Source organism: Lutra lutra, chromosome 2, assembly GCF_902655055.1.
Source record: "Lutra lutra chromosome 2, mLutLut1.2, whole genome shotgun sequence".
Lineage (NCBI taxonomy): Eukaryota > Metazoa > Chordata > Mammalia > Carnivora > Mustelidae > Lutra > Lutra lutra.
The window spans coordinates 179,685,465-179,829,643 of NC_062279.1; the positions used below are offsets into that span (position 1 = coordinate 179,685,465).

The 144,179-nt window shown below is 35.2% G+C and overlaps 1 pseudogene; it reads right to left on the reverse strand.

Annotated features, from left to right (window-relative positions):
• Positions 1-136,291: 136,291 nt before the first annotated feature.
• LOC125094170 (kinesin-like protein KIF3C) lies at positions 136,292-140,784 on the reverse strand (annotated as a pseudogene).
• Positions 140,785-144,179: the final 3,395 nt, after the last annotated feature.

Below are 144,179 nucleotides of genomic sequence, written 5' to 3' on the forward strand. Positions count from 1 at the left end.
CCTGTCTTTTTTCCACTGAATATTTTTTCCTGATTTGTCAAAGATTAGTTAACCATAGAGTTGAGGATCCATTTATGGAGACTCTATTCTATTCCATTGGTCTATGTATCCATTTTTGTGCAAATACCATACTGTCTTGGCAATCATAGCTATGTAATATAGCTTAAAGTCAGGCAATGTAATGCCCCCAGCTTTGTTTTTCTTTTTCATCATTCTCTTAGTGATTCAGGGTCTTTTCCAGTTCTATACAGATTTTAGCATGGTTTATTTAAGCTCCTTGAAAAATGCCAATGGTATTTTTATAGGGATGACACTGAAAGTGTAGATTGCTCTGGGGAGGATAGACATTTTCACAATGTTTATTCTTCCAATCCATAAGCATAGAATGTTTTTCCATCTTTTTGTGTCTTCTTCAATTTCTTTCATAAGTGTTCTGTAGTTTCTAGAGTATACATTCTTTAGTGTTTTGAAATAAGTACACCCCAGTAGTGCTGGGGCCAACCTAGGTTTCAATTCCAGTTCTAGTACAAATTTGTGAAAATTTAGTATCTTTGAAGACTACATTTTGATTACTAATAAGAATAATTGAACTTAACTCATAAACTTGTAATGTGAATTAATAAAGTGAAATTATTTTGATTATTTTGGAAGTCCAGTCCAATGCTTGGTTTGATAAATTTACTTTCCCTTAAAAACTGAGGTAAAAATGTCCAGAAAAAAAAATCTTCATCAGGTAACATAAAGAACATTAGGAAACACATCGTGATTTCCATGTAAGGGAAATAGAGAATGCAATTTGTAATAATACTTATATTGTTATAAAATCTCAAGCATATGAAAGAAGCTGCAACTTTTCAGAAAAAAAAATATAGCTATCATGTTACATGAATAGTTAAATTTGTATAGATTTTTTTGTATCTTCAAAAGATCTTTATGAGGAAAATATGATAATGCTAAAAAGAAGCAAAAAATAAAGTGTAATATCAGAATTAAGATCATGGGTAATCACTGTAGTGGACAAGTCTTCAAAAACAAAGAAATAACTAGATAAAGCTATACTACAGCAATTGCCTAATAAAATCAGAGTGAGTTACTAAATCTGATAGAGCTGAGCAGATCTCCCCCTGTCAGAAGAGCTAATAGATTACCGTAAGCTTGAAAAAAAAGAGGGAATCTCCATTTTGTTTGTGGAGTTTAACAAATAGCTAATTTGAACATTCACATATAGAAGTCAAAAGCTTAACCCCAGAAATAGAAGGGTTGAAAGAGCTTAAGGTATTTTCAGCAGATATTAAATTGAGCTGTGTAGTGCTGAGTTCAAAACCAGACATAAAATGCTGGCAGACCCAGAGCAATGGAAACATAATAATCATTTGTAGAAGGCTAGACTAGGGTCTGCACTGGCAGAGGTGCCTAATTGTGGAAAATTCAGAAGTAAAGAATTTAACAAATATAATCTGTAGGTCTGGGAGTGATGGGATTTCTCCATTAATGGTGAACAAATGAAAATAATGGAAGGCCTAAAGCTTGGCCAGCATCCATACCCAGGACTACCTAAGGCTTTGCTTTTATGTCCTATCTTTTCACAGTAGATCAGGACAACAAACTTCCCCTGTAACGAACAACTCAAGGAATCCATAAAACATGACTTATTAAGAGCCTTTCATTTGGCCACATTCCCACTGTTAGAGTCAACCTCAAAATGAGAAATAATATTCCTGGTTTGAGGAACATAAGGGAAAGCAATGACTCAAGCATAAGAAGCTAGATGGAGTCATGAAGAAAACGGCGATAAGCCTCCATATACTCGTGTAGAGCAGTACACATTGTGGTACCTTAGGGTGAGGTAAAGATGCTAGAGATCTGAGAGCCTGCGGTGTCAAATGTGTCATTTTCAACAACATGGCTGACACGAGCGAATATGTGTCGCAATCTTTGGCCTTCCATTCATGAGAAAGAGGACTAAAACGAGATCACAGTAGTACTATTGTAATCACAGTATATGTGGAGGCCATGATTTTTAGCAGAAATGGTGTTTTTTTAAGGAAGAAACTTGATGGAAATGGCAATGTTTGGGTGGTAGCCAAGAGAGAGGTCATCTAGGCCATCTCCTGGCCTGGTTCTATGTGTGCTGTGAGGGAAATAGTCTCATTTTGAGATGTTGGTAAGCTTTCTGCTCAGTTGAAACTGGGAGGAGAAGATGCATCCAGGCTGATGACAAACTTAGTGTTCTGAGGATACAAGTGACAGGACTTATTAAGGAGAGGAGAAATGGAAGTAGGAGCTACTTAAGGACTGATGGAACTTGTCTTAGGTATGAGGTGTTCTCATTAGAAATGTGAGAATGTATGGTAGTCTCTGGCTAACTTTTCTTTGTCACTGCAGCTTCCTGGAATCTTTCCTTAACATTGCATTATGTTGTTACATTTGGGAGTTTCGATTTGCCTCTTAGTTTCTTCTATCTGATTTTATCTGAATTTAAAATTTGCAAAATTCCCTATATTTGTGGGAGGTACTTTAACATGTAAATCTACTTGGACTCCAAATAAAAGTCATCTTCAAATAGCTGTCCTTCATCATCCTATGTAAGTGACTGTGCTGGAAGAATGTAGTTAAAAGAATATCATTCTCCTATCCCAAGTAAATAATACATTTTCATCCATGTATTAAAAAAGTTAGTGCTGTTACCAGACTTTACAGTTACAGCTTTATAAACAACCACCATATTATCTCCCTTATGGTACATTACTTAGTAAATAAGTGTTGTAAACATTTACTACAATTTACTGTACTTTAAGCATGCCTTTTTAAAATCTCTAGTTACCTTCTCATATAGTATAAATACACAAAGGGAATTCATTAGGGGCACCTGGGTGGCTCAGTCAATTAAGTGTCTGCTTTCAGCTCAGGTCATGATCCCAGGGCCTAGGATAGAGCTCCAGGTTGGGCTTCCTGCTCAGCAGGGAGTCTGAATCTCCCTCTCCCTCTGACAGCTCCCCCTGCTTTTGCTTTCTCTCACTCTCTCTCTATATATAATATAGAGATACTATCTCTTTATAAATAAACACAATTTTAAAAATAAAACAAAACCAAACAAAAAAAGGAATTCAATAAATGTTATCTGTCACTGTGATATAGGAATTCTCCAAATATCCTCAAATATTTTCTCTCCCCATTTCTCTGAATGCATTTGTTTATACACAAATACTCATTTTAGTAGCAAAAATCAAAGGTAATAATTCTTTTTCTTTTTAAGATTTTATTTATTTATTTGACAGAGAAAGAGAGATCACAAGTAGGCAGAGAGTTAGGCAGAGAGAATGGAGGAAGCAGGCTCCCTGCTGAGCAGAGAGCCCAATGTGGGGCTCCATCTCAGGACGCTGAGATCATGACCTGAGCCAGAGGCAGAGGCTTTAGTCCACTGAGCCACCCAAGTGCCCCCAAAGGTAATAATTCTCAATGTAACTGAAGATGCAGCAGATTGCTTGTGCTATGTGGATACATTCTATATCCATTTAACCCTGGGAGTATGCTTTGTGGGAAAAAATTTTGATTCCCAGACCTCAAGCTGAACAGTCTTTGAAACTAGAAACTGACATGTGAAATGATGAAATATGGGCCAATAAGCCTGGGAATTCTCTTTATTTTTTATTTCTCCAGAAAATGCCTTGGGAATTTTTTGGTGCTGTGTCACTTTCAACTTGGATAGCCACTGGGGAAGAGTTAAAAAGAGATCTTATTTAAGCCAATGACCATCTTTCTTATTATTTTATTTCATTGTCAAGCTCTTTCTTCCCTTTGGGAGATCATTCTCACAATTTATTCTTTTTGAGTTGTAGTTAAAAGACCAATATTTCTACTTGAGGAGTTACATAAGAATTTCATATGTGTCCAGAAACTTCTTAAAATTTTTTATTGTATTCTTTTTAATGAATAATTCTTCTAAAATATGTGTATTACCATTTACTGAGGACTTTCTAGGTGGTGAAGTATTGTACTAAATGCCCATATGTTTTCCTTTTTTTTTTTTTAAGATTTTATTTATTTTATTTGACAGATAGAGATCACAAGTAGGCAGAGAGGCAGACAGAGAGAGAGAGAGGAGGAAGCAGGCTCCCCACTGAGCAGAAAGCCCAATGCGGGGCTCGATCCCAGGACCCTGGGATCATGACCTGAGCCGAAGGCAGAGGCTTTAACTCACTGAGCCACCCAGGCGCCCCTGTTTTCCTTTTTTTGAAGGAAAATATTTTGTGGTTGTCAGAAATGCAACTAAGATTAGTTTAAGCAAAATTGGAAGTATATTGGCTCAAAAAAATCAAATGAGGCCTGAGGATCCAGGCTGAGGTAAAGACAAAGGTAGAGGTGAGACTCATTGATAAGTAATACCTGGGATTTAGCAGTTATCAAAAGTCAGTCTCAATCTCTTAGCTCTACTCTTTTATTCATATCAGATTCTATTTCCCTGTAGAATGAGTTTTACTTTGTATGACAGGGAACATAGTCAATGATAACTCCTGGTTTTCACTTTTTATATTCAACTCCCTGGGCAGAATTCTTTCTTCACTTCATTTGAAAATACCCAAGAAAAAGCTGTGATTTCCCTACTCTGTATGATTCAGACACTCATCCTGTAAGAGAAATCAGTGGTGATGGTAAGTAGAGTCTGTGTCAGATATTATAAAATTGAAGATTCTTATTTAATCATGAATTTGAATGGAAAGTAGGGAGGTCTTTGACTTTAAAGTATTGGGTCAACTACACATAACTGTATAAAAATTAGTTGATACACTTTTTAAATCACTTACTCCCCCTTCTCTCTCTGTGTTGTCACTTTTTTTCCAGATGAGAAACTTGAGGATCACAGAACACTAGGCGATATGTCTAGGAACATATTGCTGATATGTAACTGAGATTTGATTCACATGGCTGCCTTTAATGTTCATGCTTTTATCTGCTATAATATACATGTATAAAGACTAATACTAAATGCCTCAATAACACTACTCTTTTAATCCTGGTCTTCTAAAAACTGAACCTAAGGCAAGAATTAAAGTGTTCATAACTCATTTGGAAGATGCACAACAGAACGACAAGTGAAAAGAGAAGGGATGTAAGGAAAGTTAATCAGTGCAAAAAGTTGTATTACTTCCTACGCTAATGCTTCTTAATGAGCTGCAGTGACGAGAGAATGTCACAATCAGGTGCACTGACTTGGCATACAGAACTTCTCAGGAAAGATGACAAAGAGCAACTATCTTTTGGAATACTCTGTGGAGAAGAGGAGAGAAGGCAAATGTCTCTGTCAAAATCTTTCTTTTCTCCTATTTTCTATTGGTTAAACTTCACCTCACGGAAAATTAACTTTCCCATCACATATAATTTGCATCATAGGGCGCCTGGGTGGCTCAGTGGGTTAAGCCGCTGCCTTCGGCTCAGGTCATGATCTCAGGGTCCTGGGATCGAGTCCCGCATCGGGTTCTCTGCTCAGCAGAGATCCTGCTTCCCTCTCTCTCTCTCTGCCTGCCTCTCCATCTACTTGTGATCTCTCTCTGTCAAATAAATAAATAAAATCTTTAAAAAAAATAATAATTTGCATCATATAGCCACTTAAATGACAGTTCAAGATTTCAAATACCACAACTGTTGTGACTGCATTTCATCCAAATTTGAAAGTGTCAAGAAGACACAGACAACAAAACAAAACATGGAGTGTAGCTGGTTGCTATGCTCTGATGTTCAAGAACAAGGGACTATGCCATGGTATGGCAGCATGGTCCGGGAGGTGAATGATGATTCAGAAAGAGGCAGTTAAGGGAAACTGAAGAGGCACGTAAGATTTATCAAATAGAGTCTATTTCTTGCATCACTGGAATCACTTAGGTCCTCCATTCTATAGAGATTCCATTTTAAAATACTGAGCCTCCAGGCGCCTGGGTGGTTCAGTGGGTTAAGCCTCTGCCTTCGGCTCAGGTCATAATCTCTGTCGAGTCCCGCATCTGGCTCTCTGCTCGGTAGGGAGCCTGCTTCCTCCTCTCTCTCTCTCTCTGCCTGCCTCTCTGCCTACTTGTGATCTCGGTCTGTCAAATAAATAAATAAAATCTTAAAAAAAAATACTGAGCCTCCATTTTTAAAAAATAAGAATAAAGATATAAGAGTGCCTGGGTGGTTCAGTCAGTTAAGCATCCAACTCTTGGTTTCAGCTCATGTTATGATCTCAGAGTTCTGAGATCAAGCCCCACATCAGGCTCCATGCTGAGCTTGGAGTCTGCTTCAGATTATCTCCCTTTCCCTCCCTCTCTGCTCCTCCCCTGCTTGCTTGCATGCACATGCGCTCTCTCTCTCTCTCTCTCTTCTCTAAAATAAATAAATAAAATATTAGGAAAAAAAAAAAAAAGATGTCCTCACTTCTCCCTCAGAGGAGAAGGGTACCATTCTTCAAGTGAGAGGTCAGTTATAATCTCTTGGAAGACTCTGGTAAGAAGGTTAGCTATCTAGTCTTGAAGTCATAATTAATATGCATCATTTTTTTTTCTCATCTACCCATTCTAGATTCTCCTCATCTTCTGCTAATGTTTTAGGTGGTTTGGCTTATGTACTTAGATCTTAATTCTTAAGCTTTGGAGTTCTTCCTTCTGCTGCACAGGTTGTATTGTGTTTGTTATTATTGCTTATTGGTAGCTCTGACTAAACATGAAAATGCAAAGAGAAAAATCAGCATATCAGCTGGTTTCTGGACATATTTATCCTAGACTTTATTAAACTCTGGTTCCTTATGTAATCAGGATCTATTATTTAGGCTAGTAGTGTAAGTCCTTGTGTTGTTCCACAACATGAGGAGCTCAAAGTGACCAGATAGTAGTCACAACCTCCAGTTTAGAAAACCTTAATTATAATAACCCCTGGAGGTTGTATTATCTTCCCAGGAAACAGCAATTTTTATCTAGCAGAGACCATGATTGTAGAAAAAGGAAGCAAAATTTCCACAAGCAGATAAAGAATGTGATAATGTGTGATATGGTTTAACTGTGGGAGGGGCTATTCTTCCTCACAATTATAGTTCCCAGGCCAATGCATTCTAGCACTAGAAGACATAGTAATATATATCCATCATTAGTTCAATCATTATATTGTGACCTGAAGGACAATGTCCTAACTGAATATTATTTTTTTCCCACTTTGGGCATGTTGATTAAGTCTTTAAGAAGACTATTCCATAATTCTAATAGATCAATTGTTTCTGTTTCATAAGCCCATTGTCACATGTTTTTGTTGTAATATGGATCCCTTGGACTTAGGGAATGTGTGTGGTAGGTGCCATATGAATGAAAAGGCTTTTAGTAAGTTCTGGGATAGTGGTGACTATAAAGACATTGTAATTAAGCAAGGAAAACCTGTATCTAGATATCAGATCAAATTCTGCAAGGCTAAACTATGGTCCTCTTCGTTCTTCTTCCCCTGTCCACTTTAGTGACATTTAGAAATTATTCTGCAGTAGAATATTCATCCAAGAAATGGTGACTTATTAAATGTTCAGCATTGGTATCTACTGCTGGTTGGTTGGGTACTCACCAGTAGTAAAACCCAGACAATATCAGTGTTGGTAAGGAAATGGAACTATTAAATTTATGTATGTATGTATGTATGTATGTATATATATGTATTTAAGAAAGCATGTGCAGGAGGGAGGAGAAACAGAGGTAGGAGGAGAGAGAAAGGGAGAGAAGCAGAGAGAGAGAATCAGAATCCTCACTGAGTGCAGAGCCCAACATGGGACTCAATCTCATAACCCTGAGATCATGACCTGAGGTGAAACCAAGAGTTGGACACTTAACCAAATGAACCATACAGACACCTCTGGAACAATTAAAATTCTTACATACTGCTGGAGAAAATATGAAATCAGACATTAATTAGAAAAATATTTGGCAATTTATAATAAAGTTAAATATACTCCTACTCTATGATCAGCAATTCCACTCCTAAGTATTTATTCAAAAAATATAAAGCCTATATGTGTAGAAAGATTTGGAAAGATTATTCATAGCAGTTCTACTGATAATAGTCCCAAACTAGAAACAACAGATGTCCATCAACAGGAGAATGGATAAATAGATTGTGATCTATAATGGAATATTATTTAGCAATAAAAAAGGAGTAGAGGACTGACATAATATCAATGAGTCTCCAAAACATCATGTTGACCAAAGAAACCAAGCTCAAAAGATTACATAAATATAATTATATATATCAAATTCTATAGCAGTCAAAACTAATCCATAGTAAAAGAAAGTAAATCTGTGGCTGTCTAGGGCTAGGATTGTTGGGGGTGTTGAAATTGATTATATAAGAACTTTCTGGGATAAAGGAAATGTTCTGTGTTTTGTTAGGGTAGTGCTTACATGTGTACATTTATAAAAGTCATCAAATGGTACATATGAAATCTGTGCATTTTATTTAATATAAATTATACCTATAATAGGATTAAAATGAAAAATGGGGTCATAAATTCCAGCTAATTCTTGCCCTGGACATTGCTGGCTGGGGGTGGAGAGGAAGCAAAAGAATATTACATTCATGCATCTTTTTTAATTCAGCTATAGGTTATTAAACTCATAGCTCTCTGATTCACCCTTGATTTACACTGAGGCCCAAGATGGGCTCATAACTTTTGGCCCCAACACTCCGGAGCCAATCTCACATAAAACCAGAATTCTTAACTAGACATTTCTGTAGTAACAAGAACAGTGAATGTGATTTAAATGGGGGAATAACTTGAAATTGGCTTAACCTCATAATTACGCCCTGCAGTATCTGTAAATGGAAAGAGGTATGGTTCATTAATATAAAAATTATTATTGGATAATCATGATTGTTCATGGACACCAGAATATAATTTTAAATATTCTTTACTTTGCATACTGAATCTCTAATCAGTCCGTCAAAACTGAATCTCCTGAACATCTTATTTTACCTTTCCTTCCTTTTCCTAGAATAACCCATCCTCACCTCCATTGTCTACACATGTCTGTATAGTGTGAGATATGCCAGCAACTTGTGGGGGCACCTGGGCGGCTCAGTTGTCGAGCATCGGTTTCTTGATTTGGCTTAGGTCATGATCTCAGGGTCCTGGGATTGAGCCCTAAATCAGGCTTCCTGCTCAGCAGGGAATCTACTTGAAGATTTCTTTCCCTGTCCATTTCCCTCCCAGCGCTCCACGCACCTCGCTCATGTACACACATGTCTCTCTCAAATAAATACATAAATATTATCAAAGAAAGAAAGAAGAGGAGGGAAGGAAGGAAGGAAGGAAGGAAGGAAGGAAGGAAGGAAGGAAGGAAAAGAAATAAAAGAAAAGAAAAGAAAAGAAAGAGGAAAGAAAGGCAGGCAGACCAGCAACTTGTGCATTAGACATCCTTGGCTGGGGGTGGGAAGGGAAGCAAGAGATTTATCTCCAATGTGGGTGACAAGAAGGGGAACTGGAAGGGGATTTTGTATTCTTCAGGTTTTGTATTCTAACGGGGTTCATTAGTCCTTCAGAGTGAGAAGCCTACAGGTCAAATCACTATTTTCTTCCTAATTAACAACTAATTTCTATACATAACTTGGTGTTTTTGTGTCAACAGAGTTCTTTGCTTTCTTTTTCTATTTAATCAAAGATCTGCTTCCTAAAAATGATGGAGAAAGCATTAAAATAATGAACTGGGTTGAAGTGAGAGTTAAAGGAAGAAAATTCTGTATTGCTTCACTTATTCTATAATAAAAAAGATTTCAGGTAAAATGAGGTTAAATGATTTTCTATTTGACATATCTTTGAGGCTGATAAAGAAATGACATAGAATTTATTAACCTCAAAAAGTTTTTGTAGCATAGGCTTTGCTTTTGTGCTTAAGAATTTTAAATGATTGTCTAATGTTCTAAATTCTGAATGTGAATTTTTCAATCCAAACTAGAAATTGGGTTTATAACATGAAAATATGAAATTTATATCCATATTTGCCAACTTACTTGATTCCCAGGTTCCCATGATGCAGGTAAAACAAGCATACTACCACTACTTTTCCATTCTATATCAAACTGGTATAAATATTAAGCAGAATATTAATAAGATAAATTATAGGTTTTAATTTGATGGTTACTAACCAGCTCCTTTTAATTTGCTTACCTGACCTATCTACTGAATAATATAAAATTATGGATAAAGGTAATATCTATAGTACAGGAAATTGAAAATCAATTAATGACATGAAAACGCCTGGAATGAAATATTGCTTGCTAACTGAGAAATTGTTGACTTCCTATTTAAGCCTATATATTGAAAAAGCAGTAGAGCCAAACTGCAAAGAAGACAATGACAATGAGTGGCATCATCATCTACTTACTCAAATCAAATATTTAAAGAATATTATTAGCTCCTTCTTTGAGTTACATATTCAACCAATCACTTAAGCGTATGATTTGTATCCTTAAATAGCCCTAAAATCTATTCACTTGTTTCCATTATCAGTTACGACTTCCATCACATTCCTTGTCCGAGTTGTTATAGAAGCTATCCAAACATACTTCCTGACCATAGTTTTATCTCATTAAATTATTCTCCATTCTGAATTCACCACACATTTAAAAATATTCTTGCTAAATCCTTTACATAAGCTCCCCATTTACTTAAAGATAAAGTGAAAATGAATCTTTCATGATCCAGTAACTGCTTATTTGAAAAATCTTAGCAGGAAGCTGTATTTTATCTCCTCATGAGTTTAACAGACTACCAAAAACACTGATGAAAACTTGTTAATGATTATTTTAAAGAATTTCAGAACAAAGGATTCAGAAACTACTGTTTTTTGGTTGTACAGATTATTATTATTAATTAGATTTCAAAGTCACTTTTACAAAAACAAACCATCTCATGGGTTTATAATCATTCTTTGCCTAAAAAATGGCATCCTATGAAGTGAAGCCTTATGGGTACAGTGTGTGTGAACCAAAACAAATCCATGCTTGATTCTTTGGCTGCCAGGGTCAGAAACACTGATATATATAAAAGTTTTTAAAAAACAGCACAACTGGAATTGAACTGTCCTCATTGGGGAAGTTCACACAGGCTGCCAGGATTTGAATCTTAGCTGCCTGGGGTTTGACTCTTAGCTTACAGTACAAGCAACTCAGATCAGCTTACCTGTATGTATTAGCTTATTCATCTATAAAATGGGAATAATAAGAACATTTACCTCACATGATTTTTAGAAATTTAGTTAATCTATGTAAAGCATTTAGAACACTGCCTGGGAAGTGACAATTGTTGATGTTATCAAATCATGTGTATTTATATATAGCCTTATAGAACTGTTTACATGTATAAGCATTTTAAAGAACATGATAATCACATCCAATTCTCAATATTCGTTTTAGTCATCCTGTCAGGGGAATTGGACAGCGTTGGTCATTCTTTACTTCTTGATGCATTTTCTTTATTTGGCTTCCAAGGCAGTTCCTTCACTTGCTTTTCCTATTTCTTAGGCTTCTCCTTCTCAGTTATTATTGCTTGTTCCTCCTTATCCTTCTTATTTCAAAACGTGGAGATACTCTAGAGCTTTGTTTTGTTAAATTGGAAATAAGCCCTCTGTGGAGAGGAAACAACTCTGGGTTCTCTAATTCTCAGTCTCATTATATTAAGCCAACTCACTTAACCCTATATCTACTGTCTTGACATTTTTAGAACCAGACCTTTTTTGTAATTAGTAGAAACTGAACACAGGTCTTTAGGTCTAGTGAAATATAACAACCATGGGTATTTATTTTAGAGTGTTAGAGAAGAACATGTTGCTGTGTTTATCTCTAAATTTTATTAATCTTTTTGTGCCTTATGTTAGTCAAAGTATTTGTTTTGGCAGTAAATACTGTGATGATCAAAGTAAGAGTAAAGCCTAGGAAGTGGAAATTATTTTAACAGAGTTAAATTCAGACTGCAAGAGAATAGTGATAATTCTGTATAAATCTCTTTGCTAAAGTGTTTTCGTGTATGACTTCTAAGATGGTCTAATTTGCATTATAGTATAGGCATAGTATAATCACGTTTCACTTAGGAAATTTAACTATGTGTGACTGGAGAAAAAATAAATCAGGGTGGGAGGGTGAAAGATAGGCATAGGTAGAGAAAAATGAATATAAATGCCTGAAAGTAAGTGTGATTTGGGAGCTATGAATCCAACTCACAAGTTGCAATTTCAAGTACCTAAATATCTCTTATAATGTAAGTTTCTCGCTAGTTGCTTATTTATTGTTAAAACTGGTGCTTAACCAAAGAAATAGTTATCCATCCCAACAGTGAAGGTAAAGTTGGCTGTATTAGCTTTAAAGAGGACTGCTGTCTATCCTCAAATAATTTGTCATAAAGGAATTTTGAGGGAATTTTTGACCATTTGCGAAGTTTGCCTTTTCCGTTTTCTTTAGAACCAATCTTGTATGCAGTGCTTGTCTCCATGGATTTAGTTCTAATGATCGCAAGAATATCTTTGTAAGCTAAATGTCAGCTGTTCATTTCTGTGCTTATCTGATATTTTTGTCTTTTGACGTAACCCAATGAAAGCCAAATTATAGATTTTAAAATTATTCGCTTAAATGTAATATTAGAAAGCATGGCAATACAGCCTAAATTTGTTTGCCATCTCTTATGACCATGGTACAACTGCAACTTCTTGGCCAAGCATAGATTTAATAATAATTTCAGTTACAAAATAATGCCAAGAGTGTTTTAACATTTTGTTTTTTGGGATTTCCAACAATTACTAGCACATACAACAATACAAACACATATGAAGAACAAATGATTTTTTATATTTATAAAAAATATTTTGCAGAGTAAATTAGACATAGTATTTGCTATAAACTGAATGATTGTAACCCACAAAAAATCATTATGTTGAAGTCTAATCCCCAATGTGATTATATTTGAAGGTGGGGTCTTTGGGAGGTGGTTAGTGAATGGAGTTAGTACCCTTATATAAGATATTTGAGAGAGCGTTCTCTCCCCATGATGTGAGGATGTTTTAAAAGTCATACTTAAGGGGCGCCTGGGTGGCTCAGTGGGTTAAGCCTCTGCCTTCAGCTCGGGTCATGATCTCAGGGTCCTGGGATCGAGCTCTGCATCAGGCTCTCTGCTCAGCGGGGAGCCTGCTTCCCTCTCTCTCTCTGCCTGCCTCTCTGCCTACCTGTGATCTCTGTCTGTCAAATAAATAAATAAAATCTTTGAAAAAAAAGTCATACTTAAAACATGTAAGCAAAGAGATTTATGCAGAATTATCACTATTATCTTGCAGTATGCATTTCCTTCTATTAAGATAATTTTTACTTCCTAAGCTTTACTCTTACTTTCATCATCACTGTATTTACTGCCAAAACAAATACTTTGACTAATATAAGGCACAGAAAGATCAATAAAATTTAGAGATAAGCACAACAAAATGCTCTTCTTTAAAGTAAAAACCCATGCTTGTTTATATTTCACTGGACCTAAAGACCTGTGCTCAGTTTCAACTAATTACAAAAATTTTTGGTTCTCCAAAAATGCCAAGACAATAGATATAAGAATCAGAGAAATGGCTGATTATAATGGGGCCAACAATTGGAGAATCCAGTGTTGTTTCCTCTTTATAGAGGGCTTATTTTGTTTTTATTTTTTATTTTTTTTAAGATTTTTAAAATTTATTTGACAGATAGAGATCACAAGTAGGCAGAGAGGCAGGAAGAGAGAGAGGAGGAAGCAGGTTCCCTGCTGAGCAGAGAGCCTGATGCGGGGCTCGATCCCAGAACCCTGAGATCACGACCCGAGCCAAAGGCAGAGGCTTAACCCACTGAGCCACCCAGGTGCCCCAGGGCTTATTTTAAATTTAACACACAAATTTTTTTCATACTCTTTCAAGAAAACTCTCCTTCAGTCCTTGGTGAGAGAAAATATGATCTTTTGAATATACGAGCCTTTCAGATTGAAAACTAAAAAAGTCTGTAAGATACTAATCTGTAGTCATGTTGAACATTTCCTCAAAGCAAGATTTCCCTAATGTGTATGCACCTTAATGTGCACTTTTCTTCACTGTGATATTGATTAGACTGGCAGAGACTAGATATCACTATGTAAGTGAATGGCTTATATTTTAAGTTGAAATGTAAAGGTAGCACAACAAAATTATCTAAAAGTTTAATGGTACTAAAATTATTTTCAACTTTCTTTCTTCCCTCTTCTTCCTCTCTGTTGACTTTAAAACTAACATATCTTTGTAATCAAATTTTACTAATTTGTTTATAGCTTATGCTAATCTAAGTTCCTAGATAAATTAGTTTTTCAGTTACCTATAGTGATATAAATTAATATTTATGAAAGTCTTTTTTTGTGTGTAATGGAGTTAGGAGGTCAATGTGAGGAAGGGGGGAAAAAGCTTGAGTTGATCTGAAACAACCTCTTATAGTGAGATAATACAGACTTTGGTGTTTGAAGGGAGGGGTTCTAGTAGAGACTCTGCCATCAAATGAACATGTAAAGAAAGTTGCCTAATTCTTTGCACATATTTCAATTTTCTGGTAAAGAATGTAGGTACATGTTCTTCTCTTGGAACACTTTTTTAAGACTGTTTTAGAAAGGAGTGCTTTAAAATTGTGGGCAGTTATTGTTTATAATATACTAAATTTGCAAGCTATAAAAATAATTACAGAAAGGATTCTTATCGAGTCAAGTTGTAAGAATTGTGGGCTGTTGTTAAGGGATTACTTAGGCAAAAATTTCTTCCCTAGAAGATAGGAATTGCTAATGACAGGTAAAGTTAAGAAGGAAAGAGATATTTTAGATGTCCTTCAAATACAGAATGCTAAATGCCACATTTGAATTAGAAAAAAAATGATCATTTGTCACAGAGTATTCCATGCTTTGTGAGCTAGTAAGAATAAAATTCTATTTTTCCCCAAGTGAGATAAATATAAGAATGTTTTCAGAACAAAATTAAAAATAGCATGCAACATCTCTGAGCCCTTTTTCTAGCAACTTCCATTTTCTTCCGCTGTCTATGAATGGGATTCCTTGCCTTCTTTTCCCAGGATCTGCCTCTTCCAGTATTCAGGACCAATATTAACCTTAAGCAAGAATGTTTAAGAACATGAGCTTGGGAGCTACAATGTGTGTATGTTATCTTGCAGTTTTAGTAATATCTGTATTAGTCAATTTTGCTGCATGGACAAATGGTCCCTAAATCTCACTTACTTACTTTAGTAAGCTTTAATTTCTTAGCTGAAAGCAGCTGTGACTTGGCCAGAGTTGTATCTCTCCTGCAGGGCTCCAGAATTATTATAAGGAAAAGAAAATGAGGAGCAAAATAACATCCCTATAGAGAGTGAAAACAGTACCCAAAACATATCAAAATTAACCTGTTAGTTCAAAATGAGCTAAATATATTAAAAGTTATATGAGTGGTGCCTGTGTGGCTCAACCAGACTCTTGGTTTCAGCTCAGGTCATGATTTCATGGATGGTGAAATGGACCTTCGCAATGGGTTGTGCTGTCAGTGGCGAGTGTGCTTGAAGATCCTCTCCCTCTGTCCTCCCCCTGTTCACATGCTCACTCTCCCTCTCTCCTAAAATTATACAAGGTATGATCAAATCATTAATTAGGATTTAATTTTTTTTAATTTTAAAAAGCATTTTATTGGGAAGGAGTCAAGATGGTGGAGAAGTAGCAGGCTGGGACTACTTCAGGTAGCGGGAGATCAGCTAGATAGCTTATCTAAAGATTACAAACACCTACAAATCCAACGGGAGATCGAAGAGAAGAAGAACAGCAACTCTAGAAACAGAAAATCAACCACTTTCTGCAAGGTAGGACTGGCGGAGAAGTGAATCCAAAGCGACTGGAAGATAGACCGCGGGGGGGGGGCTGGCTCGCGGCGACCGGCGGAGCAACAGAGCACAAAATCGGGACTTTTAAAAGTCTGTTCCACTGAGGGACATCGCCCCAGAGGCTTAACCGGGGTGAAGCGCACGCGGGGTCAGCGTGGCCTCAGGTCCCGCAGGGTCACAGAAGGATCGGGGGTGTCTGAGTGTCGCAGAGCTCACAGGTATTAGAACGGGGAAGCCGGCTACAGAGACAGAGCCGAGGAGTGACTCTCAGCTCGGGGTTACCTTGAACCGGTCGCAGGCTCGGTCAGCTCGGAGCGCGGCCGGAAACCAGGGTGGCAGGAGTCATTGAGCGCTGTTCTCTGGGGGCAACTGAGGAGTGAGGCCCCGGGCTCTCGGCTCCTCCGGGCCGGAGACCAGGAGGCCGCCATTTTCATTCCCACCCTCCGGAACTCTACGGAAAGCGCTCAGGGAACAAAAGCTCCCGAAAGCAAACCCGAGAGGATCACTCAGCTCGGCCCCGGGTAAGGGCGGTGCAACTCCGCCTGGGGCAAAGACGCTTGAGAATCACTACAACAGGCCCCTCCCCCAGAAGATCAGCAAGAAACCCAGCCAGGACCAAGTTCACCTACCCAGGAGTGTAGTTTCAACACCAAGGAGAGCGGTGGAATTCCAGAGGAGGAGAAAGCAAAGCATGGAACTCATGATTCTTTAGCCTTGCAGTTAAATTAATTTTTTTTTTCTTTCTCAATTTTTTTTTCTTCTTCTGCTAAATTTTTTTAACTTTTACCCTTTTCTTTTTTAACATTTTTTAACTAGTTTATCTAATACATATATTTTTTTTTCCCTTTTATACTTTTTCTTTATTGGATTTCTTTTTTTAATTTTTTTTTCTTTCTTTCTGAACCTCTTTTTATCCCCTTTCTCCCCCCCCCCATGATTTGGGATCTCTTCTGATTTGGCTAAAGCATATTTTCCTGGGGTTGTTGCCACCCTTTTAGTATTTTACTTGCTCCTTCATATACTCTTATCTGGACAAAATGACAAGGTGGAAAAATTCACCACAAAAAAAAGAACAAGAGGCAGTACCAAAGGCTAGGGACCTAATCAATACAGACATTGGTAATATGTCAGATCCAGAGTTCAGAATGACGATTCTCAAGGTTCTAGCCGGGCTCGAAAAAGGCATGGAAGATATTAGAGAAACCCTCTCGGGAGATATAAAAGCCCTTTCTGGGGAAATAAAAGAACTAAAATCGAATCAAGTTGAAATCAAAAAAGCTATTAATGAGGTGCAAACAAAAATGGAGGCTCTGACGGCTAGGATAAATGAGGCTGAAGAAAGAATTAGCGATATAGAAGACCAAATGACAGAGAATAAAGAAGCTGAGCAAAAGAGGGACAAACAGCTACTGGATCACGAGGGGAGAATTCGAGAGATAAGTGACACCATAAGACGAAACAACATTAGAATAATTGGGATTCCAGAAGAAGAGGAAACAGAGAGGGGAGCAGAAAGTATATTGGAGAGAATTATTGGAGAGAATTTCGCCAATATGGCAAAGGGAACAAGCATCAAAATCCAGGAGGTTCAGAGAACCCCCCTCAAGATCAATAAGAATAGGTCCACACCCCGTCACCTAATAGTAAAATTGACAAGTCTTAGTGACAAAGAAAAGATCCTGAAAGCAGCCCGGGAAAAAAAGTCTGTAACATACAATGGTAAAAATATTAGATTGGCAGCAGACTTATCCACAGAGACCTGGCAGGCCAGAAAGAGCTGGCATGATATATTCAGAGTACTAAACGAGAAAAACATGCAGCCAAGAATACTATATCCAGCTAGGCTATCATTGAAAGTAGAAGGAGAGATTAAAAGCTTCCAGGACAAACAAAAACTGAAAGAATTTGCAAATACCAAACCAGCTCAACAGGAAATATTGAAAGGGGTCCTCTAAGCAAAGAGAGACCCTAAAAGAAGTAGATCAGAAAGAAACAGAGACAATATACAATAACAGTCACCTTACAGGCAATACAATGGCACTAACTCATATCTCTCAATACTTACCCTGAATGTTAATGGGCTAAATGCCCCAATCAAAAGACACAGGGTATCAGAATGGATAAAAAAACAAAACCCATCTATATGTTGCCTACAAGAAACTCATCTTAAACCTGAAGACACCTCCAGATTTAAAGTGAGGGGGTGAAAAGAATTTACCATGCTAATGGACATCAGAAGAAAGCAGGAGTGGCAATCCTTATATCAGATCAATTAGATTTTAAGCCAAAGACTACAATAAGAGATGAGGAAGGACACTATATCATACTCAAAGGAAATATCCAACAAGATCTAACAATTTTAAATATCTATGCCCCTAACGTGGGAGCAGCCAACTATATAAACCAATTAATAACAAAATCAAAGAAACACATCGACAATAATATAATAATAGTAGGGGATTTTAACACTCCCCTCACTGAAATGGACAGATCATCCAAGCAAAAGATCAACAAGGAAATCAAGGCCTTAAATGACACACTGGACCAGATGGACATCCAGATATAATCAGAACTTTTCATCCCAAAGCAACAGAATACACATTCTTCTCTAGTGCACATGGAACATTCTCCAGAATAGATCACATTCTTGGTCCTAAATCAGGTCTCAACCGTTATCAAAAGATTGGGATCATTCCCTGCATATTTTCAGACCACAATGCTCTGAAGCTAGAACTCAATCCCAAGAGGAAATTTGGAAAGAACCCAAATACATGGAGACTAAACAGCATCCTTCTAAAGACTGAATGGGTCAACCTGGAAATTAAAGAAGAATTGAAAAATTTCATGGAAACAAATGATAATGAAAACACAACGGTTCAAAATCTGTGGGACACAACAAAGGCAGTCCTGAGAGGAAAATAGATAGCGGTACAAGCCTTTCTCAAGAAACAAGAAAGGTCTCAGGTACACAACCTAACCTGACACATAAAGGAGCTGGACAAAGAACAAGAAAGAAACCCTAAACCCAGCAGGAGAAGAGAAATCATAAAGATCAGAGTAGAAATCATTGAAATAGAAACCAAAAAAACAATAGAACAAATCAATGAAACTAGGAGCTGGTTCTTTGAAAGAACTAATAAGATTGATAAACCCCTGGCCAGACTTATCAAAAAGAAAAGAGAGAGGACCCAAATAAATAAAATCATGAACGAAAGAGGAGAGATCACAACGAACACCAAAGAAATACAGACAATTATAAGAACATACTATGAGCAACTCTACGCCAACAAATTTGACAATCTGGAAGAAATGGATGCATTCGTAGAGACATATAAACTACCACAACTGAACCAGGAAGAAATAGAAAGCCTGAACAGACCCATAACCAGTAAGGAGATTGAAACAGTCATCAAAAATCTCCAAACAAACAAAAGCCCAGGGCCAGATGGCTTCCTGGGGGAATTCTACCAAACATTTAAAGAAGAACTAATTCCTATTCTCCTGAAACTGTTCTAAAAAATAGAAATGGAAGGAAAACTTCCAAACTCATTTTATGAGGCCAGCATCACCTTGATCCCAAAACCAGACAAGGATCCCATCAAAAAAGAGAACTACAGACCAATATCCTTGATGAACACAGATGCAAAAATTCTCGCCAAAATACTAGCCAATAGGATTCAACAGTACATTAAAAGGATTATTCACCACGACCAAGTGGGATTTATTCCAGGGCTGCAAGGTTGGTTCAACATCCACAAATCAATCAATGTGATACAACACATTAATAAAAGAAAGAACAAGAACCATATGATACTCTCCATAGATGCTGAAAAAGCCTTTGACAAAGTACAGCATCCCTTCCTGATCAAAACTCTTCAAAGTGTAGGGATAGAGGGCACATACATCAATATTATCAAAGCCATCTATGAGAAACCCACCGCAAATATCATTCTCAATGGAGAAAAACTGAAAGCTTTTCCGCTAAGGTCAGGAACACGGCAGGGATGTCCGTTATCACCACTGCTATTCAACATAGTACTAGAAGTCCTAGCCTCAGCAATCAGACAACAAAAGGAAATTAAAGGCATCCAAATCGACAAAGAAGAAGTCAACTATCACTCTTCACAGATGATATGATACTATATGTGGAAAACCCAAAAGACTCCACTCCAAAACTGCTAGAACTTGTACAGGAATTCAGTAAAGTGTCAGGATATAAAATCAATGCACAGAAATCAGTTGCATTTCTCTACACCAACAATATGACAGAAGAAAGAGAAATTAAGGAGTCCATCCCATTTACAATTGCACCCAAAACTATAAGATACCTAGGAATAAACCTAACCAAAGAGACTAAGAATCTATACACAGAAAACTATAAAGTACTCCTGAAAGAAATTGAGGAAGACACAAAGAAATGGAAAAATGTTCCATGCTCCTGGATTGGAAGAATAAATATTGTGAAAATGTCTATGCTACCTAAAGCAGTCTACACATTTAATGCAATTCCTATCAAAGTACCATCCATTTTTTCAAAGAAATGGAACAAATAATCCTAAAATTTATATGGAACCAGAAAAGACCTCAAATAGCCAAAGGAATATTGAAAAAGAAAGCCAAAGTTGGTGGCATCACAATTCCGGACTTCAAGCTCTATTACAAAGCTGTCATCATCAAGACAGCATAGTACTGGCACAAAAACAGACACATAGATCAATGGAACTTAATAGAGAGCCCAGAAATGGACCCTCAACTCTATGGTCAACTCATCTTCGACAAAGCAGGAAAGAATGTCCAATGGAAAAAAGACAGCCTCTTCAATAAATGGTGTTGGGAAAATTGGACAGCCACATGCAGAAAAATGAAATTGGATCATTTCCTTACACCACACACGAAAATAGACTCAAAATGGATGAAGGATCTCAATGTGACAAAGGAATCCATCAAAATCCTCGAGGAGAACACAGGCAGCAACCTCTTCGACCTCAGCCGCAGCAACATCTTCCTAGGAACATCGCCAAAGGCAAGGGATGCAAGGGCAAAAATGAACTATTGGGATTTTATCAAGATCAAAAGCTTTTGCACAGCAAAGGAAACAGTGAACAAAACCAAAAGACAACTGACAGAATGGGAGAAGATATTTGCCAATGACATATCAGATAAATGGCTAGTGTCCAAAATCTATAAAGAACTTAGCAAACTCAACACCCAAAGAACAAAGAATCCAATCAAGAAATGGGCAGAGGACATGGACAGACATTTCTGCAAAGAAGACATCCAGATGGCCAACAGACACATGAAAAAGTGCTCCACATCACTCGGCATCAGGGAAATACAAATCAAAACCACCATGAGATATCACCTCACACCAGTCAGAATGGCTAAAATTAACAAGTCAGGAAATGACAGATGCTGGCGAGGATGCGGAGAAAGGGGAACCCTCCTACACTGTTGGTGGGAATGCAAGCTGGTGCAACCACTCTGGAAAACAGCATGGAGGTTCCTCAAAATGTTGAAAATAGAACTACCCTATGACCCAGCAATTGCACTGCTGTGTATTTACCCTAAAGATACAAACGTAGTGATCCGAAGGGGCACGTGCACCCGAATGTTTATAGCAGCAATGTCTACAATAGCCAAACTATGGAAAGAACCTAGATGTCCATCAACAGACGAATGGATAAACAAGATGTGGTATATATACACAATGGAATACTATGCAGCCATCTAAGAAATGAAATCCCGCGGGGCTCCTGGGTGGCTCAGTGGGTTAAGCCACTGCCTTCGGCTCAGGTCATGATCCCAGGTCCTGGGTTCGAGCCCGGCATCGGGCTTTCTGCTCAGCAGGGAGCCTGCTTCCTCCTCTCTCTCTCTGTCTGCCTCTCTGCCTACTTGTGATTTCTCTCTGTCAAATAAATAAAAATCTTAAAAAAAAAATGAAATCTTGCCATTTGCGACGACATGGATGGAACTAGAGGGTATCCTGTTTAGCGAAATAAGTCAATCGGAGAAAGACAACTATCATATGATCTCCCTGATATGAGGGAGAGGAGATGCAACATGGGGGATTAAGGGGGTAGGAGAAGAGTAAATGAAACAAGATGGATTTGGGAGGGAGACAAACCATAAGTGACTCTTAATCTCACAAAACAAACTGAGGGTTGATGGGGGGTGGGGGGTTGGGAGGGGGGGTGGGATTATGGACACTGGGGAGGGTATGTGCTATGGTGAGTGCTGTGAAGTGTGTAAACCTGGTGATTCACAGACCTGTACCCCTGGGGATAAAAAATATATGTTTATAAAAAAATAAAATTAATTAAAAAAAATACAAACTCAAAAAAATAATAAATATTTTAATTTGTAAAAAAAAACTTATCAAAAAAAAAACAAAACAAAAAACAAAAAAAAAAAACAAAAATAAAACATTTTATTTTATTTATTTTAGAGAAAAACAGAGAGCACATGACTGGGGTAGGAACAGAAGGGAGAATCTTCAAGTGAACTCCTCACTGAGCACTGACCCTGAAGCGGCAGAATCCTAGGACATGAAAATCATGACCTGAGCTAAAAACAAGAGTCGATTCTTAATCAACTCAGCCACCAGCTAATTAGGACTTTAAAACATAAGAGGTAAGTGAGAGATCTCAGGAAAGAAATACAATAAAAGAAACAAAATTCCACAAAGGAAGCATAAGTAAGACGGAAGTAAATAAATAAAGCCAATAATATCTTAAGAGAAATACAAAGTGAAACCAGAGGGAATGTTTAAATGGGAATGGAAGAAGAAATGTGACAGAACTGTAGAGATAGTGTTAAATATTGAAGATAGGCAAAGAAAAGGCAAAAACCAAACTAAGGGAACCAAATTATGCTAAAATCTATAGTTCAAGAAAAGTTTCTTGAAATAAAATTAAACTGGATCTACATTTCTAAAAGTAGAGTGTAGCTTAAAATATCTACTTAAAATATATACCAACATCTAGATTTGCAATCTTTTTCTTGATTTTAAAGGAAAAATATTATTTGGACATATAATAAAATTACATTATTATTGAAATTTGACAGCAGTACTCCATGCCAGGTGAAAAAGAGTAACATTTAAAATAGTTAAGGCAAGTGCGAAACAAGCAATTTTTTTTTTTCCAGAAAAGGGCACTGACAAATTGTGACTAACATGCGAGATTCTGGTAATATTGTTTTGCTAGCTATCTGTGAATAATTAACCAAGAATGAGATTGAATATCAAAATGACTAAAAATATTGTCAAAGGGTAATTGAAAAATATTTTTGAGCATTAATTTTATAATTGCTTATAAAACTAAAGCTGAATAAGGATGAAGAGGGAGAGAATATATGTAATGGTTACGTGTTAAAGTAATGTAGATACAATGCAATTTTTTAAATGGAAGAATAGGGAAGGCGTATGCAGATAAACCTTTGAAAATTTTTCAGTAAGCAACGGTGGTGGTAGAATTAGTATCAGAATTGAGAATAGTGTGTGTCACATGGGGTAAAGTCAATGAGTAATTATGGGTTGTTCTAATTTTATCATACCTATCATTCTCAAGTTCCAAGATTCCTAATGTAGAATAAAGGAGATTATATGTAGGAGAGAAGGTAGTTAATTAAAAACTCTATAATCTTTCATTTGAATTGAAAATAATAAGATATACTTGTTTACATACACACACACACACACACACTCACAAACACACACAGTCTCTCTTTCTGTCAGTCTGAAAGATCTAGAAACAATGAACACTTTAGGAACAAAGAAGATATTTGGCTCTTGCTAAATATGATTTTTTGTTAAAATAAACCAGTCTTCGGGGCGCCTGGGTGGCTCAGTGTGTTAAAGCCTCTGCCTTCGGCTCAGGTCATGATCCCAGGGTCCTGGGATTGAGCCCCGCATCGGGCTCTCTCCTCAGCGGGAAGCCTGCTTCTCCCTCTCTCTCTCTGCCTGCCTCTCTGCCTACTTGTGATTTCTGTCTGTCAAATAAATAAATGAAATCTTTAAAAAAAAAATAAAAAATAAACCAGTCTTTGACAAAAATGGCCGAGTCTGAGTCATCTTGTGGTGATACATGGTGAGAAAACCATCAAAGGTTATTAGGGTCATGTCAAAAAGGATCAGTTATTCATTTGGAGAGATTCTCACTGGCCAAACATAGGATGATTTAAGTTTAAAATTAAATACATGTAGTGGATAAAAAGACATAAAATATATGAGTTTGCAGTGTTATGGCAAACAGTCATTTAATGAGGAAGATGATAGGAAACCAATTCATTTTTTAAAATGGTAGTCTATTTTAATTAATTTAATCTAATTTATTTTATTTTTATTGTGTTATGTTACTTACCATACAGGACATCATTATTTTCTGATATAGTGTTCCATGATTCACTGTTTGCATATAACACCCAGTGCTCCATGCAGTCCATGCCCTCCTTAATACCCATCACCAGTCTCATCCATCCACCCACCAATTCTTTATTTGAATATTAAAAACATAAGGCAAATGAAGTTATAATTTTGATATACAGAAGATGTGGCATTCATGGTCTAATCTAGAGTTAGATAAATACAACTTTGATGCCTTTCTATAGGAAAAGAGTATATACTAAAAGCATATACTCTATATTAGTCGAGTGGGTTGAATTATAGCCCCCCAAAATTTATGTCCACACCCTAACTTTCAGGACCTATAATGTGACCTTATTTGGAAGAAGGGTCTCTGTAGATGTGATTAAATAAGGATTTTGATGTGAGGTCATCCTAGATTACTGGGATGGTTTGTAAGTACAATGACAAATGTCCTTAGGAGAGACAACAGAGAAGAAATGATACAGAGGAAAAGCAGACTGGAGTTACACAGCCAAAAGGTAAGAACCTCTGGAGTCACTAGAATTTGGAAGAGACAAGGGAGGATTCTCCCCTGGAGCTTTCCCAAATTGTTAAGCCCTATAGATACCAATACTTTCGATTTTAAGTGTCTGGTGTTAAGAACTGTGGAAGAAAAAAATTCCATTGTTGTAAGCCACCTAGTTTATGGCAGGTTTTTGGCACCAGCTGTGGGAAACCAAATGCAGGCATCATACATGGATTTTTATGGAAGGAACTAGTTTCTAAGTCTTCTAAATATAGGATGTAATAAATGTCAGCAGGTTTTTAAAAAAATATAAATATAATCCAGTAGGCTTGTTGATTTTTATACCTTGAGTAATGTTGTTTCAATTTTCCTATGGATTACATTAAAACTCATAAAAATATTTCATATTATAGTTCCAGAATTCATATCAATAATCTGTAATACAGGGATTAATATATCGTCTTGAGTACCAGTAATGGAATGTGTTTTGCTAATTTAGAAATGGGGTTTGTTGTTGTTAATAAAATCAGTCTATTTAATTGACATTTGCTTTTCAACTTTTTGTTTTTTTTAACTAAGAAAGAATGCTTTCTCGGTATGCAGTGGGTGTTTTTGGCCTAGCTAGGAAAATTTAGTGCTTGAAAAGTTCACAGCAATTTTCTTTATGGTTCACATGTTACTGGTAAAATGAAATCATCTAGCATATGGCTTTTGGAAAAGAAACACATAAGCAAACAAAAGTACTAAATGTCAGAGTATCCTCATCTTAGCACACACATACTTCCAAAACATATGGAGAAAGATAATAAAAATGAAGTTCATATGATAAATTAAGAAATAAAAATTTCTAATTGTAGATAAATCAAGACCAGTTTTGCAAGACTTCTTTTAATTTGATTTTTTTAATTACACAAAAGCTAGCTCTTCCTGTATTTTTCAATGAATAGAAATAATACCTCTTCAGTAAAGTCACATGAAATTTCAAAGTATTTATTAGTTTGGTAATTGTATTCTGGGATAGAAGGAATATAAGTTCTAGTGCTATTTTTGAAATGGATGATATTTTTTCCAGAATATGACATTAGTTTTCTTATAGATATTTGAAACCAAGTAATCTTCTTTTTTGTTTTTCACATTTATCAATTCAGTTCATATTATATTCTTTCTGTGCATTTAATTTCTCTTTCTGTAATTTGCCTATATGTGTTTATAAAGCAGATGTAAGCAGATATTACACAAAGGGAAAAACCTGAGAAAATAGTTTTTTCCATAATTGATTTAATCAGAAAGGAACTCTGAAGATGAAGTAAAGGAAATAACCCTGGACAGGAATGAGAATATGGATTTCTTTGAAGAGCTGTTTTTCCTAAAAAAAACAGGATTTTATAAAAGACTATTTTTGATTTCAGAATAATAGAAAATTCTCAATATGTCAGCATCATTGTAGCTTGAAGACATTGGCCCACAGTAAAGAGAAAAGATAGCATTATTCCAGGAAGATAATTTTAATTAAGGGAAATAATTAACAGAGTTTGGTTAACCTAGCAGTGTATAGCCTTCAGGAAAGAAAATAAAAAAATTGCATACATTTTATTAATGTTAGAGTTTTATTTAAAAGGACTATCTATCAGATGAAGGCTTTCTGATTATTTTAAGCATTTTTTGTTCTGTATTGACTATTTATATATGTTCTCTACTAGCTTTTACAATCCACAAATAACTAAGTGTCTTGATTATTCAGATTCATGTGACTGATAATTTCTGGAAAGCTAAAGGATTATGTATAAATCAGTCAAGATTATAACCCTAATATAGAAGGATTGTATGAGGATTTTATCCTTAAAAATAAATAGAATGGGGAAAAAATAAATAAATAAATAAATAAATAGAATGGAAAGTATTCCAAAGAAGTATTATTGTTGACTTATTCAATCAAGATTGACATGATGGTTAATTTGTATCCATCTTATGAAATAGTTTCTTTTTTCTGATATCCTTGTATTCTTTTTTAAATTTCTAATATTCAGAGTTTCCTTGAAGAATTATCAACGAATTCAAAGTTTGCAGTGTCTGCCATGAAGACAAGGCTGTGTTAATAATAAAAAAAAAAAAAAAAAACAAATAAACAGCTGATCAAAAAGAAAAATGTGAGGCTCTACACAGTAAGGGAGTCATTACCAGTAAGGTTATCATCAAAACTAAAAGAAATAGAATACTAAAGGAGAAACAAGATTAGAGTCAGAAGACAGCCAGGGATAGAAATTTAGAAAGAGTTGATTAGATTAATTTACCAGATTTGAGGACACAATTGAGATTTGAATCACACTTCTTCAGCATAGTTCACTTTTCCAATTTGCTAATAGAACATTCTTTATCATTTTTTCAAAGACTTAGTATTTTTAGGGCAGTTTAAGTTTACAACAAAATTAAGAGGAAGGTGTAAGGATTTCCTGTTTATCCCCTGCCCCCTACATGTGTAGCCACCCCAATTATCAACAGCACTCTTCAGAGAGGCACTTTTTTTTCCCCCCAAGAATGAACCTACATTGACACATCATTATCACTCACAGCCTATAGTTTACATTATAGTTAACTTTTGGTGTTGTACATTCTATGGGTTTGGACAAATGTATAATTATATATATCCATTATTAAAATATTGTATACTATGTAAATATAGTATTTTCACTGCCCCCAAAATTCTCTGTGCTCTGCCTATCCATCTTTCTTCCCTCCCCTATCTCTGGCAACCACTAAACTTCTTATTGTCTGCATAGTTTTTCCTTTTTAGTATGTTACTTAGTTGCAATCATACAGTATGTAGCCTTTTCAGTTTGGCTTCATTTATTAGTAATATGCATCTAAGTTTTGTCTTTTTTTTCTCATGGCTTGATAGCTCATTTGTTCTTAGCAATGAATAATATGTTATTGTTGGATTACCACAATTTGTTCATTCTTTAACCTACTGGACATCTTGGTTCCTTTCAGGTTTTGGAAATTATAGATTAAAATATGTATGGATATACATCTATATGCAGGTTTTTGTGTGAACATACATTTTCAGATCCTATGGGTGCTTATTAAGTAGCACAAGTGCTTGATTGCATGGAAAGAGTATGTTTAGTTTTCAAGAAACTACCAAAATGTCTTCCAAAGTAGCTGGAACATTTTGTATACCACTAGTAACATACAAGAGATTTTGTTGGTTCCACATCGTTGCCAGTATTTGGTGTTCTCAATGCTCTGGATTTTGGGCATTCTACTGGTATCTCATTGTCTTGACTTGGATTTCCCTGATGATTTAAGATGTGGAACACCTTTTCATGTGTTCATTTGTCATCTGTATATCATCTTTGGTGAGGTGTCTGTTAAAATCTTTCACCCATTTTTAGATTGGGTTGTTTGTTTTCTTATTGTTGCATTTTAACAGTTTGTTGTATACTTTGGATAACAGTCCAAAAGGACTGCTATTTTTGCAGATATATATATTTTTTTCAAGTCTGTGGCTTGTTTTTGCATTTTCTTGTTAGTGTCTTTCACGGAGCAGAAGTTTTACATTTTAATGAAATCAAGCATTATTAATTATTTCTTTAATAAATTGGGTGTCTGGTGTGTCTCTAAAAATGTATTACCATATCCAAGGTCATTTATGTTTTCTCCTATACTATCATTTAGGAATTTTACAGTTTTGTGATTGATTTTGAGTTAGTTCTTTTGTGGAGATTTTAAGTTCTGTGTCAAGATTTGTTTGTGGACGTTCAGTTGTTTTGGTACCATTTGTTGAAGAAACTCTCTTCTCCATTGTGTTGCCTTTAGACCTTTGTCAACAATCAATTGATTATATTTATAGGGGTCTATTACTGGACTCTCTGTTCTGTTCCATTCATGTCTTTGTTTATTCTTTTGCCAATGCCACATTGTACTTGCTGGTATTTTGATCGGAATTACCTTGAATCTGTAGATCAAGTGGGAAAGAACTGGCATATTGACAATATTGGGTTCTCTTATACATGAACATTAACTGTGTTTCCATTTATTTAGTTCTTTGATTTTGTTCATCAGAGTTTAATAGTTTGCCTCATATAGTTCTTGAACATGTTTTTTTTTAGATTTATACCTAAGTATTTCATTTTTGAGGAAGGTGCTAGTATAAATGGTATTCTGTTTTTTATTTTGAATTCCTCTTGTTCATTATTTATGTATAAGAAAGAAATCAAATTTTGTATATTAAACTTGTTTTTTACAACCTCACTGTAATCACTTATTAGTTCTAATTTATTTGTAGATTATTTTGAATTTTCTACATGGGCAATCATGTCATCTGTGAATAAAAACAGTTTTATGTCTTCCTTCACAATCTGTACCTGTTTTCTTTTCTTTTCTAGTAAATTATGTCCTCCTTCTGTTTTTCATAGTTAGCCTTGCAGGTCTATCAGTTTTTGCCTTATGTAGTTTGACACTCTGTTGTTTTGTATATACATGCTAAGAATTATTTATGTCTTCTTGAAGAACTGACCCTGTTGTCATTATATAATGATCTTCTTTGTTTTTCATAACTTCCTTTGAAGATTCATTTGTCTGAAATTAATATGGCTGCTTCTGCTTTCTTTTGCTTAGTGCTAGCATAATTTATTTTTTCCAAGCATTTATTTTTAATTCATATATTTATTTATTTTTAGTGGGTTTCTTGTAGACAGCATACAGCTGGGTGGTGTTTCTGTACTCACTCTGATAATCTATCTTTTAATTGGTGTGTTTAAACCATTGGCGTTCAAAATAATTATTTATATAGTTTGATTAATATCTACCATGTTTGTTTCTGTTTTGTATTTGTTGCCCTTGTGCATTCTTCCCATTTTTTTTACTACACTTTTCTGCCTTTTATCGTTTTCCTTGAGCATTTTATTTGATCCTTATATGATTACATTCTTATCATATCAGTCATACTTCTTTCATTCCCTTTTTTAGGGGTTGCCCTAGAGTTTGCAATGTACATTTATAACTAACCCAAGTCCACTTTCAAACACATTAATGTACTTCCCAGGTAGTGTGAGTACTTTTTTTTTTTTTTTTAGTGTGAGTACTTTATAATAACCAAATAATCCTTATTCATTCCTCTCATACCTTGTATCATTGCATCATTCATTTTGTTTACATAAAAGCATACATAATTGCATATGGATACATATATATGTATAAAATCAAATACATTATTTTTAATTTCAAAATACATTCAATATTTTCATTTATGTTATAGTGATTTTTTTTATCTTTTGTATTTCTTTTTGGTTCTTTCTTAGGATTTCTATATCACTACCTCTATTGCCCATTTGTTCTTATATATTTCCTATTTTATCCATTAGAGCCCTTAGCATATTAATCATAGCTGTTTTAAATTCCTGGTCTGATAATTCCAACATCCTGCAGTGTCTATTTCTGATCGTTGTCCTGTCTCTTCAAATTGTACTTTTTGACTCCTGGTATGCCTTGTAATTTTGTCTTGATAACTGGACATGACATACCAGATAAAATGAATTATTGTAAAAAGACCTTTAGTAATGTGATGCTGAGATGCGAGGAGAGGGGAAGTATTTCATAGTCCCATAATCAGGCTTCATTCTTTTAGTAAGTGTATGGCTGTGAACTGTGAACTTCACATGTGTGTCTCAGTGTTTTTCTCCCTCCTCAGGTGGTACAGGATATTTAAGGCTGGACTTGGATATTTCCCTTTTCCTATGTAGATACCAGAATTGGCTGGAATTGGTTATTTCCTTATTGGATCGATTATGTCTCATAATACCTTAGATTAGGCTCTGGTAACCAGTTTCTCCTAGGGGCAGGCTTTGTTAAGAAGAACATAGTGCTCTGATGTTCTTTAAAATGGTTCCTTTTCTCCTCCCCCTAACAGAAGCCCAAGGGGATTTTTCTATGATGTTTATTGTGAATGGTTCAGCGTGCAGGGTTAAATCTCACAATACTATGGAGGCTCCATATGATTGGGTCCTCTGGAGATTATAATTCTCATCATTGTCAGTGCTGATAACATTTTCCATTCAATCTATTTTAGGAATTTTGGGGAAAACCTCTAAGAAGCAGGGATTAAAAACTTCATCTATAACTCTGTAGACATGTAAACATCTGTTCGTCCAGTCGTTACTCTGTAATCAGGAGTATAAACCTATAACCCAAATCTGCCCTACTACCTCCTTTTTAAATTGTAGTAAAATACATATAACATAAAATTACCATTTTAACCATATTTAAGTACTCTTCAGCAACATTAGGTACATTCACATGTGCTGTTAACATCATGCCCAACCATCCACAAAGCTTTTTTCATCTTGGGAAATTGAAACTCTGTACCCATTAAATAATAACTCCCATTTTCCCCATCTCCAGCCCTTAGCAATCCCCAGTATACTTTCTGATTCTATATTTGACTACCTTATATGAATTAAATCATACAGTATTTGCCTTTTGTGATGTGTTTATTTCATTGCAAAATGTTCTTAGGGTTCACATGTTGTAGTATGTGTCAGAATTTCCTTCCTTTGTAAGGTTGAATAATATTTAATTTTGTGTATGTATGTTTTATTTATTTATCCACCAGTGGACACTTGGGGTACTTCCAAATTTGGGTTTTGTAAATAATGCTGCTGTGAACATGGGTGTACACATACTTGTTTGAGTTTCTGCGTTCAACTGTTTTAGGTATATACTTAGAAGTAGAAATTCTACATCATATGATAATTCTATTTTTAATTTTTTAAGGAATTGTTTATTATACATATAAGTAGACATATATGAAAGTATTCCTTAATAGTAGGTTGCTATACTTCAGACTCTAAGGTAATCACTAGAATAACAAAATGAAGAGTTATAGCTAATAAACCAGCAATAGAGATATAACAAAAATATAAAAATGTACAAAAATGACAGATAAGATAGAAAGAAGAAAGAAAGTACAGATGGGAAAGAGAAAACAAAAAGTAGTAATAACTAAATGTAACTACACCACCAATTATATTAAATGTGGGTAGCATAAACACAACAATTGAAAGGTAGAGATATTCATATTACATAAGTTAGTTTGGCCAAACTATAAGATTCCTACATGACACAAACTTTAAATATGGAGAGCAAAAATAACTTAAAGTAAAAGGACAGACAACTACTGTAAAACAGTATTATTAAAAATAATGGCAGTGCTGTATTAGTCCTTGATGAAGTAGATTTCAAAGAGTTTTACCAGGGATCAATAAAGCCATTTAATAATGAGAAAAATCAGCCGTTCGATAGGCATAATAATCCTAAATGTTTATGAACCTAATAGCAGAGCATCCACACACATGAAGGAAAAACTGGCATAACTGCATACAAAAATAAAATAATTCACAATTATAGTCAGTAATTTCAATTTCTATCTCCTAATAAGTGACAGAAGGACAGGAAGAAAATAAGAATATACAAGATCTGAAAATACTATTGTCAATAGCATCAGAATGTGAAATGCTTGGGAATAATTCTGACAAATGATGTGCATGGCATGCACACTGAAGAGCTAGAATCATGGAAGAGAAAAATTAAGACAGTAAATAAATTGAGGGATAAACCATAACCATATCTTGGAAGACTCAAATTGCTAAGATATTAGTCCTCTCCAGTTGTGCAATAGACTCAACACAATCCCAATTAAAATCCCAGCAAATGCTTTTGCAGAAATTTACAAGCTGATTTTAAAATTCTTATAGAACAGAATGCAGAAAGGCTAAACATTTTGTAATAGAGCAAGTTTGGACTGCTATCCAGAATATAATGAGTTATTATAACTCAGTAAGTAAACATCCTACCAAGTTAAAAACTGGGGAAAATATTTAAAGTAGCACTGAACCCAAGAAAATACAAGGATGACAAATAAGCATATGAAAAAAGTATGCATTAAATGTGTAGATTGCTTTAGGTAGCATAGACATTTTCACAATATTTATTCTTCCAATCCAGGAGCATGGAACATTTTTCCATTTCTTTGTGTCTTCCTCATTTCTTTCATGAGTACTTTATAGTTTTCTGTGTATAGATTCTTAGTCTCTTTGGTTAGGTTTATTCCTAGGTATCTTATAGTTTTGGGTGCAATTGTACATGGGATGGCCTCCTTAATTTCTCTTTCTTCTGTCTTGTTGTTGGTGTAGAGAAATGCAACTGATTTCTGTGCATTGATTTTATATCCTGACACTTTACTGAATTCCTGTACAAGTTCTAGCAGTTTTGGAGTGGAGTCTTTTGGGTTTACCACATATAGTATCATATCATCTGCAAAGAGTGATAGTTTGACTTCTTCTTTGCCAATTTGGATGCCTTTAATTTCCTTTTGTTGTCTGATTGCTGAGGCTAGGACTTCTAGCCTCTGTTTTGTCTCATCATGTCCCAAATTCCATCTCATTTATTTAGATTGCTTTGGCTTAGTTACATTTTAATTCTTCTGCATTAAGCTGGAAGAAAATATTTTGTTCAACCAATAGGTTTAGTACAGGTGGAAGTGATAAAAAAAAATGTTCTCTAAATAATTTCTCAGAGAAGTCATTGTAACCGAGGATTATTGTATTCTCAATGATTACTCAGCCTGCACCATGTGGCACCAGCCATATACTATCAGGAAGCAGATTGTTTCTGCTTGCTTCTTGACATTGGAATGGTCTGACATTTGACATCTTGCCATTTAATTGTCAAGAAAATTTTCAGCTGCAAAATTTGTCTTTTAGCATTTTACTGAACCCCTGAGACCTAAAGTTAAATATAATGACTTATTTTCTGAGCTTGCTTCTTTTTGTTCAAACTGGTTCAGTCTTTCCTAGAGAAGTGTTAATGTTTCTTTCTTTCTTTTTTTTTACTTCATATATGTACCCTATAAATATACCTTTATTTTTTAACAAGTGTAGGAGAGATGTCAGTTAAAATTATTGTGAATAATGGACTTGATTATGACTCTGGGAGCTAGAGTGTTGGTATATGAAAGATAAAGACATTATAAATGGCCTTTAATTTCAAAATTTTATCAAAATAAGTTCTATTGTCACAAAATGATTGGAGGTTTGAGGAGTCTGAATATTATCTTGAACACAGAATTCTTTTTTTTTTTTTTAAGATTTTATTTATTTATTTGTCATAGAGAGAGAAGCGAGAGTGAGCACAGGCAGAGGCAGAGGGAGAAGCAGGCACCCTGCCAAGCAAGGAGCCCGATGTGGGACTCGATCCCAGGACGCTGGGATCATGACCTGAGCCGAAGGCAGCTGCTTAACCAACTGAGCCACCCAGGCGTCCCGAACACAGAATTCTTTAACAGAAAAAATATCCTACAGTTAAGTCTGTATGTCTGTTGAAAATTATCCTTTTCATAATATTTTTGGTAGCTGCTATTAAAAGTCTACTCTTTATAAGTCAACTAATCTAAACTCATTTACTTCTTGCAAGTAAAATGAACTCACTTTATTTTATAATAAACTCATTTTATTTTATTTTATTTTTAAAAATATTTTATTTACTTGTTTGTCAGCAAGAGAGAGAGAGAGCACAAGCAGGGGGAGCAGGAGGCAGAAGGAGAAGTAGACTCCTCATTGAGCAAGGAACCTAATGTGGGACTCTGGGATCATGACCTGAGGCGACGGCAGATGTTTAACTGACTGTGCCACCCAGGAATAACTAGAATTCATTTTAAAGTAGGGTGGAAAGTAAGAAAACTTTTTGCCCAAGATATTTCATATGCTCACAAAACATAAACTTAAGTAGTTATAAAATTAATAATTTTCATATAAAATATTTCAGTAATTTTTTCTAAGAAGTTATGACTTGATCCATCAATTTCACTTCTAGGTATTTATCCAAAGGGAACAAAATCACTAATTTTAAATGATAGTTGAGGGCGCCTGTGTGGCTCAGTGGGTTAAGCCGCTGCCTTCGGTTCTGGTCATGATCTCAGGGTCCTGGGATTGAGTCCCGCATCAGGCTCTCTGCTCAGTGGGGAGCCTGCTTCCCTCTATCTCTCCCTCTCTCTCTCTCTCTCTGCCTGCCTCTCTGCCTACTTGTATCTCTCTCTCTCTCTGTCAAATAAATAAATAAAATCTTAAAAAAAAGATAGTTGAATTTCCATATTCATTACAACATTGTTTACAACAGCCAAGAAATGGACACAATGTAAAAGTCCCATTGATGTATGAATGGATAAAGGAAATATATATACATATACATATATATATATACACACACACACATACTCACACACAATGTTTATATGTTTATGATATATAAACATATATAATATATAATTATATGTAATATGTAAATATACATAATATATATAAACATGGTATATATTTAATATCTCTCTCTCTCTCTCTCTCTCTCTCTCTCTCTATATATATATATATATATATATATATATCTTGAAGTGATATATATATCACTTCAAGACTTAACCCTGAAATCTTCTTATAACAAATACTACTTGGTCTAATCCCTTTCCTTCTAGCTTGGAATGGATTAAACCTCAAAGGTGACTTGGAAATCACATGTAGATGATGGATGACTATCCTTTGGCTCTGGACTCTCAATGACTGCATTGAGAGGGACAACCCCACTATCTCTGAAGTACACCTAGTACTGTGATGAGAAGAAATGTACTTCTATTCTGTCAAATCCACTATATATTTTTGGATCTTTTTCCTGATGCAGTTACTCTATCACACAAAGCCAGAAGACTAACAGACAAAATGTTTATCCTAACTAAATATTTCAGAATGAATAAATACCTACTCCAGCAGTCAACATTATACATTATATATTATACATAAACCTGTGGACATTCCTACTGTATTTATGAATATAAGAAAAGTGAAGTCTTAGGCAGTATTCCTGGTAATTGTTCTAAAATTTCTAAGAAATAGTACTAGGAAAGAAAAGTTAAATATGTGGTTGTTGGATAGAAAAAGTGACATAAATCCATGATATTATTACTTAGAAAACTCAATGGAGGAAAATTAATAAAAATAAAACATGTAAAACTTTTAATAATAAATATTAGAATGATAGTTCTACAAATATTGAAACTAATCAGAAAGCATAAATCAAAATATTTCATTTGCACTAAAAATAAAAATTTTAAACACATAAGTATAAGGCTTAATAAGAATATATCTTGAGGGGCGCCTGGGTGGCTCAGTGGGTTAAAGCCTCTGCCTTCAGCTCAGGTCATGATCCCAGGGTCCTGGGATCGAGCCCCGCATCGGGCTCTCTGCTCAGCAGGGAGCCTGCTTTCTCCTCTCTCTCTGCTTGCCTCTCTGCCTACCTGTGATCTCTGTCTGTCAGATAAATAAATAAAATCTTTAAAATATATATATATATATCTTGAAAGTTTTGGAAAATAGTATCTAGAATATATTTTAATAGGTATCAAAATTGTATCAAAGCATATATTAAAAGATGATTTAAAAAAACCCTGAAGAGTTCAAATTGTAATAAAGTCCGAGATGCATTGTATTCCTATATGAAAGGACTAACCAGTGTAAGAATGCTTATTTTCCATAAATCATTCTATAAAGTGAATGCAATGAGTGTCAAGGCAGCCTGCATAAAAAATTTGGGTATCAGGGAGATGTAAAAAGTCAAATGGAATAAAATATAAGTGAGATGGAGAAACTATGAGCTTCTAATTTAGTAGAGTGCAAAGTATTTATTTCTGTAATTTGTGGGGGGAAAAGCAATGAAAATTCTTATATGGATATTAAAAATTACTTATTGTTCTGCAGGAAAGCTCCTTACAACAAAGCAGCAACAATTAGAGACATATACAAATACACAAGGTCTGGGATATAACATGGAAAGAATGAAGTGTATAGAAACATATTGCTGAAAATGAAACTGAGAGTTACTTTCTACAGAGATATTAGGGAGAATATAATCATTTTATACTAAAAAGCACTCAAGGTTTAGCTTTGTAAAGATGTTTAAGAATCTCTGAGTCTGCCCTCTAGAGTTTTGTAGTGATGGGGAATGTCATGACTATAAAGAAAACAGAAGTACAATGTCAATTCATTTAATTTAATTAACATTAAAATAATTCATCAAAAATTTGTGTTAAGGTAGATACTACTTTTCTAAAACTTTAAAGATGAGTTAATTTGTAAATCTACATTTAAAAACCTAAACGTACATCAAAAGAATAATTCACATTTCCCAGGATGGAAAACTACAGCCCTAGTAGGTAAAAGAACAAGTGAAAGGGGTGCTTGGGTGGCTCAGTGGGTTAAGCCTCTGTTCGGCTCAGGTCATGATCTCAGGGTCCTGGGATCAAGCCCCACATCGGGCTCTCTGCTCAGCGGGGAGCCTGCTTCCCCCTCTCTCTGCCTGCCTCTCTGCCTACTTGTGATCTCTCTCTGTGTCAAATAAATAAATAAAATCCATGAAAAAAAAGGAACAAGTGAAAGTCTGGTTTGTAAGATAGAACAAGGGGAAAGGAGAGGGGAAAAAATCATCTCTCAATGAGCTATAGCTGTAACCATGGTTGAGAAGAAATAAAAAGAAAACTATTCTTTGCTTCCTGGTAAGACATGTTAATAATCCAATCAGGTTGATTTCTTCAAGCCAAATTTTAGCTAGACCAATGGTATAGTTCAGAAAACTACTGACAAAGGCTGATTTTAAAGCAATGCATATCAGCAGTACAGAATATTTTGGGGACCATTTCTTTATTTTGGTGAAGGTTTATGGGTGTGTACATGGCCCCATTTGCAATACAAGGATCTTACAAACAGAGCAGCTATAAAAGATATCTCAGGCAGGAGAAAAAAAATGTTCACTCTATCACATGTAAAGGCTTTAAAAAGGTTCTTTCTATGTGAACCAACAGATATAGAAATTGCACAGGTAAACTCTACTGAACCATTCAGTAAATTATACTGAACTATTCTAATTACCATTTAATGACTACTGAACATGAATTTATCAAAGATAAGTAATACTGTCTGTGTGATAGCTGGAGAGAAATTTTGATTGTGGATCGATTTCCTTTATTTGCTGGAATAAAAACACTTTCATTGAAGGAGAAGAATCCATCTAAAGATTCAGTTTGGAGCACTTCTAATAACCATGCTTTCCTGGGCACCTTGATTTTTTTCTGTATAATGTTTATTACTTTTCCTTATTTATGTCATTTCTTAGGGATCCACTCACAGTTGTTTTCTTATATGAAATAAAAGTTGGTGTAATAAAACAAATCCTAAAGAAACATTTTTAACATCTGGCTTTTAGATTGGTTTGACTGCTTAGTCGCTCTTTGATTGGGTATGTAACGTGAATTCTCTTGGTTTCAGTTTCCCCATTTATAAAATGAGAACTGCCCACCTATCTCACAGTACTATTGTAAAGGTCTATTGGGATAACCGTTAGGAAATTGTTTTGTTAATTATAACATGCTGCATGATTACAAGTAAGTAGTGATATTTTTAATAGTGAGTCTGTCCATATGACCTTGTGCCTGCACCTCTCAGTGGTCCCCACACAGCTTGTGTTCATCCATCCATTGGCGTCTGGAGAGTCATGCCTGATACAACAGATTATTGTTGCAGGCTCTCTTTCTTCTTTCATCAGCTTTGAGACACTTGGCTCCAAATGGCAATTGCCTGCTCCAGTGGTCTGCCGAAAGATACAGTTTCCCAGCAGTCAGTGTCTATGTAGCTCTGTTTGAAATTCTTCCACAGCAAATCTTAAGAATGTTTCATCAATCTTCCCTGCCAACATGATCCTTCTGTAGTCCAGCACAGAGGAAATGAGGAGGTATCTTGCTGGCATGGAATCTGCACACACGTGTCCTGCCTAGAGGGCCTGTGCTGCAGCCTGTGGAGTTGCAACATGGTTGAACTGAATTCATTGTAAGAAACCATTCCAGCCTACCTTGGCAAGTTCATAATGCCACACTTGGCACGTGGCATGTGCTAATTTATGTGCTTCTTATGGGCTCATGAAGCCTAATAATGTGTTGATCTCACTATGGATATTTAATTAAGTATTTAATTTAATTGCAAATTTATATAACAAAATGGTAAACATCAGATTGTAGAAGATTTTATCTTGAACTTGGAGATAATAAAAGTAACTGACATTTACTGAGCACTTGTTATGTGAGATATTTTAAAGCACATTATATGTCGTAAGTTATTTTTATTCCCTCAGTCTATTATTATGCAGGTTTTCTGATCATGGGTTCAAGGAATGCACCTCAAAGAGCTAGCAAAGAATATACCCTAAATTTGAACCAGGAGGACCTGTCTCACAGGTCTCACTGTCAGACACCTCTGACTTCATTTGAACTTCTTTTAATTTATTCTGTGGTAAGAGAGAATTAGGGTATCAGACCTGTTTCTGGGACTAAGGATCTTAAATTTATTTAAGTAAATTTATTTAAGTATTTGAATGTATTTGAGTGTATACTTCGGAGCATTAAAATGTGCAATGCCACTCATTTTCTTAGGGAAGTTATCTCATACTTTTGAAAAAGGTTAAATGAAATAGTGCATAATAAAATAGTATAATAATATAACCACTTTAGCACTCTAAAAAGTATCATTTAGGGGGGTTTTAGATACACATTTAAGTCAAACTGGGATAGGGCTCTCTCTTAACTCATAAAGAGCAGCCAGAGCAGCCATCAGAGTAAACACCTTAACATCAGTGGACCTAAGGGATTGGGATGAGGAGTTAACATGACCTGGGTTAGCAGCAAGATCTGAATATCTGTATAACATCAAGAAGGGTTATTGGAGCCTGGGTTGTAACCATAGAAGTCTTGGAATAGTAGTAAGAAAATACAGTTATGCATCACTTTTCAGAGGTGGAGCTGGTGCTGATAGCTGCAATCATGTTACAGGGTTTTCCATTATGCAACAGAGCAGCTATCAGCACCAAAAGAGAAGAAACATAAGGATTATTTTGGATAATATGTGAACAACTTTGAACTTTGAGAAAGCGGGGTGGGGGTGGGGGTGGATTTATTTAGCTGGGTTTCCGATGCTGGAGCTCTCAAATGTAAAATCGATTTTCTTTTTGCTTTTTTATCTTATATGAACTATACATTTTTCAAAAATTTCTTCCAGGATGAGAAACCAACTTTTATATATATATACATATATATGTGTGAATATATATATATGCATACACACACACACATTACACACACATATGTATATACATATATATGTATATGTATGTATATACATACATATATACATATCTATATAATTTTATTTATATTTATTTATTTATATATAAAATATATGTATTTATATTTTCCCATATTCATTTCCCATATATTTCATTCACACACACACACACACACACACACATATGAAAATGAGAAAACCTACATTCTATTTGGCCTATTTTCTTGTTTTTGTATTGAATTGGATTAATTTATCCAGCAACATGAAACTATATTATAATCACAGTTACTTGTCATGATAGTTTATTTTTTGAAGATTTTATTTATTGAGAGAGAGAGAGAACATGAGTGGGGGAGTAGAGTGGATAGAGACAGAGGGAAAGGGAGCAGGAGAGGCAGACTCCGCATTGATCAGGAAGCCCAAGACCATGACAGGAGCTGAACTGAGCCAAAGAAGGAGGCTTAATGAAGTGGGCCACACAGATGCCTCTTACCTGTCGTGATGTTTAAGAATAATCCACTTGGAAAAATTAAAAAAAAAAAAAACAATAATAATCCAATTGAGAAGATCAAAGTGTGCAATCTTCATACATGGAATAATATTTAGTATGAGGAAAAAATTCTTTTTAAATCAGTAATATTACTGAGAATTGGATATGAACTTGAATATATTTCTGTTTTTCAATAATCTCAAATATGATTCAGGACAAATAGTGTTTGCTTTTGGATATAAGTTACTGTTACTTTTGTTGAAACTTACTTAGGTGTTACTTATCTTTTTCTTACTTTACATAGAAGATGGTAAATTAAAATGCAGTATCCTAATGCCATTATTATCTCAATCACCAAAGAAATAAATAATAGAAAAAATATATAAGTATGGGACCTGCAGCAAAGTTGCTTACACTGTTCTTTGAAAAGGCATTTGTTTTTCTTTAAATGTTTATATGCTTGCTCTTTCTCAAGTAGAACATACAAAATAAGATAACCTCTTTTCAGAGAAAAAAAAGTGTGTAAGGTTAACAAGAATTAGTAATCTGTCTTCACTTCCTGAATTCATAAAGTAAGTGAAAATAATTTTCAACTCTATTGGTTTTCTAAGATGGGCAAGACTCTATCATTAAATAAGAATGGGAAGAGTTTTGAAGCTATTATCAAAACTTACAAACACTGTCAATTCCATTCTTTTTTTTTTCTTTCTTTTTTGCAGGGTGTATAGAATCAATTGCTGTGGGTACATGAACTCCATGCTTCATGGAGTTGTAAGGAACACATGAAAACAATAAGATCATATTAAGGGGCGCCTGGGAGGGTGAGTTAAGTCTCTGCCTTCGGTTCAGGTCATGATTTCAGGGTCCTGGGATCGAGCCCCGCATTGGGCTCTCTGCTCAGTGGGAAGTCTGCTTCCCCCCCCCTCTCTCTCTGCCTGCCTCTCTGCCTATGTGTGATCTCTCTATGTCAAATAAGTAAAATCTTAAAAAATATAAGATAATATTAATCAGATGTGCCCTTACATAAGTTCAAAAACTATGGGGCTTTAGAGAAAGGAAAGGTAACTTTGGTTGGGTAGGGTCTGGGAAATTTATCTGGAGGAGATACCCCTTGAGCAAGAATTTGATTAGTATGGATTTCTCTTGTAGCTATGGATTAACCATCTTTATTAATCATATAGGTATTATTCAAAATCAATCTATGGAATTATAGTGAACATCTGAACCTACATTGGAATACAAACACTTTTAAAAAAAACTTTTTTTTTAGCACTAATACCTCTAATAAAGTAGTAATATCTCTAATAATGTAAGCTGTGATGACCACAGAACTCTTTTAAGCCATATTTGTTTTCTCCTTCATTAAATAGAGACAAAATACCATCCTGATTTATATTGCTGGTGCTATGCTGAGTCACTTAGTACAATGGTGGTGTTGGCAAGACATGAATTACAAGAATACAAATGGTAATTTAGAGATTGTCACTGAAATTAAGATTATTAATTCAATTTGTATAATACATCCAGTGCGAAACAATATTTGTGGCTGTTAAATAAAAAAATAAATAGAACAAAGCCATTAGAGTCAGAAAAGATGAGTACAAAATTGGGGTACCTTCAGACTTTATGAATACTATTGTAATAGACAGAATTATTACACCCCTAAAATGTTTTAATCCCCAGAATCTATGAACACATTATATTACATGAATGGGGAATTGAAGTTATGGATGCTAACTGGCCGACCTTTATGACTTAAGTCCTGGATTATATGGGTGTGTCCAATGTGACCACAGGGAACCTTAAATGTGGAAGAGGGAATTAGAAGAGTCAGTGTCAATGATATGTAAAACAGACTCAACTAGCTGTTGCTGGTTTTGAATATGGAAGAGGGACGTGAGCCAAAAAAAGTATGAAACCTCTAGAAACTGGGAAAGACAAGAAAACAGAGTATTGCCTAGAGCATCTAAAAAGTATCAGCTCTGCTGACACCTTGACTTTAGCCCAGGGAGACCTGTTTCAGACTTCTGGCCTTCAGGACTGTAGCATAATAGTGTGTTGCTTTAAGCCACTGATTTGTGGTAAATTTTTATAGAAGCCATAAAACAAAAATACAATGTCTGTCTTTTATATCATTGTGTCCCCAGTGTCTAGGAAACTACCAATACACAACATTTGTTAAATGAAAGAAGAGCCAAATAAACTCATTTGTTTAATTTTGAAAGTATCACTTTCTGTCTTAAGACCTAGTTTGACCCACATGCTTTGAAATGTCTCCCTCCCCTATAGTTTTACAATTCCTTCTATTTTATTAGATATCACCTTGAGTATTAAAGATAAGAATTTGAAAAAAGAAAGGTAATGTGGTCTTTGGAGTTTATACCACAGTATTTGTTGTTGCCTTTGAGAAATCATTATATAAGTACACTTAGGTACACAAATTCACTCAAGAATATTGTGAACTACATGGAAATATCATTTGGATATATTCTATAGTCCAGACGGTGTGTGCCAAAGGGCTCCCAATATCCCTCTAAAGCACCAAAGATAGTCATAAATGATACATGGCTGCCATATCACCTATAAGACCATTTCCCACAAACCTCCACAGTTTTCATTAGTGATGTTATTACAGGAGATATATCCACAAAACACATTAAGCTGTGGCAAATATGGCAGGTGCCAGCAATCTTCTTATCATACCCAGGCAGCTGTCTTAATGAATGAACTTGATTCATCACCACATAGTAGGCTTTGATGTTCAAGATCCTTTCTTTGCCCTAGGCCATTTAGAGGTAGTATTTTTGTTTCCAGTTGAACAAAATGGTAAAATAGGCTACAGATTATGACCCAAATAATAGTTTTGGCCAAATAAGGGTCAACTGCATTACCAGGGGGAATACTATGTTACTTTTTCCCAGATTTTCCAGGTGAATTTTTTAAGGCAAAATCCATAAGTCAGCATGAGTACAATTTCCCTTAAGTGATGACTATCTGATGGCTCCTCCAACATCAACAATTAGCATCCTATCTAAGAATGATTGCTAAGAGTCTTTTTTTTTTCAATTAAAAAAATTAATTCCAGTATAATAACATACAATGTTATATTATTTTCAGGTGTACAATACACCAATTTAACTCTTCTATACATTTCTCAGGGTTCAGCTCACATGATAAGTGTACTCTTTTTTTTTTTAATGTTCAGTTAGCCAACATATAGTGCATCATTAGTTTTAGATGTAGTGTTCAATGATTCATTAGTGGTATATAACACTCAGTGCTCATCACAACATGTGTCCTCCTTAGTACCCATTACCTGGTGACCCCTCTCCCCACCCCCCTCCCTTCTTCCCTTCTGTAACCATCAGTTTGTTTCCCAGATGTCAGAGTCTTTCAAAGTTTGTCTCCCTCTCCCATTTCTTCCCATTCTGTTTCCCTCCCTTTCCCCATAATATTATTTATGTTCCACATATGAGTGAAACCATATGACCAGTTGTCTTTCTCTGCTTGATTTATATCACTTAGCATAATCCCTTCCAGTTCCATCCATATCAATCAGAAACCTCTCCCTCCCCCCAAAAATGAGTCCAGGGCCAGATGGCTTCCCAGGGGGATTCTACCAAATATTTTTTTTAATTGCATTATGCTAGTTACTATACAGCACATCATTAGTTTTTGATGTAATGCTCCATGATTCATTGCTTGCATATAACACCCAGTCATCCATGCAATCCCTGCCCACCTTAATACCCATCACTGGGCTCACCCATCCCTCACCCTGCTTCCTTAAAGAAGAAATAACACCTATTCTACCAAAGCTATTTCAAATAATACAAATATAAAGAAAATTTCCAAAATTGCTCTATGAGGACAACATTACCCTGATCCCCAAACCAGATGAAGACCCCATCAAATAGGAGAATTATAAACCAATATCCCTGATGAACATGGATGCCAAAATATTCAACAAGATCCTAGCCAATAGGACCCAACAGTACATTAAAAGGATTCACCACACCAAGTGGGATTTATTCCTGGGATTCAAGGGTGGTACAACATTCAGAAATCAATCAACGTGACAGAGCACATTAATAAAAGAAAAAATAAGAACCATATATGATCCTCTCAACTGATGCGGAAAAAGCATTTGACAAAATAGAACATTTTTTCCTGATTATAACTCTTCAAAGTATAGAGATAGAGGGAACATATCTCAATATCATAAAAGCCACCTACGAAAAGGCCACAGCAAATATCATTCTCAATGAGGAAAAAATGAGAACTTTTCCCTTACGGTCAGGAACACGACAGGGATGCCCACTCTCACCATTATAATTCAACACAGTACTAGAAGTCCTAGCCTCAGGAATCTGACAACAAAAAGAAATAAAGGGCATTCAAATTGATAAAGAAGAAGTCAAACTGTCTCTTTTCACAGACGACCTACTTTATGTGGAAAACGCAAAAGACTCTAACCCGAAGTTACTAGAACCCATAAAGCAATCCAGCAATGTGACAAAATACAAAATCAATGCACAGAAATCAATTTCATTTCTATACACTAACAAAGTAACCGAAGAAAGAGAAATTAAGGCATCAATTCCATTTACAGTTAAGTAGCACCAAAAACTGTAAGATACCTAGGAATAAACCTAACCAAAGAGGTCAAGGGTCTATAGCTAAGAGTCTTAATCTTTTATTTAGGAATGGTCTCTTGAGAATGATTTTACAGCATCTTTTCATGGAATAGTAACCTACTCCCTTCTTATTTGAATTGAATTTCTCTTGTTTCCATTTATTACCCATTTTCATCCATCATTTATCCTTCAATGGGATTCTCTGGCTTAGCTGTATTCCTTACTCCCAGGGCATACAGTATTAATAGTCTGGCCAGAGTTTCCCATTTGCTCCATTCCAGTGAAGGTGTTATAGGATTGGACAAGTGAAAATTGAAGGACTGCCCCTGATTCTTGGTAATTTAGCTGCTCTCACAGTGATTAGCCCTAATTTGGCTACTTACAATGAAGTTCAGCAGCTTCTGTTTGTCATATGGTCACATGGGTATTTAGAGTCCTTAGTTTATCTTATTTCCTAAGGAAGCAATCACCACACAGTCATCAGTGTATTATACTAAGTTATTCTTGAAGATAATAAAACTGGAATTCTTTAGTGCCAGGTTATAATAGTATATTGATGAGTTCAAATACATTTAAGACAAAACTGTAAATGTATACTGAATATCATTCCATGAAAATGCAAAGTGTGACTTAGTAGAATCTGAGATAGAAAAGGAAGAGAAGACATTTGCCAAGGCTGTCTTGGTGCATCAGTAACCTTCAGCCTGTTGCACTTTCTCCAACGGTTTTTCCATACAGCGTATGGATGAAGCAATCTAAGGGAACCACCTTGTCGAATCCTTGATATCTACTGCTATGGATTGAAATGTGCTCCCTCCCCATCATTCATATGTTGAAGTTCTAACTCTATATTTAGTTATGATCTGTAAAGAGGTAATAAATGTTAAGTGAGGTCATGAGAGTTGCGTCTTAACCTAATACGATTATAAGAAAAGGAAGAGACACCATAGTTCTCTGTCTTTTGATGTGTATACAGAAGATGTGCGGGCCTCAAATCAATCAATTGAAGGACTTAATGGAACAAAGATGACTTCTGAACAAGAAAGAATTCTGCCTGCAAGTTCTGTAACTCTTCCCTGGATGTCTAGCCTGCTGGCCTACCCTATAGATTTTGAACCTATCAGGCATTCACAATTGCATGAGCCAATTTCTTAAAATAAATCTTTTTTTTTTTTATATATATACATCCTATTAGTTCTGTTTCTTTGGACAACCCTAAGTAATACATCCTACAAAATAATATGCTATTTGTCAGCATTTACAATTAGTGTTGTGCCCTCAGAATCATTTATTCTTAGACTCCACACTAGCAGGGATTTATCAAGAATCTGCTACTTTCTCTGTTGAATACCTCAGCTTTTTTTTTTTTTAATATTTTACTTATTTATTTGTCAGAGAGACTGAGAGCAAGCACAAGCAGGGAGAGCAGCAGGCAGAGGGAGAAGCAGGCTCCCTGCTGAGCAAGGAGCCCAGCACAGGACTCCGTCCCAGGAACCTGAGATCATGACCCATGCCTAAGGCAGATGCTTAACCAACTGAGCCACTCAGGCATCCCTACCTCAGCTTTTTATCAGAATACACTGTGAATTTCAGGGTCCCCTGATCATAGCCCAGCTACTTATATTTGGGGCACTTAAAAGTTGTAAGTGAGTTATTTTGCAAGTGATTATATCTTCCTCCCATGTGACATGGCATGGTCCTAGTTCCCTCTTACAGAAATCTAGCTTTCAGCCTGAATCCTAATAATAACCATGAAATAATAGTGATCGCTAACTTTTCTTCTGCTTGCATTCTCTGATTATCATCATTATCATTATCATCATTATTATCATATTGGTAAGACTTGCCCACTGTAATAGCTTTAAGACTTTACCACCTCATACCAAGGATGTATAGAGAGCATCAAACTAACATATTTCCAAACTCATCCCTTTTCTTACCAAAGAATGCCTTTGCCATTTTAATTCACGATAAAAGGTAATCCTACAGCTTCCACTGATCTTTTTAAATTATTATTATTTTCTACAACAGAGGTTTAAATGTCAGAGCAGACTCTGATGATAGATGTCTTCCAACTCAAAACTTTAATAATGATTCAAAAGGTAGAGCAGCAGACACAGATTAAACAATCTTTTCTTAGAGGAGTGCAAAACTATTAGATACACTTTCCAAGTTTTTCTCTTCTTCTGCTTAAGATATATTTTAGTTTCAGATTAAAGGGCATGTTTTGAGCATGACATGTGAAAATGCTGTTTACAAACTGCGCCATTTCTATTTTGTAATTTCTCCATTTTATACTCCATTAAGTTACATAGATAGGAAAAGCCTTATGTGAACCCTCCCATTCTCCATCCAGCCATGCCCCATAAACACATATGTTCCTATTTAAAGGTAATAAGCAATCTCGAAAGACTAGATGGATCCTGAAAAAATTTCAGTTAGGGATTTCTTGGCATCTTTCTCTTAGCAAACATCATTGATTTGTTTACACGGAGGTATGGTCATCAGCACTTTACATGTGGTCTTCTGTAATGATTCATTCCTCAGACGATTCTGGTATAGAAAGCATGAATTATATATCTCCTGTTAATCTCTTGCATCCCAACAGGAAACATTCTTGGCATTTATAGCAGTGGAAGGACATAGATAAGAAAATTCACCACCAAAAACAATTAACTTATTTTCTTTAAGATTCATCCACAGCTATATAGAGAACATTAATGACACTTGTTAAGTTTCCCTTTAAAAAAAAATCCAAAAACTGTGTAACTTAATTATTGAATCTTAATTTATAGAAAGATTTTAGTTCTTCCTTGTGGAGAATGTTTAAGGAAAGCCGTTGTTGACAGGCATGGGTTAGTTGAAATAAACTGACATTATTTTATCAAGTTAACAACATTGCACAGCCATTCCCTTTTAGAACATAGAAATTAGAATTGTATGCGAAACTTGTTGCATATTTGGAAAACATATGGCAAAATGTAAGATGTTTAAAAATTTTTCTTATTAATTTGGGATGTGTTAATTTGTGTAGCAAGCCACTTATCCTGAAATATTAAGAATGCATGCATAAAGGATTTAAAACTTAACTGCTCGGGGCGCCTGGGTGGCTCAGTGGGTTAAGCCGCTGCCTTCGGCTCAGGTCATGATCCCAGGTCCTGGGTTTAAGCCCCACATCGGGCTTTCTGCTCAGCAGGGAGCCTGCTTCCTCCTCTCTCTCTGCCTGCCTCTCTGCCTACTTGTGATTTCTCTCTGCCAAATAAATAAAGTCTTAAAAAAAAAAAATTCCTATCAAAGTACCATCCATTTTTTTCAAAGAAATGGAACAAATAATCCTAAAATTTATATGGAACCAGAAAAGACCTCAAATAGCCAAAGGAATATTGAAAAAGAAAGCCAAAGTTGGTGGCATCACAATTCCGGACTTCAAGCTCTATTACAAAGCTGTCATCATCAAGACAGCATGGTACTGGCACAAAAACAGACACATAGATCAATGGAACAGAATAGAGAGCCCAGAAATGGACCCTCAACTCTATGGTCAACTCATCTTCGACAAAGCAGGAAAGAATGTCCAATGGAAAAAAGACAGCCTCTTCAATAAATGGTGTTGGGAAAATTGGACAGCCACATGCAGAAAAATGAAATTGGATCATTTCCTTACACCACACACGAAAATAGACTCAAAATGGATGAAGGATCTCAATGTGACAAAGGAATCCATCAAAATCCTCGAGGAGAACACAGGCAGCAACCTCTTTGACCTCAGCCGCAGCAACATCTTCCTAGGAACATCACCAAAGGCAAGGGAAGCAAGGGCAAAAATGAACTTTTGGGATTTTATCAAGATCAAAAGCTTTTGGACAGCAAAGGAAACAGTTAACAAAACCAAAAGACAACAACAGAATGGGAGAAGATATTTGCCAATGACATATCAGATAAAGGGCTAGTGTCCAAAATCTATAAAGAACTTAGCAAACTCAACACCCAAAGAACAAATAATCCAATCAAGAAATGGGCAGAGGACATGAACAGACATTTCTGCAAAGAAGACATCCAGATGGCCAACAGACACATGAAAAAGTGCTCCATATCACTCAGCATCAGGGAAATACAAATCAAAACCACCATGAGATATCACCTCACACCAGTCAGAATGGCTAAAATTAACAAGTCAGGAAATGACAGATGCTGGCGAGGATGCGGAGAAAGGGGAACCCTCCTACACTGTTGGTGGGAATGCAAGCTGGTGCAACCACTCTGGAAAACAGCATGGAGGTTCCTCAAAATGTTGAAAATAGAACTACCCTATGACCCAGCAATTGCACTGCTGTGTATTTACCCTAAAGATACAAACGTAGTGATCCGAAGGGGCACGTGCACCTGAATGTTTATAGCAGCAATGTCTACAATAGCCAAACTATGGAAAGAACCTAGATGTCCATCTACAGACGAATGGATAAAGAAGAAGTGGTATATATACACAATGGAATACTATGCAGCCATCAAAAGAAATGAAATCTTGCCACTTGCGACGACGTGGATGGAACTAGAGGGTATCATGCTTAGCGAAATAAGTCAATCGGAGAAAGACAACTATCATATGATCTCCCTGATATGAGGAAGTGGAGATGCAACATGGGGGGTTAAGGGGGTAGGAGAAGAATAAATGAAACAAGATGGGATTGGGAGGGAGACAAACCATAAGTGACTCTTAATCTCACAAAACAAACTGAGGGTTGATGGGGAGAGGGGGGTGGGGTTATGGATATTGGGGAGGGTATGTGCTATGGTGAGTGCTGTGAAGTGTGTAAACCTGGTGATTCGCAGACCTGTACCCCTGGGGATAAAAATATATGTTTATAAAGCTGTAAAAAAAAAAAAAGAAAAAGAAAAAAGAAGGGATGAATACCCAAGTTTTGTAGCAACATGGACGGGACTGGAAGAGATTATGCTGAGTGAAATAAGTCAAGCAGAGAGAGTCAATTATCATATGGTTTCACTTATTTGTGGAGCATAACAAATAGCATGGAGGACAAGGGGAGATGGAGAGGAGAGGGAGTTGAGGGAAATTGGAAGGGGAGGTGAACCATGAGAGACTATGGACTCTGAAAAATGATCTGAGAATTTTGAAGGGGTGGGGGGTGGGAGGTTGGGGACACCAGGTGGTGGGTATTGTAGAGGGCACGGATTGCATGGAGCACTGGGTGTGGTGCAAAAATAATGAATACTGTTATGCTGAAAAAATAAAAAATTAAAAAAAAAAACTTAACTTCTCAATCTTAAGTAAAAATGTATAAATAAGTAGTACAAATCCTGTGTCCCTTTTCATCGTTATGAAATCCTGAGAGTCATATGCTACAAATAGATCCCCCTACATTTTTAAATGTATAAAAAAATTAACATCTCAAGTTAATACCTAAAAAAATACATGTTTTATGATGTTTTAAAAATTATAAAGAACTAATAATTCATGTATTCTTATATTTACTTACTAAATATTTAAGTTACTCAAGAAATATTAAAAATAATTTCTGATAGTAATCTCCAAAATTACATTTCAAATACTTATAATTCTGATAAGATTTTCTATTTGTTATTTCACAAAAATATGGTTTTTTTGGTTTGTTTTGCCATGAATCAAAGAAAAGTCAGCAGTTTTTACAAATTACTGTTAACATTCTCAAGAATGAAAACAGACATTAAAAAACGTATTTTAACAGTCATGAAAAACCCTACAAATGTAATGCTTTCTCTTGGTTAATATTACAAACATTTAACTTCCGTAGCTACAAATAGAAGACTTGATCAATTTAAGGTATTGCTTCAGAATAAACTAATAAACCAAAAATATCTTTTGAGGAATACATACACATGTTCTTTGTTAGTAAGCAAAGTAGATGGATACCAAATATACACATTTATACCCATAAACTCTTTCTCTCCCACATATACACAAATATACAACGAACTAGATTCTTTAGAAAGTCTAAATCATTCCCCAAAATACTAGTTGGTGGGATTGGTATAACATTTTGTAGGAAAAAAAAAAATGAGTGCAGACTGCATATTACATTGGAAGCAACAAAATACATGCAATGTATGTCATGTAGAAAGTTTATTTAATTTATATTTATTTTTACATTTTGAATGCCACAAAAGTTATGAAGCATTTTGCTCCCTCCTACCTACTTCAGGAAGTCAATAAGTGATTAAGAAGAACCAACATTTAATGAGATGTTTTATGTTAAACACTGCACTAAGTCTTTTGTAAGCCTATTGTTATTTCTTATGATGACTCGATGACATTATTATTGCTTTCCTCCCTCACATTTTCAGATGAGAGAACTGTTCAAAAATGATTAAATAGCACACAGTTCATAAACGGAAAATAAGCATTTAGATATAATACTTAAGCTACTATTATACTGGCTCCTAAGCAGAGAGGAGGACCTAATTTGTCTCCAAGATGATTCTTTATTTAGATAATAGTTTGAGCCCTATGAGTTCTCAAATACTATGAATATCCAATATTCAGTGAACTGAATGACACTACATATAAGTGTAATATACGTATTGTCATTACCACCGTAAACTTTGGAAAATTTCCATTGCAGAAGTTTTTATGTAACCTCTCCTTCTTCATTCATTTGAATGCAATTGCAATTACGTATTTCTCAATGATTGTTTACACTTGTGAAATAACAGAACCAATTTATGGCTACTTCCCTCAGCATTCCATTACAACTCTCCATGCTAGTGATGATTCAAAAATTGCTAAGTCCTGGAAACACTATTTATACCTCATCCTGAGAGCTTTCTACATAGCATCTGAGGCTGTTAATCAATCTTCGTTTCCTAAAATAATATTTCCCCTTGGTTTCCTTCAAGTTACACTGTATTGATCTTCTTCTTCTTAAGAAGATACATTCTGTACCTTCTTAAGGCTTCATTTACTGTGCCTATTTCTTATTCATAACAGGTTAATGTTTTGTTTTTGGTTTTGGTTTTTGTCTGTCTGAAGCCTTTTGATCGATTCAAAAGTTGGTAAACTTCCTGTGTAAACAGCCAGGTGGTAAATATCTTGGGCTTTGTAGATCCTAAAGTCTCTGTTATGACCACTAAACTCTGCCATTGTGTGCTGAAGCAATAATAAACAATAAGTAAATGAATAGGTGTGGTTGTGTTCTGGTAAAACTTTGTATAAATAGGTGGTGGGCTATATTTGCCAGTGAGCAGTTTACCAACCCCGTTTCTAGCTTTAATACTTTGCCTGCTAATTTTAAACATTGTCATGTCTTTGAGTGTAATCTGCTATATCTATGTTAATATTCAATAGCTGTATACTGAATTGTATTTGCATCTGATCATCTACACTTAGAGTCTTACTTCTTCTTTCCTGTATTTTATTAAATAATATTTATTTCTTTTATATAATTTCTTGGATACTGTGCTATGTCCAAGTATTTATAGAAATAACATATTCCTGGTTTCAAGGACCATATATTTAATGAGAAGGTAGAGGATCAACTACTAATCAAGGAACTACACAAATAATTACATTGATTTAAGTTATTATAACAAGGTATGCCCATTAGGCAGTTCAATATTATTACTACTTCATGTATCAGCATATAGAAAGCAATAAAACTTTGTGGATGGGCAAGACCACATTGAAGTGAGAATAATTTGGAAATATAAGCCTACATAAAACTAATAATTAAAATTGGATTAGAAAGGAGAAAAAAGGTAAAGAGACTACATAGAGGATAATCAAGAAAGAAAAATTTTTAAAGAATAGAAGAATGACTATTGTAGATGTTAAGGGAAGAGAAGCATTCAATAAGGAGTCAACATTAATCCATACTGAATGATATGTGTGTATGTTGTGTGTGTGTGTGTGTGTGTGTGATATGGAATATTACTCAGCCATCTAAACGGATGAAATCTTATCATTTACTTTAATGTGGATGGAACTGGAGGGTATTATGCTGAGCAAAACAAGTCAATCAGAGAAAGACAATTATATGGTTTCACTCATACGTGGAATTTAAGAAACAAAACAAGATCATAGTGGAAGGAAAGGAAAAATAAAATGAGATGGCATTAGAGAGGAAGACATAAGGAAGACCATAAGAGACTCAACTATAGGAAACAAACTGAAAGTTGCTGGAGTGATGGTGGGAGGTGGAATGGGGTTACTAGATTATGGACATTAAGGAGGAAATGTGATATAGTGAGCACTGGGTGTTCTTTGCAGCTGTTGAGTTACTGAGCTCTGTATCTGTAATCAATGATACACTATATGTTAACTAATTGAATTTAAATAAAATATGTTAAAAATTTAAAAAGTTACTCAGAGTCCACTCTCTCCCAAACTGGGGGTTTTGGAGAGGCAGGGGTTGAGGGGTTGGGTGAGTCTGGTGGTGGGCATTATGGAGGGCACGTATTGCATGGAGCACTGGGTGTGGTGCATAAACAATGAATTCTGGAATATTGAAAATAAATTAAAACAAATAAATAAAAATTTTAAAAAATTAAAAAGTTAATAAAGTGAGGGCTGAAATGTTCTATTTTATTTAATAACAATGAATTCATGCATAACTGTGTAGCATCTAAAACATTTCTTTCAACTGAGATTCAGAAGATAGATCAATCATTTTACATCAATTCTCAATTCTTTCCCTATTCTATACTTACTTCAAATGACCAGATTTTTTATTTCTCACATTGTCTTTCAGTGATTGTGCTCTCCACCTGATTCCTCAAATAAGAAATTGGGAAGATATTCCTAATGTTTTAACTTTCTTCACATCTCATAGGCATTCAAATGTGAGATGGTCAACTGTACATCTCTAGCACCCCTTCAATTCATTCATCACTCCCCATCTTTACTTCCACCAATGTAACCTAACACAAAATGTATCTCTCTTCACCCAGTAGGACATTCTCAGGTTCATTCTCCTCTTCATGAGCTAGAATGTTTATGTCAAACAAGCAGCCTATTGTTAATTTTGCATATAATCTTTCGATTATTTTCAACAGTTATAAGTATAGATAGATGAACTATATAATGACTCTCAAATTCCAAAAATTTTATGATAATATTGACAATATTATCAGACAAAATTATAATATTATGTTCATTCAATATACAAAATATTTTTGGGAACAATTGGCACGTTTAATTTATTAAGTTCTATTTAGGAACATTATTTTTTTAATTTATTCAGACTTTTTTTTCCTCTTGCTAAAAGGTTATATTTGTCTATATATATATAAATGCATAATGCTTTTAAAAATATGTGTATCATATATTTATTTTATTGTGAACAAGGATTCTTATTTGTTTTCATTGTATTTTAAAATATATGCCTGGTATGAAGGAAATATACTGGAATTTTGAAATATTTACTTTTCATTGACACATTCTAAGAACACCAAATAAAGAATTGAATTCTTATAATTCCCAGTTGATTTTCTTTATTGTGTGTGTTTGTGAGACAGTATCTTTTGCAAAATGATTCTTTCTTCTTTTCTATAATATGATCACTACTGCTTTACATCTTATTTCAATGATTTGTCAATATATGATTTAAAATTTTATAATTAGCATTTTATGTAATTTTAATTTTGATCTTTATTATTCTGCAAATCCTAACCTATTATCATGTTATGCACAATGTGTTATCTTAAATACATACAAAGTGTTACCTCCTTTTAGTCTTATATTTTAATTTTTAAAATTTACATCCTAATGTAAATGCTTCTTATTTTCATGCTCAATACTGTTTCCCAAGAATGCAAAACCACTTACACGTATCTAATATTTTATTATTATTTTATTCTTTCATTGCTTTCTTATTTTAGTTCTGTATTAATGCTAAACTTACAAGCTATATAAATATTCATAGAAATAATAGTAAGTTCAAGTAAAAGTAACAATGTTTTAATACTTTCAGTGGTTTGTTAAATAGTTGTTGCCAGATCTATTGAAATTAATTTTACTTAATTCTCAGAGACTTTTAATACATTCATTGCCCTAGAATACTTATTCCAGAGATTCCATTCCAATTCACAATGATATTCATATCTTGCTGTGAATATTAAAAATATATTTTTAAACTATTGCTTTTAAAATTACTTGATTATAATGATCTAATCATCCAGTTTGCCTTTAGTTATGACTTTTCAGCAATCATCATATAAACATGGGAATGCTTGCAAAAAAAAAAATTAGTTAACATAAATATAATGAAATTTTATTATATGAAAGTTTAATAATGTTATTTGATAAAAATAATTGTTTATCAATTTTAATTTTCTTATTTTCTTTTACATATTAATATATTAATAATAAACAAGTTCTGGAGACTGGGTTCAAATACCAGTTATATCACATTCTCTATACATTGGGAAATATTACTCAAACTGTGTCTCAATTTCTGCATTAGTAAGTTAAGAATAATAGTAATGACTAGTGTACAGACTTATTATACATATTAAGTATTTAAGATATATAAATTTCCTAAAATAATACCAGACACATAAAAAGTATTATATAGTTATTTATTAAGTATATATAAATACATTTTTAAAAATAATCAATATGACAATATTTCAACAGTTTTAAGGGATTTTGTAAAGTTCAACACCTTGCTCTGTGTGACTATGAGGCTTAAAATAAGGCACACTGCTATCACATTCATAAGCTTTTTAACATGAAGAAACATTTCATTTTCTATTAATACATGAGAACTAAATTATTTTAAAAATCATGCATAGTTGAACTGTTGTTCTGTAGATATGTTGTTTTATTTTAAAAAGTTGTTGGGGTGCTTGAGTGGCTCAGTCAGTTAAGTGTTCAACTCTTGATTTCTGCTCAGATCATGATCTCAAGATTATGAGATGGAGCCCCAATCAGGCTCCACACCGGGCATGGAGCATGCTTCAGGTTCTTTCTCCCTCTCCCTCTGTCTCTCCCTCCCTTCTCTTATATGCAGGTTCTCTTTCTCCCTCTCTAAAAAAACAAAAAGATTTTAAAATGATTTAAAAAGAGATAAAAAATTGTTCTTAAAATTTTACTATCCATCATCTACTGTATTTTTATAATTAAAATATAATTGGTATAACATTGAATTAGTTTTAGGTATAAAATTATTTAATATTGTATTGCAAAATGATCATTGCAGTATGTCTAGTTAACATCCACTACCACATATAATTGTAATTTTTTTCTCATCATGAGAAATTTAAAGACCTACTCCCATAACAACTTTCAGATATACAATAATTATAATGATCTATAGTCACTGTGCTGTACTTACCACCCCATAACTTACTTGTTTTATAACTGGATGTTCTTACTTCTCGATTCCATTCACTAATTTTTCCCACCATCCACCCCCTAACTCTGATAGTGACCAAGCTTTCTCTGAATCTATGAGTTTGTTGTTATTGTTTTTAAAATTCTACACATTAGTAATATCATAGAGTATGTGTTTTTCTCTGACTTACTTCATTTAGCATAATATCCTTAAATCCCACCATGTTGTTGCAAATGGCAGGATTTTTTTTATGGCTGAGTAATATGCCATTGTGTGTGGGTATAACATTTTCTCTACCCATTTATCCATCGGTGGGACACTTAGGTAGTTTTCATGTCTTGGGTAGGATAAATATTGCTACAATGAACATGGGGGGTAACAGATATCTTTTTTGTTTTGAGCTAATGTTTTAATTTCCTTCAGGTAAAACCCAGCAGTGGAGTTGCTGGATCATATGGTAGTTCTATTTTTTAATTTTTGAGGATCCTCCATATTGTTTTCCATAGTGTCTGCAGCTGTTTACATTTCCATCAACAGTACAGGAAGATTTCCTTTTCTCTACATCTACAGCCAACACTTGTAATTTGTTGTCATTTTTATAATAACTATTATAAAAGGTGGGAGGTAATATTTCATTGTGGTTTTGATTTGCATTTTCCTGATGATGTTAAGCACCTTTTCATGGACCCATTGTCTATTTGTCTTTTTAAAAAGGTCTTTTCAGATCCTCTGCCCATTGTTTAATTCCATTGTGGTTTTTTTGCTTTGTTTTTGCCTTGAATTTATGGGTTCTTTATATAGTTTGATGTTAACTATTTATCAGATATACGATTTGCAACTATTTTCTCCCACTCTGTAGGCAACTTTTTCATTTTGTTGATATTTTCTGTGCAGAAATGTTTTAGTTTAATGTAGTCTCACTTGTTTATGTTTGCTATTGCCTTTGCTTTTGGTATCAATCCAAAAAAATAATCACCAAGACCAAGATTAAGGAGCTTACTGCCTGTGTTTTCTTCTAGAAGATAATTGGTTCCAGGTCTTACACTCAAGTCTTTAATCCATTTTGAGTTAATTTTTTGATATGGTGTTTGATAGTGGTCCAGTTTTCTCCTTTTGTTCATGGCTTTCTGATTTTCCCAACCCCACTTACTGAAGAGACTCTCCTTTCTCCTTGTATATTCTTGGCTCTTTTTTCATAAGTTAATTGACCGTATATGTGTGGATTTATGTCTGGGCTCTCTATTCTGTTATATTAAATGGTGTGTCTGGTTTTGTTTTTTTTTTTTTTGTTTTTTTTTTTTACCAACATACTGTTCTCATTAATATACCTTTGTAATATGGTTTGAAATCAGAAAGCCCCAGGTTTGTTCTTTCTTAAGACTGCTTTGACTATTTGGAGTCTTTTGTGATTCAATATAATTTTTAAGATTGTTTGTTCTATTTCTGTGAAAATGCCAATGGGGTTTTGTTAGGGATTACTTTGAATCTGAAGATTGCTTTGGGTAGTATGGACATTTTAACAATATTAATTATTTCAATCCGTGAACACAGAATACCTTTCCATTTATTTTTGTTTTTTTTCAATTTCTTTTATCAATGCCTTATAGTTTTTAGTATAGAGGTCTTTCACTTCCCTGGTCAAATTGATTCCTAGGTATTTTATACTTTTTGATTCATTTATAATTGGAATTGGTTTCTTAATTTCTCTTTCTTATAGTTTCTTATAGTTTATCAGTGTATAGAATCATAACAGATTTTTGCATATCGATTTTGTATCCTGCAGTTATTTAACGTTTTTAGTTCTAAGAATTTCCTTGGTGGAGTTACGGTTTTTTGTATGTAGTATAATATCATCTGTAAATATAGTTTTAATTCTCTCTGACTTGAATGCCTTTCATTTCTTATTCTTACCTAATTGCTCTAACAAGGACTTCTAATAATTTGATGAATAAAATTAGCCATAATCAGCATCCTGGACTTGTTCCTGAACATAGAGAGAAAGCTTTCAGCTCTTCACTGTTGGGTATGTTAGCTGTGGGCACATCATATAAGGCTTTTATTATGTTCCCTCTATACCCAGTTTCTTGAGAGGTTTCTTTCTTTTTTTTTTTTTAATCATAAATTGGTGCTGAATTTTGTCAAATACTTTTTCTGTGTCTATTGAAATGATAGCATGATTCTTTTATCCTCTCATTGCTCTATAGATTGAGTTTTCTTTAACTTTTGAAGGATAATTTTAATAAATGTTAAATTCTAGGTTGGTGGGGTTTTTTTTTGAATAATTTAGTATTTTACTCTTTGATTGGTTTCTGATAAGAAGTCTGCTATTGTTCATATCTTTTTTTCTATGCAGATTAGTTTTTTAATTCTGTTTTCTTTCAGGAGTTTCTATTTTTCTTAGTTTCCTGTGGTTTGAATATGCTATGCTTAGATGTAGGGGTTTTGTTTTATTTTGTTTTTTTTTGCTGGGGGTACTTATACTGCTTGGTGCTCCCCAGGTCTTATGGCTTTGTGGTTTGTTGTCTGTTACTGATTTTTGAAAACTCTTGGCTATTTTACTTCAAGAGTATCTACTACTTTGTTCTCTTTTTTTGGCTTCTGTTGGTAATCAAACTACATGTAAGTTACAATTTTGATATTGTTCCACAATTCTTGGGTTTTCTGGTGTGTGTGTGTGTGTGTTATTTTTTCTCTTTATACTTTTGTTTAGAAGTTTCTCTTTACCTATCTTCAAGCTTACTGATTATTTCCTCAGTCTTTACTATTCACTGAGAGATCCATCGAAGTCATTCTTCATTTGTCTTATAGTATTTTATATCTTTAGCATTTCCTTGAAATTCTTTCTTAGAATTTCTATCAGTCTGTTTATATTAGCCTTCTATTCTCGTATGTTATTTACTTTCCCTTTAGCTCTCTTAACCTGTTAATCCTGGTTGTTTTAAATTCCCTCTCTAAAAATTCTAAAATATGTTTCATATCTGAGTCTGGTTCAGATGAATTAAATTGTCTCTTCAGACTGTGTTTTTCTTGCCTTTTATATGCCTTGTAGTTCTTTGTTGAAAGCCAGACATGATGTACTGGGTAATTGGAAATGAATTAAATAGACCTTCAGTGTGAGGTTTTATGCTAATTTGGCTAGGATTTGGGCTATGTTTAATGTTTGCTATAAAATATAAGTGCCAGAAGCTTCACATTTCTCTATTGTCCCTTTTTTGTCTTTCCTGTTGTTTTTAGCTTTTTTAACAACTGCTCCTCAGAGAGACACAGTGTTTTGCAGCTCTTTTAATTATAATTCACTGGCATTATTCTGGAGAGGTAAGGTATGGGTGAAGAGTAGTGTTGTATAATTTTGCATATATTATATGTGTATGTGTGTGTGTGTGTGTATACATATATATATATATATAGTGTGTGTGTGTGTGTCTGTGTGTGTGTGTGTGTGTGTGTGTGTGTGTCTGTGTGTGTCTATGTGTGTCTGTGTGTGTCTGTGTTCCTGGGCTACAGCTATCACAAGGAGTTCTTAGACACCCTTGCTACTTCCCACCCTAACCCCATCCCATAAGGAGACAGAAAGGCTGGAGGGACATCTTTCACATAGTTTAATCTCTCTCTTCTAGTCAGAACCATACAGGGATCTCTCTTGGCTCTTTACCATTAGAACCTGGTGGAATAAAACTCATGAAGGATTCAGGGGTATGTGCAGGGAATTAATTCTATAGGTCTGAGGAGTTTCTCATGCTTAAGTGGTCAAGGCTAAACCTTCAACAATTGCACAAAGTTATCATCTAACTGTTCCTACCATTTTATAGTTTCAGTAGCTTCTGTTCTAAGTAGGCAGATTTTGGCTGTGACTCTGGATTCATCTGTGTCTTCATTTGGGAGAATGGTGGTTTGTCCTATGACTTCAGTTCTGTGATAGGTTCAAGAGAAGTCAGTGGTATTGTTTGTTTTGTTTTTTCTTGCCATAAATATGATGATGATGTCTTTATTATTCTTTTTTTAAGATTTTATTTATTTATTTATGTATTTGAGAGAGAGAGTATGAGAGGGGGGAGGTTCAGAGGGAGAAGCAAACTCTTGCTTCTCGCATGAGTCCCATGCGGGACTCAATCCCGGTACTCCAGGATCATGACCTGAGCTGAAGGCAGTCACTTAACCAACTGAGCCCCCAGGTGCCCCATGGTGATGTCTTCAAAGTTTTCTGTACATCAAAGTGGAAGTCCTTGTATTTAAAAAATAATAATAATAATAATTTTGAAGAATTTTACACAGATATTTAAATAAGTAACATATAAATCATATAATATAAAAATTAAAGTATTGCCCTTGTAGCCATCAGGTAATTTAAGGAATACAGTGATATCAATATTGTTGAAGTTTTGGGTACATTACTCCCTCAAGTTCATATCTGCAACTACTTCACTCAGAGGTTACCACTACTCTCAACTTCCCTTGCTTTTTTCATAGTTTACTATATTATACATATCCCTAGCAATATATTGTTGGTGGGTCTTGTCAGGAGAATATATATTTATATTTATAGATAAGCTTGTTCTTAAAATATTTTGATGTTTTGTGATTACTGAACTTGAGTGCTACTATTAAAACTTCTATGTAAAAACTGGTGTTACAGAACAGATTGTAATAAACATAAAAATTACATTTAGTAAGTTTTGAAAATGTCAAAAATTGTGCTTAATTAGTACTGTGAGAATATTAGATTCACATATGGATTCTAGAAAAACTAATTATGGCCTAATTTATAAGACAGCTTAACAAAAGCTCAAAAGAATTGCCATGACTTTTTTCTATATCTTCTAAGATATTGACATATTAAATTATTACTAATATTAAAGGTATGTGTTTATATCCCAATATGTAACTAATTAGGAGATGGCTTGATACTTTATCACCAATGCATTTTATTTCATAACTAACTTTTTCTTACTATTTTAATAGTTCAATCTTCAATTTTGACTAAAGTCTCTGATGCCAAGCTGTTTAAATTTTACTCTCATATTCCTTTTAAACTTATTCTAATCTTTAATAGTAGCACCAATGGCTCATTCCCTCCCATTTCAACCATCTCCTTTTTTGGTCAATTATTTTTGATTTCCTGGCCTTCCCTTACTCCATTGTTTATTTATTTCCACACTGAATGCTTAACTCAAGCTCCCAACTTCTCTTGCCTCATTCCTTATAGCCTCCTAACTGGTCTCCCTGCCTACACTACTAACTCCTAAAATCCAATGCTTCCCTGGGGCCAAAGTGATTTTCCCCCCAAACTGAAATTTAAAAAGAAGCCTCATCTATGATCTAAACCGTCTGCAACTTTCCCAACACATTTAAAACACATAACCTTACATTACCTTGCCATTACTAATTTCTCTGACTGCCTCTGTTTCTAGTACATTTTTTACCATTATAATACAGTCCCATTAGCAGTACGTTTCTGGTGCTTAATGAAGCAATATAATTCCTACTTTAAAGCCTATAAAGTGGGCTTTTTCATATGCTTGGAGGAGTCTACCTTTGAAATCTTAGAGTGCTTAAAAAAAAAAAATCTCAGTGCTGACACGCTCATGTTGTTTGAGCTCACTTTAAGTGCCACCTCCACAAGGAGTTCTCTGATTACCTGATCAAATGTAGCTGCTCAACCACTATTTATTTACATTACAATCACATTCACTTATTTTAATTCCATGGAAAGCACATGCCACTATTTGATATTTTTTCTTATTTCACAAAGTTATATACTTATAACATATCAAGTTACATACTTATAACATAAAGTTATATACTTGTAACTTATATAAAGTTATATATATTTATTGCTTATGCTCCCACTAGACTATGGACTCCAGAACTATAGAGACATTTTTTATTTTTTCTTTGTTCTATTCCCAGAAGTTTTAACAGTCAATCAATGAATTTTGTTGACTGAATATTAATTAACTTAATTCTTCAGTAACAATTGTTTTAGGTAAACTTCTTCCAGAGCAGATGCTGAAACTATAATTTGAGTGGAAGAGATTTTTGGGAGATGATTTCAGGGGAAACTATTTAAAAAGTAGAGAATTCAGATTAAAAAAAGGAAGAAGCCAATACTTAATGTAGTGTTAAGGAAAATAATCGTGCCCCAAAGATGTCCATGTCCTGATCTCTGTAACCTGTGATTATGTCAGTATGTAAGCCTCAAGAAAGAGCTTTTTTAAATTTAATATACATAGAGAAGAAAAAGGGGTAAGCAGTGAGCCTAGGACTTCAACGATACTGATAAATGGATTCAAGAACCAATTTAATCTAAAAATATTCATTAGAATTTTGGTTTTGGATTTTGTTAGGTAAGACTCTGTTCTCCTTTTACATATATGACATCCATATTTGGCAAAGGGACAATTGACCAAAAATAAACATATACTGAAGCAAATAAGGAAATCATGAGGAATGGCTTCCAAAGCCCTGACTCCCAGAGAGAGGTTGAATGTGTTCCTTTTATTTAGGGTTAGAATGAAAATTTAGATAGGGAAGCCTTATCATTCTGTGTAGAGGCAGGCATAAGATCACACATATGCCTTAGGGAAAAATGCCTGTACATACATGGTATGTTAATCTAAATTAGCCTGAGGCTCCTCCTTGGGCAGAGAGTTTAGTATTATAATGAGGTAAAGGTGATGGTAGGTCATTCCAGAGGTCACTCCATGGTCTATCTGCACAGTGCAAGTCAGGTTGAGCTCAAACTGTCTGGGTGGTCTGGGTCAGTGGAAGTTTTTTTAGGACAGTCACCATTGCCTGGGGGGTGGTTTTAGGTTTCACTTGCCTGAGTTAAGAGGGAAGCCAGAAAGAAGAGCTTAGAGGAAGATGAAAGGCAAAGGTTAGTGATTACAAGCCAGTGGGAAGTAAAGGCCAGGTTTTGGGGTCTAGCATGTGACAGTGTTGTCTTAAGTGAAATAAAATTCTAGGAAAGAATGGGTTTTCTCTTCATGTCCATGTAAAATATTTGAAGAAGTGGGGCGCCTGGGTGGCTCAGTGGGTTAAGCCGCTGCCTTCAGCTCAGGTCATGATCTCAGGGTCCTGGGATCGAGTCCCACATCGGGCTCTCTGCTCAACAGGGAGCCTGCTTCTCTCTCTCTCTCTCTCTCTCTCTGCCTGCCTCTCTGTCTACTTGTGATGTCTCTCTGTCAAATAAATAATAATTAAAATCTTTAAAAAAAAATATTTGAAGAAGTAAACCTCAACTGTTCTCCTTTCTAATAACCCCACACCTAATCCATCACCAATTACTATGTTGGCAGTAATTTCAAAATATTCAAGCATCTGAACACTTTCATCACTTCTAAAATGAAAATACCTATTTCATATACTTAATATATTTTATATGAAGTGAGAGACTTTAATGTTTTTCCCACTATTTGAAAGATCAGGTAGACAAGAGATAACTCACTTTGACCAAGCAATATTCTCTCAAATGTTAAATCCTACAAAGAAAAATTTTATTTGCTGTCATCTAATTATAAATACAGGATGTATCAAGTCTCCTGGAAAGACTGAATGAAGCCCTAGTTTAGAAATAGTATAAACCATGTTGTATAAGAAATGCAATAAAATCGAAATTTATCATAAAATAATATACCAAAAATTTTACTTGGAAATTGATAAAGTAACACCTCTAAAAATACTCTATAGTTGAAGTGAATATCAGTATTGTAGTAATAACTATTTTATTTTATTATTTTTTCTTTATTATGTTTTGTTAGTCACCAAACAGTACATCATTAGTTTTTGAAGTAGTGTTCCAAGATTCATTGTTTACATATAATACCCAGTGCTCCATGCTATTTTAAGAAGAATAATAAAGAGAATGCTATCCAGAAAATAACTGAGCACATGCAATACCTATAGGAAAGGTATGTATGCTTAAGCATTTTTCATTACTGAAGATAAAATTATGGACATTAACAAGTGCGTTATTAGACTCAGAAGAAAATATGCTCAGAAGAAAAAGGGAATGTAAAGGGAATAAAGTAAAATTAAAAAGTTATTAGAATGAAATAGTAGTTTTGGTTTATTTTAGAAGTGCAATAAGCAAAAACCGTGAGCTGTGATAGTTAAATTTATATGTCAACTTGCCTAGAAAATGAGATTTTGAGATATTTGGCCAAATATTATTTTGAATGTGACTGTGAGTATGTTTTTGAATAAGATTAATATTTGGATTATAGGCTGAGTAAGGCAAATTGTCCTTCCTAATGTGGATGGCCCATATCCAATCAGTTGAAGGCCTGAATACAACTAAAAGATTCTCCCACAAATAAGAATTCCTCTCTGCCTGTTGGCCATCCTCTCAATCCTCTCCTCTCTCTGAGTCCTAACTGGAATTATACTTTGGGCTCTACTGGGTCTCCAACTTGCTCGCTTCAGGTCTTAGGACTTCTCAATCTCCATAATTACATAAGCCAATTTCTTATAATATATCTTATGAGAGAGAGAGAGGTGTGTATTATATATTTGTATATTTTATAAATATACACTTTTTCTCTTTGGAGAACCCAGACTAATACATCTACTTTTCTAATAAAAAAGAAGAAAATACAATACAGAAAATTAAGGGGAAAAAAAAGGTAATATAGCCATCAACAAAGAGGAAATTAGAAGATTGGAAAAGGATATTTTATTAAAAGGGTCCTCTTTCTGCCTCCCTCTGTTAACTCAAAAAGCTTAAAATATTGTGTAACCCACATACAAAAAGATCTGTTGATCAAAATCAAACCTACACTCCAGGCTTTTGTCCTCTGAAAAAAGGCAAGGATCACCAACTATTTTTAGATAATATTCCATAAGCATTGAAATTTATATATAATTATCTAATTATATATAATACATATTATAGTTATATATAATTATATTTTGTAATCATTAGGCACTATTGAAATCACATTTCCTAGAAAGAAGTAGCATACAAAGGGCAACAACAGGTGGGGACAGCAGGAAAAGACATTCCAGTCTGTCCCACTGGGTGCTACAGCCCTCCCAGGATGGACTCACACCCTCTTCCAGGTCCTGCCCATGGGCAGGAGGTAGACCACACCTGGACTTGATCTGTCTGTAGTCCCTTTGCTTGTGGCCATTAGGTGGTACCATCCTGCTGTCTTGTTTACCAGACCCTGTATATTCCTCAGTTTCTGTTCTGTGATTGGTTCCTGTTTTGTTCTGCATTGTTTTCCCATGTATTGTTCTTCCCCTGAAGAACCCTATTTTCTCTTCTGCCATCTCAAATTGAGAACCAGCTTAGACTATTTTTGCAAAAAGTCCTGGGCAATGCCCATAGGCAATACCTCTTTTTCCAGTAGGACCAAAGGATCTGGCCTCATGTCAATGAGTTGCATAGATGCTTCTTGCTTGGAGGGTCAGGGACCCAGAAGATCAGGGGGCCTTTTTGACCTCTGAATCTAGGGCAAGTGTACTTACTTATGAGTCACACTCTTTTTTCCCTTTTATCATTAGAACAATCTTTTGGCACACCTGGGGCTTACCAGTAGCCCAGGTAATTTTTTGTTTAATGGACTCTGGACTCTTTCAAAAGGATCCGATCCTTTTGAATTTTCTACAATGCCAGATTTAATCCCTTTTGATAAAAGGGCATTTGCTTCTGATTATAAGAGTACGGTGGAACATCTGTAAATATGTTTTTATAATTCTGTGTAATGTTGGTGTGCACTCAAAGGAAACCAGTCCATGGCAGCTGCTGTTCTCTGTATAAAGCCATGATGGAATTCAGAATGAACCTTGGGGTTTGGGGGGGGCAGTTGGAACAAGTGTCTGTTCCTGAAGGCCAGTCTGCTCCTCAGATCTTCAGATTCTTTATAAGTTGCCACTGCTAACACAAGAACAAAGTGTGTGACTTGTTAATGTGCATAATGACAGCATTTAAAACTGATGCTAAACCTCAAAAACACAAAAAGGGAAATAAATATGTACTTTAGCTGAATTGGGAGCATCTGACTCTTGGTTTCAGTTCAAGTCATGATCTCAGGGTCATGAGAATGAGCTCTGGGTTGGGCTCTGTGCTCAGTGAGGAGTCTGCTTGTTTCTCTCTCCCTCTCCCTCTGTCCTTCCTCCCTGTTCTCTCTCTTTCTCAAATAAATAAATAAACCTTAAAAAAGGTAAAATGTAAATAAAAATAAGCTGAATTAGAAGTAGGCATGATAATAACTTTTCAAATTTGAAAGTCCTGATAAGCACATATCCCTAACTACAAATATATACCTTTCCTATGTAGGGTGAGCTGAGCCAATATTAGTAAGCAATTCAAATATATTGTATTCGTTTGAATGTTTTTTAAAATGCTCACAGAAAAGTAGGAACTTCACTCCTTCAGTACTTCATTATCTACATCTGTTGCTAAGAATTGAACATATAGTGACATGTAAAACAGACATGATTCCATACCTTCACAGCATTTCATTATTTTTAAAGTCTAACAGTGAATGGGTGACAGGGGGAGATAAAAGTGGATGAGGGGTGGGGAGGTAGATTGGGAGAAAGAAGAACAAGAGAAAATAAACTAGGTGCCCATAAGGTTTGAACTACATGCTGTTTGTCAAAACTCCCAAGGTAAAACAGAAAATACAGTTCTTGATCCATTAACTATTATTAGGTTTATTGTTATACTGCTAAAAGTAAATTAGTTAACTCTTAGATGAAATTGATCAAAAATGATGACTGGGGGTGGATTGCTAGTGACAAGTCATTCTGTCTGACCCTAATTAGCTGTCTATGCCAATTGTTTATCAAAGTCAACTTAGTTTGTAGAAATAAAACCAAATAAAGTGTATCACCTCCATGTCTATAGTTTTTCTCTGTCAAACTTTTACACAATTTTATTTTAAATTTCCCCTCAATTTTATATAATTCATGATAAATAAGGGCATGTGTAGATACATTTTTTTTCCTATTATGCTTCATGTAGTTTGAGGTTGAACTGAGTCATCACTCAGTATCTGGTTAGCATAATAAAAATGCCATAGAATTAAAAGAAAAAAAGTTAGGGGCACTGATTGGCTCAGTCAGTTAAGTGTCTGACTCTTGATTTTGGTTCAGGTGGTGATCTCAGTCATGAGATCGAGCCCCATGTTGGGCTCCATGCTCAATGAGGAGTTTGCTTCTCTCCTCTGTCTTCCCATCCCCCTGCTCTCTTTCTCTGTCTCTAAAATAAATAAACAAATCTAAAAAAAAATTAAAACTAGAGGGAATTTAAGAGATTATCTTTTCTTTTGTCACCATTTCACAGAAGTTAAGATTGAGACCTAAAGAAGTAAAAGGTTTTATCAAGAGTTTTTAAGAATGTGTAGAGAGGGATGCCTGGGTGGCTCAGTGGGTTAAGCCTCTGCCTTCAGCTCGGGTCATGATCTCAGGGTACTGGGATTGAGTCCCACATTGGGCTCTCTCCTCGGCAGGGAGCCTGCTTCCCATCTCTCTCTGCCTGCTTGTGATCTCTCTTTCTCTGTGTCAAACAAACAAATACATAAATAATAAAATCTTTAAAAAGAAAAAAAAAAAAGAATGTGTGGAGAATGCCTGCATAGAAAGTTTTTGGGTATTTAAGATAAAAATGCAGAAATGCCTGTTCATGAGGTATGTTTAAAAGTCATTGGTATTTTTAAGAAACACATGGCTGTGTAATCAATTTATATTTCATAGATATAGAGCAGTCTTTGTAATCTTCATTGCAACAATTTCCTGCAAGCTATGGTTGGCACTATTTTTTACTTTTGATGCTATGAGCTTTGTTGTACCTGGTTGACTGTTTTCTTAGTAGTTGGTCTCAGTATCTAAGACAAAAGGGAAATGAATTTAAAATTCCTGTGACTTGGTAGCTCCTGAGTAAGCTATAAGGTTCAGCCAATAGTCACAAGGGTCAGGATGTTAGGGAGGAGACGAGACTTGAGGTCAACTTCTGGGTTAGAGTTATTGCTGGTGAGCATGATGATACTAGAACTAACTAGGTCAACACAAAGCAAAGACCAGCAATTAAAATCTTTCTGTAAATGGTTCATACCATCTCTAGCTTCTGTCCTAATGGATGTTGAACTCTTGGCTTCTAATATATTCAAGTCATTCTATTGAAAAAAATGTCTTCAGTGATATATTTGGGATTTATTCTTTGTGCATTGTATTTTTCTGTAATCTCTAAACTAAATTATTATATCTTCAATAAGAAAAGTCATTGTTGACCTATGTGCTTGTGTTAGAAATATTATTTGATTAATTTATGTTGATGGAAGCTTCTTGTTTTAATAGTAATATACCATGGGTGACAGTAAATCTACAACAGCAAATAAAACCATTATCTGGATCTCCTATACAATAAATTTATTTTCCATAAGATCCTATTTAAATTCTTATTCTAGGAATAAACCGGCAGTATTTTATAAGGCAAACACTGTCATATTTTAAGAAACCAATCTTACAGAGAAAGAAAAAGACACAAAAGAAACATTATTTGATGCAAAGTGGAGTTTTACTATTGCTTTCCAGGTCAGTGGTTTTATACAGTACAAGAGAAAATTCATCACCTCTTGTCTTCCAGATCAATTGCAGACAGCCATGGCATGGCATTGGTATATACAACAACAAAAAACAGACTTGAATTTTTTCTGGAATCTAAGTTCAAATTCTATGGAGAAATCATTCTCAAAATATTTTATTTGTATGTGATATTTATCAATATGATTGTTCCCTAAAAAAGTGTTTTCATAAGTGCTTTTTTTTTAAAGATTTTATTTATTTATTTGACAGACAGAGATCACAAGTAGGCAGAGAGGCAGGCAGAGAGAGGGGAAGGGAAGCAGGCTCCCTGCTGAGCAGAGAGCCCGATGCGGGACTCGATCCCAGGACCCTGAGATCATGACCTGAGCCGAAGGCAGCGGCTTAACCACTGAGCCACCCAGGCCCCCCCTATGATCTGCTTTTTTCTCCATCTGTGTAATCATTCAATTTTCATTTACTAGAAGATATTTTATAAGAGTGCAATAGTTTGGGGGTAGCAAATAGGAAAGGAAATTGACTTTTTGGGGATTATAGATATCAAATACTGGTATTATGAAGCCAAAGATAATTAATAAATATAAATAGGAAATTAATATATCAAATTAAAAAAAGAATGTTTATTAAGATCTAAATTGAAAGGATAGTTCTTTAAGGAAATCAAAGAAATTTTCTTTATGTAAGCTTGGAAGTAAAGATCTTCAAAGATATCTGCTTTTAAAGAATTGAATTTTCTATGTTTATAAAGAAAGAATAATTACATTTACTGTTTTAACATGTGAAGAAGTTAGGTAAAACTACTTATGATTCTTCAAGTACTATGGAAATTTTAAAATTATAATGACTATAATTATAATTCTATAATAAAATGTTGATTATTAATCCCCATAATTGCATAGTATTTCATAATTTCTAATTATTTTCCACTTTCATTATCTCAAAATTTCACAGAGAATAATTCTGCATTGCAGGAAGTGGAGTAAGAATAGCCATTTTCAGTTAGTAAAGGAGATTTCAAGGCCAGTTTGAAATTGTTCTTACCACAGACCAATGAAAATTTCCATTGTGGGACATGACCAAACATTTAGTTTCATCACAAACCACCAATTCTAATGTGCATTTTTGTTCTGACAAATGGCCAAACATCTCTACATTCCCCTTCCAAATAAAAAAGCAAATTAAAAAAATATGCTTTGGGTTTTTCTTTTTTTTTTAATGTTTTGTTTTGTTTTAGTATTGTTGACACTGTATGTTACCTTAGTTCAAGGTGCACAACATAGGTACTTAACATCTCTGTATGTTATCTTATGCTATGCTCACCACAAGTGTAGCTACCATCTGTCACCATACAATGCTATTTCAAAATCACTGACTATATTCTCTATACTGTGCCTTTTACTCCCATGACTTATTCATTCGATAACTGGAATCCTGTTTCTCCCACTTCCCTTCACCCAATTTGCCTATGTCTCCACACCCCTTCTCTGGTAACCATTAGTTTTTTTCCTCTGTATTTATAAGTTTGATTGGGCTTTTTGTTTGCTTATTCCCTTGTTTTGGTATATAGATCCTACCTATGAGTGAAATTATATGCTATTTTTCTTTCTCAGTTTGGCTTATTTAACTTAGTATAATACCCCCTAAGTCATCCATGTTATTGCAAATGGAAAAACTGCATCTTTTTTATGGCTATGTAATATTCCATTGTGTGTATGTGTGGGTGCACATATGTGTAAACACATACATTATAAGATATGGTATTTCTATCTTTGATTTTTTGAAGACCCTCCATATTGTATTCCACAGTAGCTACATCACTTTACACTCTAACCAACAGTGCACAAGGGTTCCTTTTCCTCCACATCCTCACCAACTTGTGTTTTTTTTATTTTAGCCATTCTGAAAGGTATATGCTGATAATCATTGTGGTTTTGATTTGCATTTCCCTGTTGATTGATTATGTTAAGCATCTTTTCATGTGTCTGTTGGCCATCTGTATGTCTTCTTTGGGGAAAAAAAATGTCTATTCAGTTCCCCTGCCCATTTTTTAGTCAGATTATTTGGGTTTTGTTTTGTTTGCTTTTGTTTTTTTCCGGTGTTGAGTTGTATAAATTATATATTTTGGATATTAGCCCTTTATTGGGTACATCATTTGCAGATATCTTTTCCCATTCAGTAGGTTGCCTTTATAAAGCATGATTTCCTTTGATGTGCAAAATCATTATTTTGATGTAGTTCCAATGGTTTGCTTTTGCTTTTGTTTCCCTTGCCTTAGGAGACATACATAGAAAAATGCTCACCAAAACCATAAGATACCCAGAAATAAGCCTAGCCAAAGAGGTAAATAATTTGTACTCCAAAAGCTATAGAACACTTATGAAGGAAATTGAGGAAGACACAAAGAAATGGAAAAATATTCCATGCCCATGGATTGGAAGAATAAATACTGAGCAACATGTACTCAATGCAATCTCTATCAAAATGCCATCAAATTTTTTACAGATCTGGAACAAATAATCCTAAAATTTGTATGGAACCAGAAAAGACCCCAATAGCCAGAGGAATGTTGAAAAAGAAAACCAAAGCAGTGAGCAACACAATACAAGATTTCAGCCTCTATTACAAAGCTGTAATCATCAGGGCAGTATGGTACTAGCGCAAAAAGACACACACTGCTCATCAGTGAGTCTGTTTTTCTCTCTCCCTTTGTCCCTTTACCTGCTTGGGTGCTCTCTCTCTCGCTCTCTCTCTTTCTCTCTCTCTCTCTCAAATAAATAAATACAATCTTTAAAAAATAGAAATAATTTTTAAAAAAGAACTTATCAAAATCAACACCCCAAAAACAAATAATCCACTCAGGAAATGGGCAGAAGACATGAACAGACATTTCTCCAAAGAAGACATTACAAATGGCCAACAGACACATGAAAAAATGCTCAACATCATTTGGCATCAGAGAAATACAGATCAAAACCACAAATAGATACCACGTCACACCAGTCAGAATGGCTAAAATTAATAAGTTAGGAAACAACAAATGCTGGCAAGGATGCAGAGAAAGGGGAACACCGTTACACTTTTGGTGGAATGTAAGCTGGTATAGCTACTTTGGAAAACAGGTTCCTCAAGAAGTTAAAAATAGAGCTACCATATGACCCAGCAATTGCACTAGTAGATATTTACCCCAATGATATAAATGTAGTGATCTGAAGGTGCACCTTCACCCCAATGTTTATAGCAACAAGGTTGACAGTAGCCAAACTGTGGAAAGAGCTGAGATGTCCATCAATGGATGAATGGATAAAGAAGTAGTGAGATATATATATATATATATCTCCACATAATCATATATAATATATCATATATATATATAATATCTAAAATAAAAAAATAAATAATCTTCCCCCAAACTTGGAGTCAGATATGGCCATATAACTTTTTTTTTCTTTCTTTCTTAAGAACATATGGAGCAAAAATGACATGTCTAACATTCAGGATGAAGCATTAAGCAACAGTGCATGCTTCCTCTTTTCTTTTCCTTTCTTTCTTTCTTTCTTTCTTTCTTTAAAATGCTTCCCCTTGACATGGTGACTAACATTGTTACAGATGGTGGCTGTTCTTTCAATATGGAGTGATGGAGTGAAATAATAAGCAGAGCACCTTGCTACCCCACATGCATGTGGAACATGCAGTAACATTAACTTTTTTCGGTGTGCATTTGTATGAGTTTGTATAAATACCAGTATGGTTATTATACTGAAAACTCCCATCATTTCCAAAATTCACCCTCTTAATTTCATTTTGTAGTCAAACACTCTCCCTTACCCTAACTCCTGGAAATCAATATTTTTTTCTGTTTCTGAAGTTTATCTTTTCTAGAACATCATATAAAATGGAACCATATGGTACATAACATTGGAGACTGGATTTATTCATTCAGCATGTCTTTCAGATTCACACATGTGCTGTATGTTATTGGCAGCTTATTACTTCTCATTGTGAGTAGGTCTTCCATTGTATGAATGTACCAGCTTATCCATTGACTTAATGAAGGACATTTTGATGGCTTCCAGTTTTTATTTTTTTGTGTAATTTTGAATAAAGATGGTTTCAACCTTGTTTTAGGACCTTGTTTGAAGATAAATTTTCATTTCACTACTGTATACAGCAGTGGAATTGCTGGGTCTTATAGTAAGTGCATGTGTAACTTTATAAGAAATCCTTAATCTTTCCTAAAGCAGTTATACAATTTTACATTCCCACTGGCAACACTATAAGAGTTGCAGTTGCTCTCTATCCTCAACAGCACTTAATATTGTCAGACTTTATGAATTTAGTTATTCTAAATAATGTATAGTAGTATCTCATTATAGTTTCAAACTGCATTTCCCTAATGACTAATAAGGTTGAACATCTTATATACTTATTTTCCATCTGTACATCTTTTTGTTCAAATAACTCCTCAAGTCTTTTGCCCATTTTTTTTTTTTTTTTTTGAGAGAGGGAGAGAGCGAGTGCACATGCATAGGGGGAGGGACAGAAGGAAAAGGAAGGAGAGAGAATCTCAATCAGGCTCCACACTCAGTGTGGAGCTTAATGTGGGGCACAATCTCATGACACCAAGATTATGACCTGAGCTGAAATCAAGAGTTGGACACTTAACTGACTGAGCCACCCCGGTGCCCTTCTTTCACTCATTTTTAAATTATTTACTTTCTTATCATTGGATTTTGAGAGTTTTTTTTACATATTCTGGATATACTTTTTATTAGATATGTGATTACAAATATTTTCTCATTATCTGTAGCTTGTCTTTTCATTATCTTTCTATTGACTTTCATTGAACAAAGGTTTTAATCTTGAGGAAGTCTAGTTTATTAATATTTTTCATTTAAAGAAATATCTGTCATGCCATATCTAGGAATTATTTGCCCAACCCAAGTTTATAAAGATTTTATCCTAGGTTTTCTTCTAAATATTCATAATTTTATGTTTTAAATGTGTGTGTGTGTGTGTGTGTGTGTATGTGTGATTTTTTTTTCTTTTTGAGTAAGCTGTGAAGTGGAGGAAAGGGCTCATTTTTTTTATTTGAATGTACAATTTTTCCAGTAGTATGTGACGAAATAAAACATGCTTTATGCACTGCTTTTGCACCACTGTCAAAAGTCAATTGACCATATTTGCATACATCTATTTCTGGACTATCTATTCTGTAACATTGTCTCTATGATTTTTCCAAGACCAAAGTATTTTGACTTTTTATTGGTTTATAGCAAGTATTAAAATTGATTATTGTATATCCTCCAGCTTTGTTCTTTTCTTAAAACTGCTTTCATTTCTCTACTTTCTTTAACATGGCGTATAAGTTTTAGCAGCAGCCTGTTGATACCTCCAATAAAGCTTTCTGGAAATTGATCTGAATTGGGTTAAATAAGCATGTCAATTTGTGAAGAATGGTTGTGGAAACTGCCATCTTCCAATATGTGATCATGATATGTCTCTTCATTTATTTAGGTCTATTTTGATAGCTTTCATTAGCATCTTATAGTTTTATGAATATTGCAAATAAAAAAATTTTATTTCTTCCTTTCTTGTTGGCTAGACTTTTCTTTTTCTTAAAAGAAATTCCATTATAATATTGAATGGGATACTTGATAGTAGTCATCCTTCCCTTTTCCCCAATTTTAGGGGAAAACCATTCAGTCTTTCATCGTTAAGTATGTTTGCTATAGTGTTTGTTGGTTTATTTGTTGTAGATGCCCATTATTAGATTTCCTGCTAGTTTTTTTTTTTTATGAGTGAATGTTGTATCTTACAGAAAACTTTTTTGGATCCATTGATAAGAAGATATGTTTTTCCTCTTTAGTTTGCTAATACTGTCAAATATGGAATAATATGATGGAGTGGATTTTGAATGAACCATCTTTGTATTTCTGGAATAAACCCAACTTTGTCTTTTTTTTTTTTTTCCCTTCCTTTTAAGTTGTGGTGAGAATTCTTAACATGGGGCATAGCCTTCTATCAATTTTTTTTCTTCAAGATTTTATTTAAATTCCAGTTAACATATAGTGTAATATTACCTTCTAACAAGATTTTAAGTATACAGTATTGGTAACTATAGACATTGCATTGTACAACAGATCTCTAGAACTTATTCATTTGGACTAATTTAAACTGTATACCTTTTATTTAATTTTTTTTCAGTGTTCCAAAATTCAATGTTTATGCACCATACCCAGTGCTCTATGCAAGACATGCCCTCCATAATACCCACCACCAGGCTCACCAAACCCTGCACCCCCGTCCCTCCAAAACCCTCAGTTTGTTTCTCAGTGTCCAGTCTCTCATGGTTTGTCTCCCCCTCCAGTTTCCCCCAACTCACTTCTCGTCTCCATCTCCCAATGTCCTTGGTGTTATTCCTTATGCTCACAAGTAAGTGAAACCATATAATTAACTCTCTCTGCTTAACTTATTTAACTCATCATAATCTATTCTAGGCCCATCCATGTTGATACAAAATTTGGGTATTCATCCTTTCTGATGGAAGCAACATATTCCATTGTATATATGGACCATATCTTCTTTATCCATTCATCTGTTGAAGGGCATCTTGGTTCTTTCCATAATTTGGCGAGTGTGCCCATTGCTGCTATGAACATTGGGGTACAGTTGGCTTTTCTTTTTACTACATCCATATCTTTGGTGTAAATACCTAGTAGTGCAATTGCAGTATCATACGGTAGCTCTATTTTTTTAAAAAATATTTTACTTATTTATTTATTTGACAGACAGAGATCACAAGTAGGCAGAGAGAGAGGAAGAGAAGCAGGCTCCCTGCTGAGCAGAGAGCCTGATGTGGGGCTCGATCCCAGGACCCTGGGATCATGACCTGAGCCAAAGTCAGAGGCTTTAACCCACTGAGCCACCCACATGCCTCAGTAGCTCTATTTTTAATTTAAGGAATCTCCACACTGTTTTCCAAAGTAGCTACACCAACTTGCATTTCCACCAGTAGTTAAGAGGGTTCTCCTTTCTCCACATTCTCTCCAACACTTGTTGTTTACTGTCCTGTTAATTTTGACCATTCTAACTGGTATAAGGTGGTATCTCAATGTGTTTTGATTTGAATCTCCCTGATGGCTAATGATGATAAAAACTTTTTCATGTGTCTGTTATCCATTTGTATGTCTTCTTTGTAGAAGTGTCTGTTCATGTCTTCTACCCATTTTTTGATGTGATTATCTGTGTGTGTTGAGTTTGAGGAGTTTTTTATAGAGCTTGGATTATCAGCCCTTTGTCTGTAGTATCATTTATGAATATCTTCTCCCATTACATGGGTTGCCTCTTTGTTTTGTTGACTGTTTCCTTTGCTGTGCAGATGATTTAATCTTGATGTATACCTTTTTTTAAAAAATTACTTTATTAGACAGAGAGACAGAGAGAGATGGAACACAAGCAGGGGGAATAGGAGAGGGAGAAGCAGGCTTCCTGCTGAGCAGAGGCCTGACACAGGAATTGATTCCTGAGCCCTGGGATCATGACCTAAGCCAAAGGCAGACACTTAATGACTGAGCCACCCAGGTGTCCCACTTTATATCCTTTAAAATACAATTCCTCATTTATTCCTTCTCTCATCCTGGCCGCTAGAAACTACAATTCTATTCTCTGCTTCTTGAGTTTGACTATTGCAGGTATCTCAGATAAGTGGAATCGTGAAGTGTTTGTCCTGCTTTGAATAATGTCCTCCACATTCATCCATGTTGTTTCCTATAGCAGGGTATCCTCTTTTTTTATTAAAGTTGAATAATATTCTTTTACATTTATATACCACATTTTCTTTATCCATTCATCTGCTGATGGACATTTAACTTGTTTCCTTATCTTGGCAATAGTGAATATTGCAGCATGTGAGTGCAGACTGTCTCTTTGAGATCCTGATTTCAATCCTTTTGAGTTTATTACCCAGAAGAAGGGTTGTTAGATCATATGGTAGTTTTATTTTTTTTTTAATTTTCTGAGGAACCTCCATACTGTTTTTCATAGAAGGTGCACCATTTTATATTTCCTGGCATAAAGACAGACATATAGACAAAAGGAATAAAGTAAAGAACCCAGAAATAAACCAAATATACACGACCAACTGATCTTTGACAAAGGAGCCAGGAATACATAATGGGGAAAGGATATGGTGGTCAAAAAATGGTGTTGGGAAAACTGGATATCCACATGCAATAAAATAAAATTAGACCCTTATCTTGTACCATACACAAATATTAACTGAAAAATGGATAAAACTCTTAAATGTTAGAACAAAAACTGTAAGACTCCTAAAAGAAAACATAGGGGAAAATATTCTTGATATTAGTCTTGGCAAGGATTTCTTGGATATGATAACAAAAGCAGAAGCAACCAAAGCAAAAGTAGATAAGTGGTACTACATCATACTAAAAATTTTCTGCACAACAAAGGAAATAACCAAAAAAGTGAAAAGGCAACCTATGGAATGGGAGAAAATATTAGTAAATGCTTTATCTGGTAAGGAGTTAATATACAGAGTGTATAAGGAATTCCTACAACTCATTAGCAAAAAAAAAATTAAAAATAAAAAAAATAAACCAATTTAGAAAAATGGGTGAAACTGAATGGACATTTCTCTAAAGAAGACATACCAATGGCCAACAGGTATATGAAAGAGTACTTGATATCACTAATGACTGGTGAAGTACAAATCAAAACCACTTACTTTTGATTATTATTATTTTTATATATTGCAGGATTTTTTTTGGAAAATTTTTTGTTGAGTATGTTTGAATCTATGTTCGAAGGGATATTGGTTATTTCTTGTTCTGCCTGTATCAGGTTTAGTATAAAGTTAATATTTTCTCCCCTTCTCTTTCTATTTTCTATAAATAAACATTGGCATTACTTCTTCTTTTAATGATTAATAGAATTTGCCAGCCAAAATATCTGGAAGTTTTTAAAATACAGATTCAAATATTGGAAGGTTTTAAAATACGGATTTAAATTTTAAAATGTTTATAGGAATATTCAGCCTGCCTCTTTGGTTGCATTTTATTATATGGAAATATCTTGCTCTCAAGAAACTTACATTTTATTGGAGAAATAGCTTGAGGATATAGGCCCTTACACAACAGTATGACAGAGCATACTGTCATACTGTATGTGACAGGGAAGCATTGTCTGGGTCTGGTGAGCAGTGGCATCATGATCCTAGATATGCTCCACTATATAGCCAGACTCCAAAGGCAATTCATTCAAGATGTTGAACAGATCCCATTCTATAGTAGGAAAGACCCAGAAGAAACTGGAAACTGGAAAAGTTGTAGGATCTTAAACATATGGGCTGTGGTTCAGAAAATACCTTTGCTCATAATAAAAATTCAGTGTATAGTGAGGTGTTTGATATAAAAACCATACTCAGAGACTAAATCAACATGGGAGGGAAGAGAGAGTGGCAACTGGGAACATATTTCATGCCTATAAGTTGCAGTAGGCACACTGGAAAATGAGCCATGTTAGAAAAAATACCCAGATCTTACAAGTATAAATTCTTTTTTTTTTTTAAGATTTTTATTTATTTATTTGACAGACAGAGATCACAAGTAGACAGAGAGGCAGGCAAAGACAGATAGAGGGGGAAGCAGGCTCCCCGCTGAGCAGAGAGCCCAATGTGGGGCTTGATCCCAGAGTTGATCCCAGGACTCTGGGATCATGACCTGAGCTGAAGGCAGAGGCTTTAACCCACTGAACCACCCAGGCGCCCTTACAAGTGTAAATTCTTAAGCTCCTAATGTACTTCTTTCTCTGACAAAGTTTTTTATTACAACTAAGGTGGGCCTGATCTTACTGGCAAACCTTTCAGGATTATAGTTTGGCAGAGTGAGGGAAGAAGTTATAGAATCAGAGGTAGACAAAATACTGTTTTCATAATTTAAGAATGAATAAAATATTATATCAAGGAAATCAGTTAACTAAGGTATTTTTTAAAGTAAAAGAATTTAAAATCAATTGATATTGCAGAAATAAAAGTCACAATTCAAATTAAAACACTATTAGTTTAAATGAACTGAAATATCATCGAAGTCCAGTAATTTTGCCAAGGTTCATTTCTGAGGCAAATGGGAAGCCTTGGTATTGAAATAAGGAAGGACTTACAAGGGATATATCTGCTGAGAACACTTAACATGCTGATATATGACATAATAAATCCAGCAACTTGGGAAAGTCCCAGGTAGAAACAAAAGTAAGCAGTAATCTTAAGACAAAACAAAAGTTAAAAACTGTAAAGTGAACTCAGGAATACAACTGAAAAATACATAGATGGAGTGGGTTTCGAAAAGTTGATAAATGTTTATCCTGAAGCAATGAGTACAGGTTGGATGACAGAAGTAATGCAATACATAGTGGTTCATGGATAGTCATCACAATGTTTGGATAATTCTGGTTCGTTGCAATATTATGAAACGATAAAAACAATAAGACATTTGGAAGCTCTTAAATCTTAGATGAAGGAAGGTTGTGACAAAGACTTTCCTTGACCAAACCTTCAACAGTATCGCTGGTGCTCTCTTTTTTGACTTGCCTCATCCTAAGGCCCTGTCTACAGTCTTTGTGCCCCAGTTTAGCAAGAATCTGCTAAGTCAGATTAGCAAGAATGTCCATATTTTTGATGTCTCCTCTTAGTAATTTTCCATCTACTGAGAACTCCTTATTTTGCTTGTTGACTATAAATCACCTGCTGTCTTTGCTGTACTCAGAATTGAGCCCCATCTCTGTCTCCTATTGTGCGCCCTATTGAAATAGTCCTAATTCAGATTTTCCTCATATTTTAACAAGTGTCAGAATATTTTTTTTTCTTTAACATTATGACTTCAGTTCAATTTTCTAACTCTAAGTGTACTCAAAAATGGTCTGATGGAAGAAAAAAAATCATGGAACTCTTTCCATAGTCTGATCTCTATTAAGACATATATAGAAGAAAAATAGATTTGATAGAATTATAAATTGTTAAGTCTGAACTGTGAACATGAGAACAGTCTGTACAAACTTGTGGTTACTGACACAAAGTTTCCAACACCAATAATGACCAAGTATGACAGAACCAGTAGTCTACATAAGTAGGAAAAAAGGGGCCACTTTTATTAATCATAAAGTCTTAAGCTTTGTTTTAATATTTTGTTGTGCCTCTTTTTCCTAGAATATTTCCCATTTTTTCCTACATCTTTGGGCTCTGCATCCAGAACATTCATTATAGGCTTTATATACAGAATGTTGAACCAAATAGTTGTGGTTCATGTCCTTTGCAGCAAGTTAAAAGAGGTTTTGTGTTTGATTTCTCCTATACTAGAAAGAGCTACTGGTATGGCAGAAAGAAAATCTTGGTAATCTGGAAGCCAGATTAAGAATGTGTATTTAAGAGGAAGGGATGATCAGTATTTTCAATTCCTGTTGTTAGGTTTCATAACTGGAGAACAGTTACCCTTTAAATTTTACAAAGTGAGATAATAATGGTCTTCTTCTTCAAAAAAAAATTTTTTTAAGATGTTATTTATTTGAAAGAGAGAGTGGGAAAGAGAGAGAGAGAGCACAAGTGGGGTGAAGGGCAGAGGGAGAAGCAGAGGCCCTGCTAAGCAGGGAGCCCAATGCGGGGCTTGATCCCAGGTTCCAGGATCACGACCTGAGCCAAGGGCATATGCTTAACTGACTGAGACACACAGGTGCCCTGAGATCATAATAGCCTTAATGAGATCAATTTTGTCAGGTGGTAGGTGAGAAAGCTTAATTGGAGTAGGTTTATGAGAGATGAAAGGGAAGAATTGGATAATTCAATATAGACAATTTGAGGAATTTTGTTGTGGAGGTAAACACAGATATGGGGCAGTAGTTGATGGGCACAAGTGGAGAGGGGAGTCAAGAGGTAGTTTATCTATTTGTGATGTATTTGTTTTAAGAGGAATAACACCAGCATGTTTGTAAGGTGGTGGAACTAATACAGCAAAGTGGAGAAGATAGTCATGTAGGATAAATCAGGGAGAATTGCTGGAGTAATATCTTGAGTACATGAGACAATCTCGGGTCTACTGCATAAATGACATGATTAACAATATAATAAACACATACTTATGCCATCTACGATAATTAGAGGAAAAGTAGAGGAGTTGGGTGGACATTTTGAGAAATGGAGGGATAGGGTACAACATGCAGACATTATCTAAGGATATTCTCAGTCAGTAACCAATAGCTAATTTAGAATGAGTTTGGAACTTTGGGGATTTCATATAAAACAAGATTAGAAGACATAAGTACTACAAAGGCTAAAAAAGACTTGCCTTCTCTCTTCCCACCATTCCTTCTAAAACCCCCAATCTAGATGTGATAAAAACACAGCAAACAGAAAGCTTGAGTCTCTTTCCCTCTCTGTATCTCTCTCTGTCTGTCTCTCTGTCTTTCTCTGTGTGTCTGTGTCTCTCTCCCCCTTTCTTACCTACCCCAGTCACAATGAAGAAGTAACAAGAAAGTCATCAGATTTACCACATTTAGGATTTGTGCTAGATTACCACCATCTAAACAAAGGGCAGTAACTCCCTCCTCAAAGGAGTTAGGAGAAAAGGTAGGGGAAAGAGATCAGGGCCATGATACCCATTGAAGGAGAGAAATAATGGAAGAACAATGGGCAAAGTCCAGACAAGCAGATCTATAGTGAACATCTAGTAAAACATGCTTGAATAAAAGGATTTTGTCCTCAGAAGAGTTATCTAAGCCACTAATTTTCACTATCATCTTTTAGATACCAGCCTACCTTATTTACTGATACCCTCCTAGATTATGAAGTCATATAATCAGATAAAAGGAATATGTATTTTTTAAAATGTGAAAGACCAGTTTGTCTCTCCCAGCACAGATTTCTTACCTCCTGCATGATGGCTTAAAAAAAATTAATTTTTAAATTAAGGAATTAAAAAAAATAATGTGAGCTTCCAGTATACAAAAATGCCTTTTCTTTACTAGATTTAGAAGGAAACATTTTGTATTTTTTTCCCTTCAGACACATCAACTTGACAGAATGTTAACTTTTGTATATAAAACTGATTTACATTCGTAACCACACTCATGAGATGGCAGATCATTTGAAAACAACTAAGTAAAAAATTGATAACTACTATATTTGAAGGCTTATTCAAAGACAAATTGTTTGTTAAAATACAATAAACTCTGTTATCTGTCCTCAGAAGTGCAAAAGAGTCTTCTGTACTTAATCCATTTCCTTCTCTGGAACTTGCTACATTTCAGATCAAGATGAATCTTCCTAGTTCTCCAAATCCAAGCCATCATTTCCATTATTCTGTATTGTCTCCAGGGGGAGGCAGAATAATGCTCTCCTCAAAGATGTCCACACCCTAATCCTTGCAACTTATCAATATGTTTCCTTATATGGCAAAAGTTAGGTTGAAGATATAATTAAGTTTACTGACCTGGAGGTGGGTAAACTATTCTGGAATGCTGGATTATCTTTGTGGACCCAATTTAATCACATGGGTTGTTAAAACAAACAAACAAACAAAAGAAAAACATTTGCACCAAAAAAAAAAAAAATACTTAGGAATAAACCTAACTAAAGAGGTAAATGATCTATACTCTGAAACCTATAGAACACTTATGAAAGTAATCGGAGAGGTCACAGAAAAATAGAAAAGCATTCCATGCTCATGAATTGGAAGAACAATGTTAAAATGTCTATACTACCCAAAGCAGTCTACACATGTAATGCAATCCCTATCAAAATACCATGAGCCAATGAAGACATACAAATGGCTAACATACACATGAATACATGTTCATCATCACTAGCCACCAGGGAGATTCAAATCAAAACCACATTGAGATGCCACCTTACATGAGTTAGAATGGCCAAAATTAACAATCAGTAAACAACGTGTGTTGGAGAGGATGTGGAGAAAGGGGAACCCTCTTATACTGTTGGTGGGAATGCAAGTTGGTGCAGCCACTTTGGAAAACAGTGTGGAGATTCCTTAAGAAATTAAAAATAGAGCTATCCTATAACCCTGAAATTGCATTACCAGGCATTTACCCCAAAGATACAGATGTAGTGAAAAGTAGGAGCACCTGTACCCCAATGTTCACAGCAGCAATGGCCACAGTCACCAACTATGGAAAGAACCAAGATGCCCTTCAACGGACGAATGGATAAGGAAGATGTGGTCCATATACACTATGGAGTATTATGCCTCCATCAGAAAGGATGAATACCCAACTTTTGTATCAATGTGGACGGGACTGGAAGAGATTATACTATGTGAAATAAGTCAAGCAGAGAGAGTCAATTATCATATGGTTTCGCTTATATGTGGAGCATCAGAAATAACATGGAGGACATGGGGCGATGGAGAGAAGGGAGTTGGGGGAAATTGGAGGGGGAGATGAACCATAAGGACTGTGGACTCTGAAAAACAATCTGAGGGTCTTGGAGTGGCAGGGATGTGGGAGGTTGGGTGAGCCTGGTGGTGGGTATTAAAGAGGGCATGTATTGCATGGAGCACTGGGTGTGGTGCATAAACAATGAATTCTGGAACATTGAAAAGAAATTTTAAAAAATAAATAAAAATTTAAAAAAAAATGCCACCAGCATTTTTCACAGAACTAGAAAAAACAATCCTAAAATTTGCATGGAACTACAAAAGATGCCAAATAACCAAAACAATACTGAAAAAGAAAAGAAAATCCGGAGGCATCACAAGTCCAGATTTCAAGCTATATTCCAAAGCTGTAGTGATCAAGACAGTATGGTACTGCCACAAAAAAAGACACATAGATCAGAGAACAGAACAGAGAACCCAGAGATGGATCTACAACTAAATGGCCAACTAATCTTCAACAAAGCAGAAAGGAAAACCTAACGGAAAAACGACAATCTCTTCAACAATTGGTATTTGGAAAACTGGACAACAACATGCAGAAAAATGAAACTGGACCACTTTCTTACACCATATACAAAAATAAATTCAAAATGAAAGAAAGACCTCAATGTGAGACAGGAAACCATCAAAATCCTACAGGAGAAAACAGACAGAAACCTCTTTGACCTCAACTATAGTAACTTCTTCCTTGACACATTACCAGAGGCAAGGGAAACAAAAGCAAAAATGAGCTATTGGGACTTCATAAATATAACAAGTTTCTGCACAGTGATAGAAACAATCAACAAAAATAAAGGTAACCTTTAGAATGGGTGAAGATATTTGAAAACAACATACCTGATAAAAGATTAGTACCCAAAATCTATAAGGAATTTATCAAACTCATCACCCCCAAAACAAATAATCCAGTTAAGTAATGATCAGAAGACATGAGTAGACATTTTTCCCAAGAAGACATACAGATGGCTAAGAGACACATGGAAATATACTCAACATCCCTAATCATCAGGGAAATCCAAATCCAAATCATGATGAGATATTATCCCATACCTGTCAGAATGGCAAAAATTGGAAAGACAAGAAACAACAGATGTTGTTGAGGATGCACAAAAAGGGGAGCTCTCTTGCAGTGCTGGTGGGAATGCAAACTGTTGCATCCACTCTGGAAAACAGTATGGAGATTCCTTTAAATTAAAAATAGAGGGGCGCCTGGGTGGCTCAGTGGTTAAACCTCTGCCTTCAGCTCAGGTCATGATCTCAGGGTCCTGGGATCGAGCCCCACATAGGGGTCTCTGCTCGGCAGGGAGCCTGCTTTCCCCTCTCTCTCTGCCTGCCTTTCTGCCTACTTGTGATCTCTCTCTCTCTCTGTCAAATCAATAAATAAAATTAAAAAAAAAAAGAAAGATGCAACAGATTGTGTCTCACCAGCAGATCTCTTTTCCAAAATCTAGTATCGAAACCAGGAATAGTCAATAAATAAGTTTGGTTCTAGTCACATCTCATTTATATTTCCTTTGATCAAACTCACACTAGATCACCACTCAAGTATATGAATTTATCTCCTGTGCTCATTATTTTTAATGTGATAGTTATTAAATTATATAACATAAAGATTGTGAGAATAAGGACAAATCCATAAGTCCATTAATATATGGGTTAATGTCTACGATTACTTAAATATTTACTTAAGTTACTTTAAAGTTAAAATGTAAGGCATTATTCTAAGTATAAGAGAACCACTACTGAATAAAATTGTATTTTAGAATATAAAATAGCTGGTTAATTATATATATAATCTCTTCCCAGTAGGTCTCATCTTAAGCAGCATAACACACTAAAGGAATGTAAACATCTAATGAAAAGCTGACATGTCAACAATACCTCTTGAACTTAAATTTATTTTTTTAAATTCCTTTTTGTTCTTGTCCATATGTACTGTAGGATTTTTATATAGTTGAAGGCATATTTGATCATACTATTTTATTATTTGATTTATATTTAATGGTATTTATTAGATAACTGTCATTATACATGTATATAAATTGTTCTCATAGTTTCTGACAATTTCATATTGGTTACTGAGAATAATTTATTGTTACTTGCAGATGGTAATTTAGGTTGGTCAGGTATGAAAGTCAATATAAAACTATTTTGAAAATTTTATATTCTATAAAGCATCATTAATGTGACCAATATTTTTGCCACTGGCACACAAATAGAATGTGTGCTCATATCAGTGGTTAAAGAGAATGCTCTGTTTTCTGCTTTAAGAATCAATAGGTAACAAACTATAAAATATCAACAGCTGGTTTCCTCCTGCCTCTCAGGAGGTTTCATGGCTACCATAGATGACTTATGTGTAGATTTATGTGTTTTCAATGAATGTCAAATAATCTGAGTATTGTTTAAGATTAATAAAATTAAGAAATTTTCAGCTTAGAGATGGAACAGAATCACACTAAAGCTAAGTATAAAAAATCTTATATCTCTTGAATTTTCTGTGTCTACGCAAATTCTCCTCTCTATTGGTCTGAATAATAAAAGAAAAAACTTAGAATTGAACTTAAAAATTCAGAATCAGAATAAAGTAATAATAAGTGTGCCATGATGGGCACTGCATTTAGAAATAAATTCTGCCAAAAGCAAATCTATCATATGTCTCTCTAGCCACCTCACTATTTTACTTATAAAACATAGAATCAATATAAAACATAAAGCAATCTTGTGCAGATGGACTTCAAAGTCCTCTCTGTTTTTTCTGCCATTTCTCAAGAACAGCAATTCCCACTAATTCCCATCATGCAGCATTTCCTCCACTCATTCCAGCTTCTTCCTGGTCACCGATTGTACTCCCCTGCTATTGAAGCTTTTGTTGGTTTTATTACACCTGCAGGAATATGAAAAGCAGTGCTGAAGTATACTTTCTCTCCACATTATTGAGCTTCCTCAGAAATGCTCAGGCATAACAGTGATATTTATAGATTCTTTTACTCATAAAATAGGGAAAGAATAGTTTTCATTTTTATAAGTTACATATGTATGAGCATATTTCCAAGTTAGAGACATTAATGTGACAATATGTGGATTTAACTCTACTTTTGCTCTGTAAGAACAAAAATTAGATTTTATTCATCTTTGAGCTTTCATTGTTTAGAAGAGTGCCTTGCACAGTGTTAAAAGCTATAACTTTGTCAGGAAAATGTATATGTACCCACTTAGCGTGAGACGATTGTTTCAATTATCTCAGTCACATTTATAGAGCGATTTTTTGAGATGGGAGCATTAAATGTTTTGTGTCTCAATTTATTTTACTTTCTAAGTAGATTCAACAATGTTATTTTTACAGATTTTTTTCTAGTGAAAATTTTTGCATCTTTACATCTACCATACCACTAGTAAGTTTCTGGGACCTTCTTTAATGTGTTCCAGATAAAACTTTTCACTTAGGAAGTAAAAAATTATTATATTCTTTGACTACATCTGTATAAGTATCCCAATGAACCCAGCACATTTTTATTTTCTACTGAATTTGTGTTCCTTTAAGAAAAACATATAAAGACACTGCTTATGTTATAATTGTTTTCTCCATTAATTGTCATGAAATATTTATACATAATATCTTATTTGGTAACCCAGTTGCCTGATGAAATTCTGCTAGAATATGGTTGACAGAAACCTTATCCCACATTGATCTTGAAGTAATGATTTGTAAAAGATAATTCCAATAGGCTTTGACAATGAATTTAATCAAACGTACATGACATTGCTTTTCAATCCCTCAACATTCTATATACTAAAGAGTTGTTCATGCAGATAGGTGAACAAATTTTTTTCTCCTTATTTGACATTCTTATCATGTCTAGGACTATAACTACTCTTGAGAATGATGACTCTAATTTTTACTTGTTCAAATGTTCATGAATCACTCATTTGATTGTAATGGCTGATAAAGTTGAAAAGATGATTGTATATTAAACCCAAAATGTAAAGGAATCACTTAATGTTTTTATGGCTCATTTTATCTGTGTAATGGGTACTAGAAGAATCCATAAATAAATTTGGTCAGAATGTCCCAAAATATTGGTAAGAAAGCAATATTTTGTGCTGATCTTTTCCCTTCCATTTTGTGTTATTTCATATTTTGACTACCCTTCAATAGGTTCTACCAAGTACTTCTCCAGCTGATTATTCTTATTTCTTGAGTACTTATTTTATTATATAATTCCACATTATAAATGACATATCTCCATTTGGGAATAATTTTATTTGGTGGTTCATGGACCACTACATCTGGCACATGCTATTAGCAAAGCAGAGTATTAGGCACTGGTAAAAGTTTCTATTTATTTCTTAATGCTGCACAGTCCTTGGTCCAGTGGAGACTGTCTTCCCCTCCTTCCTCCACTCCAGTCTGTCCTCTTATCTCATCCAGCAAAAACCAGGCAAAGCAAAGTGGAATTTGGCAGAAGATTAACAGCACCTGCTTTGACTTCTTCAAGGGTGAAAATAAAATGGACTACAGCTAGTATTTTTCTAAGGGTTGTATTCTTCATAGTGCATCCATTTTAAGCATTCAGTGTGCATGTGCAAACCTATTTTTCTCCTTGCTACCAATCTCTGTGACCCCTACTGATGATAATTATCACAAACCTTGGAAGTAAAACACTGGAATGATACTTCTCCAACAATCAAAATTCATTTTCTATTAGAGCTATGTGTTCAGTAAGGAACTCAACTTAGATACTGCACTAAAAATAAAAAAATAATAAAAATAAACAAATAAATAAAAAAACACCAAACTTTTTTCCTCCAAATTTTTATTTAAATTACAATTAGTCTACATGCAGTGTAATACTGGTTTCTGATGTAATGTTGATGAGCACGGAAACCAGTAAAAAGTGGTTGCTAGCAAGAAAATATTTTTTGTTCTCATTCCAAAGTTCTGGGCATTAAATTCCTTTGTATGAATTTAAATTCTCATACTATGATTTATTGGGAAAGCACTTCTACTTTTAACATGTCAAAGAATCTAATTCCTAGGTAAAAAGTAATTTTAAGTTTTCTTCTAGTGAAATAAACGTAGGAAGTTATGTTGTCTCTGAATGACTGTCATCCACAATAGTATTTCACTAAGGAAGTTACTTTGTTTAAATAATTAATGACTTAATGTTATCTAATCCTCTGTACAGGATCAAAAAAGGTGGGTGGAGGGCATTTTCTTCAGAAAGTCATTCTATATCATTTGGAAATCGATGTGAATATAGTTCATTTTCAAGTTATATGAGACAATATTAAAATATGTTGCAAGCATTATAGTATCACAGAGGAAAGACTAAAAGTATAAGCCATGAAAGTTGGGGTCAGTCTTTTCAGAATAAAGGATTTTTAGCTGGGTTTTAAAAACTAGTAGTTGGACATATGTAACCAACTCTCATTAGTGAGTCTAGAGTAAAGAAATCAATAATTAGTGGTACAGAGATGGCTAGAAAGTTGTGGAAGTAGAATAGTTACAAAGTTTCAGTATTTTAGGTTTGGGTATTTTATGTTGAAATCTTGTGGAAATCAATTTTAAAAATTTTGGATGATTTTTGTTGGAACAATCAATAACACTTAAAGGCAATCTTCAGAATGGGAGAATGTATTTACAAACGATCTATAAAGAAGTTATCAAACTCATCACTGAAAAAACAAATAATCCACTCAAGAAATGGGTAAATACTGGAATAGACATTTTTTCAAAGAAGACATCCAGATAGTCAACAGACACATGAAAAGATGTTTGACATCACTCATCATCAGTGAAATAAAAATCAAAACCACAAGGAGATAGCATCACACGCTTGTCAGAATAGCTAAAATTAACAACACAGGAAACAATAGATATTGGTGAGGATGCACAGAAAGAGGAGCCCTCTTACACTGTTGGCTGGAATGCAAACTAGTGCAGCCACTATGGAAGAAAGTATGGAAGTTCCTCAAAAAGTATTTTAAAAAGTTAAAAATAGAACTGCCCTATTCCTCAACAATTGCACTGTAAGGTATTTACCCAAAGGATACAAAATTACTGATCTGAAGGGATAGATGCTCCCCAATTTTTAAAGCAGCATTATCCACAATAGGCATATTACAGAAAGAGCCCAAATGTCCATCAACAAATGAACAGATATGTACACTAGAATATTACTCAACCATCAAAAAGAATGAAATACTGCCATTTGCAATGAAGTGGATGGAAGTAGGGTGTATTATTCTAAGTGAAATAAGTTAGAGAAAGACAAATACCATATCTCACGCATGTGTGGAATTTAAGAAACAAAACAGATGAACATAGAGGAAAACAGAAAAGAAGAGGGGCAAACCATGAAACAGAGTCTATAGTTAAGAGAATAAAATGAGGGTTACTGGAGGGGAAGTGGGCAGGGGAATGGGTTAAATTGATGAGTGTTAAAGAGAGCACGTATGATGAGCACTGGGTGTTATATGTAAGTAATAAATCACTAAATTCTACTCCTGAAACTAGTATTATAGTATACTATATTATACTATTTGTTATGGAAAAGTGGGCAGCTGTAGTATGATGTAGAATGTTCTCACCATGTCAAATATTGTGGAAAATTAGTGTCTGAGAATATCCTGGTAAATGGAGAAACCAGAAGTTTACTATATCCTTACTTATAAATATTTTTAACAAAGTACAGTTTAGATTTCTATGAAATATATAGCCATTCAAATTTTCAGTTTTATAGATGACTTCCTTTGGTTTTCTTTCTGTTTTTTCCATGGTCACTGACTTTTCATGGTGGATATGTTAGTCCTTTTGCATGCCATCTACTGCTTCATGCCATAGAGGCCATTCATAATGTAAATGAAAGCAGAGATATAAGCAAAATCCCTATCCCTGTTTTGGTTTACACTGTTACTCTCTTCATTATAGAGAGAATCCATTATTCATGTGTGCTTACTGTATAATCTCTCCTGTCCTCCTATAACAGCAGCCCAGCTTTTAAAAAATTTCATACTATTCCTTTACACAATTATATAATAGATTTGACTTCATCATTACAGTATGCTTATATATTATTATTAAAGGTTAGCTTATTTTACCTCTTTATTTGAGCAGTATTTCTAATAGGACACACTTCTATGTAATGATTAGAAATGATTAGGTTAGAAATCAATACAGATATATTTTAAATATATTGACAATTATAAGTTTCCCACAATTTTTATCTTCACCAGCAATTATAAGGGATTCAATTTCCCCACTTTACCAGAGTGCTTATTCTCATTTCCTTATAAATCTTTACTGATGGGATAAATGTTCTGCCATTGTTTTAACTATATCTTTGTTTGACTTATACTAGGAATTATTCTTATTGAATATTTTACTTTTCTCCTTTTTTGAAGTGTCTGTGTCTGTTTTGTATTGATTTATAAGAGTTATGTATGATGGGTATAAATTCCTTATTTAGGTCATAATTAAAAAAATTTTTTTCCAAAGTACTGTTTGTCATTTAAATTTTACTTGTTTAGTAATTTTAGTATTATAGCAATTTTTATGTAGAACACGTATCTTTTTTTAATATTTTTTCTACTTCTTGTGTCCCTCTTCTAATACTATATGTATCTCAACTATCTGTTTATTGTTTTTTAAAAAGATTTATTTATTTATTTGAATATCCTGGTAAATGGAGCAACCAGAAGTTTACTTCTGCAAGAGAGAGTGCACAGAGCTAAAGTGAGAAGCAGACCTCCCACTCAGCAGGGAGCCCAACGTGGGGCTCAGTCCCAGGACCCTGGGATCATGATTTGAGCTGGAGGCAGACTCAACCGACTGCACCATCCAGGTGCCCCTTAACTACCTGTTTAATCTTTTAGAACTTTTTAAAAACTTATTTTTATATTAATATTATAAATCCATCAGGCATTTTAGGACTTCCAAAAATGAGGCAAGGATATATTTTAAATATTAATTTATGAGGTAGATGTTATAAAAAGATGACTCACTTCCTTTATTTCTACATGTATTTGGTCTTGAGTCTAGACTTTATGTTAATGTATTAATCTGATTATGTATCTTGATGGTAAAATGATAGTATATTTTTTTTTTTTTTAAAGATTTTATTTATTTATTTGACAGAGAGAGATCACAAGTAGACGGAGAGGCAGGCAGAGAGAGAGAGAGAGGGAAGCAGGCTTCTTGCTGAGCAGAGAGCCCGATGTGGGACTCGATCCCAGGACCCTGAGATCATGACCTGAGCCGAAGGCAGCGGCTTAACCCACTGAGCCACCCAGGCGCCCCTATATTGTTTATCATCATATAGAATATATTTTAATATTTGAGAAAGCACTTCATCATTCTCAGTAATCACAGATATTGAGGTTTTTCTCACATATGTATTCCACCACATTAATTTTGAAAAACATAAATAAAAATACCCTTGTAATTGAGATTGCAATACATTTACAGATTTGTTCTTTTAATTACTACATTACTTATCACAGCATTCTGCCATTTTTCATTTTTTTTTCTGGTCCTTATAAACTTTTATAGCTTTCATCATATAGGCAACTTATTATTTTTTTTACTAGGTATTTCTGTACTGTTATACATTAGATGTTATTTCTATTGTATTTTAAACAGGTTACTACTGACAGGAAAATATTTTAGTTACACTACTATGGCATACAGATAGGAAACTTTCTGTTGTTTTCTTACTTTTTTAATGTATGTCTCTCTGTTAGTACTTATCTTTCAGTTGTACCCAAGATTAGGCCAAAATCCCTTTGAAGAGTTCAATCTGTGACTAGAAATTCTACCTCTTCTTTCGAAATAGAAAACAAATACCCCAGAAAGAGAGCAAAATAAGACTGTTTAAGGTCAGATGTATGATACTGTAATGGGGATTTTTTTTTAAATAGTAAAGTAATACAGAAAATGTAAAGTATCAATATTTATGTGTGTATATGGAGGGGTGTGTCTATGTATGTTTCTAATGTGTGTATATGTGAGCAGTAATAGGCATATAAAAATAAATAAATCCTCCTATCAGTTTACTTTTCACATATTCTCATGGATTCTTTTTTCAGGGTTGCTATAAATCCACATAAAGTCTTATAATAAGCCTTCGGTTAATATTTGTTTAAACAAAAATACCCAAGAGAAACAAAGTTCTAATTTTTTGAATTCCACATCATAAACAGCATATATTTTTTGGTGTGTTGAAGAAGACTGTCTGTGGTTTACCCGACATGAGTCTGAAGAGTTGGCTGAATACATCCCCTGAAAAACTGAATGTAAAGATTAGTGAACTTTATTAATATTTTCCCTGTCTCTCTCTCCCATATGATATGGTGTCTACTGTGGTTTTGTTTAAGACAGTGCCAAAAATGATGATAGAGGACAGTTGTGGAAACTGGGTATTTCATATTCCATGGGTTTGACTATTGTGAGAAATGCCAAAGTTGCTAATCCTGTAGTGATTTTTCGTTCTGCTGAGGCACAAATTCAATTTGTAAATGCCAGGAGGTGGTGTGACAGCAGTTGCCACTTAGCTAGTAAATGAACATACAGTAACAAAGTTTTCTGAATGAAAGACTTACTTTGTGTGAAGGATTTCTCCTTGTTGGTTTTATAAATTAGCATAATCAGGTAACTACTTTTATTGCTATCCTCTAGAAAAATGAAGACACACACACGCACGCACACACACACACACACACACACAGTGGCAAAGTCTGTTCAGTTGTTACGGAGGTCCTCAGTGAAGACTATGTTTGTCTTAAACTGTAAGATAAACTTTTTACCTATTCCCAGTGCTGTCTTCAATGATGCTTGTCCATTAAAATGTAGCTATATTTATTCATACCGTGAGAGTCATAGTCCTAATTTTAATTACTAATTCAACTTGTCATGTATTTGGCATTATTTCCCATAGCACATCATGCTGTGAAGTACAGTCATACAGAGCTAATTCTTTTTAGTCACATTAAATTGGAGAAAAGCATAGAAGCATGTAATTTCATATAAGAACTATAAGAATCAAATGCTAAAGAAACTTGCTTTCACTTACATAATTCACTTAAGTGATTTCCTACTATTTATTAAGTCAAATGTCCCACACACTGCCTCAGAGAAATAGAATTCAATAATCTTTTATTCAATATAATTGTTCTCATTGACTTTTGCCCAAGGCATATTTCTAACTATAAGTGTTAAATATTCTAATACATATATCCAAGAATTAAAAATACTACAGATGTACCAGTGTACATAAGAATTACTCAGTGAGAGTAATGTATAAATTAACATTAACATTAAATCTCACTGTATTTAGACTCTAATCCGAAAAAATAAAATCCAAAAGGGTCATTACAGTGTTCCGACAATTTTTTTTTTATTTTAGAAATTTTTAATTTTTAAAATTTTTTCTAAATTTATTTAATTTTTTAAATTTTTTTCTTAGGGAGGGAGAGAGAGGGGAGAGAGATGAGGGAGAGGGAGAGAAAGAATCTTAAGCAGGTCCCACACCAGTGTGGACCCCAAGGCAGAGATCAGTCTCACAACTCTGAGATCATGACCTGGGCCAAAACCAAGAGTCAGACACTTAACTGACTGAGACACCCAGATGCCCCAATGTTTGCTGAATAATTTTTAAAACCAAGCATTCAAACAGCATTGGAAAGTTTGATTTCCAATCACTATAAAAAAAGTCATGATACTAAAAATCATGATAATTTGTGGTAACAGAAATTGTTGATATCTTCACGTCTATTGATGCTGGGCTTGGAAAAAAATGGAAATTCTGAAGAGAAATTAATTATATAAAAATTAAATGTAATAAAATCCATTGATCACTATCCTTTGCTTTCTCTTCGTTGATCATTCAAATAAAAACAGTTCATATCCATGATTGTTTGTTTATATTTTAAATATATAGCTAATTCCATCGTTAAATATTTTCATTGGGCATAATTTATTATTCACTAAATTTTACTTGGCTAACTCCTATTTTGTACTTACCATAAAGCATCTTCAAGTTTTCCCTCTGAGAAACCATTTCAACCACTAACCAATCAATAAATAGCCAATAAATCTAGCCATGTCATTTAGAGAAGCAGCCAACGTCACTCTAAAATTGGGGTAGAAGTTAGTGAAAATACTTAATGAAATCAATATGACATCTTCATTTCCAACAAAACACTGAATCCAACTTGTTTTTTAGTCCAAGTATCATCTACTTCTGTGTCATTGTATGTACATTTGGCCTTTTGAGAAAATTCTACTGACTATTTAAAATCTTGAGTTACTTAAGTAAAATTGGATTTAGAATTGCTTAAAAGCCGAAAGTAACAGATTTAAGAAAAAAGAGGACTCAGAATATATTAAATATGGCAGACTTAATTTAGCAAAGAATTAATAAAATATAATCTCTAATGAAAATCAGAGATAGTAGAAATAACTTAGCTGAAAGCAGACGGTTGCTATAGTAACGAGATACATTCACTCTGGTGTTGATTGAAAGGAACATATCTCAGAATTAACATAGGCCACAGAGGATGGTATCTTTGGGAATCTCTGTTTGCCAACTTTTCTGTCCTAGTACAAGATGGAGAGATGGAAGGTCAGGATGAATAAGAAGATATTACAAATGAGAAAATTATTTTTGAATCCAGCAAATATTAGCAGAAGGTGACTCTGAATCTATGTAGTTCAAGTGATGAGGCAAATACTTAATCGATGTTTAAAAGTTGAGCTGAGGTGGCAAATAGATTTCATCTTGAGTGCTGTACTTAATTGATTTAGTTGTGGATGCCTGAAATGGTAATGTGACCATCTATTATAGATTCAGTATAAAAGAATGTGGTTGAGGGATGCCTGGGTGGCTCAGTTGGTTGGACGACTGCCTTCGGCTCAGGTCATGATCCTGGAGTCCCGGGATCGAGTCCCGCATCGGGCTCCTGGCTCCGCGGGAGTCTGCTTCTCTCTCTGACCTTCTCCTCGCTCATCCTCTCTCTCACTGTCTCTCTCTCAAATAAATAAATAAAATCTTTAAAAAAAAAAAAAGAATGTGGTTGAGAGATGTTACTGATCCTGAGGCATAAAGGTGCAAGGATTCCTGTTGTCTGCTTTAGGGACTGAGAAAATAACATTTGCTAAGCATTTCTCAACATACATGAAAAGTTATGTACTCATGCAGCTGGAAATTAATCTTGAAAATAAATTATGGGACATTTACTATAAACAAGAGAGCTTGTTCTAAGTACTTTGCATGGTTAACTATTTAATTATTGTTGTAAGGACAACAACCCTATGATACACATGCAAATGTTATACATGGTTTACAGGAAAAAGACAGATAATTTAAATAACTTGCCAGCGTTTGTCAGTTATTACATGGCAGATACATACCTTGAACCTGGAGGTCTGGTTCCAAAACCCATGACCTTAATTATCATACTGTATTTCTCACCCTTGAGGGCATTAATTTCAGGGCAACTCATATGATATCCTGAATAACTTAGGGTCAAAGAAGTCAATGCTTTCATTTCTATTATGTGTATGTGCATGTGTTATAGTGCAAAAACTAAGAATTGCTCTAAATTTCTTGAATTATGGGCTTAGAATTCTGTACTTTTTATGATTATGTCCTTTTATTCAAATTTATATCACCTTGAAATAGCAACAAGAAAAAAATATACTATGAATACATTTTATAAACACAGGTTAGAAAATTAAGCTAAAATTACCCTCTGTTTTAATCTTTCTGGTTTCCTGATTAAAACAATATGATAGGGGATTTTTCCCTTATTAGAAAATAATTAGTCCTAATTTGAAGTAGTTACAGTGAAAGCATGTGGGAAACATGGGGTTTTGTACTTATTCTTGATAAATACAACTCCATACTCAGTATACATATTTTTAAAGTATTATTTTATTTAAATACTTTTTATGCCTAATGACTATAGGTTTGTATGTAAATATAGTATGTAAAATGGAGACCTCTGTCTTTTAAAATATTAGTGCTAAGTTAGAAAAATGACATTTAGATGGCTAAGGAGGGAATATTTTCAGTGAAATCTAGGTTGGATTCTTGTTAGAATAGAGTATTTCATATAGAATGGAGCTGCTGGTGAAAGCCTAATGTGAACACATGGCATTTAATTTCTGTGAAAGTTTCAGTAGTCTGAGTAAAATGTGGCTATGAGTAAAATAATAAAATATAAGTGGAATGGCATGACAATAGTGCCCTTTTGGGATTCAGGCACCAGCAGTGGAAGGGGCTATTCCAAGAGCATCTGTCTCTTTGGCAGAATTCAAAGGCAGCTGCTCTGGTTACTTTCATAATGCTCCTGAGATTTCCATTTTACTACAGAAATTATGTCTTCCCTCTGTTGTTAGTACTGAGTCATTTGCATTTGCCCTACCTGTGATGCTGGGTTATTTGTTTAATTGCTCTTGATGCTCAAAAAATTACTTTATAAGGAAAACTCAGTGAAAACCTTCAGCAAGCCCTTATAATTTAAACCTGTTTTGCCTGTGCATATCCTTTTTCTAAATCTCATCCTTATTTTTATTCCCAATTTGATGGATGACAACAGCTGCAAGCTCATAATATCCCTGTTCTTATCATGTCATGGTTTCTTGTAAATGCTGTCCTTTACTGAGGTGACCTATTATACCTCTCTCTGCTGTTCAATTATTTTCTTGTAAAGACTGATAAGGTAAACATATGCCTGCTATTTTTCTTTCCAAGAGCATTCGGTGCTTTTAGCAAATATTTAGAAACTTAGGACATTCTTATCATACCAACATGGAAGTCGTACTAATATGTTAAACTCTAAAAGTGAATAAAAAAATCTGTGTATATTCATCCTAAAATTAAATCTGGATGGAATTGCTATTTTATCATTTTTTAGCTTATGATCTTGGACAATACATTTAGGATTTCTGAGTCTCAATTTATTCACTTATAAAACATTGAGATAACACATATGTTGGAAAGATATAATATACAGATATATATTAAATTTCTACAAAGAGAAAATATGTGCATTAATTTGTTGACACTCACTGTATTCTTGAGGACACTAAAGAATTACAACAAACTACTAGGTAATAGATGTGACATATAAATGGTGCATCTTTTAGAGCATATTTTCTATCAAAATATTTCATTGCAGTTATCTAAAAAAAAGTGATTGTGAAAATTATCTTTTGAAATATTTGTTTTGTTTTAGATTCACTATTTTTTTAATGTGACAGAGAGAAAAATACAGGACAGGTTACAATTTATAAATAAAAGTGAACATAACTAGTCAAAGTCATAGACAGAACAATACCAAAAAGAGAAAATGAAAGTTAGTTATGGAAATTGAAAGAGCAACATGGATACAGAGGTTAAGTGGAAATTATGCAGCTGAAATTTAAAAGAAACATGCAAGATATGTTTGAAAATGAATGGTTGTTATGGCAATTCAATGCGCTGATGAGAGTATGATCAGTGAACTCATTATATTATGTAAATTTAAGAATAATGAATAAAAGAAGGTTCTAAAGCTAGCTGATTTTCAAAGAATGTTAAGAGGTGGTCTTTGGTGGATTATATGAAAAGACATCATAAGTTCATAAACTATTGAGAATATCACAATTGTAATTAGCAATTGTGTTGAACACTTTTTATTTGCCCTTCTTGATCCATTTTCTATCCTTCTCCTCTCTATTCTGTGCTCTAGGAACACCAGCCTCCATGGATTAGTTAATTAGAGCTCTCTTGCCCACTTCTAGTTAGGTTTAGGTTATCAGAGGATGGGGAGACAGTGAGGTCAGAACATGTAATTTACCCAGCTTGTTCTCTGCCATGTCATAGGCTGGTAATGGTTCCTATCCTTGACTTCAGCCCTCAGCTATTGAGCTATAGTATTTTATGAATGCATATGCAAAATGGTAGAAGCTACTTATACTAATGTTATCATTGATATTACCCTATATGTGCCATATTGCCTTAGTATATGCAAACCTAGAAACAAATATTACCATAAAAACTTAAAAAGGTAAATAATAAATTAGAAGATATTAAGTGGGGAAATTATATAGTTAGATTTTTTATTTTAGCAAAATGTTGGCTGAAGAACATCATCATAGAGTGGAAAGATCACAGCTTTTAGATTTAACACACCAAAATGCAAGCTGTTGTTACGTTAATTACTTCCCGTGCATCTTCCACACCTATTAACCTCAGTATTTTAATCTGCAAGAAAAGGCTAATAATATCAAATTTCCATATCATTGTGTACAGATCATGTGAATAGGATTTAAGAATGTAATACAGATACCTGGGAAGCATATTCTGGTGCACTGTAGGAAACCTCATGCCTCAAACTCCTAGGGCTCATTTTACTTAAAATAATTCTAAAGAAATTAAATTTTATGTGTTTTCTTCCTATTTCTCTTTTCATTTATTCCCTATTTTCCCTTGCAAGTTTATTTTTTTTATAATCTTTTGTTAAGTATTTATTTGTTTTCCTGTTGTCCTTTAAAACTATGTGAACAGTCATCAATTTTCTTCTAAATAAGACTTTGGCCATATAGAATTTCTTCAAAATGTACAATTCAAATTTTAATTCATTTACTCCCAGATTTTTTCCAAGATAAAATTGCTTTTCAGAAGATATATTTCTAGATTAGTTTTTCTCATTTTGAATTGTCTTTATGGATGAATTAAATACATTTATTAGGTTATAATCTATTATGGCAGTCATAGCTTTTGGATTTTGAGTTACATTTAATGAAAAAGCCAATATGTAATAAGATTTCCAATTCCATTCACCAATCAAAACAAGAATAAATCATGTCTGAATCTGGATTATCTATAAATCGAGCTATAACCCTAGCTTTCCAATAATCTCAATTGCAGTATCCAATTTCTTTTTTCTTCTTGATGTTTATAAAGGTAAATGATATTGCTATGACATCTGGATACTAGAAATTTAGTAGTAAAGCAGAAGTTTTAAAAAGATATTCAACTGTTATGACAGCGTGAATTTACCTACAGAGTATTATACTAAGTGAAATAAGTCAGAGAAAGACACATACTATATAATTTCACTTATATATGGAATCTAAAAAAGAAAACGAGTGAATAAACAAGCAAACAAACAAAAAACAAAATTGGAGCTACAAATACAGAGAAGAAAACAATGGCTGCCAGAGGGAAGTGGTCTGGGGATTTGGGCAAAATGGGTGAAGGGGAGTGGGAGGTGCAAGCTTCCAGTTATGGAATGAACAAGTCATGGGAATAAAAGGCACAACACAAGGAATATAGTCAATGATATTGTAATAGTGTTGTATGGTGACAGACAGTAGCTATACTTGTGATGAAGACAACATAACATATAGAAATTTTGAATCACTATGTTGTACACCTAAAACAAATGTAACATTGTGTGTCAACTATACTCAAAAACATTTGAAAGATATTTGTCTAAGAATAGTGCCAGAGGAATATATTATGTGACAACTATTTTATTCTTCTAGATGAACTCTTCTTCCCATGCTCCTCCTCAATGCTCTTCTGTAGACTGTCTTCTTTCATCTTTCTCTTTTCCTCTCCCTCTCTTTTCTGCCCACTTCCACTCTTCATGTTCAGACTGCTCTCATCAATCTTCATGGCCTCAAATGTCATCCATATATACATATGTATATATGTGTATGTATATATGTATATAAGTGCAAGCATAACACAACTATGTTTCCATTCAATAGGTATCTGTCTATATCCATCTCTTTCCTGATTCATGGACCTGTAAATCAGTCTAACCAGTATCTCTGCTTGAGGGTCCTCGGGGACCTCAAAAACTCAGCATAAGTCAAACTGAAATTACTATACCTGGACTTAAAATTGTGAATAGTACCACTCTCACTTTACTGCCAAGCCAAAAATCCAGTCTTCTTTCTTGATTTGTCCCTCGTCCTTATCTTTCCCATTGCCAGTAAAACAATCCAATACTCTAATCCCCCCATCCAAATACTTTTTTGACCTGTCCACTGTCCTGTCTCTCCCCCATCTCACCTAATATTGCCACTGTTATGATTTAGATCACACTTGGACTAATGCTTTCGACTTCTTATGATTCTTCCTACTCTAAGTTGTTTCCATCTCCAGAAATTCTTCACACAGTAGGCCCACTTTTGGTGTTTTTCCTTAAATTGCTGTTTGTTTTGAAGTTAAAAGGAAACCATTATTGGATTTTCATACCTCTAGTTATTAAAAACTACTCTGACATTTGTATAGAAAAGAGTTGGTCAAAAGTTTTGCCTACACTATTTTCCAATGATTTTTAGCATTAAGAGATACCACAAAGCCTATCCAGAGGCTGTTGCAAGGTGGGGTGGAGTGGTGGCAAAAGAACTGAGTCTTTGAGGTACCCAGTCCTCCTTTCCTGATCAACCAGGACAGTTCTGAATTTGTCTGCTTTATATATCACAGTTTACATTATCTTCATAGAAAGAAAGATGGGAAAATGTTTGGAAGGCATTATTATATAATTTTTCCAAATAAAGATTTTTCTTTATTGCAAATTCAATACAAATATTCTTACTAGAGAATATCCCAATACACAAATCCCTAAAAACATGCCCATCCCTCCAGAGTTCAAAATTTATCTGGAAAGTATTTTTGTTCTCAATAGAATGTAGTTTACTCATTTATTTGGTTGGGCTTTTTCTCTCTGTCTTCTGATGACTGGGCTTAGCAGACTGAGACACAATCAGCTTCCTAATCAAATTAAGTAAGTAAAACATAATTTAACTTACTAAATGTGTTCTCAATAGATAACATGAAGAGAAAAAATTTTAACTTTTTTTCACAAACATACACTCGAAATTAGAGCAATTGATTTTGTAGCTATAAACCTATAGGTAGTCCAAGTGAGGTAATTTTTTATACTTTTTCTCTTTTTAAAAAAACAAGAAATTTCTTCTTTTTTGTTTGGGTGTTTATATGCTTCTATTTTGGATATGGATAACTTCAGGCTAGAAGCACTGGATTACACTACATTGGTTGGATTTTTAGAATCTTATGCATACATTAGTTCAGTTTTGCTAGTTCTCATTGTTGAGGAGCCCTTTCATTCTTGTGTGCTTTCCCTGGCTCATGTCCCTAAAGCAGACTAAGTCCCTAAGGCAGATTAGATGCCAGGCTCAGAGAAGTCAAGTAAAGTAGAAAGATTCATGATCTAAGACATCAATTGCACATGGGAATGCAAGATGGCACAGACACTAGAAGTTTGATTGTTTCTTACAAAGCTAAATAGTCTTACCATCAGCTCCAGCAATCATACTCTCTGGTATCTATCCAAAGGAGTTGAATACATATCCACATAAAAACCTTCCCATGGGTGTTTATAGCAGTTTTATTTGTAACTGCCAAAACTTGGAAGCAATCAAAATGTAGTGAATGGATAAATCAACTGTGGTATGTCCAGACAATGCAATATTATTCAGCATAAAAAACAAAAACAAAAACAAAACAAACAAACAAAAAACTGACAAACTATGAAGAGACATGAAAGAAACTGAAGAGATCATGTGAAGCTTATATACTTTATGATTCCAACTCTATGACATTCCAGAAAAGGCAAAACTATGAAGATAGTAGAAAAATCAGTGTTGCCAGGTATTAGGGGTAGAGAAAAATGAATAAGCAGAACAGAGAGGATTTTTAGGGCAGCGAATATACTCTGTATGATACCATAATGGTAGACACATGTCATTATATATTTGTCCAAACCCACAGAATGTACAACAGCAGGAGTCAACCATAATGTAAACTATGAACTTTGAATGGTAATGATGCATCAGTGTAGGTTCATCAACTTGTACTACTCTGTTGAGGGATGCTGATAATATGGGAGACTGCATGTGTGGAGGAGGGAGGTATATGGGAAATCTATGTACCTTCCAGTCAGTTTTAAAGCTCTGAACCTAAGGCTGTTTTAAAAAGACAAAGTCTATTTTGGAAAAAAAAAAAAAAATGAACATTAAGTAAATTGGGAAACGAGGGTCTTCTGTGGTGTTTGTGTTGTTGCAGAGGCATTTTCTGGGATACTCTAAAACTTGCCTCTAAGTGGAATGAAACTAGTAAGGGCTCTGAATCAGCTTGTTCAATTCATGGCTATACAGTCACTTCTAAGTCGTCTAGTGTGACACTCTTGATGTGGGAATAAGGAAACTGAGGCTGAGAGGGTAAGTAGCTTATACCAAATGACAGCTATTTTATGTCAGTCTTCACCATATGAAACTTTAATGTTTCATATGAGAAATGTCAACATCATCAGTGACTGCTTTAATAGAAAATCAGTTGTGAATGTATACTGAATAAGCAGATTTCATTCTTCATAGTTTGGTGAGGGAACTTCAATTCACAAAATTAAGGGGCAATCTAAGGCTATCATAATATTAGAAGTCTAAAATAAAAATGTGGTATCTATAAATTCAGTATTCTTTCAATTTTTATATATTTTATTTCCCATAATAGAAATGAACATTTCTTCATTAATAGAGGTCTGGGGTCAAACGTATTTGAAAAATAAAATATTTTATAGAGCATTTTTGGAGATTTATCATATATGTAAACACATTAAATCTTCTGGGAAATCTGCAGTTAAAATATCTGCTTAAATTTGCATAACCCAGAGTTTCCCAAATTTTTTTGAGCATGGAACATTTTCTTCAGAATGCGTTTTATATTATTTAATTAAATATAGGTATGGCAAAAGCCAAACAATCCCATATTTTTAAATCTTTATGCAACTCCGTTACTTGTGTTAGAGTTTCCAGCTGAATGCCAGAGGTCTAAAATCCAAACTTAATTTTTCTAACTTTTTAAAACCTTTCTTAAGGCATTGGACATCTTTAAACTATGATTCTCTACAAGCTATATCTGACTACTCTATTATATATCCTTTTTACCAATTTTTATTCCTCTCACACATTATATATTTCTCTGACAAATATATAATGTTTCACAATAAATAATTTTTGAATAAATATCTAAAGTTATTGAATAAATAAGAGCACATTTGCACTCTCTCTTAGCTTGGCATATATTCATTTCTTGCCTAACATTTTTTTAATATCCTATTTTTATACTGCCAAAAATTGTTCTTTAACTACTAAGCTTTTCCCATAATTTTCCTCCTTCTATTCTTCCTTTCCTCCTTTAAAATGATAAATGCTAAAACAATAGAATACTTGAGATCATATAGGAGGATGGTACTTTATCTGGAGAAGCAGGAAAGATTTTAGTTGGACCCTCATATTAAACTTATCTTAAAGATTCATATCACTCTTGTTCATTAAATCATTGAAGAAATGGTAACTTGCAGAATACATTCTAATAATGTTACACATTACTACACTCATAATAATAATTGTTACTATCTGTGACTGTTTCTAATAAAAAAATTAATGCATTAAAAAGACCTTGAGTAAAAGTACAATTGCTGATTTTAAGTATAAGCATGTTTTTCTTAGAAATCCCTTTTTCTTAATAACTTCATTTGCTGCAGTCATTTAAAAATAAATATTTTCAGGGGCGCCTGGGTGTCTCAGTGGGTTAAAGCCTCGGCCTTCCGCTCAGGTCATGATCCCAGCGTCTTGGGATTGAGCCCCCCATCAGGCTCTCTGCTCAGTGGGGAGCCTGCTTCCCTTCCTCTCTCTCTGCCTGCTTCTTTGCCTACTTGTGATCTGTGTCTATCAAATAAATAAATAAAATCTTTAAGAAAATAAATATTTTCAATCAAAGGAAGTAGGAAATAGTGGTATTGATGGTTTAAAAAAATGATAGGATTATGGAACCTGAGAAGTATTTACTATTTGAACTGCTTTTTAAGTAAAAGATATTTTGTTGTTGCAAACTAATACAGCATATCTACATTAGCTCTCACTTAATGAAGAGACATTTAATTTTGTAAAAAAATGATTTTTTACCAAGTAACACTTTGTTATATAAACAATCCTAATTCTAGAGCAGTTAAGAAGAATATCATGCTTATTAAGTGATCTAGGATTTAGTGATTCATCACTTGCATACAACATTCTGTGTTATGTACAACATTCATCACAACTGCCCTCTCTATTCCCCTTCACCCCTTGAAAACATCCCCCTGCCTACTTCCCCTCTAACAATCCTGTGTGTTCTCTATAGTTAAGAGTCTGTTTTATGGTTTGCCTCTCTCTCTTTTTGTCCCCTATGTTCATCTGTTACATTTCTTAAATTCCACATATGAATGAAATCATATGGTATTTGTCTTTTTCTCTAACTGACTTATTTCACTTATCATAATACTCTCTAGCTCCATCCACATCATTGCAAATGACGAGAGTTCATTCTTTTTTATGGCTAGGTAATATCCTGTGTGTGTGTGTGTTTGTGCCACTTCTTTATCCACTCATTAGTCAATGTACATTTGGGTTCTTTCCATAATTTGGCTATGTTGATAATGCTGCTATAAACACTGGAGTCTGTGAAAAACAAGCAGCAACCTCTTTGATATGAGCCATAGCAACTTCTTACAAGACACATCATTGGAGACAAGGGAAACAAAATGAAAAAAAAAAAAAAAACCATTGGGACTTCATCAAAATAAAAACTTCTGCACAGTGAAGGAAACAATTAACAAAACTAAAAGGTAACCCCCTTCTCTATCTTTGAGAAGCAGAGTGTGTTTAGTATTTGTGGGTCTTAGAGTCAGATTTGTGAGTCTGGGAGTCAGATACTAAGGGAGGGAGAAACTAGACAAAGAATGAGGCGAAAGGTGAACTGGAAGTTAATGCTCAGATGAAAATAATAAAGATGTGGAGTTGAATGAATAATGTTATGGAGTTTTAGCCTTACAAGCTCCAAATCCCTACTTCTGAAATACACAATACTTATCACACAGGATGGATGACTTGTAGGATTCATGAAATAGGGATGAAATCATTTTTTTTTTAAATTATGGAACTGACTTTTACTTGTGTATGAGTTGATACTTGATGTGACAGTTTGGCATACTAACTAACACAGTCAGTACTAGGTAATAATACAGTTTCTGCCTCACTTGTTTTGTTCATTGCTATGAAATAAGTTGGACAGACATAAAATAACATTTCTGTAAAAAGTATACTTGTTTGCATAAGTTAAACTATATTATGGTAGGTTTTTATGATGTATTATTCTTCTTAATTGAGTTACTCTTATTTTGCAAAAACTTCATTTCAGGATGTTGAAAGACATGTTCTTCTTTGATTATAGAAATTCGAGTTTGTTTGTTTGTTTTTCCAGTAAAATCCAGTAGCAATATGGGGATAAGGCAAAAGCATATTCAAGAAATATTATGATGTAATAACACATGACTAATGGAAAGTATGGATTCATTTGAAGGCAAACAATATTAGGAATAACTGAAAAGTAGATTTCAGAAGATAATTAACACTGAACTACATGGAAGAACAATCACTTTTTGAAAAGCCCTTATTAGGGTAAACAGAAATACAGGAAAGTTTCACAGTAAGGAAATAAATATGATAAACAGTATAAAAATTAATCAGACTGAGAAGCAATGTTAAATAAGTCACACAGATGGGAATGAACACAGTATGCAGAGCCCATGGTAAATAGTGACATAGAAAATGACTCAGACACCAGGTAATGAAAATAACAATTACTCTTTTTTTTTTAAGATTTTATTTATTTATTTGACAGAGAGAGATCACAAGTAGATGGAGAGGCAGGCAGAGAGAAAGAGAGGGAAGCAGGTTCTCTGCCGAGCAGAGAATGCGATGCAGGACTCGATCCCAGGACCCTGAGATCATGACCTGAGCCGAAGGCAGCGGCTAAACCCACTGAGCCACCCAGGCGCCCAACAATTACTCTTAATAGCAGACAGCAGTGTAGGCATGAGCTGCGATGGACTTGAAAAGAGATGCAATATTCCAAGTCTGTTTTTTTTTAATTGTAGAATATATATATATAAAAGGAAGCTGCAACTTATTCTACAAACATTGCAATGAAAAATACAATATTCATATCAAAAGGCAATTGAAACATGCTTTATTGGCAAATCTAGAAAAAAGAATATATTTAAAATTTTCTCCCAAGTGTCTGTATTTTATTTTTATTTATTTATTCTAATTTATTTTTCTTTTAGAGGGGGAGATAGAGAGAGAGAGAGAGGAAAAGTGGGTGAGGGGTAGAGGGAGAAAACTCCAAGCAGACTCCCTGCTGAGAGCAGAGCCTGATGCAGGGCTTGAACTCACAACCCTGGAATCATGACCTGAGCCCAAATCAATAATTTGATGCTTAAATGACAGAGCCACTCAGGTACCTCCTCAATGTCTGTATTTTAAAGACACTGTTGTTACTGTGATAATGTTTATAGTACAAATGCAACATGCATTAATGTAAATAATAGAAAAAAATAACATGGAAAGTAAAACATAAGATAATTTCAAAATAGTACTCAGTAGATTTCAAAGATCTAAGATGAAAAAGCACAAAACATATCATTTATGAACTTCTTTTAAAAAAATTACACTTTGGATTGAAAATATCTTTGATGTATCTTTGATATAGTGGGTTAAAATACATTATTAAATTTAATTTTCACCTTTTCTTTTTACTTTTTAGAAATTTACTTAACAAAAAATGTGAAATGAAATAGGTAGCTCTAATTATATTTCTGTTGGACAGAGATGATAGAGATGGGGGTTAGAAAACCATGATATAGTTTCTTGGCACATGGTTTTATGTACTCTTTCAAAAATAGATTTATTTTCATAACACCAAATTCAGGCCTTGACCAGGACAGCCAAGAAACCAACAAAGGCATCCAAGTAATATTTTGGAGAACAAAAAATTGATTATTTATTTACAACTTAGATTTGAATTTTAGCCCTACCACTAAACGGCTCTCTGATTTCTTCAAATTCTCTAAACCCATGTTTTTCATCACCTATTTAAAAAACAAAACAAAACAAAACCAAAAAATCCTTTTGGTATTATATGATTATTGGTTGAGGGTTTTAGTATTTAAATAATAATCAATTCATATTGCATTCAGTTCATGTTAAGAATTATTATTATTATCATAGCCATTATTGTTATTAATATTAGTGAAAACCTCAGTGAATACCTGGAATGGCTGGCAGACTCTATTCATACCCTTCCTTTTTGTCCCCCCATCAGTGTTATGAAAGGCACAGCAGGGAAATCACCAGCTAGAGCATGAAGGTAAAGCAATTTTACATTCATCTTCCCTTCAGAAGGAAATATTGAAGTGTCGGTTGCTGTGATGTCTTATACACTATAAAATCATTTACTGTCCATTGGGATTATGAGACCTGGTGATGCGTTGCCTTTTCTGAATATAACTTCCCTGAGAGAGTTGCTGCAACGTGACCATCTGTTTGGATATCATGGCTGAGATATATTTTAGAAGTCTATCTTCTTTTTCCCCTGTTTCTCAACGTAGGTATTTTTACATCCATAAACCAATGTCTTAAAGCATTTTTCTCAGAGCACCCAAATCGAGTGCAATGGATTTAGAGTCAGGGGACCTAGTTTCTATTCCAGGCTCTGCCAGTAATGAGTTCTGTGACTTTGGGAGAGCTGTTTAATTTCTCCTGCCCTTAATTTCTTGCCTTAGACAACAGAGTTTGAACTGAATTTTTTAAACATCGTTTTCACATATAATTGCCTAAACTTTTTCATCATGTTTGAAATGAAAATTTTGTGTTATTCTATGATTTTTTCTGCAATCCCCTGATGTTACCTGCTTTATGTCTTTGTCATTTATTGATTCACTCAACAATTAAATGAGGCCTTGGTTCAGATAATGTTCTAGGTATTGGGAAAATAATAGTAAACAAAAATACATCCTTTCACAGAGTCCCTGAGTTGCTCAATCAGTTAAGTGTCTGCCTTTGGCTCAGGTCATGATTTTGGGGTCCTGGGATTGAGCTCCACATGAGGTTCCCTGCTGAGCCCCACATTGGGCTCTCTGTTCCAAATCTGCTTCTCCCTCTGCCTCTCACCCCACTCTTGCTCTCTATCTATCTCTCAAATAAATAAAATACTTAAAAATCATATCCTTTTGAATCTTACAGTTTGGTGGAAGAAATAAACATCAATCAAATATTTACACCCACACAAACACACATGATGTGACTGGCCATGCAGGCATAAAATTTGGTGATATGAGAATAAAATAGAAGTATGTGTCTTTTGGGAGGAGGTAAGAGAGGATATGTGTGTGCATAAATAAACATTATTTATTTACCTTTTAGAACATGTATTCTAATTAATGCACTATTTATTCATTTTTTGCATCTAATTCTTATTATATTCCAAGCACTGTTTTACATACCTCAGCTTACAGGAATGAATAAAAACTTTATGGAGTTTACAGTGTAATTAAAGAAGCAAGAGTAAATAATCAAGAGAGTTCTGCTTCTTCTTAAGATGTAGGAAGCAAGAGAATATGATTCCCATCCTAACAACTCAAAAAAGGCAAAAAAATCTTCAAAAGCACAACGTTTGTTCAGTATAGAAGACTTTTCAAAAGACAACTAGGGGAACTGAATTTCAAAACTGATAAACTTCTCCCAGGAGCAAAGGGACAAGTGAATTCTTTCATTTTTGTCAGAGCAGAGAAGCCACAGGTGGCTTCAGTAGAAGCAAGTGAGAAATCAACAAAAAAGGTGATGAATTACTATAGATCTAGTTGGGCTTGCCTATGGGTTTAGAGTAACTATAGCCACAGATATGCAGAGGGCTCTCCCACAGGCTTCCTCCAGATGCTCAGGAAAAAGACAGGGCAAGGCTGAAGACAGAAGAGAATCCTCTCAGTGGTACAGGCATACATGACATGATTTTCAGCCATGCTATCTGCTCCTCTGGACCCTGGAAGCAAGTCTTTAGTCGCTGAGGTGAAGGTAAGAGCAACAAACACTCTCAACCCTGTAGTCTTCATGGGAGTGGTAGAAGCAAAATCTGTGTAAGAATAGGAGATTCTCTTTGTCAATACCATAAATCAGGCAAATATATAGAGTTTCTACAGAAAGAGTAAAAGTCTTTTGCATCAAGGTAAGGTCCACAAAAACCCCTTGGACCCTACACCAATATGAAACAGAAGTTGTGCTATTACTTAGGGAGGGGAAGGTAATTCTTCCCAAAACCTACTACAGACAAGATTCATCCTATTGAATTCTGGCAATACAGGTGTGTTTCAGTGTTGAGTGTATTAATTACATACTTATAAAAGTAGAGACACATTTAAGAATAGTATGTGTTACATATTTGATGAAATAAAAATACAATAGCATAATTTAGGTAAACTGAAAGAGAAAAGGTAAATGGGCAGAAAACATGAACAGAATTTCTCCAAAGAAGATGTATGAATGGCTAACAGACACATGAAAAAAATGTTCTATATCATTAGCCATCAAATGGAAATTCAAATCAAAACCACATTGAGATACCACTTTACACCAGTTAGAATGGCAAAAATTGACAAGTCAAGAAACAACAAATATTGGAGAGAATGTGGAGAAAGGGGAATCCTTTTTACTGTTGGTGGGAATGCAAGTTGGTACAGCCACTTTGGAAAATAGTCTGGAGGTTCCTCTAAAAGTTAAAAAATAGAGCTACCCTATGACACAGCATTTGCACTACTGTGTATTTACCCCAAAGATACAGATGTAGTGAAATGAAGGGACACATGCACCCCACTGTTCATAGCAGCATTGTCCATAATAGCCAAACTGTGAAAGAAGTCAAGATGCCCATTTTTTTACCTTATTTTTTAAAATAATTTTATTTTTCAGTGTTTCAAGATTCATTGCTTGTGCACCACACCCAGTGCTCCATGCAATACACGCCCTCCTTAATACCCACCACAAGGTTCACCTAACCCCTCATCCCCCTCCCCTCCAAAACCTTCAGTTTGTTTCTCAGAGTCCACAGTCTCTCATGCTTTGTCTCCCCCTCTGATTTCCTCAATTCACTTTTCCTTTCCTTCTCCTAATGTCCTCCATGTTATTCTTTATGCTCTACCAGTAAGTGAAGCCATATAATAATTGACTTTCTCTGTTTGACTTATTTCACTTAGCATATTCTCCTCCAGTTCCATCTATGTTGATACAAAAGTAGGGTATTCATCTTTTCTGATGGAGGTGTAATATTCCATCGTATATATGGACCATATTTTCCCTGTCCATTCATCTGTTGAAGGACATCTTGGCTCTTTCCACAGTTATACCCAGTAGTGCAATTGCAGGATCATAGGGTGGCTCTATTTTTAATTTCTTAAGGAATCTCCACACTGTTTTCCAAAGTAGCAGCACCAACCTGCATTCCCACCAACAGTGTAAGAGGGTTCCCCTTTTTCCACATCCTCTCCAACACTTGTTGTTTACTGTCTTGTTAATTTTGGCCATTCTAACTGATGTAAGGTGGTATCTGATGTGGTTTTGATTTGAATCTCCCTGATGGCTAATGATGATGAACACTTTTTCATGTGTCTGTTAGCCATTTGTTAGCCATCTTCTTTGGAGCCGTGTCTGTTCATGTCTTCTAACACATTTTTTGACATGGCTATCTGTTTTTTGAGTTTTGAGTTTGAGGAGTTCTTTATAGACCTTGGATATCAGCCCTTTGTCTGTAGCAGCATTTGCGAATAACTTCTCCCATTTCGTGGGTTCCCTCTTTGTTTTGTTGACTGTTTCCTTTTCTGTGCAGAAGCTTTTGATCTTGATGAAGTCCCCAAAGTTCATTTTTCACTTTTGTTTCCTTTGGAGACATGTCTCAAGAGAATTTGCTATGGCCAATGTTAAAGAGGTTACTGCCTATGATCTCCTCTAGGATTCTGATGGATTCCTGCCTCACACTGAGGTCTTTTATCCATTTTGAGTTTATCTTTGGGTATGGTGTAAGAGAATGGTCGAGTTTCATTCTTCTATACACAGATGCCCAATTTTCCCAGCACCACTTATTGAAGAGACTGTCTTTTTTCCACTGTATATTTTTTCCTGCTTTTCCAAAGATTATTTGACCATAGAGTTGTAGGTCCATATCTGGACTCTCTAGTCTGTTCCACTGGTCTATGCCTGTTTTTGTGCCAGGACCATGCTGTCTTGGTGATCATAGCTTTGTAGTAAAGCTTGAAATATATAAAGAACTTCTCAAACTCAACACACACAAAACAGATAATCATGTCAAAAAATGAGCAGAAGACATGAACAGACACTTCTCCAATGAAGACATACAAATGGCTATCAGACCCATGAAAAAATGTTTATCATCACTAGCCATCAGGGAAATTCAAATTAAAACCACATTGAGATACCACCTTACCCCAGCTAGAATGGCCAAAATTAGCAAGACAGGAAACAACGTGTGTTGGAGAGGATGTGGAGAAAGGGGAACCCTCTTACACTGTTGGTGGGAATGCAAGTTGGTGCAGCCACTTTGGAAAACAGTGTGGAGAGTCCTCAAGAAATTAAAAATAGAGCTTCCTTATGACCCTGCAATTGCACTACTGGGTATTTATCCCAAAGATACAGATGTAGTGAAAAGAAGGGCCATCTGTACCCCAATGTTTACAGCAGCAATGACCATGGTTGCCAAACTGTGGAAAGAACCAAGATGCCCTTCAACGAATGAATGGATAATGAAGATGTGGTCCATATACACGATGGAGTATTATGCCTCCATCATAAAGGATGAATACCCAACTTTTGTATCAACATGGATGGGACTGGAAGAGATTATGCTGAGTGAAATAAATCAAGCAGAGAGAGTCAATTATCATATGGTTTCACTTATTTGTGGAGCATAACAAATAACATGGAGGATGTGGGGAGATGGAGAGGAGGAGGAAGTTGAGGGAAATTGGAAGGGGAGATGAACCATGAGAGACTATGGACTCTGAAAAACAATCTGAGGGTTTTGAAGGGGCAGGGGTTGGGAGGTTGGGGGAGCCAGGTGGTGGGTATTACGGAGGGCACGTATTGCATGGAGCACTGGGTGTGGTGCATGAACAATGAATTCTGTTACACTGAAAAGAAATAAATCCAAAAAAAAAAAAAGCTTGAAATCAGGCAATATGATGCCCCCCAGTTTTGTTTTTCTTTTTCAACATTTCCTTAGCAATTTGGGATCTTTTCTGGTTCCATACAAATTTTAGGATTGTTTGTTCCAGCTCTTTGAAAAATGCTGGTGGAATTTTGATCAGGATGGCATTGAAATTATAGATTTCTCTGGGTATTATAGACATTTTGACAATGTTTATTCTTCGGATCCATGAGCATGAATCTTTTTGTGTCTTCTTCAATTTCTTTTATAAGTGTTCTGTAGTTCCTTGAGTACAGATCCTTTATCTCTTTGGTTAGGTTTATTCCAAGGTATCTTATGGTTCTTGGTTAGAAATACACAATAGGCACTGGACCAATGGTAAAATGAAATTTAACTATTAGAAGTATATATTTAGGGGTCTTTTAATCCATTCACTTTGTTTTTAAAAAATTACTATAATCCATCTCCAGACTTGTTTTAATTTCCTCAAACATAAAATCCATATCCATTAAACATTAACTCTTCATTACTCCTTCTCCCAGAACACAACCATTCTATTTTCTTCTCTATGAATTTCACTTCTCCAGGTACCTCATGTAAGGGGGCTCATACAGAATTTGTTTTTTCTGACTGGCTTATTTCACTCATCACAATGTCTCTAAAGATCATCTCTATGTAACATACATCAGAACTTCTTTTTTTTTTTTTGAGGCTAAATAATCTATGGTATGTATGTGCCTCATCTTGTTTATCTATTCATTTTTCAATGTATATTTGGGCTGCTTCTTTCTTTAGGCTATTGTGAATAATGTTGCTGTGAACATGAGTATATAAGTATCTGTTGAACTCCCTGCTTCAGTTCTTCTAAGTATAAACCCAGAAATGGAGTTCCTGGATCACATGGAATCACATGTTTAGTTTTTTGAGGAACCACCATATTGAATTCCATGGTGGCCACACAATTTTACATTTCTACCAAGAGTGCAAAAGGGTTCCAAATTCTCCATATCCCTGTGAACACTTGTTAATTTTTGTTTCTCTGTTTTCATAATAGCTATCCTGTTGGTTATGAAATGGTATGTCACTGTGGTTTTGGTTTGCATTTCCCTAATGATCAGTGATATTGAGCATCTTTTCATATGCTTATTGATCACTTTTATATCTTTTTGGAGAAATGTCTATTGAAGTTCCTTGCCAATACTGCAAATGAGTTGTTTGGTATTTTTTGTTCTATAGTCATAGGAATTCCTCATATATTCTGAATATTAACCCCCTTTTCCAATGCAAATATTTTCTCCCATTTCATGGGTTGACTATTCACTCTTGATAGTGCCGTTGGTGTACAAATCTTTTTTTTTTTTTAATTTTATTGAGGTCAAATTTATCCTTATTGAGGTCAATTTTTTTTTTGTAATTGTTGTCTTTGCTTTTAGTGTCACTTATTGCCAAATCCAATATCATGAAACTTTTCTCCTATGTTTCCTCCTAGAGTTTTAGTTCAGCTTTTGCATTTAGGCCTTTGATCCATTTTGACTTAATTTTTGTATATGGCTTGAGGTAAGACCCCACTTTCGTTTTTTTGCAAGTGGATATCCAGTTTTCCCCACACAGTTTATTGAGGATTGTCCTTTTCCCATTGAATAGTAATGCCTTTGCCAAAAATCACTCAATCACATATTCAAGAGTTTATTTCTGGGCTCTCTATTCTATTTCATTGGTCTATATGTCTGTACTTATGCCATAACATACTGTTTTGATATTTGCTATTTTGTGTTGCTTTGAAATCAGAAAGAATGAGACTTTCTACTTTGTTTTCCTTTTTCCAGATTGTTTTGCTATTTGAGTTCACTGAGATTCCACATAAAATTTAGGATAAATTTTTGTACTTCTGGAAAAAAAAATCATTGGCATTTTTTTTAAAGATCTTATTTATTCATTTGACAGACATCAAAAGTAGGCAGACAGGCAGGCAGAGAGAGGGGGAAGCAGGCTCTCTGCCAAACAGAGAGCTTGATGTAGGGCTCTATCCCAGGACCCCGAGATCAGGATCTGAGCTGAAGGCAGAAGCTTAACCCACTGAGCCACCCAGGCGCCCCTCATTGGCATTTTGCTAGGAATCGCATTCAATCTGTACATTGCTTTGAGCACTATTGACATTAATAATATTAAGTGTTCCAAGCCACAAATCTTTGATATCTTTCCATTTATTCACTTATTTAATTTCTTTGTTATACAGTGCACAAGGCTTTCACTTCCCTGATGAAGTTTAATCCTGAATATCTTATTATTGTGATGAAATAAGTGAAATCATTCTTAATTTTCTTTGTGATTGTTTTTCAATAGTGTATAAAATTGTAACAGAATGTTGATTTTGTATCCTACAACTTTGCTGAGCTCATTTATAGATCTGTGTGTGTGTGTGTGTATGGAATCATTAGGATTTTCTACACATAAAATCATGTTGCTTATGTACAGATATAATTTTATTTCTTCATTTCCAATTTAGATGCTGCTTCTTTCTTTCTCCTTCTCTCTCTCTCTCACTCATTCTTTCTTTTAGATTTATTTATTTTTACCAAGTTACACTGATTAGGACTTCTAGTTTTTTGTTGAATAGAAGTGGTGATAACAGACATCCTTGTCTTGTTCCTGATTTCTGAGGAAAATCTTTCAGTCTTTCACCATAACACATGATGTTAGTTTGAGATTTTCATGCATGACCTTTTATTGTGTTGTAGTTTTCTCCTTTCTTTAATTTGCTGAATGTTTTTATCCTGAAAGTGCGTTGAATTTCCACAGTCACTTTTTTCCACATCAGTTGAGCAGATTACATTTTTTAAAAAAATTTTTGTTTGGTTAACATGGTGTATTTCATAATTGACTTTAATATGCTGAACCATTCTTCCATTCCAGGAATAAACCTTGTTTGGTTATGTTGTATAATCCTTTTAATAAGCTGTTAAATTCTGTTTGCTGGTATTCTGTTGAGAATTTTTATGTTAACATTCATTGGAGATATTGGCCTGTAGTTTTCCTTTTTTTTGCAATGTCTTTATCTGCCTTTAGGATCAGAATAATCCTGGCTAATAAAATACATTTGGATGTATTGCCTCCTCTTCAATTTTTTTGGAAGAGTTTGAAAGTAATTGGTGTTCATTGTTTAATCATACAGTAGAATTTGCCAGTATAACTATGTGGTTCTGGGTTTTCCTTTGTAGGGAAACTTTTGATGACTAATTCAATATACTTACTAGTTACAGATGTATACAGAGTTTCTATTCATGATTTAGTATTAGTAGGTTGCTCTAAGAATTTGTCTATTTCATCTAGCTTATACAATTTGTTGATACACAACCATTCATAGTATTCTTGCATAGTCTTTTTGATTTCTATCAAATTGGTAACACCAGTCCTTTCATTTATGAACTTAGTTATTCTAATATTTTCTCTTTTCTTCTTAAGCAATCTAGTTTAAAGTCTATCAGTTCTGTTGATCTTTAAGTAGAATTAAATCTTGGTCTTATTTTATTGTTTTTCTGTTCTCTTTTTTATTGATCTTTTAAATTTTTCTAAATTTTTATTTGTTTTTTTTTTTTAATTTCTTTTCAGTGTTCCAGAATTCATTGTTTAATTTTTTTTAAATTATTTCCTTCCCTTTGGTAGCTTTTAGTTTAGGATACTCTTCTTTTGTGGTTAGTTCAGATAAAAACAAATTTATTGATTTGTGGTCCATTTTTTAAAATATAAGCATTTATATCTATAAGTTTCTCTTCCTGTTTTTACTGCTTCCTATACATTTTTGTATGTTTTTGTATGTTGTTTTCATTTTCATTAGTCTCAAGACATTTTAAAGTTCTTGAGATTTCTTCTTTGATCCATCATCTAAGAGTAAGTTATAAAATTTCTACATATCTGTGGATTTTCCAGTTTTTCCACCTGCTGTTTATTTCTAGTTTCCTTCCATTGTGACCAGAAAAGATACTTTGTTTGATTTCAGTCTTTTATAAATTATTAAGTCTTGTTAAATGGCCTAATATATGGTCTATCTCAGACAGTGTTCCCTGTGCACTTGAGAAGAATATGTAGTTTTTCCTTTGTTGCATGGAGTGTTCTGTATGTCTAATTGGTTTACAGTGTTAAGTCCTCTATTTCCTTATTCATCTTTTGTTTAGCAGTTCCATCTACTATTGAAACAAGGGTATTAAAGACTTTTATTACTTTAGAACTTCATATATCTTCCTTCAGTTCTGTCAGTGTTTTCATTTACTTAGGAGCTCTGATACTATTGTATATGTTTATAATTTCTGTATCTCCTTGATGAATTGATCCTTTTATATAATTAGGCCTTTTATATATGATGTCCTTTTTTTCTCCCTTGAAACAATTTTTCACTTAATTTTTTGCCCCTGATAATAATATAGTCACCGTTAATCTCATTTGGTTACTATTTGCTTGGGATATCTTTTTCTATCTCTTCATTTTTCAACCTATACTCATAATTAGATCTAAAGTGAGCTTCCTGTGGACATTCTCTAATTGTATTTTTTTTTACATTATGTTGATCAGTCATCTTTAATTTGAGGCATTTAATTTATTCCTTTAAATGTAATTTTAATTATGGAGAGGAGTGATTTACTATTGCCACTTGGTAATTTGTTTTCTCTATTTCCAATAGATTTTTTTTTCTTTTCTTCTCTTTTCTTTTTCTTTTCTTTCTTTCTTTTTTTTTTTTTTGTCCCTCCTTTCCATTTATGTTTCCTTTGTGTTAGGTTGAAATTTTTGTAGTGACACACTTTGATTGCCTTCTCATTTCCAACAGTGTATATTCTACAGATATTTTCTTTTGGTTACCATGGGAATTATATATAACATTAAAATTATAACAGCATATTTTAAACTGAACCATTTAACTTTTTAAATCTTAATCACAAATTACATCTTTATATTAGATGTATTTATAATTTGTAATAGTATTAGAATAAATGTATAATTATTTTCCTGCATTTATCTTTTAAATCCTATAGAAAAATAAAAAGTGGCATTAAAAAACATAGTGATAATACAGGTTCTTATATTTGCCCATATATTTATCTTTATTAGAGAAATTTATATTTTTATGTGGCTTTGAGTTACTATCTAGCATTTTTTCCACTTCAACTTAAAGAACTCCCTTTAGCATTTTTTTGCAGGTCAGGTCTAGTGGTTATAAATCTCCTCAGATTTTATCTATGTCTTAATTTCTCATTTTTGAAATATAGTTTTACTAGATATTGACTTCTTAGTTGACAATTTATTTGTTTACTTTCAATGTTATAAATATGCCATCTCACTGCCTTCTGACCTCCAAGTTTTCTCCTGGAAAATCCAGTTATAATCTTACTGAAGATCCATTAAAGACAAAGGCTCAGTTTTCTCTTGTTCCTTTCAAGATTCTTTTTTTTTTTTGTCTTTTCATAATTTGATTACATTGTATCTTGACAAGGGTCTCTTAGTATTTAGCATATTTTGAGTTTATCAAGCTTCTTATGTTTAGTATCAACATTTTCTCTCAAAATTGATAAATTTTTGGCCATTATTTTTCTAAGTAAGGTCTATAACCCTTTCTCTCTTTTTCCTTTTGGGACTCCCATGTTGCATATATTGGTCCACTCGATGGTGTTCGATAAGTACATTATTCCCTATTAAACTTGCTTTTTTCTTTTTGTTGTATAGACTCAATAATTTCAAATGACCTGTTCTCGTGTGTATTGGTTCTTTCTTTTGCCTATTCAAGGCTGCTGCTGAATCACTCTACTGAAATTTTTTATTTCAGTTGTAACTTTCATCCACAAATTTGTTTGGTTCTTTTTTATATTTTCTGTCACTTTGCTTATATTTTTCACTTTATTTGTACATCATTTTCCATGTTTCCTTTAGTTATTTGAGAATATATTTTAAAAATATTTATTTATTATTTGAGAGAGAGAGAATGCCCGGGGTGAGACGGAGGTGGACAGGGAGATTCTGAAGAAGACTCCCCACTGAGTATGGAGCCAGGTGTGGGGCTTCAGAAACAGTTTCTAAAGATTTATATTGTACTTTGAGTAGGCTATATTTTCCTGTTTTGTTGTATTATCTGTGATATTTTATTAAAAATTGGTCACTTGAAACCACAGCCATCTCCCTAGTCTTTGTAAACCTGTTCTGTGCAGTTGAAGACCTTCCCCAATTCTAATTCTTGGGATCAGTCCAGAATGAAGGCTGAAGGTCTTGTCAGGTATATTTTGGACTTGCTTTTTTCCTTGGTTCTTTGTGTGTGTGCATTTTGCCAATTCCTAAGTATATTTGGGTACTTTTAATGGTCTTAATTTCCCTGAGTCTCAACCCTACTTCTCAGGGCCCTAACTATTGCATTATAAGCATTTACCAGTAATCTCTTGTTTCAGGCATCTTCAGGTTTGTGATCATCCTGTGACTTTCAGCCCACTGCTTCCATGGCTTTTTCTAGTCTGAGATGTAAGTTAGGAGATGTAGAGACCAATCTTTCCAGAAACTCCAAGACAGATTAAAATGCTATGATTCGGTCTGCTCTGCTCTCTGTATGGTCCCAAGAAGTTAACTGAGGAACAGGCCTCCACTTCCATTTAACCACAATGTATTGGGAGGAAGAGGGCCAAGGGCAAGTAAAAACACCATAAAATTTCCTACCATTTTTAACATGGTTTTTTCATGGTTAGAACTTGATTTGGTTGTTGTGGATGTTTGATTTCCAGAGATACCTATAGTTATTTTAGCCAGTCTAGTTGTTTTTAAAATATATCTGTGGGGAAATGGGGAGTTGGAACTTCCTAGTCTACCATACTGTTGATTGAGTATTCCTATACTTAGATTCTTGAAAGGTGTTTTTATTGAGTATACAATCTTTGGACTTTCCTATCTTCTTTTGCATTGTTTTACTACCTCTTGGTTTGAATGTTCTACATCTTTGTTTTCTTTACTTTGAATGCAATTGGTCTTTTTATCTGGAAGATTAGTGATTTCTATTATCCTCCTGGTACCCTTAAACTCTAATAGTTATAAAATTATGTCTCAAGATTCATCACTTGGATGAATTACACAATATATAAGTGCACACTTTGAAAACATTGATTCAAGCCATCTTTGAATTCCAGAAATTTTTCTTTAATTATAATTCCAAACATTAGTTCAGTTTTATTTTTGTAATTTCTTTTTCAGACAGTCCAATGATACAGACATACCTCAGAGATAATGAAGACTTGGTCCCAGACCACTGCAATAAAACAAATGTTACAACAAAGTGAGTCAAATAAATGTTTTAGTTTCCCATGCATATTAAAAGTTATGTTTATAATATACTGTAGTCTATTTAAGTGTGCAACAGTATTGTGTCTAAAAGTGTACATTAAATAAAAATATTAATTAAAAACACTTCATTGCTAAAAATTGTGTTAACCATTATCTGTTTTTTGCTGGTGTAGGGCTTTGCCTTGATGTTGAGGGCTGCTGATTAATGATGGTGGTGGTTGCTGAAGGTGGAGTGGCTGTGGCAATTTCTTAAAATAAGACAACAGTGAAATTTGCCACATTGATTGATCCTTCCTTTCACAAATGATTTATTTGTGCCATATTATGTTGTTTGATAGCATTTTGTCCATAGCAGAACTTTTTTTCAAAAATGAAGTAAATCATCTCATACTGTGCTGCTTCTCTAGGAACTTTTTTATATAATATTCTAAATCCTCTTGTTCCTGTTTTAACAATCTTCACAGCATCTTCACCAGGAGTAGATCCTATCTCAAGAAGGCACTTTCTTTGCTCACTCATAAGAAGCAACTCTTCATGTGTTCATGTTTTCTCACGAGGTTGCAGCAATTCAGTCCCATATTCAGGCCCCACTTCTCATTCTACTTCTTTTGTTATTTCCACCACATTTCCTGTTAACTTCCTCCACTGAAATATTGAACCCCTCAAAGTCATCTATGAGGGTTATAGTCACCTTCTTCCAAACTTCCATTAATGTTGATAGTTTGACCCCTTCCTAATAGCATCTAGAAGATTGAATATTCTCCAGAAAGTTTTCAACTTACTTTGACTAGATCTATCATAGGTATCACTATCTATAACAGCTTAAAGCCTTATAAAATTCATTTCTTAAATAATAAGACTTGAAAGTTGAAGTGATTCTTTGATCTATGGGCTGCAGAATAGATGCTTGTGTTAGCAGGCTTAAAAACAACATTAATCTTATTGTACATCTCTATCAGTGCTTTTGGGTGACCAGGTGCATTGTCAAGAGCAGTGATACTTTTTGAAAGGAATCTTTCCCCCGCCCGCCCCGATCAGTAGTCTCAACAATGGGCTTAAAATATTCAGTAAACCATGTTGTAATCATATGTACTATCATCAGTCCTTGTTGTTCCTTTTATAGAGTACAGGTAGAAGAGACTAAGCATAATTCTCAAGGGCCCAAGAATTTTTGGAATGGTAAATGAGCATTGGCTTCAACATACTAGTCACCAGTTGCATTAGCCCGTAACAAGAAAGCCTGCTCTTTGAAACTCTGAAGCCAGTCATTGACTTCTCTCTAGCTCTGACAGTCTTCAAATATAAGTCTGTTTCACCTACATCGAAAAACTGTTGTTTATTATAGCTACCTTTGTTAATTATCTTAGGTAGATCCCCTGGATAACTTGCTGCAGCTTCTAGATTAGCATTTGCTGCTTTACCTGGCAATTTTATGTTGTGCAGGCAGCTTCTTTCCTTAAATCTCCTGAACCAAATTCTGCTATCCTCAAATTTTTCTCCTGCAGCTTCCTCACCTCTCTAGGCTTTCACAGAATTGAAGAGAGTTAGGGTCTTGTTCTGGATTGGGCTTTGGCTTAGGGGAATGTTGTGACTGATTGATTTTCTATCCAGACCAAATTTTCTCCATATCAGCAATAAGGCTGTCTCACTTCCTTACCATTCATATGTCCACTGGAGTAGTACTTTTAATTCCTTTAAGAACTTTCCCTTTGCATTCACAATTTGGCAGTTGGGTGCAAGAAACCTAGCTATTGTCCTCTCTTGGTTTTCAAAATGTCCTCCTCACTAAGTTTAATCATTTCTAGCTTTTGATTTACAGTAAAAGACATATGATTCTTCCTTTCACGTGAACACTCAGAGGACACTGTGGGGCATTAAATGACCTAATGTCAATATTATTGTATTTCAGGATATAGGGAGACCTGAGGAAAGGGAGACAGACAAGGGAATGAGGAGTCAGAACACATAAAACTTTAACAATTAAGTTCACTGTTTTATATGGGTGTGGTTTGTAGCACCACAAAACAATTACAATAGTAACACTGAAGGTCACTGATTACAGATCACCATAACAAATACAATGATAATGATAAGATTTGAAATATTATGAAAATCATGAATTTGTGACATAGAGACATGAAGTGAGCATGTGGTGTTGGAAAAACAATGCCAATATACTTGTTCAGTGCAGTTTTGCCACAAACCTTCAATGTGTAAAAAATGTAATATCTGCAAAATGTGACAAATGTAAACTATAATAAAAAGATGTGTGGCTGTACATATGATAGGTCTCTGTTCCCTATACTAAATGTATGACTTTCTCTCCTCTGTTTTTACTCTTAATTTTCATTGTAGTTCTCTTCATTTTTAACTCCTCAAATTCATTTATTATATTTTAGTCAAATCATTCTCTTTTGAGATTTTTAAAAGGTAGTCTTTGTTTTTGGATATTTTCTCTTTCTTGGTATTTCTTTCTTCAGTTTTGACAATTTGGTTTCAAATTTCTGTGCATGTGTGGGTGTGTGTATTTGTATGTTTTACAGCTTTATTAAGAAATAATCCATATACCACATAATTCACCAGTTTAAAGTATTTCAACAATTTTTAGAATATTCATAGAATTCTATAACCATCACCACAATCTAAATTATGAGCATTTTCATCAGCCCCACCCCCCCAAAAAAGGAAAAAAAAAAAAAAAAAGAAAGAAGAAAGAAACCTGTGCCCATTAACAGTTACTTTCCATCCATCACCCCAGCCTAGAAAACCAGTAGTCTACTTTCTTTCTCTAAACATTTGCCTAATCTGGACATTTCATATAACATTTACGTGACTGGTTTCTTTCACTCAGCTTATTGTTTTCAAGGTTAATTAAGTTCCCTTTTTTTTTAAATTTCTTTAGTTTATTTGTGATCCATTTATATTCTGAGTTGTTGACTCCCTGATTCATAGTGTCTTTCATTTTTTCCCATTACTTAGTGTTACTTAGTTTATATTAGGGATCTGTATTGTAATTTTTCTCTGCTTTATAATAATTGTTGGTGTGTATTTTCATTGCTGACAGTTTTGACAGTCACTTTCTATGTATTTTTAAAGCATCTTTTCTTTTTCTGAAACATTAATTAGAATTAATTATATGTAGAGTAGTCTGAGTGGTTTGAATGTCTCACTAAGATTCTTAGTTCAAGCTTACCATATTCTGATGGCAAAGTGAAGTTTCTTTACTAATTGCTGCCCTTTTCCTGTGTGTGTTGAGAATAGGAGAGATGTAGAATTTCTTCTGATGCTATGATCTTATTTTGTTTCTGAAAATTCCACATATTTTTATAGCATTCTCACTTCGATCCTTTTACCACCACACTACCAAGTAATGTTTCCTCTTCATGTGAGCTCTATTATCCCCAAAAGTGTTGTTTTCCCCATTACCTTTGACTCTACATGTGTTTCAGTCCTCCCCTTTTGGTTCCCTAATAAACATTGCTCTGATCCACAGGAATTTCATGTTTCAGTTTTTTCTCACTCAGGGTCAGACTTTCTCCTTCAAGGATGATTCTATATGTGTTCTTCTACTGAAGGACATTGTTGCTCAATCTGTTTCATCAGTAACCTTCCTTTACCTCTTAGAAAAGGTCAATTGAGTAGGCTATACTAATTTAGGATATTTTCCCCCTTTTACATGTAAACTACAGTTTTTAGCAAACTGTAACTCCTAATTATACTCTGGCATAGGTTACAGTTAGCTTTATTTATTTGAAGGTTGTGTAGAAAAACTTAACATTTAGAAGCCAGTTATTATACTATCCAATATTTTCTTAAAAAATGGGATAGTTCCAGGGTGCTTGGGTGGCTCTATCAGTTAAGCGTCTGACTCTTGATTTCAGCTCAGGTCATGATCTCAGGGTCCTAGGATCCAGCCCAATGTTGATCCCCATCTTGGGCTCCATGATCAGCATAGGGTCTGTTTGTCCTTCTCCCTCTGCTCCTTCCCTGCACACTCTCTCTTTCAAATAAATAAATAAAAATCTTTTAAAAAATGGGATAGTCCCCCTCATTTTTTTTCCAAAGCTAGTAAATTCATTGTGGTAAATAAACTAAATAATCATGCAAACAGTAGTTTTATCTAATTATTTATGTCATTATCTAGCATTTGAGTGATTTTACTATCTTAAATAAAAGCATTATAGATTTGATCTAAGTGTCTGAGGTAGAGATTACTAGTACGCATCATTTTATCTACTTTCCCTTTTCCTATACAGAAGAGACTGCATGTTCAATATTTATTTTAATTAGGTGGGATCATGTGGTATTTCTGGTCATTAAAATGTGAGTGAAGAAATGTGTTTTTCTAGGCCAAGACAGAAAATAAGTAAGTAGAGAGTTTTGTTCTCTCTTTCCCTGCCAGAACAATAATGATAAAGCTTCACTTTATCATTAAAAGCCATAAGATGGGAATGGCTTGAATCATGGAGTTTCTACATGGGGGACAGCTTTTGGTGAGAAATACCTGAAATCACACTGAACTTGGAATGAGCAAGAAATGTACTTTTGCTATATATAGTCAATGATATTTTTTTTTGTTGTTGTTTTCCTATAGCATAAGACTAGCCTACTTTGACATAGATGGATAATTTAGAGCTTGAAACAACCTCCTCAGAGCAAAAATAGATTTCCAAGTTTCCATGTTTCACAGAAAAAATTATCTTTTCCACATAACTCAAAAAATCATTAAACTACTCAAGTTCTTTAGTAGAAAAAGTTAAAGGAAAGTGTTCATACATAATGCAATTAGAAAACTGAAAGCTGGGTGCCTGGGTGGCTCAGTGGTTAAAGCCTCTGCCTTCGGCTCAGGTCGTGATCTCAGGGTCCTGGGATCGAGTCCCGCATCGGGCTCTCTGCTCGGCAGGGAGCCTGCCTCCTCCTGTCTCTCTCTGCCGGCCTCTCTGACTACTTGTGACCTGTCAATAAATTAAAATTAAAAAAAAAAAATCTTAAAAGAAAAAACAACTGAAAGCTTCTCATATCCTTCTGAAAGTTATATTTTTCTCTATATAAACCGTCAATAAATGTCTATATAAAATGTCCATAAAATGACATTCTACTTAAAGTAGAACTATGCTACTTTATTTAATATCTTAAAAGAATGAACAACCCACATATTTACATATTAAGTTTGGTAAAGGAAGACTTATTGAAAATTGGACATTTGTAATCAATACTTTATAAGATCTTTGCAGACCTTCAAATTTGTGAAAATATAAAACATATAAATCCCCTCATGAAATATTATATTATTTTAATGATCATTTAATTTTCAAAACAGCAAAGTATGAAATAATATTAATTTAATCTCAACAGCTTTAACTTGGGATTGAATTGTTTTTTTTTCTAGTAAAATGAACTATATTTTATAACTTAATGTATCATTATTGTAGTTATATTAATTATGAACATCAACGGGATTGGCAAAGCAAAAACAGTAATGATAAATGATTGTAATTGCTGCTGTATCTTATGTGAGTGTGTTCACCACAAATAGCATGAAAGTATATTTAGAAACAGATTTTCTGGGGCGCCTGGGTGGCTCAGTGGGTTAAGCCGCTGCCTTCGGCTCAGGTCATGATCTCGGGGTCCTGGGATCGAGTCCCGCATTGGGCTCTTTGCTCAGCAGGGAGCCTGCTTCACTTCCCTTCCTCTCTCTCTGCCTGCCTCTCTGCCTACTTGTGATCTCTCTCTGTCAAATAAATAAATAAAATCTTAAAAAAAAAAAAAAGAAACAGATTTTCTTCCATTACTGAATGGTGCAGTTCTAACTGAAATTTATTTTGCATGTGGCTCATCACTTTGTATTTTCTGACTTGGTAGGGAATACTTTCTCAGTTTCGTATTCAACTGATGCCTACTTTTCCATTAGCTTCAAATTATGCAAATTAATAGGCTTCCAAAAATTCTTGAACCAATCATTACTCATAAAATTGGTTGCTTCAAATGCTGTGCTGGAACCTTCAGCACTGATGGTTACATGGAAACTTTTTTTTTTTTTAAATAGGCTTCTAACTAACTTCTTCCCAAATTATATTTGCATTTAGGATTACATGTTTCCTCTGCACATCTTCATACCACACATTATCTTCTTAACTGTCATAAGTTATTATCTTTTAAGGTATGAACAACTCCGTACAGGCTGGAACATTTTATAAAATAATTTGTATCTATTTCTAGATAGAGTTATCTGAGATAACTACATAGAGTTATCTAAGTCACAACTGGATTTATAAAAACTGTATTCTATATTTTATATATCTACATATCTAAGTTCCAGTTAAGGAGCTTTGTTTTCATAGTTTAATTTTCATATCTTGCAAGAAGCATTATCCTGCTCTTCTAGGTGGTTTTCAAAAACACATGTTATTATTTATTATTTATTTATTTATTTTTTACTTGTAACCCAGAGTACTAGATATGGAATGCATAGTTGAAATGAACAAAGGTCAACTTAAACACATGCTGTTCAGTTTCACTCATTAGTTAAGTGAAATAATCCTATAATAGAAACTACACAAAAATTACAAATAAATATCACAACATAAACACACATGAGTGGATCACAGAATTCTTTGGTCTTTGCCCAATACTAAAACATTTGCTTTTAATTTCCCTGAATACCAAGAACATACTGCATTTAACATATTCTTGTAATACCAGTTGGATAGATTTCAAATTACTCTCATACCTTCAGCAGGGAGGGAGAAACAGGTTGGCACTCATTTCTGTTCCCTAACTCCAGGCCACACCAACACAAGCTGGTTTATTTTACCTATCCTACATATTTGTTATACATAAAGAAAAGGATACACAATAATTAATTAAAGATGAAACCATTATTGGAACAGCAAAAGTGCTACCAAATTTTAATTCATTTGGAATCTACACTAGTAAATGTTGATTTAAAAAGTAAACTACTAACCTTCCCCAAAATTTTATCACCAAATGATCAAATGATAAAGAGCTAATACAAAATATATTTGAAACCATTCTTTTGCAGTCAAATGTTTTAAAACACATTTAGTTAGGCTATTTTTCTCTGTCTCATATCACTAAGTAAGATCCAAGTAAGAGAATCAAACCTCCTGATGAGGCTTCTATTTTTTTTTTCTTTTTTTTCTTGTGCAGGGTAGTCTGTGAGCTAAGCACCCTACAATCTGAAATTCTTCTTCAGAATCTAATATGCTAACAATCCCATTTTCCATTTACTATAATCAGAATATTTGTGGGGCTTTTTGTTTGTTTGTTTGTTTTGTTTTGTTTTTCAAAGATTTTTAATTTATTTGACACATAGAGAAATCACAAGTAGGTGGAGAGGCAGGCAGAGAGAGAGGAGGAAGCAGGCTTCCCACTGAGCAGAGAGCCCAATGCAGGACTCAATCCAGGACCCTGACATCACAACCTGAGCTGAAGGCAGAGGCTTAACCCACTGAGCCACCCAGGCACCTGAATCAGAACACTTGTAAAAGTATAAATATATAAATCAATGTGTTCGGGAATATTTTTATAATTCCCATAACTTGTCCCTGAGATTTGAGTGTCTAATTTTTAGTAATATATTTTTCAGTCATATAGGTTTGTTTCTTGCCAAACCACCAAACTTGTATCAGAATTATCTCAGAAACTTTATAAATATTTAGATGTTTGTCTGATTTTTTATGTTTTTTAATATAGCAGTTTGGGAGCTGTATTGTAATATTTTGTAAGTTCCCTCAAATGATTAGTCTGAGTACCAATATTTGAGAAACTGCTCCAAACAAAATTCTAACCATTTGAATACCATATCAGGAATCAGAAGAAAAAGAATCAGTATAACTAGGCATTTGAAGTTTTGTTTTCATGTGTATATCTTAGATCCTCTTTTTCCTTTTTTCCATGGGCCACTGCCTTTAGAGTTTGAGAGTTTGGCAGTCTGATCATCCCATACTCAGTTAAGAGGTTTGGGTAGAGCCCAGAATCTTCAGGTATAACAGATTCCCTAAGTGAACCCTTATAACTGGAGTCTTTTAATAATTAATAGAAGGTAATTTTCATTTATTTATTAAGTGGATATTTTGATTTCTTATTTCTAATATTTCCCTTAATTTCTCAAGGCAGATGATTTTCATTATCCTTTATCACACCTCACACTTGACTATGTTTCCCCACCCAGTAATAAGATGGAAGACATGCCACAAAACTAATTCTGGAGACTGTGTGAAGGGCTACAGAAATGAGAAGAGTGAATCTTTTCTCAGATTTACAAGTGCCCTTGTAGGAAGGAGGAAGGAAAAGAAAGGAAAAGAGGAGGGAAAAGAGAAAAGAAATAACTTTCATATACCATCTCCTTCACATATTAAATCCTCTGCATAACCCACTCTTTATTAACCCATGGTTCACATTTGAGAATTCAGAGTTGCCAAGAGTATAAGTAACTTGGCTCAGTTCATAAAGCCAATAAATGGCAGAAGTGGGATACTAACCGAGATCTTTCTGATGCCAAGTCCCACGAACTATTTTATACTGTGCTACAAAAAAGTATGGTAGTAATGGTGGAAGAATAGAAACTTTTTATGTAACACTGAAATGAATTCATTATTTGATCATTCTCTTGGTAAGACTTATGCTGCAAATGTGTATAATTTTGTTTAATACCAACATTAAAATCTGCAGCTTTTTAAATTTTTAAAATATACTTCCATTTTAAGATACCATATTGTTGGGTCGGGGGCTCTGGGAATGCAGGAAGAAAAATAAAATGGCCGCCAGGCCTCCATCTTCCCCCTACCCAGGACTATCCCTGCCAGAAGGACATCTGTCAAGGACACATCACCCTGAGTAAACCGAAACCTATGCAAGAAACAGAAACCAGCTTTGGGACTTTCCAACCCCCAAACTCTAACCTTATCAAATATGGTTTGAGCCCCCGCCCGGCCTTGGCACAATAAAAGCTCACTCAATCCCTTCCCGGGCGCAACTTCCCTGACTCTCCTCTCCTGAGTCGTGGAACCTCCACCAAGGGTGCCTTTAATAAACCTTTCCTTGCACCTTTCTCGCCTGGTGTCATGTGTATCTCACCTGTAAAACCTTACACATATCATAAAAAATAATTATTTTATTATTGGGGTATATTCCCAATATTGAAGTAAGAATTTTAGGGAAACACAAGGTTAGTTATATTTCAGGAAATTTTTGAAAGATGAATTTGAAGGGAAAATGTGAAACACAATCTGTAAAAGATGTTCCCAGAACATCTGAGAAATAATAAGAAAACCTACTAACTTATTTTTAAAAATTTTTATTAGTTATATTTTTAGAGAGGGTGGAGGGATAGAGGGAGAGAGAGAACTTTAAGCTGGCTCCATGCCCAGCATAAAGCCCAATGTAGGGCTCAATCTTCCAAGGGTGAGATCATCACCTGAGCTGAAATCAAGAGTTAGATGCTGAACCAACTGAACCATCCAGATGCCCCAAATACCTACTAACTTTAATCTTAAGTATGTAAGGTCCCTCCTATGCTCATTTTCTATCATATAGGCATATTGAGTATAACATAATTCAAATTTACCAAATTATACAATTATGATACAAATAATCTGATATAAAATTTGGATTGCCCTGATAAAGTATATCTTGATTTTATGTTTAATACGAAAGTTCAACGAGAACCTAGTAAGGAGTGCTCTGTTTGAGGGTATTATTTAAACCATCTACAAAGACACATTTTAGATGGTTTAAAATTTATTTTTATTTTTGTATTCTTTAAGGTAATGTTTCTATATCAAAAATACTGACATTGTGTAAGTCTGCTCAGATCAAAAACTTTCATTTATTTGTAATCCACACTGGATGAATGTACTTATGTGGTTCTATGGCTGCAGTCAGACTTTGAAGCCCATAAATCATCTGCCTCATTTTTCCTGTCCTGAATCATTTAAAGCCTTCTTATTCTCATTTTCTCTTGTTTCTCCCTCTATTCTATTCTCCTTATCTCATTTTGTTTTTCATATTTCTGTCAATTTTCTTAAAGATTTATGTTTAAACGGAGGGATTCTACATTGACAACAAATGGGAACTTCTATCAGCAGACAGAAAATGTACTTCAGCCCTTGTCAGTTCTCATCACATTGACACTGTCAAGTACAATGCAGTTACAATAGTTAAGTTTAGAAAACCTCAGTCATAAATCCTGACAGTGGCATGAACATTGGTTTGTGGAAGAAGTCTGTAAGTAGAAGCCTCTTCACATATGAAGGGGAAATCTTAAAAAAATTAAGTTAATGATAACTTTAATGGAAGAAATTCCCTAGTGTACACCCCTTAACCATATAAATCTAATTTAGATTAAATGTGAAGGCTTAAAATATTTTCATTTTAGTTTAAGTTCTCTGGACTCTGTTTATTATCGCATCTACATCTTGTTTCCAAACTGACTGCATTATATCTGGCTATTGTAATCGTCTTTATACTACATAGTCAAATACTATGCTCACTTAGCGCCCAAAAGAGATAATCATATAGGATGCTGAGAATTAAATGGATGTCATTTTGCACTGAATGGATTGTTTTAAGCAGATTATTTTATGTTAATGTTTAGCTCTTTACATACAATTTAAAGTATCATCATTTTAAATTAACCATTGAACATAAATACAATTCATTTTGACAAAATATAATATATGGAAATATAATTTACTTACTTTTTAAAAAATTGGAGTAGTTACTTTTAGAGAAATAAGAGGTCTTGGGTTTTATTTCAGATTATATTCCTCTCTAGTAGGGATTTTGGGTAAGCCACCACATCTTATTTTCTTCTAATTTCCATAGCAATAAAATGAAGTTATAAAATCTTTTTTTAGAAAGGGTCTATGATTTAGGTTATAGGCAGTTAAAAAAAAAAAACACTTATACAGTGTGAATAAATCTCCCTGGATAGATAATTTTGTTCAGCTACCTTTTCTTTTGCTATTTCATTTCAGTATTTTGCTCACATACCCTGGCACTGACCAAATGGACAGATGAAAACAACATATATATTTTCATTAATGTCAAGTCCTATAAGGATGCCATGGTCTCACTCTATTTATGCCTGGATTTATTCTATATCTCAAAGAGGTACGCAACCTGGGAAGTAGTGAGATAGCAACACTTGATCTCGGATGTGTTCTTTGTTGGTTCCTTAGTGGGTCTCTACCTTTATTTTACCTTATCATTGTTGAAATGGGATTACAAATCACCCCAGCTTCTGCCTATATGAATAGTCAGATACAATAATGAAACAATTTTCTTTGAGTAACAGAAGATGGTCAGTAGTCTATGATAGTGAAGCAGTAACTATGATTAGCCTGTGAGGTTTTTAATGATGGCTCTGAGCATAGCTAAAGAATCAACTTACTACTCTAATAATTTTTCAAGAGAACAATTGATTGTATTAGTAATTTGAGGAGCAGTTATTACACGAGTGGCCAGAATGTCAGGATATTTGCTTATCTCTAAATCAGTGATGACATGTGAGAAGGTACTTCTACACTGGATTGTGGAATTTATAAGAATAGCACAAAAACATAGAAATTGTGAAAAGTTGTCAGCATGAAGAGGAGGTTAGAGCAGGCAAGGAAATATTAATTAGCAAACAGGCCTCTTACTTCAAGCTTCTCTCCCTACTACCTACCTCTCCCTTCACCTGTCTTGATTCTTTTACTTTAGTGTGACTTCCAGCATTATGTTTTGGCATGACTAGGAAAATACTCACCCATACACATAATTTTATAAGTTAAAGCATCATTGACCAGAACTATAAGAGATAGGGAAGCCCCATAGCTTACCTTATAGAATTTGAAAACTGCCTTCAAGGTATAACTTTTGCAAATGATAACACAAAAATCTTTGCCCTAAACCTTAGGTCTAGTGCTTAGACTTGGGCATATGGTTGTTTTCATAGGCATTTTAACTTATTAGTCCTAATACATGTTTTATTTTTATTTTACAATTTACATATATAATGGTTATAAAAAAGGAACAGGATAAGATGTAGAGTGTGATTCAGGAGCTAACCAACTGGCTGCCAGCTTTATTTTAGTAAATGAAGTATGGTTTCCTATGTCATTTCCCAGAGTAAATGATGTATGATAAAAACCTGTAGGTGACTAGATGCTAGTTTAGTGAAGAGGCTGAGGCAGATAGATTCTAAAAAAACGAACAGCATATTCAGATGTCAAGTGAATGTATATAGTTAAAGAGTATAGTACTTTTAAAGAAGAAAACAAACTCAATATTGCTAAAGAGAGCTTAGGATAAAGAGTTCTTGAAAGATGTAGCTAAATAGATACAAGAAGAGCAAGCAAAGAAACCAAAGGAAAGGATTATGATTTGACTTACTCTAAGAGCAATGGAGGGTTCATGGGTTTTCAACAGGGAATGAAATGTTGAAAAGGTCATCCTGTGCTGGAGAAATTGATGATTTTCCAAATTTGGGACCCAGGGTACTATCTACTTCACACCTAGCATTATGGAGTACAGGAAGTTGCAGTGGTAGAAGGAGGGATACCAAAGCTACCATGACTGTCAGAGATTATGTGTACAAGTTTGAGGCCAAAGTCCTGAAGAACAAGGCTAAAGGCTGTAAGGCCAGAGAATTAGGCTGTTAAAACTCTGAATGTTGGAAACAAAACATTCTCTACTCGGTTTTACTAATAATAATCTTTTCTTTCAGAAAGAGGCACTCAGGGGCGCCTGGGTGGCTCAGTGGGTTAAGCCGCTGCCTTCGGCTCAGGTCATGATCCCAGGTCCTGGGTTCGAGCCCCACATCGGGCTTTCTGCTCAGCAGGGAGCCTGCTTCCTCCTCTCTCTCTGCCTGCCTCTCTGCTTACTTGTGATTTCTCTCTGTCAAATAAATAAATAAAATCTTTAAAAAAAAAAAAAGAAAGAGGCACTCACTCACTTGACATGGAATTTAGTTATCACACCTACATAGATGAACCTGTAACCCGAACTAGCCAGGGTATCCATAATAATTAGCTCACAGGTAGACATGAATTAAGCAGACACAGTTATTTGGGGGCAATTAAGATGGATACTGAGGGAGGAGGTTAGCTTTTATTATTCCTTAATTGTCAGCTAAAGCACCATTGTAAATCTACAACTTTTAGTAGTCATTTCTGTCATAACATAAAGATAAATTAACTGATTTTATGTAAGCTAGTTGGAGACTTAATGCTGTCCTTTACACCTGCTAATATCCTAACTGATCTGTGTATTAATGAAAAAAATTTATTGGTATCAGAATATAATAACACTTAATGGATTCTAAATATATGTATAACTTCATATAACTGTATGTATATATGGTGTAACAGGGTAACTCATAATTTACAAAAGAAAAATCATAACCAGAGTATATTAATTGGAGACAAGATATTAAGATCACATAGCTAAAATATATTGAGTGTGTGTTATATGCTGAAATGTAGAGATAAGATGAACTAACGCATTTTAACAATTTAAAGTCATGCCCTAATGGTGTATACAAATATTTAAAGCACATGTGAAATCCATGAAATGTATTGTGTGTTTAAAAGCCTTCAGTCCAGCCTTTGTATTGATGTCCAGTTTTAACATTAGATCAAAAATGCTTTGTCCTGAAGCAGAACAACCTTATAAATGTTATTTGCATTCCATATAAGATTAGTGCAAATGTCTTAGGATTTTCTGAGGATTTTCTTTTGTAAAGATTGCTTTAAAGGCCAAAGTACATATTTCTTTATTCTGGGTGACCTACCTTGTTCTCACTCATAGATTAAATACCATATGCCAACTTTGTAATGATGCATGCAATGAATATGCCTGGACGGTTCCTTAATTGTTTGGTCAGAAGAAATACACTGGAAAATGTATGTTGTAATATCAACATTATCTTATGTTATGTATTTCCTAAAAGAGTGAAATAAGGAGTATCATCCTCAATACACTTAATAACATCTAACATGGCATTCTATCTGTATAATTCATTAAAAGTAATAAAAACTATATGGATGTCAATAATTATGTATTGCATCATCCTGTGCTGGAGATGACTGCAATCCACAAAAATATTTACCACTTTTACTCAAGGCTATATGGAGCCACTGACAATTATATAGATAGGAAGCACAAAAGTAATTTAAATATACTTTTAAATTTTAGGTAATTTAATTATATCTATTAGTAATTACTAATAGGTTATTGAATAGAAAAATAACATTTTTTGGAATTCTACATTTTTGTTTTGTTTTGAAGTCTCCATGGAATTAGTTTAACGGTTATGAGTATATCATACACCTATGATTCAGATAAATGGAGTTCAATTAATGACAAATCAATAGAGAAACCCAAAATGTCTTGTTAGTTTCTTTGTTTGGAACTTTAGTGTTACAGAGACCCAGATTACATCAAGCATATAAATTTGCTAACTACCTGTGGGTTGGGTAATAGGCATAGAGAACTTGGTCTCCTATAGACCCTGCAGTGGTCCATGAACTGGCTCCAGGGCCTTTCCCTGGGAGCCCTTTTCCCTGGGAGCCCCTGAAGAACACAGGATTAGACAATCAGCCATGGATGAGAGAGACTTGGTGGAAGTCCAGTAGTCCAGTAGAGTAGGTCCAGCACATGTTGGAAGAAAAAAAATCAGGTTTGGATGCATTAGGGCAAGAGGAGCAGTCTGACTTTATCTATATAACACCTTTCTCAAGGTGGCACAGATTAGTGCCAAAAGACCAGGTTGGCCCATGATTTCTCACTGGGAGGAAGGGACTGCATGTGACTGAATATCCAGATTTTCCAGCTGTGCAGGCTGCTACCAAAGAGGCCAATCTCTCTCTTACCCATAAAGAGTACTGAGTTGTGAGCTGCATGACTTGGGCAATGGGAGATGCTGGGAAGTAGCTGATAGGAGTCTGGGGAGGCATTAAAGGAATGTGGGTGTAGATCCTGCTAACTGCATTGTGGTGGATTCCTTCAGGAGGCCTGTCCATGAGCTGCTGGGGATGCCTCACTTGTGGATCCCCCAAACTGGCCCATGAGCACCCCTAATGCTTTGTTCACCTCACCCAATGCATCCCAGACTGTGTGGCTAGTTTGCCGTGCACACTCCACTGGCTGTGTAAAGAATGAACTTTGGTGGATGGCGAGTGAGCCTGTGGAGAAAATCAGTCTGAATCTGCAAGCCAGAAGAGATCACAAATCTGAGCTTTAAGCATCACCACTGGGAAAGCAAATGGGAGGCTGTCAGCAATCTGCCTGGCATGTTGCAGGATTGAGCGAAGGCACATACACTTACAGATTCTTCCACAAGAGGAAGTGTAAAGCAGGTATATCCACAGAAGATCAGAAAAAGCCTCAGAAACCCCGACAGGGCAGGCATAAGGTATTTCTCTACTGAGGTCAGTCTTTAAAGATGGAAGGGAGTGGCTGCTACTTCAATTATGAAGACAAGCAAGGGCTAGACTTCAAGAAACATGAAATTTGGGGCACCTGGGTGGCTCAGCTGGTTAAGCCACTGCCTTTGGCTCAGGTCATGATCCCGTAGTCTCATGACCGAGTCCCACATTGGGCTCCCATCTCCACGGGGAGTCTGCTTCTCCCTCTGACCTTCTCCCCTCTCACACTCTCTCTCTCTCAAATGGATAAATAAAAACTTAAACAAACAAACATGAAAATCAAGGAAACATGAGAGCAACAAAGTATCGCAATAACCTTCCCGTAATCAATATCCAAAACACGAGCTGTGGTTTACCTAGTACTGAATTCAAAACAGTTGTTTCTTCTCTTGTGATGAGAACTTTTGTTCTCTTGTGATGAGAGCCACTCTCACCAACTTTCAATATACAATATAATACTGTTAGCGATAGTCACCCTGCTGTGTATGGCACCTCTTATTTACTCTATATCTGGAAACTTGTTCTGTCTCCTGCCCTTACCCAGCCGGGGTCCCGCATGGGTCTGGAGGGGCTAGAGACCATATGAAGGGCATAGTCACTGCTGTGGCCACCAAGCTGCCCCAGATGGAGTAAGTGCTCCCAAGCACGACAGCACCTTCTCTTCAGGCTGGCCTGGATTTTGTCTGACCTCCACCAGCATGTGCAAGGGTGGCGGAGGGCAGAGAGGGCACTTAAGGACGGGACTTCTGGGCCCCTGCTCCCCACCCTGCACTTTACCAGACCAGCCCGCCTCCCTCAGCCCACCTCTGGTGAAGGCGCAGAGTTGATCAGACCCTCAGCCCCTCATGGAGTGAGCCCCAGTTCCAGCCGAGGGGCAGGAGCCCCATCAGAAGCCAGCTCAGGGAGCGGCAAGCTGGCATCAGACAAAGGGGCCAGCAGGGCCAAAGTCGCGCGGACCTGAGGTGCCCCGGAAGAGAAAACACAGGTGCCAGTGCACCTGCTGCGAGAAATTAACTGAAAATCCTCACACCTCAAGGCTCGCCTGAAAACTTTCCCAAGTGAGACTCCTTTCTCTAGCAGCTGGCGGTACTGCAACAAGCTCTCCCGCGCTCAAGGGCCAAGCAAAAGGCACGCGCATGCGCGTGCACACGCGCACATGCTCAGCTGCCAGGGCTTTGAAAAGAGCGTCAGGACAGCAATCACCTGAGGAGATGTGAGCGGCGCCCGCTATCTGCCATGGACGGTAAGATCAGCCCCTGGAAACCTTTCAGGAGCTTCAGGGCCTTCGCCACGCGGCCTGTGGGCCTTAGGCCTGAGGACCCTCCTTCCTTACTATAGCCTTGAGAGGATGGTCTTGCTTCCTTTCGTGATTCCATGTCTTTCCCTTTTGTAATAAGAAAGGAGAATTAATGAAGTTAACAACAACATTTCCTTCACCTTAGGTATCAAAGTAAATTTGGAAAAAAAATTCCAAAAAACACCATCCATAAATTACACGATAGACAACACACGAGGGTGAGTTCCAGCGGTGTTGACTGATCCTCTTTCTCAGTAGAATCGTGTTCCGCGGGGTCAGTGAGAATACCTTCTTCCTGCAGCCATACTCTACGTATCGTACTCTGAAATTTTCTGCGCGGTTGGAGCACACACTGGGGACAAACCACCACAGGTAAAGCCTGTGGGTTAGTCCATGGATCAACTTGGAGCTGAGAGTTCTGCTTCCCCGGCAGATGGTTACGCAGAAGATCCTGCGTCTCCTCTTCTTGCCCACCAGTGCAGCCTGTAATCTCTGCGCCAGTGGGCCTGGCAGGTCTCAGAATGCACAGATTCTGAGATGAATGCCTTAAGGCATAACATGCAAAAGGAGGCCTCTGCCTGAGGCGGGGGGGGGGGGGCGCAGAGGTACCTGACTTTCTGGGGAGCCCTGCTTGTCTCTCTCTCCCTGACTCAAGGAAGGAGACTCTAGGAGAACTTGGAGCTGAGCTCAAAGCTCTGATCGGGCATACCATTGTTCCATTTGATGTCCAACAGGGCAAGCCCATGATACATCTGTCTGGACCTCTGCCTGTCAGTGGTAAGTGCCCTCACAGAGATGCCTGCTACTCAGTGTCCCTGAAGAAGGCACATGGGGACCTTTCACTATTATCCCAGTGATATAATACCACGTGGGTGTTCCCTCAAGGTCACCACACACCCTCACATCAGCATCAAGTCTGAACCTGCATCTGGTCCAAGAGCACAAACCTGCACCTCTCCCTCCAGCTGTGGTCTTTGTCACCCTTGCCTCCAATTTTTGTCCTAAAAATTTACTTCTCACTTGACATACCTGGAGACATTTAGTGATATCACAAAGGAGAGGGGGAGTACTTCCCTAGAGCTCAGTTTGCACAATGCTGAAGAAAGGGCCAGTTTTCAATAAAGCAGTACCTAAAAAGTGTGATTTGCAAATGGGTAATTGGGCAAAGTTGGCAGATTTTGCCTGGTTTGCTGTCTCCTGTGATAAATGGGGTGGGGAGGCAGATTTTAGTACCTGTATTTAGCAGGGGTAAAATGGCATCCTTCCCTACCACTAAGCTAAGATCTAAATGGCTCCAGAGAACATGGTCAAAGCAGGAAGGAGCAGCATCTCAAAGAATGGGGAATTAGCTTGATCACTTGTTGATCGAAATTACTTCTCAGGGGAGCAGAAACAAAGGGACTCCAAGGTGGAACTTCCCTTAACACCTACCCATGTTGTCTCAATTGCAGTTACATTTCCTATAGGTCCTCAGGAGCCAGTCACTGGTTGGGAAGGTGGGTAGAAAATAGAGTTTGGGAAGTCATGAGTTCTTGCCAAAGCTGAAGAGCCTGGGTTGTGTGGGTGTGGTCATTTAAGTCCTTGAAAAGGAGCCCAAGAAGCTGGAATAGGTTGTCTGAGGCCCAAAAAGTGAAGAGGAGGATCTCTCCACTGGGAACATAGAACTACTACTGTCAGGATGTCTCCTATCTTCAGTGGACACTTAGTATTTCTCTAGTCCCAGAAAGTTCTTAGGAGTTGCTCACTATCACCATAGAAAGAGATGGTTATTATGCAGTGAAATGGACAGAATAAAGTACTTTCTTTCCAAGCACAGACCACCTTCCCTTCTAGGAGTGGCCAACAGGGAGGAGCTTGAGGTCGGATTTGGGGAAGGAGGTTAAAGTTAAGAGGAAAAGGAGGCTATGAAGTGACTTTATTAGGCTCAGACAGCTCAGATGAGAGCATCTCTCTTATGCCAACTGATCCCCATGAATAAATACCATTAATTAAATAAAGGGGACTAAAAAGAGCAGCCAGAGACATAGTTTCCAGATCAGATTCTCACTGTCTCAGAGATATGTGCACGCACGAGTGCGTGCGCACGCGCACACACACACACACACACACTACACACACACACACACACACACACACACAGACCCCGAAGGGGTAATGAGATAATCCAGGATTTGCTGCCCCATCCCAGGAACATGTGGGATTAGCAGCCTGACTGTAGATTGCCACCCATGGTCTAGCACGGTGGTGGAGCACAGAGTGGTGGAGGCCAGCAAGGCATGTGTGGTGGAGAGTGGCGGTTAGTGAGGACTTTGAGGCTGCTGAGGTGGTGACGCTGAGGACTCTGGCACCAGGATCTGGACTTTTGGATTTTAGATATGGAAGGTTTTTCCAGAAAGCTGTCCAAATGCTTGAAACTCTCCATGTGTAGTACATGGAGTTCTTATTCTTTGTCATGAGAGAATTTCATGTCAAACACAGCTGGCTGGGGACACACCAACTCCCAAAGTGTGTTTTCAGTCCTGTGTGTGGGGTGGGACCCTGTTGCTGACGATATTGGCTGGCAGACCTCTGGCATTACCACTGCAGATGCTGACTGATTTTTCATTTGGCTGTTACTGACTTTAGCTGGCACAAATGGTAAAACTTTCACTGCTTCTCCTCACAGCCTGGCAAAGCTGGTTCATAATCATGTTCTTCTTTTTAGGGGAGATGAAATTCTCTAAGGTACTTGAGCTTCAGTTCCTGGATGTGCTCACACTGTGCCTCCTCCAGATCCTGCCACATGCAAATGTACTCATCATGCGGGTCCTGGATCTCTGCCTTCTCCTGCAGCTTGCCATAGAGCTTCTTGTTTCTTGGTTATGATTCCACCATCTGCTGCATGGATGGAACATGGAGGTGTCCTGGAGCTCCTTGGTCTCCTCATCTCAGACCATCATCTCCTGCTCACAGCATTTCTGCTTAACAATTGCCTGAATCTTCAGTTCCAACAACATTTTTTTTCCTGTCCTTAATGAGCAGCTTGGTCTCCATGGCCTTGTACTTGGCTCTGAGCAGCTCTGTAGCCTACTCTTCCTGCTGTAGATCTTCCAGGATCTTCTCCTCTGCCAGCAGCTTTTAATTCTCTTCATTCACCCAGATGCAGACATCCTGGATGGTCACCTTCTCCTCCTCCAGCCACTCCTTCTGCCCCTGCAGGTAATTTTCCATGTTCTTATCCAAGGCTAGCTCCAGGATGATGGGCTTGGTGTTCTTTTCCAAAGATCCTGCACCAGCCAAGTGAGCTTGGAGTCCTGGTAGGGGATGTGGGTACTCCTGTTGCTCATCAGTGGTTATGTTGCCAAGGCAGACAGTGAGAGGTTGATTTGGGAGACTTGTTTTGGCTTCTCTCTGTTACTACCACAACCTCCACCACCACAACTACTTGTGGACTATGTGGCTGTTCTTCCAGCCATATTGGGGCCTGCTTTGTTCTGCATCTTACAGCCATCCATGTCTACCAGGTTGATATTGCCCAAATGGTTGTGTTCCTGACCACCAAAGCCATGCACACTCTGTAGTGATGATGAAGATGGCATGGGGTGGAAACTGACCTCATTCATATGTGTGCTGCCCGCCACCTGGGTCTGGTTCCCTGGGTTTATGGCAAGCTAGATCTCCTTGATGTTCTTGGTGATGAAGGTGAAGAGGTCCTTAATTTAGAAGCCTATTGGGGTTTGCCTTCAATTCTGGCCTCTTGCTGGGCTCCTGGGTGAACAGGTCTTGAAACTTCTAGCAGATTTGCATGCAAAAGTCATAGGCCAGGTATGTTGGTTCTAGGAGCATACTATATGGGTAAAAATGTGCTCAAAGGCATTGGGGATGATCCTGCATAGTTCAGGCTCCAACCAGGTCCCCTGCCTGGTGTCAGTCTTGCCAGTTCTAATTTGACAGTAGGCAAACACCATGCCATTGAAACCCTGAAGTGTTGTGTTTACCAGGGGCCTCATGGTTTCAACATATAAGTCTGTGTGTTTGGAAGTGGCATTATACACGATATCAAAGCTAAAAGTGTTGGACAACTTCCCTATAGTAGAATGGAGGTTTTTCAGGGTCACCTGTCTCAGTTTCACTTCAGTGATCAGGATCTGCTCATGAAACGCAGCCTTTTCTTTTTGGCTAAGGGAATAGCACTGGGGTATGAAATTTAAGGCCTCACTGGCTTTGAGTTTACTGGTCATCTTCTGCTCTGTTCTTCCTGCCCTCAGCCTACTTCACAGCCTCTGCTGTCCTGCTGTCCTCTCTAGGTCTGGATTAATAAGACCTGCCCCATCCTCAGACATTACTCTTCATTCTGCGTGTAGCCTCCTAGGGTAGTGATGCCACTGCTGTGGTTTGGGCCTCCACAGCTCTCTGGTCCTTGCTTCATCAGCTAGGGAGGGAGAATTAGACAGAATTCCTGGGAAGCAGTGGGAACCATGCCTACTGAATGATCGTGCTGGAACCTGCTCCATGATGGGGCAGAGGGAACACTGCCATAATCAGCTATAGCATCAGTAAGATTAGTGAAGAGGAAAATGGAAGTGGTTAGGCAGCAAAAATGTCTTCTCCTTCTCCTCTCAGGGTCAATGGCAGGGACTGTTGGTCCTGGAAAGCCAGAGGCTCCAGTCCTCTTGAGGGCAGAGACTCACATGGAGTCCAGTCCCCAAGCTGGGATATTATTTAGTGCAGCCAACATGGTTGCTTCTGCCTCTGCCTCTGTCTTCCCCACCACTTCCATTGGAGAATGAGAGAGAAAAAACAGAAGGGCATGGGGCAAAGAGCAGAATGTCAAAAAGTACCTAAGACCCTTTTTTTTTTTTAATTCAAATAGCCAACATATAGTACAGCATTAGTTTTTGATGTAGGGTTCATTGATTCATTAGTTGTGTATGGTGCTCAGCATGGCATATGCCCTCCTTAATGCCATCATCTAAGATCTTTTAAGGAATTCAGTGTGCTTCCAGAAAACACAGAAAAAACAATATAACAAAATCCGAAAAATCACTACACAAACAAAAGAGAAGTTTAGCAAAGATAGAAATTGTGAAAAAAACACACAGATTTCTAGAGTTGAAGAATACAAGGAATGAACTGAGAAATGCAATAGAGAGCATCAATAGTAGAATAGATCAAGCAAAAGAAGCAATGTATGAATTGGAAGGCAGGACCTTTGAAATTAACCAGTCAGAGGAGAATTAAAAAAAAAAAAAAAGAAAAAAAAGTGAAGGAATGTGTTCTATGGCATACCACCAAAAGAAACAATCTGTGAATTACTAAAATCCCAGACAAGAAAAAATGGGGCAGAAAGCTCACTTGAAGAAATAATGTCCAAGAACTTCCCAAATCTGGGGAGAGATTTGGATATCCAATTTCATGAAGCTCATAGGTCCCCAAATGAACTTGGCTTAAAGAAATCTTTTCTAAGACACACTATATAATACAATTGTTAAATATCAAAGAGAAAGAAAGAATCTTAGGAGCTGCAAGAGAAAAGAAGTGTGTAGCTTACAAAGTAATCTACATAAATCTACCAGCAATTTCGCAGCAGAAACTTTACACACCAGGAGAAAATAGGATGATATAAAAAGTATGAAAGAAAAAGAAAAAAACTGCTTACCAAGAATACTATATCTAGCAAAGCTGAGCTTTAGAAAGGAAGGAGAGATAAAGACAAAAGCTGAGAGATTTCATCATTGCTAGTGACCTATCTTACAAGAAATGCTGGAAGAAGTTCTTCATTCTGAAATGAAAGGATGCAAATTAGCAACACAAAAACATCTGAAAATACACAATACACTGGTAAATGTTAAGTATAGAGTCAAATTCATCATACTGTAGTACTGCAATGTAGAGGTATGTTAACCACTTAACTGTAGTATAAAGGTTAAAGGACAAAATTATTAAAAATAAGTATGGCTTCCTAGAATTTGTTAATGAATACACAACTTAAAAATATAAGTTATGAAAATCAAAACCATAAAGGGGAAAGTAAAAGGGGGAAATTTTTGTATGCAGTCAAAGTTGAGTTGTTAACATAAAGTTGTTGTATCTATTTGGTGTTTTAATGTAAGCCTCATGGTAACCACAAAGCAAAAACCTACAATCAAAGCATAAAAAAAGAGAAAATCAAAGCATACCACAATGAAAATTCAGCAATTCACAACGAAGACCAATAAGAGGGAAGGAAGGAAAAAGAAAATTACAAAACAACTAGAAAACAATTAGTAAGTCCTTACTTATCAATAATCTCTGAATGCACATGGAATGACTTCTGCATTCAAAAGGTATAGGTTGGCTGGATGGATAAAAAGCAAGACCCAACTATATATTGCCTACAAAAGACTTACTTCAGCTTTAAAGTGACATAGGCTGAAAGTGAAGAAATGGAAGAAGATATTCTATGGTAGTGAAACAAAAAAAAAGCAATGGTACCTACACTCACATAAGACAAGACAAAATTGGCTTTAACTTAAAGCTGCCACAAACAACAAAGAAGTTCATTTTATAATGATAATGGGGTCAGTTCATCAAGAGGATGTGATAGTCATAAATAACTATGCACCCAACATAGGATCAAAGAGAGAGAGAGTAAATACTAACAGATCTAAAGGGAAAAATAGACAAGTATAAAACAACAGTAGAAGACTTCCATACCCAACTTGTAACAATGGCAAAAAAATGTATCCATCTTACCTAAGTGTGGAATCAGTAAAGAGCTAGGCAGAAGACAAGAATGTCACATTAATTCTTAAACATGTAGATCTGCTCTCATCCTATGCATTCTTGAAAATGGAAGAGGGGAAGGGCTAAAGGATGCTTATCTAATTGGCTGTCTCAAGAAGCATTTTTAATTATTATCTTCTATACTTAGGCTTAACCATAGGTTTATTAGTAAGGGACTTTTCAAAAAGCCAGTGACATATTTGGCCTTCATGCAAGAATTAAGGAAAATAGAAAATAGGTGTTAAGAATAGTAACACTGAATACACAGAAATCAGAAATTACTAATCGTAATGAACAGTTAAGATATTTGAATGAAGCATTTAAGAAATGAAATAGAAAAACTCTGTCCCAAAAGTGCCAGACTCACATATTTGCATAATTGAATTCTATCAAAACCTTATGAAAAACATAATTATATTTCTATTCAAATTCTTGAAACTAGAGAAAGAAGGAAAGCTTTAAATTATTTTTTATATAAATCCATGGTATCATTAATAACAAAAACTGACAAATATAAAAAAACAATAATTAGCATTACCAAACTATTAAAATAAAATACTAGTAATTACAATTCATTGGTATATTAAAAGAATAATACATCACAACAAAGATGTGCTCATTAAAGAACTGAAAACAGTGTTTGGGGCCCCTGGGTGTTCAGTCAGTTAAGCATCTGCCTTCAGCTCCAGTCATGATCCCAGGGTCCTAGGATCCAGCCCCGCATTGGTCTCCCTGCTCAGCAGGAAGTCTGCTTCTCTCTCTACCTTTGCCCTTCTTCCTCAGTTAATGCTCTGTCTCTTGCTTTCAATCTCTCTAATAAATAAATAAAATCTTAAAAAAAAAAAAGAACTGAAAACAGGAGCTCAATCTG